The 143,055-nt window shown below is 40.3% G+C and overlaps 8 protein-coding genes across 13 annotated transcripts; 7 read left to right on the forward strand and 1 right to left on the reverse strand.

The window, feature by feature from the left end:
- Window positions 1–4,088: 4,088 nt before the first annotated feature.
- Window positions 4,089–9,701, forward strand: zfpl1 (zinc finger protein-like 1). Its single transcript, XM_071901078.2, has 8 exons — window positions 4,089–4,251; window positions 5,584–5,696; window positions 5,804–5,915; window positions 6,068–6,261; window positions 7,372–7,450; window positions 7,606–7,797; window positions 8,392–8,515; window positions 8,644–9,701. The coding sequence occupies exons 2-8, from the start codon at window positions 5,595–5,597 to the stop codon at window positions 8,828–8,830; spliced, it is 990 nt and encodes a 329-aa protein (XP_071757179.1). The 5' UTR covers window positions 4,089–4,251; window positions 5,584–5,594; the 3' UTR covers window positions 8,831–9,701.
- Window positions 9,702–15,512: 5,811 nt separating this feature from the next.
- LOC139913125 (uncharacterized) lies at window positions 15,513–22,663 on the forward strand. The gene is made up of 9 exons (XM_071901082.2): window positions 15,513–15,657; window positions 16,275–16,988; window positions 17,302–18,757; window positions 18,799–18,883; window positions 19,227–19,255; window positions 20,121–20,282; window positions 20,991–21,057; window positions 21,344–21,448; window positions 21,782–22,663. Exons 1-9 carry the CDS (start codon window positions 15,513–15,515, stop codon window positions 22,661–22,663), a joined length of 3,645 nt encoding a protein of 1,214 aa, XP_071757183.2.
- Window positions 22,664–26,202: 3,539 nt separating this feature from the next.
- rom1a (retinal outer segment membrane protein 1a) lies at window positions 26,203–31,714 on the forward strand. The gene is made up of 5 exons (XM_071901077.2): window positions 26,203–26,254; window positions 26,551–26,789; window positions 29,098–29,528; window positions 29,785–30,031; window positions 30,707–31,714. Exons 2-5 carry the CDS (start codon window positions 26,640–26,642, stop codon window positions 30,908–30,910), a joined length of 1,032 nt encoding a protein of 343 aa, XP_071757178.1. The 5' UTR covers window positions 26,203–26,254; window positions 26,551–26,639; the 3' UTR covers window positions 30,911–31,714.
- A 3,554-nt stretch (window positions 31,715–35,268) lies between these two features.
- Window positions 35,269–52,822, forward strand: frmd8 (FERM domain containing 8). Its single transcript, XM_071901075.2, has 11 exons — window positions 35,269–35,406; window positions 38,377–38,474; window positions 38,668–38,835; window positions 40,426–40,527; window positions 41,778–41,836; window positions 44,382–44,548; window positions 46,322–46,537; window positions 46,674–46,797; window positions 46,999–47,148; window positions 48,028–48,253; window positions 48,419–52,822. Exons 2-11 carry the CDS (start codon window positions 38,384–38,386, stop codon window positions 48,529–48,531), a joined length of 1,416 nt encoding a protein of 471 aa, XP_071757176.1. The 5' UTR covers window positions 35,269–35,406; window positions 38,377–38,383; the 3' UTR covers window positions 48,532–52,822.
- Window positions 52,823–54,172: 1,350 nt separating this feature from the next.
- On the forward strand, window positions 54,173–62,120 carry vps51 (VPS51 subunit of GARP complex). 2 transcript variants are annotated; one of them, XM_071901071.2, is made up of 12 exons: window positions 54,173–54,313; window positions 54,426–54,625; window positions 55,580–55,709; window positions 55,798–55,944; window positions 56,061–56,280; window positions 56,797–57,721; window positions 58,362–58,577; window positions 59,480–59,563; window positions 59,716–59,850; window positions 59,981–60,102; window positions 60,732–60,819; window positions 60,915–62,120. In XM_071901071.2, exons 2-12 carry the CDS (start codon window positions 54,446–54,448, stop codon window positions 61,173–61,175), a joined length of 2,508 nt encoding a protein of 835 aa, XP_071757172.2. In that variant the 5' UTR covers window positions 54,173–54,313; window positions 54,426–54,445; the 3' UTR covers window positions 61,176–62,120. The 2 variants fall into 2 exon arrangements, with proteins under 2 accessions (XP_071757172.2, XP_071757171.2); XM_071901070.2 differs by having other exon boundaries at window positions 54,173–54,625.
- Window positions 62,121–62,708: 588 nt separating this feature from the next.
- tm7sf2 (transmembrane 7 superfamily member 2) lies at window positions 62,709–75,906 on the forward strand. The gene is made up of 11 exons (XM_071901083.2): window positions 62,709–62,740; window positions 64,241–64,323; window positions 65,639–65,835; window positions 66,242–66,296; window positions 66,899–67,093; window positions 67,903–68,006; window positions 71,140–71,259; window positions 72,568–72,736; window positions 72,822–72,902; window positions 73,215–73,337; window positions 74,439–75,906. Exons 2-11 carry the CDS (start codon window positions 64,248–64,250, stop codon window positions 74,597–74,599), a joined length of 1,281 nt encoding a protein of 426 aa, XP_071757184.1. The 5' UTR covers window positions 62,709–62,740; window positions 64,241–64,247; the 3' UTR covers window positions 74,600–75,906.
- A 7,280-nt stretch (window positions 75,907–83,186) lies between these two features.
- cnih2 (cornichon family AMPA receptor auxiliary protein 2) lies at window positions 83,187–91,945 on the reverse strand. Its single transcript, XM_071901085.1, has 6 exons — window positions 91,865–91,945; window positions 89,175–89,243; window positions 84,781–84,828; window positions 83,610–83,722; window positions 83,386–83,529; window positions 83,187–83,214 (listed from the first exon to the last, which is right to left on the reverse strand). Exons 1-6 carry the CDS (start codon window positions 91,943–91,945, stop codon window positions 83,187–83,189), a joined length of 483 nt encoding a protein of 160 aa, XP_071757186.1.
- Window positions 91,946–107,224: 15,279 nt separating this feature from the next.
- LOC139913114 (sodium/calcium exchanger 1-like) lies at window positions 107,225–123,124 on the forward strand. 5 transcript variants are annotated; one of them, XM_071901062.1, is made up of 8 exons: window positions 107,372–108,565; window positions 108,760–109,283; window positions 118,833–118,923; window positions 119,102–119,114; window positions 119,782–119,897; window positions 120,466–120,565; window positions 121,473–121,745; window positions 122,745–123,124. In XM_071901062.1, the coding sequence occupies exons 1-8, from the start codon at window positions 107,411–107,413 to the stop codon at window positions 123,122–123,124; spliced, it is 2,652 nt and encodes an 883-aa protein (XP_071757163.1). In that variant the 5' UTR covers window positions 107,372–107,410. The 5 variants fall into 5 exon arrangements, with proteins under 5 accessions (XP_071757160.1, XP_071757163.1, XP_071757161.1 ...); XM_071901059.1 differs by lacking the exon at window positions 119,102–119,114 and having other exon boundaries at window positions 107,225–108,565; window positions 118,833–118,939; window positions 119,779–119,897; XM_071901060.1 differs by lacking the exon at window positions 119,102–119,114 and having other exon boundaries at window positions 118,833–118,939; window positions 120,466–120,577.
- Window positions 123,125–143,055: the final 19,931 nt, after the last annotated feature.

Raw genomic sequence — 143,055 nt, forward strand, 5'->3', positions numbered from 1 at the left:
ACATTTCCCTGTATTGATTCGTTGAGAAAAAGGGTGAGGTCAGCAGGCATATGTCTGAATTTCTTTCTCTCTGTCTCTTACACTCCATTTGTCTCTGTCTGATTCAATACTCTCCATCCCCCATCAGGGGGCCATGCTTCATCCATATATCTGTGACTCCCCTCCCCTGGCCCTCTCTCTCAGCCTGTGGTTTCTTTTTGTCTGTCTCTTTGCCCTTCGCTTGACATACATAAATCAATCAGTCAATCCAATTTCATTCACAGCAAAGCCCAATGGATTTGCTTCTGAGCCACTGTACCAGCCGCCGGTAAAGTAACAGTATCTACAGTCTGACTACATTCCAAATTATATATGATTATGACAGTGGATTTAATTTTGCTTTATTTTCACTTATAACAAAAAACAATGAGGGGTAAAAGAGGAATAGCAAAGCAGAAAGCGCACGTGCATAAAAGTAGCAAGCATTTCATATCTCACTGGGAAATGGGGTAAAGTTAACTGAATTCTTGACTTTTTGGAAATTAAAAATCTCCTCCATATCTCACTCAGTATAGACATGCTACACTTTATTTGAAATGCTATCTTGATTTGATTTTTTTCTCTCTTTGATCTTCACTGCTTCTAGTGCAATGTGAAATGAAACAAGTACAGATTCTGTACAATCTGACGGTGTAACTATATGTCCTTCTGGCGAGGACATATAGTTCTAGTTGTGTGAAAATTCATAGCTAAGGTGTGAGATTCATAATTAAGCTTAAATTTGCAGACACAACATGACATGACATTTGTAGGAAATTATTTACTCAAGTGCTGTTAACTGTGACAAAGTTTGATAGCGCACAGAGGAGTGAAGCTTCCTGACTGACCTGAATCAGCCTTTACTTTCACTCTCATACTGTAAATGCAACAGTTCAATATCTTCATTATCCCAAAGAGAAATTGGTTATGCAGTCAGGTAAACACAAGGGTAAAAATGACACGGAACAAACACTGTAGATAAAAACCGAACACATAAAAAACATATAATCTTATTGTGTATCTTGTTGGTTCTTGGCTGGAAACTTGAGTCTCCTGTGGTGCCAAAGAGCCGTCTTTGGATATAGCATCAACACACACACACACACACACACATTACAACTTGTTCATGATTTCTGGGGTCCTTCTATATTTTCAACGCCCCCCTTGATTTAGCACCAGCCCCTTTAACGTCAGGAAACACATTCGTTAAACGAGCCAGAGCATTAATCTTAACGCTTTGCCTCACAGATAGGGCTGATTGCTGATCAATACTTCCAGACTCAATCAATCAATGTCCCCCCACCCACCATCCTACAACCTTCCTGGTTGCTGCTTCAGTTGCAGCCGCCTCAGCTCAAGGGCTGAAGTGTCCTACCTCCATCATTTGTCTTCAGATTCCCCTTCCACCTGACAGGCCCAGCACTTTTCAGATGCCCTCTCCACATGCCCTTACCTCCATTTTCAGTGAGTTATGTGTTTTCCTGGTCATCACTGAGCACAGTACAAATTAACCTCCATTTGGACGAGTCATTTAGTCTTAAATTCAGTGTTACAAAGTTATTTTTCTAAAACAAAGTCAAATATTCTGCCAGCAGGGTGAGATAATTCCACTTGTTTACAAAGCAGTTTAACTTGTGTCAGGAAGTGTGAATATCTTGAAACAAGGCTGAACAAGGCAGATCACTCCTCTAATGTTAAAAAAACATGAAATCTAAAATCAAGTTGATTTGCATTGGAAATTCTCTATCTCACCACATCTTGTTTTGCAAAAGAATAAAAAGATTTTGAGACTCAAAGCTACATTATTTTTGTATTTAAAAAAATACTATCTCGCAACATTTGATTCATTTTGATTCAATGCCGTAGTCCTTGTTGATGTGTACCACATTTTGCCTCCATCCTTGGCACTTCTTTGTGTGTTGGCCTTCCCTCTTTTGCTTTGCCTTTCACATTTTTCTCTCATCGCTCCTTTCTACAGGCAATCCAGATGTGCAGTGAGCTGTGAAGGAAAAAATTCTTACCCTCACTCCGAAACACATCCATTACCATGTACACACACGCACAGATGTATATTGTAAATAAGCAAAAAGTCATTATTGTGCAGGCACAGGCAACGACATGCACACACCAAGGTCATTATCTACGCAGTTAAAACATGGCTTGCCAGTGCTTTAAAGGCTAAGCTGTTGTAATGAAACACCCAGCTGTCATGCTAACATGGCTGCCAGTGCCCAAGCTGCAAAGTCCCACCTAGTTAAAGTAATGGGTTATTTTAACACTGTTCATGTCTATCTAATGATGCCATGGACAGGTGAAAGTTTCCATTTCCACCTGGTCCCATCCATTACATTTTCTTTTCTACCACATAACATCTGTTCTGTTTGCTCTGTCGCTTTTAATAAAGTTATTGCAGTCATTCACAAGCTTAGATCATAAATCCCTGCAATAATTGATCTTAGATTATCTACAGTATGTAGTAGGTCCACATATACCTAGTGATGACTAAAATCTGTGGCCTATTCTTCTATCTTTTATCATTATGAATGTAGCTGAATTTTATTGAACAATTATTGAATGCATCATTTTGTTTGTACTTTTGGTGATAACATTTTATTGACTGCCAGTTTGTTGTGTCCACCATCTGCTGACAAAGTAGGCTAACTGCAATTTCACACAAACCTGCCAAGCACAAAAAGCTGAAAGAGCCCAACAAAACGTTAAGGAGCCTTTTCCCTGCTGTCCTTCATAGAAAAGCGTGAATGCGTCACACTTTTCATAAAGTGTGTGACACATTCAATGCCACTGGTATTTTGTGACTAACAGTAGATGCCTTTCCCACGTCACCTACATGCTTCCTCCACATCGCACTGACTGCACACCAATTTGCTTTGTTGATTAAACATATTTGCCAAAGATCATTACTGTTTTCAAAATCTCTTTAGCTGTCTTTGTTCTTTGTATCGTAGCTAAATGATTAGCTACAGTAGCCCTAATGTTGTGGATTAAGGGGAACGTTACCAAAGCCACCTTGTAAAAACAGCAGAGCAAAGAGGGGACAGCAATTGTCTGTAAAATTGATAAAGCAATTACTGTGAGAATGAGGCCTGCATATCTATTTGGAATCAAACCACTAATATCATTATTATCAAATCAAACTTTGGAATTTCTTTGTTGTTATCTCTCAATGATACCCTGATATAGTGTTGTTGTTTTTTTAGGATTTCCAATTAGGCTAGATTATCTTTTCTAAAAGTGATAGAGAGTGCCATGCTGGAGCTCCAGTATGTAGTATGTTAGGTCGTTTTCTATGCAGGTGTGTAAAGAGTGCTATACATGATGTGGAGGATATGGGAAGACGGGATATTTTGTACTGCAAATTGAAGAGGGGACATTTATTGTGCTTACATTGTGAAGAAATGTCAAAAGTGTCCACCAAGGACCGTGAAGTATAGCCTGTGTTGAAGTAGTGAAGAATTATTCTGAGATTTTGTCAGGATAACAGATTAATCTGTCAAATGAGAGGTTGTTGGTCTGGATGGTGAAGGATTCCTTATTTATTGCCTTTGGTCATAAATCGTGCAATGGACACAGAAGTAAAGTTAGGGGAAAAAAAACATGCTGGTAAATTCTGCCAGGAGATTTTTGGAAGTTTTTGGAAGGCGCTTGTCATACACAGTTTAGATGCCAACCACCATGACATATAAAAGAAAGAAGAAAAGTGCCACCTCCCGTACAGTAAGTGGTGACACGCATCTTTACATTGATTTAGGGGGCCGCTGTTAAACACAGAGAAGAAGAAGACGAAATCAAAATGGTGGTGCGACGATGGTAAATAACCGTCGGTTCTTAGCTAGGTTGTAGATGCAGGTAAACAGTATACTATATATTTAATACACATTCTTTATAGTATTGTTTCTGTTCACTTTACCTTGAATAGTCAGATGAAAAAAGATTTGAAAAGCTCAATTGTAAGACAGCTCAAGAAAAAGACACTCCGGTACAGTAGATGGCGGAATTAACCGTTGTGTTGGTTTGCGAACCAGGAAAAGAATAGAAGAAGACGAATAAGCGGAAGAGACGTGGCATATAAACAGAAAGTGACCAGCTAGCAGCCAAGTTTAATATTATCATCTTTTGGAGATAGTCTTTATGTGAATTTGATAACGAAGGATAAATGACAGTCGTACAACATCACCTGAAACGGAGGGGAATTGTTTAAATTTGGTGTGACAGGTAACGTTATAATTATTTATCAGTATCGTAAGGACTAAGTTGACTTGACCAGCTAGCTACCTTAGCAGTCAACTTTCGCACCCAACTAAGCTAGCAGCTAACGTTAGCTGAGACTAATGTTGAGCTATGCTGTCAAAGCAAGACAGAGGCGGTTTTGTGCTGTACAGGAAAGGTGGGGTGTCTGAAGTGAGACGGAAAAACTGGCCCATGACCACCCCAAGCTTTTATGATATGTCAGGATCGCAAATAGCATGTATTCTAACGTTACATAGCTAAACAATATGCCAAAACCACGTCCACAGAAAGCATGAACAGCATATAAAGTATAGCTAAACAATATGCCAAAACCACACCCACACCACGTGAACACCACACATCGCATTGATAGCAACTGGATCAAGATATTAGCCCTAAACCAGACAAGCAACATGCTAGCAGACCATGTTACCCCAGTTATGTCACATACAGTTCATACTGTAACGTGATGTCTGCTGGAAAAAAATTACAGAAGCTATACGCTATTCCTCTCCTGTATGAACGCATGCACATAAGCCTAAATATAAAAAAATTAACCTTAATGTTAGACAGTTACATTTAAACTGCATGTTAACAGCTGTGTACATCTCAGTGACTCACTATTATTGTTTTCCTTTTATGCCACTGTGTGCTATTGAGCGGTACATTAAACTAAATATGAGATAATAGAAAAGGAGAAGAGTCGACAGACATAAGCCTTGGAATGTTTGTAGATGTAAATGATATGCAAACTCATAAATGTCTGTATATGATTTTTTCTCTATCCACTCAATGTATATTTATGATGATTTGACAGAAGAATTGAGCACAGCGCACAAACACCCCTGTTGTGGTCAACCTCTGTTCCTTAATTTTTGTTTTGGATATCAGTAGACCGAAGAAGCTCAATACACTCAGGGTTTTCTCAAGGGAAATTTTACATCAGTCAACATGTCTGGGGGAATTTCAGTACTCATTAAAAAAAAGGAAAAGACCTATTCATGTGTTATCAGTGCCTGTATTGTGATTACAAAACTTAGTCATGCATAAGAAGAACATTGGCCTCAAGACAAATAGATTTATCACAAACCTTTAAAAGACAAGTGCTTTCTCTCATGAAAAAAAAGAAAAAAAAAAGAAGACACACTCTCCTGGGTCAGTTGACAGTTATATTTTAATTTATAATAGCTATTGTTCACACTAAACAGGGGGACAGGCTATAGTACAGAACAATGTGTACCAAAATCCTCAGTCTGTAGAATGTTTATTGTAAATATTCAAAACAAACCTCTATTCCTGTGTTTATCCTCAACACAGCGCAGCTGGCTATGGGTCTCTGCAAGTGTCCCAAGAGGAAGGTGACCAATTTGTTCTGTTTTGAACATCGTGTAAATGTGTGTGAGCATTGCCTTGTCTCCAACCATAACAAGGTTAGTAGCTGTACAAGTAATATGTAATATATAGGCATATAGTGCATAAAACAAGTAATATGTTGTGATCTTATTAAAATTATGTGTTTTCTTTTTTCACCCTTTAGTGTATTGTGCAGTCATATTTGCAATGGCTTCAGGACAGCGATTACAACCCTAACTGCACTCTGTGTAATAATCTGCTGACTGCTCAAGACACTGTCAGACTGGTCTGCTACGGTAAGATTACCAACTTTCTAGTGTGAAACTCTTTGGGAATCTATGCTCACCTGTGTCAAACAAATCCTCCGTTGTTTAACACTTCACAATGTTAAATTTTGAATGACTTGAAAGTCTTTTTCTCCCCTCTTCCAACCCTCCATCCTCCACAGATGTCTTCCACTGGGCCTGTCTTAATAACCTGGCAGCCCGGTTGCCGCTCCATACGGCTCCAGCGGGATACCAGTGTCCCACCTGTCAGGGCCCAGTGTTTCCCCCCTCCAACCTGGCCAGCCCAATTGCTGATGTGTTGAAGGAGCAGCTGTCATCTGTTAACTGGGCCAGAGCTGGTTTAGGGCTGCCACTGGTAAGGGCCTGTCATTGCTAAATACCTTCTTTGGTGACCTCATGGACAATTTTCAAACAAGTCTTGAAAGCAAATCAACATAAATCACAGGTTTATAAGCCATAATAACAGCTGAACTCAAGTAAAATGGCTAGAGCTGTGCATTATATTCCCTGAAATTTGGGACTAGGAAAGGGAGAAAAAAAAAACATGAAATTGATCAGTTTCAGAAGAGGTTTAGAAATTTCAACAAGATAATAAGGGCACAGGAGGGGAACCTTCAGCTTTTTCAGAAGCCTATTTTTCAAATAATAGACTTAAATTTTGCCTCCATAAATAATACAGAGATCAGCTCTTTGCTCTGCTCTGCTATTTCTACTCAGTAATTCCCTTTACAAACCAGCCTGCTTGTGCCTGATGGTTTCAGTGTTACATGAATAATGCTCGTGTTTGAATATGACCAATTTCAAACATTTCAAACACACATTTTATACAATCATTGAACACATAATTCTATTCAGCATGCATAGATGTCACAAGGCATAAAATAGGTATTGTACTGTAGTTGTATTTGGGTCACTTTTGACTAAAGTGGTGTTAAATATTTAGTAATATGGCAAACTTGCCAACTAGTACCATGTATGCAACTTCAATTTAGAGTATGCATGTTGTTGCATTAAAATATGCAAAAGAAGCCTTGACTACTGTTGAACAATTTCATAACAGTTCTAATTATCCCAAGAACCCTCCTCCATTTTAGCCTCCCCACCATGCCTCAGCTTATGTGTGTCCGAGTTTGCTGTGCGAGTTCTCTGTGGCGGTGAGATAGCAACCCACATGGAGTGAAAGTAAATATTGGAGTAAGGAGAAGTGTAGAACAAACATGAATGTGTGACATGTGAAATAAAGCACACTACAGGTTTATTCACTTTGTTTGAAGTACCTTACTATTGACATGCCATTGTTTACTAGTATAACAATGGTTAAGCCTAAACTTGAGAGAGCAGTATATACAGGCTGTGATTTGAAAAAATTCAACTTTCCCTTTCAAGTTTCTGGTTTTATTGTACTGGGGAAACAAAGGAATATCCAGAGATATTTATAAATGATATGATGATTTCTGACTGACAGATTGAAGAGCCTATTGGAGCCCTTGAGGAGACAATAACAAATGATGTCACTGATTATACTGATTGGTCAACATTTGATGGTGAGTCTTCTGTTCAATTTCCTTCCAATATGTACAGCGTTGTGAGGATATATTCTTTAGCAGTTGAAAGCGGTATTATTTATATTACAAGTCAATGTCATGTTTGTCGTAATCAGCCGGATACTCAACATCTCTTTCCTCTCTCCTTGCCGCAGCACGAGAACAAAGTGAAATTTACCCCAGCCAATCTTACAACTCCAACCACAGCCCAGCCCAGACTGCTGCTGCACCTCCAGCACCAGAAGATCATGCAGGTCCCCGTAAAAATGGGGATCCGATTATGCAGGAACACTCTGTGGTCAACTTTACTGCTGCTACTACCCGCGACACAATCACAATGCACACAGGTACAGGAACGGAAAGCTCTTTGAATCTGCTCTCATTACCGACTTTTAAATTACAGCTTTATTTTCCCTTATTTTCCCTTTTCCGCTTCAAAAGTAAGAAAATTGTCTAGGACAATTTCATGCACATATTCTTTATTTTTTGCAGATTTTTGTGCTTAATTTCAGCTATAGAATATCTACATTGAGCAATGTTTTCAAACCTGTGAGATCCCATCTATTTTTAAATGAGGATGTGTCAAGTCTCTTTATTATTTTCATTTTGATATCACCCAAAACCTTGGGATCTCTCTTTTTCTTTAAAATTGTGCACTATACATGTGAGGAAAAATAAGATAATCATATTATAAATGTTAGACCCAGCACAGGGTCCCACAGAGATTAAGGGTGAAAACCCACTGCAAGTATTGTTTTCCCATTGGTTCCTTAGTCCAGTGTGACTTGTAGAGTCACACTGGACACTCACCTCAACTTTGAATTCCACTGCTAATTTCTGAAATGCCTGTAAAATGAAAGATTTTGATGTACATGCAGACTATTTAACCTTCTTTGTTGGAAGATTAACACATTTTTTTTCTATTATTGATATTCTCCCAGCATCATCGCCAAGAAAGATCTATGACACACGGGACATTGCTCACAGCTCTGTCACACAGATTGACTTTGATGACGACAAGTACCGGCGGCGACCGGCACTAAGCTGGTTTGCTCAAATTCTCAAGTTAGTATCATTATTTGTCATTAAATTAGAGCTCTTTTGTATTGTTACTTTGTCCATTAACCTAAATCAATATATGAATACCACAATGTGAATTGCTCTGATTTAGTTTTTTTTTTTTTTTTTTCCAGAAACCGCACAGGTGGAAAGAGGACCTCTCTGTCCTGGAAACAGCGGGTCTTCATGCTTCTCCTGGTCGGAGTTCTGGGATTCTTTACGCTGATTATCATTATGGCTAAACTCGGACGTGCCTCGGCTGGCTCAGACCCAAACCTAGATCCTCTTCTTAACCCCAACATCCGTGTGGGGAAAAACTGAAAACAAACATCTCTTTTTTTGTTTTTGTTTTTTTGAGTGTTACACAACATAGGCCTGTGTAGAATCTGCTGAAATGGGACTTTTCCTGGTGGGGCCAACAGAGGGAGCCGTTACCCAACTTGAATGGAGAAGAGAATGAGACGCTGCACCTTTTAGGATGGAGGCAAACACTGGCTCCATTCAGTTCAAACAGGCAGTAGGTGCATGCTCAGGCTCTTTGCAGGGCTTGGAAAACAGTCTCTCACCATATTCAGGGGGTTTCCGATTGGTAGGGGCTTACCTTTGATTCCAGCAAAGCTACCTGCAAACTGGGCATTCAAAAAGTGTCCATGGGATGGTGCTTCTATTGGAAGGATTTCTGCAGTTGTTGCTCTGAATACCTATTGATAACAAGGGGCAGTATTCATATTTGCAAAACCCAGCTAACATTTGTCAGTGATCTTTGTAAGTGAATGATTTATTTTATTTATCTGAAGTCCAATGGTATCAAAATCAACACTGTTAATTCACAAAAAAATTGTTTGCTGGCAAAACTATGAGTAATGTATGGTTGGCAGTAGCATTCACTCAGTTTGCACGGTTCTAAACTGATTCCCCTTGGGAGCAGTGACTGTTCTCAGTAAACTGGAGTGCAGTTGGAGTGCAGTTTCTCCCCTCCCAGGTACCTGAGCAGGCACAAGGACATAGGGTTGACCCTTTTGGACTGGAATCAATTATCCACCACACATAATTAATACATAACTATTTATGGGTGTTTGCATTACTTATGAAATTTCAAACTTATACAGTGCATTGCTTTTAGAGTTGCCATAGATACTGTATGTACATTTTCATCATTTTTGACTGTCCATTAAATGGGAATACTACAGAATTTCGGTATGCAAATGTTTTTAATGCTTAGGAAAGCTCAGTTAGTATTAGTGAACATTATCTGCTGCTGCATATAGTCAGAATCCAGAGTGAAAAGTTTGTCTAGCCGGCCGGTCTGAATTTTCAGTCCTATTTATAGTGCCAATGAGAATTAATTTTATTAAGTTGGTAAAGGTGATTAAGTGCACCCAGGGACATTTTCTGGGGATAAAAGTACAATTTATGATAAAAAAAAAAATAGTGCTCATTTGAGTGCAAAAGTTCCAGCAAATATTCTGTGAATCCATTCCCTAATTCTCATGAAGCATCTCCAGGTTCATCTTGATCTCATTACAGATCCGTAATATTGACTCTCCAGGGAGCAAGTAGATCATGTTCGAATTCTTAAATTATGAGTCATTTACCTTTTAAATAAGATCCCACAAAATCTTGATGCAATGCTCTGTGCACAATGCAATCCTCTTTGTACTGGAAAGCTCTCCCTGTTCATACAATAAGGTTGCCCCCTGTCTCTTATAACTGTCCCGTAAATTGTTGTGATCCTTGTTAAAGCAATAATGAATCCAACTTGCTCAGTCATGAATCAGTTCTCAGCAAAATGAGAAGGAGAGAAAATGGAAGGGTGAAAGCAGGTAGGCACTCTCCCTCTCTGTCTCAGTGTGGTGGCAGGAGTGTATATGTCTGTACATGTCTATATGTCTTTTATGGGATTGTTATGTGTTCCTTATAAATCAAAAATCATTCCTTGGGCAAATCAGTACCTTCAAAGATATTGCAGTTTGTTCCTTATTTCAAATGGTGGCAGGTTAAAGTAGATATTTTGGCAAAGTGCATCCAAATCAGACCAGGTTTCACTAACGACCATGCTTTGCTGCAAATAAGAGCTCAGATATAGTCACAGTAGTTCTGGGGTTCATGACCACAAGGCAATATTAAGATTTAAGGTTGTCAACAGTCGAGAGCTGTATGGCAGTGTTTAAAGATTTGTCTTTGATCCTTACTGCAAATTTCACAGTGATGGGGACATTCATCCAAATGAGATTGTGGCAGTTGTGACCTGTATGCATCCATCTCTCTATTAACATACTGTGAATGGCAAAACACGCAGCATTTCAAGGTGGACCAAGTTTCATTATGACTGCCAGGGCAATTTAATTGGTTTTGTGAAAGGCCACTCCTACTTGCAAATTCATTGGATAGAAGTGGGACACATGCATATATACAAGGTCAGGCACTTGACATTTTTCCACTTAATCCTTTACTTTGTATTGGAAAGCTATCCTACTTCAGATTAGGTGATTTGGAAAGCATCCTAAAGCTTGTCCAATAAGCAATTCCATACTCCAATAATGCATGCTAAGCTCCATCAAAGTACACATAAAGATTAGGAAAAATGGCATGGGTCTGGTGCATTCTTTATTTCATAATGTTAAAGGTGGGACCCCTACCATAGAAACACTGTTGAAATTTATGTGGAAATGTAAGTGGTTAAAATTAACTTTGCCAACACTGTCACATGATACAATGTTGGAATACTGGTAGCAAAGACAATAGCAAGCTAAAGGAAAGTACTTACATTAATGTTTTCATTTAAGGGCAAACAAATAGGAACTTCACTGAAAAAGTCAATTATGTGCATAATGTAAGTCATATCACAAAACTAAATAGTATTGCACAAATTTATTCGGTTTGAGAATTGATAAATATAAATTTGTCCTCCAACGGATGTCATCCAGTGTTAAATATGCTGAGTGAAATGTATAAAAGAAGCATGGGCATAAGCCTCAGTGTGGGAAACTGTTGGGAAATGTTGGATATGCCAACCTGATGACTTTGGATCATTCAGCTGAACTCAACCATTCATTAATCATGAATTAATCTCCTTTTAACATAATATGTATGCTTATTTTAAATTCCTGAAGATAGAAAGTAAACATAATTTTAAAATATATTCATTAATTGCAGAGGATTTTACAAATGGTACAGGTGAAATGTGACAAGAAGCAAAACATTTAAGTTAATAAATCCTTGGTGTCACTGGCAGATATTCATTCAACATTTCTAATTCTGTGATACTCAGATACTTGTGTATTTTGAAAGATATTTTCCATTCAAAAAAATATTCTAATTCAACCTTGAATGAACCTTAAACTCCAACCTTGTGCTTAACATCATGTACTCTTATGTTCCACCTGCAACCATGCTGAAGACAGACTGGGTGAAAGAGCAGGCAGATATGTCCATTTGGTAAAAACAGATGCATGGACTTACTGTAGTGCTGAACCATGACACTGCCGTGCAGATACTGTATGTCCCACACTGCGCCCCCTGGTGGAGCATCCTGGGCTCAGGACTCCTTCATGTCAGTCAGTGAGCACAGAAGAGAGACTGTTTTCAAGAACAGCATTGTATACCTGCTGGTTCTATGGCCTTGAAGGGTTGCATCTCCCAATGAGTTGCCACAGTGCTCATTATACTGTAAAAACACATTGTGCAATTTAGTGAAATCGTCTCTAACCATTAACCACTAACCATTAACTCAATCTATATACATGTGTTTGTCAATTTCTACTTACAGTGGCTAGTTATCAGCTTCATAACTTATAATAATGAGTTCAGGAGAACATCTTACCAAGCACCCACCAAACGAATCACGTTTTTTTTATTAGCAAAAGTATAATTTTGTGACACATGAACAGCCGACACTAAAAATAAATAACACTGATCCCTCAGTGAGTTTTCCTGCATTAGAACAGCTAATGAACTTTAACCGTTCTGTACTATTTCAGTCAACTTACGATTTTAAAGCAGCAAGGAAAAGTGTTTTTTGCAGTGTATGGGTCTGTGCTACTGGACGGCAGGTATGAAGCACTTTAATAAGGAGCAGCTAACACAACATCTCTGATAAAAAAAAACACTGACCTGTTCTTGGTTGCTGTCCAGCCAAACACAAGCAGTTGCTCTAAAAACAGAGAATGACCCCAAGAGATTGAACAGAAGTTACACTGAGGCAGTAGAGGGTGTCCAGGGGCTCTGGGTAGTGGAGATGTCATCATCTGAAACACCGCCCTCGCTTTCAGGGACCAAACCATAAAAGTTGGTCCAGAAACAGAGATCCCATTCTCTGGAGCACAGGTCAATGTTATTCATGTCAAATATTGTAACTCCTTCTACTGAAATCTCTGACAGTGAATTAGAACTGAAAAAAATGTCTTCAATAAGTCAGTATGAACTAAGACAGTGATGAGATGACTGTGCTTCAACATGGAGCGGCCTAACCATACTGCATTCAGGATTGGGCCTGTGATTGTGATGGATGACTTTTTGTATTTTAATTATGTAACTTTGTCACACGCAGCCCTCGGAAATCCCGGTGGTACCTCACACCAAATGTAGATACTGGTTTTACAAATGTCCACTAATATGTCACGTGTGTTGGTGTGTGTGTGTGTGTGTGTGTGTGTGTGTATGTGTGCGTGTTGCCTCTGATAACTTTCCATTCTCTTTGGCGAACAGTTACATCAGTGTAGGGTTGACATTGATTGTCAGTGGATCTGAGCCATATTTTATTGATTGAGGGAAAGCTGCTGGGGGCGATGATTATAGACGCAGCAAAATTACAACACGGATCTAGCTTACTTACATCTGTACCACATCTGTGTCTGTGGTTTGTATCATCTTATCCTTTTCTTCGCATATCAAAACTCTAAGTCATCATACAGTGATTTAATATAAAATCATGATTTCTTGTGATGTGTAATTGCCCTTGTCATCCCATTGAAATTCAATGTATTTCTCAGTTACGTTGTGTTCACTGTGAGTTATGTGAGTGCCCATTGCACTGACATAATAGGGACATCCTGGTCAATAACCTGCTACATTGTAGTTAATGTGCATAAGCACCACACTCATGGCAAGAAACATAGGTAGAAAAATTTACTTTGCGATGAATTGTTGGCATTTGGAGTAAATTATTTGTGCTGTTAATAGTTTTGTTTCACATTTTCATGGTTCTTGGCTAGACCTTTTCACAGGGATATTTTCACACAATTATTTATATAACAGAACAACTTGATTCATTCCAACAACTGATAAATACAGTAATTTTCTAAAATGTTGGAAATTGGTTATTTTTGCTGTGTACTCCTGAAACTTGCAGATCTGATCTAAAGACTGTCAGCCTCTGATTCTGACTCTAATTTTATTGATATTTTAAAAATAAATAGCAGATGTTTCAGCCAAACATACATATTGGAGCAAATTAACTTAAAGTTACGTCTTTGATAATATTCTTAATATTGGTCCCTGATCCTTTTTAACCACATGAAGATTATGGTCCATCAATACCAACAGATTTTCGATATCTACTTTTCTTTTTTGCTAACAATACAGCCTCATGCAAAACAAAGCATCACAATGGGAGTTCAGCTATAGGATGGTCTCTGTCCTATGGTACTTTGGTGCAATAAAATAAATGGATGGCTCTATGATTGACAAAATGTCCAGGTGCGTACCAGTTGAAACCAATTACCCTAGTGTTCAATGTGATTCTACTGTATTTTTTGATGTGCCACACTGCTGAAAGGACCCTTGTATTAATTCAGAAATTGTTGTGGGAAGTCAGTATTTTTTGGCTGGTACAGTAGCTCAGATCCTAGACATGAACTCATCCATAGTCATCACTGTGTATTCTACACTATAACAAAGTACTGTAGGCATCTTCAAACAAAAATGTCATTGAGATACAGTGACAAACTCTGGCAAGCCCAAATGCAAACTCTTATAGAGAGAGGGAAGATATGCGAGAAATGACTGACACTTTTTTTATTGTATTTCCACAGCTTCTTTGAGATGAGATTTGAATGAACTGTCATAGCTGCGTGCAACAACTGATCTTCTGGCCACTGGACAAGCACAGAAGTATTTATTGATGTGTGTGCGTGGGTTTCACATGTGCTCCCCAGTTCAATTAGAAGGGGCATCACATAGAGAGTCATTGCATTTCTAGTACAAAGCATCAATGAGCATCTCTCCCTGTGTCAGTCCTGTGGATTCTTTGAGAAAGTAAGTACAGATGTTCACTTTATGATAGTTAAGTTAGCTAAACAGAAATATCTACAGTATGTTAATTCCTGGAGAACAATTCCTCCTAAGCTGCTGGGAGGAAGCACTTTGTTCCAGATACAGCAGTTAAACTTTTCAAACTGCTAGAATCAACTTGTACTATAGTGTAGTGCTAGAACTTGTTGTATACTTATATTTCATAATGTTGCTCCTTATTAAGAAACTGAATTGGATCAATCAGACTTTTTTTTTTTTTTTTTATACATTAGCCTTTTTTTTATTGCAGTATAGGACTGAACTAATCCTGAATTAAAACAATTTTCACTTTTCATACTTTAATACAGTTCTGAAATGATGTGCATGAAAACTGATCATTAATTGTGTTATTAGCAGTAGTCAGTATTAGCCAGTATAGTATTATTAATTAGTAGTTATTGGTGATATACAGTATGTAATGACTAGTTTATTGGAATGGTAATAGGAGTTAATATTTGAGTATTGCTGTGTTTAGTTTCTACATTGATGAGAGTTTTGTCAATGGACTGATTATTTCATTATTTTCATTTATCAGTCAATATACCAGCACCAGACCAGCAACAAAGTCATACTAAGGAAAATATTTGCTTAGGGATCATTATTGCACCAGTTCCTGGGGACGTCTGCCCTAGACAGCACCAGGTGATGGAGAAGCTTTTCAGACCTTTGCAGCCTCACAAGGAAACCAGGAGCCACAAGGTTCACAAGACAGATGACCATCAAGAAAAGGACCACAAGCACGGAAAGACGGTTAGCCCAAAATCTCAACACAAGAAACACCACCACCAAAGTCAAGGCCATCATCATTACCAGTTCCAGCAAGAGTCACATCAATCAGATGGAAATGATAGCCATGAGTAAGTTTGGCATTTTTTCAATTCATAGTAGTCTGTTACATCACCACACGGCCATCTTGGTAGGAAAATAACAGGCGATTGTAATAAATTAACAGGTGATTACAATCAAATGACAAACAGCCAATGAGCTGTGTGTATTGTAAAGCGCCATATTGGTAGGTAATGCATGTGACATCATGGGAACACGATGAATTGTAAATCCATGCAAAGTTTCTAATTCATACATGTAATCTGTGCTTAATTTTACGATGGGCTGAAATATTTCAATATTCTTTTAATATCTATTTAGCTTTTTTTTTCAGCAGAGAACCATGTTCATATGAGTTTATGTGTTAAATCATTCATAGACTGTCTCTGCCTTTACAAAAAAGTGTGATCAGTAGGACAATTATGTCAGCTTTGTGTTAGTTTGTGTGTGTCTTCTAATACCACTGTAACTATGTTCTTTTGTAATAGCACCCAGTCAACAGTAGAGGACAGCAGTCTCCACCATCATCACCATGACCATTGCCATCAGCATGACAGTGACAAGACTGATCATTCTCAGCCTCATCACTACCGTCATAAACAAAAGCGTCACCATGTTGCAGACAGGAATTGCCACTTGCCTGTTTCAGGGACTTCTTCGAGCTCCTCAACTGGTTCCTCTTCATCCTCCTCTTCCTCCTCATCTTCATCAACATCCTCCTCCTCTGCCTCTGATTCTTCCTCCACTTCAACCTCTACCTCTTCCTCTACATTGTCCTCTGAGGCCAGCGGTGAGTCTTTTGATAGACATCCACTTAGGAAGCCTCAGCATTCACAGTCCTGCACTGACATCTCCAGGAGACAAAGGGCCTTTGAAGAGGGAGATGACACAACCCCTTTGATCGATGATGGAGGTCATCTGAACAAGTACTCTGCCAAAGAGAAACGAGGGAGAGGCAAGCCCTCTTACTGTGATCCTGCCAAGGGCACCCAGAAGAACAAACAGAGGAAAGCCAAGTCAATGGAGGCCCTCTCCAGACCTGAGGAAAGAGAAGAGCATGAAAATGAGGATGAAGATGAACTGGAAAGGAGAAAAAACGAAGCCAGGAAGAATTTGGTGAAGGAGAAACTGAAGTTTTCTGCCTTTCTTAATGAGATCACTCGACAGGTGCTCAGCCCATTGAGACTCACCTCTCTTGGGGTTACAGATGCTCAGAGGCCCTGCAGCCCAGGCCAGGCCTCCGTTAGATCCCATAAGACAGAGAGCAGAACCGGGAAGCACAGACAGCAGAGGAGTCGACCTGGCAGCGCAGACTCAATTAGCTCCAGCAGTTGCTCTAATACCAGCATGCATTCCCAGCTCAGCAAGCATTTCCATTCTAGTAGGCATTCTCACTCTAAAGTTGGCAAATGCATGCATCATCGCCACAGTCACCGTCACTCTGCAGCAGACCAACCCCATCACATGCATCACAGCCCTAGAAGCTGCACTGATATTAGAGCCAGCCCAAAAAAATGTTATTCCAAAAGACGTCACTCGTGGTCTCTAACTTCTCAGCATCACTCCCATTCACCTTCTAACAAGCACTACCACCACCATCACCAAGGAGACCATCATGGTTCCAAACCTGATCATCACCATGGAGACCGCGATAGCCTAAGTCATCATCACCACAGAGACCACCACAACACAAGTCATCGCCATCACCAAGGTCACCACCATAGTCCAACTCATCACCATGGAGACCACCACAGTAGATCTCCTCATCATGATAGAGACGACCATGGCCCTGCTCATCACCATGGAGACCACCACCGCACATCTCATCACCATCACCATGGAGACCACCATGGCCCTGCTCATCACCATCACCATGGAGACCAACATGGTTCTGCTCATCACCATGGAAGTCACCATAACGCACCTCATCATCATCACCATGGAGACCACTCTACTCCCGATTCTCATCATCTTCACCATGGAGACCAACACAGCCCAATTCATCACCATGGAGATCACCACAGTTCAAGTCATCACCACCACCATAGCGACCACCCAAACAAAACACAACACTCTGATCATGAAGATCACCTTGGACACCACAGCCCAACTGATGATCATGGAGATCACCACAATAGAAGCCATCAACATCACCATGGCGACCACCATAGCCCAACACATCACCATCACCATAGAGATCACTACAGCCCAGCTCATCAGCATCGCCATGGAGACCACCAAAGCCCAACTCATCACCATCACCATGGAGACCATCACAACCCAACTCATCACCATCACCATGGAGACCACCACGGCCCAGATCATCCCCATCTCCATGACGACCACCACAGCCCAGATCATCTCCATCACCTTGGAGACCACCACAGCCAAGATTATCACGATCACCATGGAGACCACCACAGCACAACTCATCACCATCACCATGGAGACCAGCACAGCCCAGATCATCACCATCACCATGGAGACCACCACAATCCAACTCATCACCATCACCTTGGAGACCACCACAGCCCAGACCATCACCATCACCATGGAGACCACCACAGCCCAGATCATCACCATCACCATGGAGACCACCACAGCACGACTCATCACCATCACCATGGAGACCACCACAGCCCAGTTCATCACCATCACCATGGAGACCACCACAGCCCAGCTCATCAGCATCAGCATGGAGACCACCACAACCCAACTCATCACCATCTCCATGGAGACCATCTCAGCAAAAGTCATCACCAAGGAGATGGACCTCAGTCACATCACAACCCATCCCACTCCAAAAACAATGATCCTGAGTCTCATGATCTGGCTCACTCAGACGTCCAGCACCATTCTGGTCATTCAGACTCGCTGCAACACCACCAGCATAATTCTCACCATCAGCACCACATCGCTCATTCAGATTCCCATCACCCATCACCTCTCTCAGATCCTGTACACAGTCCCACACACTCAGAATCACACTATGGCCATCACTCCTCTCACCAAATATCCGATCATCGCCATCATCATACCCGCGAGGAACCCCATCACCATTCCCTACATGCAGAGACACATAGTTTCCATCACCATGGTGACCACCACAGCCATGCGAAAGGGCATTTCCCTGTCAGTCTGCCTTCAGACAGGAAGCTTGAGGCTCTTTCCAGCAAGTCAGATTCACCCAGGAACACCAGCAGCCCCTCCAGTCAGGATGAGGAACAGACAGGATACACTGGCTCATCATTACATAAAGTATGGCATAACTCTTGGGGTTGAAGCTATAATTTTTCATGATGCCCCCTGTTACGACATGTACACTGTGGTATTATTGACAAGCTAATAGTTGCCCATGGTTTATATTCTTGATTAACAAGTTATGCAATAATGTTCCACTCATTTGAGTATTGATTTGGGCATGAGCATGCATCTCATTGTGGGAGAACAATAGATTACTCATCACACATGGACATCAAATTGACATACAATTTGTCTCTATTGGTTTTCAATTTCTTTTTGTTTGGGCTTCATCAGTACTTATTTCTGAATTTCACAATGAATGTCACAGTACAAAAACATTTTTTTTCTTTCAATACAGGATAAGACACAGGAGCTGGGTAGAATAATGTAAGTTTGATTTGATTCTCTTGGTTTGGTTAACTGGTAAAAGTCATAAGTGAAGTCCATGTGTATTTGGACAGTAATTGATGTGTTGGCTCCATATTCAAATTACTTTGGATGTGAAATGACCAAATTTTGTACATACATGATATTAAGATATTAAGAATGACAGATGATGATGTGCAGTTTTACAGTTGTCTGCAAACTATCAACATCACCACGATGTTGATATCTTCTTGAAAGGTTGTATTTCCAGCCTTTTCACATTTCAGTGTATCTCTAAGAGGAGGATGATGGACTTTACTCAGAAATTGCTCTGAGGCTGTTGAAAAAGATGGTAGGAGTAAATTAAAAAGTACAAAAAAGGAGAACAAGTGCTTTATTCATCGAGAATTCAATCAGCATGCTCCTGCTAGAGAGCTTTAAGATTGGGATAAACAGTTTTAGTTTTTCTGCTGACTGATTTTCCCAAAGAGTTCAAAATGGAAAATGAGTTGTGAGAAACAAACAGCACTAAACCTGTTCATGCCAATTTTGAAGGTTTTTTTTGTAGCAGGAGCACAGTGATTCAGAGCTAGCTTGAATGCTTAGGCCCTTGTTTACTTTTTATTGTGTACTTTATACTGCCTCATTTCAAGCTATGTATAGTTAGAGTGAATCTTTATAAAGTAAATAAAGTAAATAAAAATCATACTGAAATGTAAATAGCCTCAAATTAAAGCCAACACTCTGCACTTTAACCACATAGGCATTGTGTCATTTCACATCCAATTTAATAAGAGTATAGGGCCAAAGACTAAAGAGCTCGCTGTACATTGTCTCCCTCAGTGTGTTATTTCTCTTTTGTATTTTTGCCTACTTGTCCTTACAGGATGCTGCAGGAGCAGAATGAGGGTCTGCACCACAGTTTGCTGAAGACAGCGGTGAGAATGGAGTGTTTAGGAGAAGAATTTATGAGCAGCCAGAAGCTGTTGGAGGCAGAGCTTCAGAGGACACGAGTGGAGCACAGCAACCTCATGGAAAGGTTCAAAAGGTAAAGAATGTGCAATATTTGACAGCCAAAGCCAGCCACACACTGAAAGACTACTGCCCCAGTTAATGACCTGATTTGGCCATCTTGACCAGTCAGTATGGACCAATCTTGGCAGCATTAGAACAGACGGTGGCACTGATGATCTTCTAGTATCAGTCTAATGTGTGCAAGCCTCAATCTGTTGGCCCCGATCTGTTGCCCTCAATAATAACTGTGTTTTGTAAGCTACTGCGGTATTCACATGACCTCCACTTGTCTACACAGCTATCAGTTGTCTGTTTTGACTGTTGAGTAATGACAGGCTCTGTTGAGGATCCATGCAAATCCAAGTCATTTAGTGTGTGATCCCCATTCTTGCCTCATTCTTACCTCATTTTCTATTGTGCACCGCTCCGATACCATAGCCAGAAATTTTGAGGTTGTCTACTGTGAATTGACCTCTGTTTTCATCATCTGTCAAGATTGCCATGGTTCTGTCCCAAGCTTTAGACCAGGGTTCATCGATTCCAGTCCTCGATGGCGGAGGACGTGATGATCCCTGCTTTAGACGATAGACAATAAAGTAGCACGAGAGTTGTTATACATGATGATCTGGATAGTAATATTACTTTACCTTATGTAATGTGGGATATTGCAAACTATATATTGAATTGTATGAGTAAATACGCTCTCTCTCTCTCTCTCTCTCTCTCTCTCTCCCCTCTTTAGACTACATGATAACTACTCCTCCACACAACAGACCAATAATCTTCTAGAGCAAAAGCTTCATTCAGTGGTGAGATCCACACTATTTCTACATGTCCTCTGGATATATATGTATATATATATATATATATATATATATATAAATAGCCAATAACTTATACCTACATTAAGAGCAACATAGCTATATAGATAGATATGTAGATACAAGTTTTAGAGACATTTATAGGCCTGTCTTTACCAATTTGTTTAAGATTTACTAAGCAGTGGTAGCTGAAAGTGACAGATGTGACATAGGTCCCCCACCTATGGGGGTTTAATGTACTTCTGTGATAATTGTGTTTTCTGCACTCCATCAGGCTCAGAGTATGGAAGGAGAACGTGAAAGGTTGAACCAACGTATTTCAACACTAACAGAGCAGCTTGCCAATGCAAAATTTGCCACCAGCATGGAAACTTTTAATGTAAGAACTTCACCTCCCTCTGATAAACAACTCCAGGCAAGAAAAAAAAGATCTAAGACCAAAATGCAAAGATGCAGAAATGCAGATGATGTTGAATGAGTGTGATATGCCCTTATTCTGTTAATTTACTGTACACACTATATTTCATAGTCTTCTTTCATGGACTCTGTTTGGTTTGTTTATTCCCATGTTTTAGAGTTAAAGGAATGCTAATGATATTTAGCACTAGAATGTTTTTTTTTTTATTTAAAAACACAGGTTTTACATGTTGTTCTTTGATTTGGGACCATTTAATTATTAAATTGATCCATTTCCACACTTACCTCTACTTAGGTAACATCAGCGCTGCACAAAACTGTTGACCACCATTTCCAGTCAGACAATGCCATCAACCAGTTTGTTCTCCCCATCGCTCCCCCTCCTGCTCAGTTCATGGACATAACTGGTCATAACTATGGAAAGGCCAAAGCAGCTGGTCAGGAGCAATCTCTGGGGTCCGTTCCAGAGGAGGAGGAGTCTGACTGGTCGGAGATGGGTGAAGAGACCCCACGATTTATACAGACAGGATCAAACAGAGGTCATGCAAAGACTGTTGCATTTTTCCCATGGAGACACAGTGAGGGAGAAGGGGACATAGACAGCGAGTCAGGGGGTGAGGAAATCGTCAGACGACACCTTCCACGTTCACTGCAGATACCTCACCTCCAGTTCACTGTCCACAGTGAGATTTTACCTGTCCCTCTAACCGATGCTTGTCATGCCGGTTTCAAGAACCTATCTGATGGCATGACGGGCGAGGGCGGCTACAGGGTCACCGCAGGTCAGAAACTCGGCTCTCCCATCCTCATCCGGTCAGCTAGCCTGGAGGAAATGCCTTTGGCACATCACCACATGCAGGAGGAGCTACGAGGCACCGAGGCCATGATGGACCTCCACCATCCAGAGGACGAAGCCATCGAGGATTCAGATAATGAGATCATTCATCACTGGAGGGCGAGCAGTGACAGTGACGCAGCCATGGGGAGACCTCTGGAAAGCAGGGCGTCGGAGCCGGATCGCAGCCTGGCCAGCCTGCAGTCGGCCCAGAGGATGCTCAACCACTTTATCTGTGAACTGCAGCCTAGTGAGGGAAATGGTCAGGGCAGGGGGGAGGTGCAAGGCTGGACAGGAGGGTTTCCAGACGAGGGGTTGAAAGATGAGCGAACACAGCTGTGACAGTAAAATATGGGCAAGGTTCACTGTTATTGAAGTCACAATTATTTATTTAGCCTTTATTTATCCAGGGAAAGTCAACTGAGCAGGTGTGCTCTTTTTTCAGCAACGCCCTGCTTCACGTTCACACTCATGCACACATTCACACCTGGGAGCTGCACACACTCTTCTATTGTTTGACACTGTGCCGCTCTACTGGAGCAGTTGGGGGTTAATTGCCTTGCTCAAGGACACCTCAACAGTAGTTCTGCCACACTCCATTTACATGTGGTTTGAGACTTACATTTTGAACTCAAACTGTCTGACACACTGGCTTTGCTTTGGACAGACTGCCACTAAATAACCTTTTCCAAACAGCACCCTGTGTTGCATCATTTGTTTTTCATGAACCTGTATACACAAATAAATAATCAGTGCTTGAACAGCTGGCATGTAAGGTGATTATGTGCCAGTCATATTCAGCAAGCAGTCAGGCTGTGTTCTCTCCTGATAAATATACTCAGCACACACTAACAGTTTTAATCAAATTGATATGAGTTGAGAACAAGACAACCAACATTTGTTGAGTGGCAGTGGAAGTAAAACCACTGGCCTCTGTCCAACAGTTGATGTTAAATTGAAAGAACATCCATCAATTAATGACTGACAATAGTTACATTAGAGCAATGTCTAAAGCTAAGAGACTACATGCAGTTTGGTTTGTTTTTTCTTCTTTTAACACTATTACAGTAGTAATTTGTTTGTACAAAGATCTGTTAATGCATTCTGACCAATTTGGAGGGCTTAGCTTTTTCAATTTGATATCAGTATGATGTTTTCAAAATTTATAATCAAGGGCGTGTTCTTTGATTATAAATTAAATGTATAATTTAATTTTTAATGAAATGGTAAACTAGCTCTGTATTTCTGTTATATAGATGCAGATGTAGGCATTCCCTACTTAAAGTAGATATTCTTTCATTCTGAGGAATAGGAAACAAGAAAAATAAATATTTATTCTCTATATCTATTCCCTTTATTGCATGAAACTTTATTTATTCACATTAGATGTTGTATTTTTTGTGTAGTTACCCACAATTATGCATTGTTAAATATTTGATGTTCTAACCTGCAAATTATTTAGCACAATTTACACTAATTGTTTTTATTGTGGAAGGCAAAAAATGGAAAAAGATTAAATCTTTTTCCAGTTTTGTCCTGTAAATCAGTTTTCCTATTTTAATGTAAGAAACATAGTCTTAGGTATGTATCATACATTAATGTATATTTATATAAAAATACAGTACAAATACAGCTTAGATTTGAATATGTGTATGGGTAAAGGTATTCTCCTTTCTCTGTGGAAAACTCTGTCCTTTTACGATTAACCTACGACTGGTGCAACAGAATTACTCTTTAATTAATGTAATTTCACCTGCTTGTATGATTGTCATCCATGTATCATTTTCCATGTAACATCTAATAACACAAACAATAAAGATAAAATCATTTATTTGACCATCTACATTTTGGGTATATTCCCATATATTCTTGAAGAATTTGCCTTGTAGGTGGGATATTTTGGAATTACCTTAACCAATTACAGCGGTTCAAAGTACAGCTGTAATTTACTTTAGTGGTTACAGAAATTTCAAAATGCAAACACACCATACCAGCAGTATGTGGGGATACTTCCGAGTCCCCGGCTCACCGCTGCACAATTAGAGTTTGTCTCAGTAGGTGAGAGGGTCGCCTCAATGCGACTACGAGTTGTGTTGCGTGGAAATGGTGGGTGAGGGGGTTTGTGGTGTGTGGTGCTGGAGAAGATGCTGCCTACTGTCTCCATAGTCCTACTGGGAGACTTCAACACTCGCATGGGCGCTGCCTGGGAAATCTGGAGGGGCGTAATTGGTAGGAATAGCCTTCCTGATCTGAACTTGAGTACTGTGTTGTTATTGGACTTCTGTGTTAGTCATAAATTGTCCGTAATGGATGAGATCTGTCCTGAAATGCTGAAGGCTGTGGATATTGTTAGGCCGTCATGGTTGGCCGATAGTTGAGCCACAGGAGGATCAATGTGTTTTTGTCCTGGTCACAGAACAGTGGACCAGCTTTTTACCCTCTCATGAATAATCAAACGCTCATGAGAGTTTGCTAATGCTGTACACACGTGTTGGGTGGATTTATTAAAGGCCTAAAACCGTGATCCCTGAGCTCTCAATTTACTGGTCAGTCTTCATTCCGACCCACAACTATGGTCACAAGCTCTGGGTAGTGACCGAAAGACTGAGATTGTGGATACAAGCGGCTGAAATGACGTTTCTCCGCAAGGTGGCTGGTGACTCTCCATGACACCGTGAGGAGCTCAGGGATCCGAGATGACCTCAGAGTCGGGCCGCCGCTCCTCCACGCTGAGTGGGTCCAGTGACCCTGGGTCAGACCCAGGACACGCTGCAGGGACAACATCTCCCAGCTGGTCTGGGATCGCCTTGGGATTGGCCATGAGGAGACGGAGGAAGTTGCCCTGTTGCCACTGCAACACTGAACCAGATAAGCAGGAAGAAAATGGATCGATTGATAATGTACCTTGTGATACCTTGTATTTAAAGGCAAGATTATTTCAGTTTAAGGATGGCAAAGAGAGCCTAGTTATTTTCTTTGATTCAATATAGTTGCCTGCCAGTCTCAACTACTTTCTACAAATATCCCAAACTTATGATAAGCACCTTTAAATATAATACAACACAATCAGGGTATCATTTTGTTTTAAAAAGGTAACCAATGAACTTACAGTAGTCCCATTGGTCAGGTACATCTGGAACCAAGTGAGTAATTCCAGATTCTACTACTCCAATCATGAAAAACCAAATATCACTGAGTGATGACATAAAATCTGTGAGAAGGGTGTATTATGTAAATGGGCCCCAGAAAGAGTTACACTTCTGTGAATGCCCTTCTCAGCTTCTCATGGGCATTAGAAAGGAAAATCAACACTTACTCTCTTTGCCTCTATTCCTTCCCTTCTCCACTAACTGAAGAGGACCACTGCATCCATGTGAATTTATTTCTTTGAGCTTAGACATGTTCATTTCACTTTTTACTTTCAACTTTTCGTTCATACATCAGACATAATTGTATGAAAGCAAAACATGAATAAAATATTTCTCAAAATGGAAATCAGATTAAGTCTCGTCTTCATCTCATATTCTTTCATCTGATATTTATTACAATCTGTGTGTACCTGTGTGTGTATGTGTGTGTGTGTGTGTGTGTGTGTGTGTGTGTGTGTGTGTGTGTGTGTGCTTGTGTTTTGAAGTTGTTGTGTCATAAGGATCTGTGCTGCACAGTTAATGCCTTATAATATCTATCTCCCTGTCATGTTCAATTTGGTTTGTCATCCATGTCCCTCTCTGCTATATGAGGAAGGGTTTGCTGAGCAGACAATGGCCTGGATTCAGAGACCAATTTAATAGGATAGGTAGGTATTAGTGGTAAGACGCTCCAGCCATCCAGTTTTGCCAAATCCAGTATGCCAAAATCCACTGTGTGGTACACTGTACAGTGGTCTGAGGACATATCTGGATTTTTTCGGCACTTTTTGGGGCAACGAACAAGGTGAACTTTGGCCCACTAACACCAACGAATCCAAGACGCACCAACTGAGATATAAAAGTTTTATATCTTTCTCTGGTTCTTAGTATTCTCCAAGGATTTTCCTTTTGCTAACCTGTCTTGCTTTTTCATTGTTGGATAAGTTTGTTCTCATGTGGCTATTATCAGTGTCTTTTTGATTGTAATCACTCCAACGCTACTGGTCCATTTTTCTAATTTTTCATCTTTGAACCTTTTTAATTCAGCTCCTCAAGTATTAGTTTTGAGTCCAACATCTGCACTCTCCTCCTTTCCCACAGATAAAGCACAGCATCGTCCCGTCCTCGCCGCTGTCCTTCCCCTCTTCCCCTGGTAAGACTCGGAACCCTCGAGGCCCCTCGCTGCAACCATGGTGGTGATGAAGATGAAGTTCCCCTTTGCAAAGAGGGTGAAGCTAGCCCAGGGACTATGGCTGCTCTCCTGGGTGGCCACAGTGGCCGGGGCCATCACCTTCACCCTGGGCTGCGTCCTGAAGACGGAGCTCCGCAAGAGGGCAGAGGTACTTCTAAAGTTTTACATCCTGCCACTTTGGAGTTTAAGCAATAATTCATAAGCATTTTTGGTCCATTTTTGCTGTTGGTTCTTTTTGTACATTCACATTACTAACAAGATACAAGGATCAAGATAATATTCTAAGGCTGGCTTTACATGGTGCAGCTGGAATGCAACTTCAGTTCTGTGCAACTTGTTGTGTTGGAGTCCCTTAGGAAAGCCTTCCATTGAAAATCATGAATTGGGTTTGTATCATCATTTGCAATGTTCAGGATGAGTTTAGTTACATAGCAACAATAAGTTTCATTTGCAACCTGCAACTAACTGCACAAAAATTGCATTGTGTAAAGCCAGCATAAAAGGATACAACATATAGCATAATTACTAATAATTGCATAATTAGTGACATGCTGTGATATTCATCAATAATAGTTAATATACAGTATGTGTAGGTGCTAATGCATTCATGCTATGGACATAATATACAAATGACAAATCAATGAGTCGGGTTGCCATGCTATACTTGCTATACTTATGACCGACAACACAGATAATACACAAGCTACTAATACAGTTTCTAAACTCTCTGAATTGTACAGTAAAAGGCCTACATTGAGGGGCAAGATATTTGATAATCGTAAGGTCATACAGGTCATGACATACTATAATGTATTTATTTACATTAATAACTGCGAGTACACTTGACACATGAACAAACATGCCATCTGTGCTTGACTTATTTTCAAACCACTGGCACAATCTTTGTAAGCAATCTGGCCACAGAGACTTTTTGGAAGTTTCTTTGAGATTGTGGGTCAAAGCATATTTCAAATCCTTCCACATATCCAACACAGGCAGCCATATGAAATATTCTTTTTGAGTCAGAGAAATTAAGTCTCTCACTGTCGAACCCTGGCTCATGAAAATAAAATGTTCTTGTTATATGGAGACCCACCAGAACTAAACACCCCTGTGACCCACTTTGGATCCTGACTCATCGTTTGCTAAACCTGGCTCTGTCTACAGTCTTCACTCTTAATCACCTTAATCCCCACGTTTGAAGACAATCATCAGAATTTTGCATCATTAACAAAACCTACACTACTCATTCGCTGCAATGTATTTGGATGTATTTTAATTACATATTTAAATATCTTTGTGTATTTTTAATTATTTGCAGGCATCAAAAAAAATCATGTGATCTCTCTCTCTCTCTACTATACTACGACTGTATTACATTATATTATATTACAATTAATTGTATTAATTTTATTTTAAAAATACCAAAATATTTCTTCACAAAGAATTTTGTGACAAAACAAGCCCTTTTCAAGCTACCTGAACAGCTTGATCCTGTAATAGCGGACTGATGGCGATATTCAATAATAGAAAAAGCAACAGATCACACCAGTAGGACTACATTATAAATCCTCTGCACAGACCAGTAAAATATGTTTAGTTATACACCAACAAGACTTCAAAAGCAGATGGCACAGAATGTCCTGTTCAAGGGAGATCATCTACTGTCTGCTGTATATCCAACGATCCACATCACCTCATATCAAAAGGTTTTCAGGTCTGCAATCATTCAAAACAATTCAATCAAAACCTAAAAAATGAGCACAAAACATACAGTATCCCTTAGGAACACATAGCCTCATTGGGCAATAAGACATTTGACAAGTTATATATCTTTGTGGTTTCATACTTTTTCTCTTTTGTCAATCATGTCAGAGAAGCAAGGTTGTGAATGGAGGCTCGCTGGTTTGAATCCCAGCTGGTAAAATTTGGGCAGAGGAAGTGAATGAGACATGCTCTCCCCTTCCTTAACAGTTACTGTTAGGTTGCCCTTGAGCAGCACACTTAAGCCCCAATTGCCCCAGTTGAGCTGCTCAGTGGCCAACAGCAGAAGACTGTGGTCTAACTGAGAAGCTCATAAGCGTTTGTAACTGAATAAGTGTGAAGTGATGCTGAAAAATAACAAATGTGGAAATCTTCCCTGTGTAAATAAAGGTTAAAAACAAAAACATTTGCCATTAGACAGTTGGTAGAGTTTTGTTTGTTTTGGTTTTTGGAATCAATGTTCAAAGATACATTTTCAGATGCATTTTGAATATACAAATTAGATGTATTTTAAGTAAATACATTGCTTCAATCAGGCATTTTGTAATATATTTTCATACATCGATTGAAAGATATTTGCAACTTTTAACCAGATGCATTTTGATGTATTTTTGCCCATCTCATGTATTGATTTCCCTACAGAAAATAAATGGAATGTATCTTCATTATATTATTATTTGACTTGCTTACAGGTAATGGATAACACAGACATACATGTTGTGCCCAATACCCTTATGCTTGTGGGTCTGGCCTGCTTGGGTATCAACTACTTTGCTGGGAAGATCTGTCAGGATGCCCTGGACGCCGGACGGTTTCCTCGCTGGAAGACCTTCTTGAAGCCCTATTTTGCAGTCTCTTGTTTCTTCACTGTCCTCATGCTGCTGACTGTAGTCATGAGCTATGCAATGAAGGGCAACCTGGAGTCTTCTCTGAAGATTGGCCTGAGGAACGGCATCCGCTTCTACAAGGACACAGACACCCCTGGGCGCTGTTTCCAGAAGCAGAACATCGACCGCCTACAGATGGATTTTCAGTGCTGTGGAAACTCCGACTACAGGGACTGGTTCGAAGTCCAGTGGATCAGCAACCGCTACCTTGACTTCAGCTCTAAGGATGTGAAAGAGTAAGTTGTGGAAAATGTTGCAGGGTGCAGTGATGTGTGTTTCACATCTGTGAATATTCATGGCTGGATCTGAAACCTTTGCATCAGCAACATTAGCAAAGTTTATCACAGGCGCAGAAGGCCCATCTGATTTAATGATCCGATGATGAGCAATCATGGAATAACCATCAGTGTTAGTAATCTGACACAAATGCAGGTTGCAAAGCCTTCCTTGTTGTAGACCCTTTGTCATGTATCTTTGACATTTCTCTTCCAGCCGCATCAAGAGCAACGTGGACGGCCGTTACTTGGTAGATGGAGTCCCCTTCAGCTGCTGCAACCCCAGCTCTCCACGGCCATGCATCCAGTATCACATCACAAACAACTCAGCTCACTACAACTATGAACACCAGACCGAGGAGCTCAACATCTACGTCCGAGGCTGCAGGGAGGCGCTGGTCAACTACTACATGGGCCTGATGAACACCATCAGCGCTGGAGTGCTTTCGGTCTTCCTGATACAGGTACTATGAGAGGAATTACAATGGTCCAATTATCATTACAGGCAGAGTTGATACAAGTGAGATACAGGTGAGGCACATTTGGAGGCAGATCAACATTTAACAGTGGCATTCTAGGGGTTAGATGAAGGAAAGTACTGCTGCACAAGTGGTGCAAGACACCTGAACTACATTTATCATAATTTTTGTATTGTTTTTTAACTTCAATTTCCAGTTTATTTATAAAGCCCATTCCATAACTCTCCGTATCTCAATCTGCTTTGACAAAAAAAAAAAGGTAGAAAAACAGATACAGATACAGCCCAAACACACATACACAGTGTATATGCGTCATGAATACAATTTACAAACAAGCAATGCTAAATAAGTAAGCACTAGCATGATTTGGAGAAGCCACACAAGGCTAGCTGATTTAGCATTCAAAAATGCAAATGCATTCTATCACTCAAAGGTTTTATAGATTAAAACCTTGACTTGAGAACTAGATGAGGTATGGCATGGAAGATCAAGTCAATTAATCCCTCGTTCATTTTTTTGTGTTTTATGTATTTTTGAGTGTCTCATATACACAATTTAAGCAATAAATGCCACTTTCTGCTGGCATCCTGGGTGATGCTGTGTGATGGAAGCCATTCTCTGTCTAACCTGCTCCCCCTCTCTTCCCCTCCTCCTTCCCAGGGGTCTGTGCTGGTGAGCCTGCGGTACCTGCAGACAGCCATGGAGGCAGTGGCAGGGCAGGAAAACACAGAGATTGAGACAGAAGGGTACTTGCTGGAGAAAGGGGTGAAGGAGACCATCATGGAGTACCTGAACCCTGTGATGTCGTTCCTCTTGTTAAACAAGGTGGAAGAGGGCACTGCAGGGGCCCCGGCTGCCACCTAAAGCACACATGATGAGCACAGATGATTTTTATACAGAGTGGGGAAATTGAATGAATGATAATATAAATTTGAAAACAACACATTAATCAAGAATTTCTTTGAATTTCACTGACTGAAGTAAAGTAATGTTTTATCCCCAAATGAGTGATGTGGATTGTACCATCCAGTCACATCAGGGTAAAGGTGTTCTTTCTTATACCAGTTATCTGAAAAACATTAATCATTTACCTGCTATCTTCTACTGCATGTTTACTTTCCTGTTCAAATTCCAAATACTGAATTGACGCCCACTCAGTGACCAGAAGAGATACGAGATAGATATATGGCAGTTATGATCTATCCATGATTTCTAACATTGATGAGTTACTTGTCAACACTCCTTAAAATGAATAATATGCTCAAAAGAACTGAGCACCATCTTTATTTCTTTTTTCCTGTTATTTACATGAATGATAAACCCATTATTGTTATATTTGTTTACAGCTTGTCAAATACACAAAACCAGTTTGTATCATAACATTGTTCAGAAATGATCTCCCATGTGCATTGCTAATTGCAAATATCCTTTCCTATGTCAAAGGCATTACAAATCACTACATAATCACTGGGTAAATAATAATTCAGAAGGTGACTATTAACTATTTTGATCTTTAATTTTTCCTAAAAAAAACAGCGATGTAAAGCTGACTGTAGAGAGACATGAGGCACAATGCTCTGCTGCGCAACACTGCAAAAAGTCTATGACACTATAATACAGAATTATTATAACAGATAATTTATTAAAGATTTAAGTTTCTAATTGCTCTGTGGAGTGGAGTCGCTTATTCTTTCTTCTTCCAATATAATTACGCGCACATTATACATAATATTGCACACAATGCCACCCTCCATAACACTGGCACTGGGTGCTACCTCCCCCCTCCCTCTCTCTGCCTGTCAGGGAAAGGAAAAGGATTATGAAGAGTGATTAATAGATGTCAGTAATGCAGTGAAAGCTGTGAAGTGTGTCCTCTGTCCTGACACCTTTCTGAAAGCTGCTAATCCAATTTGTTAATACTCAACCTGCTGCCCCAGCAGTCACACTCCTACGTCAGGTGGATGTAAGATATGATTTACTATGCAAAGGTTTTATCTGTTTATACAAGTTGAAATACTTAAAAACATTTATCTTTTGAATGCAGATATGCTGTAATTTCTTTGTACACAGGGGGCTCATTAGACCATCATCATTCATTCATTAGAAGAGAAGTTCTAATATAATCACAAGAAAAGAGAAATAACTAAATAATGGGAAACACTATTGAATTGTCCATGAACATGGTTCCTCTATTTCAGGGCAGCAACAGTACATGAGCCTGATTCAGTGACCAGTTTCTGAGGTAAACTATTAATAATAATACCTTACATAATGTCTATCTATAATGTGGCGAAAACATTCCACAGGGATGTTGATCCATGCTGATGACAGTTGTTCATCTGAGGCACACACAAATTTCAAACATTTTGGCTGAAAATATGGAAAATTTAACTGAAAAAGTCTGAAAATCCCTGGCATAGGACAAGAACACAGGTAAGTACCCTTGTGCTTGCTTGAAGTGGCTGGAAAATATGAAAAAAAAAAAAAATAGAGAGAGAATGTGCTCTGAAAACAATTAATTGGGGTACAAGGGTAAAAAAGTGAGAACTAGCTTAGTGCCTACATGCCTGCCAGCTGTGAGCATCTTGGGAAATACTGTAACAAGTGAGAACAACACCTCTAATCTTTTATCAACACTGCTTATTAAGAAGACAGAGGGTTTGGAGTGGAAAGATGATACAAGTCATTTGTTTACAGTCTTGAATAACATCATGACTACTGATGAGATGAATAGGTTGGGCATTGAGAGCAACAAAATGTAATGATGATATCATTTATTGTATAGCAAATGAAATGTAATGATTATTGTAAATACGTTTTATAAAAAGTGTGTGGATGTGAGATAATAGTGTGCTTGAGTACTTGCGTGGATTAATCTTCATAATAAAGTGTTTTTACTAACTTATTAATATTAGGCGAGAAGATTAAATGAGTTTGTAATAGATTTGTTTGTGATTGTTTTGAAAGCGTAGCATTAAATAGGATATTTTACATTTACACATAATTCTGTGCTAATATAGAATTGTTAATGTTTTACTTGGAGTGTGCATGTTTTCTAACTCTTTAAGGCTTTCATGATAAAGATGTAATGTTTAATTTTCATGTATTAGACAAATTAAATTTGTCTAGGTGAGGAGTTATTTATTGTATGCATTTATTGTAATTGTGGTGGCAGTCTATTAAGATTTTGTGGAATGGGATCCAGCTTATTTCATGATGTTGCGTTTGATGAGATAGGTAAGTAAGTTTTGGATGTTGGAAAGGTTATGGAGAGTTTATTTATTTATTTATTTTAGTTATTTAAAGGCGCAGTGTTTTTTGCTGACCACTAGATGTCCTATATTGCATAACCAGATGTCCATCATATCAGTTAGTTATATAGGAGTCAACTAGCCTATAATGTTGGTTTTGTGTTGACTTTAGCCAATATGCATGGTTGGTGTAGAGTAGCAGATTGTGTTTAGACATGACAATTGCTCTAAGCTTAACTAAGGAGCTAAGGTAATTTGCCAAAAAATATGCCAAACTGTTGGCAGGGGAAATGCCAACAGTTTATATATTGCCAAAGCATCGAGAGTTGATCAATGTTGAACCTGTCTTCATCATCCCAACGTGTTAGAGACCTGATGAGAAAAAGATCCTTATGCACCTTCTTGGCAATTTAAGCAAAGGTGTATACTCTGGGGAACATGCTGTCTGGGAATATGTGACATTCACAGACAGAGAGACAAGTTTTGGTTTTAAATTAGTGATTTGCAAAGAAAGCATGGGGAATTCCAACCCTCTCCCTTTTTAATCCATCCTTTCTATACATTACCTTCAAGTTGGGGCTGCATGAGCAAAAGTATGCATGCAAGGGCATACGTTTTTGTTTGTCTGCCGCACCTGGGTAGCTTCACTTTTTTGTCTTTTTTTAATTTATTTGTTTTACTTCTCTTGCAGCTACTCATACAGTGGCAAGGAAAATGAGCTTAAAGTCAAGAGGCAAAATTGTACTAGAAGTGGAATAGCCCACTGTAGTATGACTGAATATGACCATGGCTCAAGATTGAAATTATTTATTGTAACAAAAGAGGGGTATTTTTCAATAAGTACATATCTTTTTAAATTGATTAAAAAGTTTATATTAGTTCTATTCTTGTCTTTTGTGGGGCCTAAGACCAACCGCCCCTGAAGATAATGCATTACAACATCATAAAGGTAATAAAACATATATTTGTATACATCACCATATTAGAAAAAACTAAAATAATGAGCCTATAACTAAAATAAATGAGCTACAATTAAAAAAAAAAGTAAAAAAACAACAACAAATAAAATAAAGGCTAATATAACATATTACACTTTGTATTTACTTTACTTTACTTTACTGTACTTTACTTTTTAGATTATATCAGTAAATATTTAATTTAATGATTTAAAAGGTTTAGGTCTACATTTTTCTTATTATTAACCATTTTTAGAGACTTGGTAAGATATTGAAATCTTAATAGGAACATCAAGTTTCTGTAGGCCACTTTCATTGCAAATTTCTGTTTGTTAATGAATAATTTAGTACGGATTAAAACAAATAACTCATGTTTCATTGAATGTGTTAGCATTGCATAACAGATGATGTCTTTCAGTACAAGGCGGGAGGGAGAGAAAAACAAATGTTTCCAGTCATCTGGGCCCTGCGTGCGTAAACACAGTTGCGGTGACGTTTTCAAACATGTGACGACGTGACGACGCTCTCTGCATTTTCGACTCGACTGAGTTGAAATTTTCGAGTCATTTTCGAGATCTGAGCCTTTCGAACTTGTTCCGTGGAGAGCAATGTTTTGATTTATCTCCCTCATTTTGTTCAGTTGCCCAATATGAAGAAGGGGCAAGGCAGACTTCTACTGTAACTGATGAACATGAGTTAAAACTATAGTTGACTTTTCTATAAGGACTGTTACAGCTCTACTGTTCTATGAGATTCTCATCCACTAATCTAACATTACTAAAAACAGCTGTTCACAATTCACATAGTGAATCAGTTTACATTCAAGCAATCTTCCAGCGAACAGTTCGGAATATTTGTTCCCAACTGTTATTCACTACTTCAATTAAGTAATTAAGTATTCCTGCATTGCTCCCCCAGTGACCGGAGTGATTGTCACACCCAACGAAGTGTGGTTCAAAATGAGCGAATCCTTCGCCAGTCACACATCACTGTAACTGTTGCAGCTGCCCGGAAAGCTAGTTTTAGACAACTGGCTAGCCAGGAAACTAAAAACGAACCGTAAATTTACTTATTTAGAAGTATTTCCAAAACTGGCAGCATCCCATCTAGAGAATACGCCGTGAGTGGAGGGATTTTCACCAGAAATATCAGGGTAGGTGGACAACAGAGGACATTTTGTTCCTTCACTTGCTAGCTAACGGCTACACACTACATACGACAAGCTCGACTGAAATAATGTAGCTAACTTTATTGGATAGAACGACAAAAAGTAGCTACTTTTGTGACCAAAGGGATATTTATGTCTCATTGTCACCAATTGGTAGTTGAAATGTATGGGACATAAAAGTACCAAAATAATACTGTGACAAATGTGCTGAAAATGTCATTACTTACCTAGCACGATTGTTCTTAAGGGCGCTTTCAATCTTGTCTTGTTTAGTAATGTTGAATCGTCCCCTGGAACTTTTTGGGTACGAAGATGTAATTAAATACAATATGAATGTAACTGAATAATAGTGACATATTGAGACCCTTTGGGCTAGTTACAATTAAGCAGCATGATATCAACAGCAGCAAACATTGGTTCAAGTGGGAGATTTAGAGGTCTGTTCTGCTTGTGCTGGATGTGCAGACTCCCTCCCAGGGGCAGACTTACTGATTTTTTACCTAAGCAAAGGCAAGCATGGGACCCCTGAATCCCAGTCTTCACCCTTTTCAGTCCATTCTTTCTACACATAACCTTCAAATTGGGGCTGATCAAAGTGCGTATGCAAGGGTTGATATTACGAGATAAGGGTTGCAGCTGACAAGAGCTCTGGAGCTGATCTCTCCTGACTGAGAAAAGAATGATACTCACATTGTGGTACTAACCAAGAACATAACAATCATCATATAGTGTTGCACTTAGTATTGCATTGCAAAACTTAGCAATTTCTTGCCAGGAAGTCATAGTTGCATAAAAACTTTTGTAATCGCTAGAAGATGGGTTGTGGAGATGCCAAAACTAGTGAACTTGCTCCACTAACTTCTCTTCAAATCTATCTTTGAATGAGTTGTATATAATGCCAGAATGAAAGCAAAATAGTGTTTTCACTGGAAATCCCGCCTCTCTGACTAGCCAATCAATATATCTGCCACATCTCCACCCCTGGCACATAGTTCCTTTTTTCAAGGGGCCCATAGTCAGATGTCAGTGAACCATCTCTGCAACCCTCTACGGGTGCTGCATGTGCCTCTGGCCTTCTGGCACATTGTGTTTCTGCTCTGCTTTGTTTATGTGCGGGTACAAATGTACAAAGCTAACTTTGTTGCACTTAATAGTCCGATAATTGGACTATTTTGTGAATTCAGATTTCAACAGCATAAAGTGTACAAATTTATTTCCATGTGCAATAATGTAGATCTCTTTCAGTGCTTCCATGTTGCTGTTGTAAGCTGCACATTAACAAGTACTTGCACATGAAGTGACTATGTAATGAATGACTCATGTTAGCAATGTTTACAATTGAATATATTGACAGACTCAGTGATCCATGGTTAAGATTGCGTGTGTAGAGCTCCAGTTGATGGAAATAAAATTTGCCCTGCATGTTGTTATTTAATTTGTTTAAATAACAATGTTGTTTTTCTAAATATATAGGCTCAGTAAGGCATAATGTACATTGAGCCAGTAAAATAACGCAAAATAAGTCCTGAAAGGGTGAATCAAGCGGAAAATTATTACACAGCTTTGCTGAATACTCAATTCTGATTGGCCAGTGAAGAGATTCAGATCATTTATGAATTACAGACCACTGTTTCACATCTAATCATCACTCCGCAGTCAAGAAGTCTGGTCCATTTTGTTGATTTATAATCAAATTAACTAGTGATTCTTTATGCCAAAAAGATGTTGCTCCTTGGTTACTGCAGACAAACACTTGGTGCAGACGTAGGTTAGAAACTTGGAAGATTTTTCCAATATTCAGTTTGATATATTTGGAGAGCATGGAACTTGATTCCTAGTTAGAGGCTGAATGTCAATCTTACTGGTTTTGGTTTTGTTGATATGTTTGCAGTTCTGCTACTAACTAGTGTAGCCCATGGATGTTAGCTACAGACATTTCTGTGGTTGCCAGTCCTGCTGAACTATTTTTTGGTGGAAGCTTGTAAGTTGCTTCAGGTTGTAATAAAATAATTTTAAATTGTTATTTCTTAATAACGATGAATGCATTGATGCATTCGTTAAGCAGCCGTGTAATAAGTGTAATAATGCCCGGCATGCTGTTCATTAGCTGTGAGCCGGTCATTAACGACGCTGGTCTTCCAAATTTATATGAGAGGGGTAATGTACAGCGAGCCGTTCAAAATCCATTAAAAATTGTAACTGTAACCTCATATTAATTGGAGTCTGCTAGAAGGTTTGAGTTTGAGTGTGAGAATGCACAGCAGAGATGGATCATGCACATGCCACTCAGTCTGATGTACTGTAAGACATAAGGCACTTCCCCTGGGTGAAATAGTGTGAAAATAGGGAGTCCCATTTCCAGCATGCATACGAGGACGTACAAGCTGCACACCACAAGCCCTTGTGTGTTTGCCCTTGCACCATTTATTTTTTGTCAGTACCTATTGGGCAAGCAAATGATTATGTGGAAGGCACCAAAAGTAAGATGCTGTTGCTGCTAATACATTTAGCAGAAATTTAGAAGAATTTGTTTGATCCAAACAATGGATGGGGTGACACAAATCTTTCCAGCATCTTTCCAACAAGCCATTCAAGCTAGGGGCTTGTTACAGCTTTGCCAAGTGTGTGCGGTTTGCGTGTGATAGCTTATGTTACAAAAAGGAAGTAAACAATTTGGAAAAAGCATGTAAACAGTGTACTTTTGGAAACATCCACAAAATAAACTTTGCAGTTGTTTTATAAATGAACAGATTTGATCTTGTTGTTTACTCAAAGATTGAGTATATCAAGTTGTTATGTAACTAAGTAAGTATATCAAGTTATATAATCCTGGTTTCCTGCAAAATAATTTCCGTAAAGAGTGGGAATCCTATGTGGGTATCAAATAGTTATGTTGTAATGCTAATGTTATCTTGTATTGTGATAGAATTTTTGAGTTTGGTCTTTATGTTTCAGACTAGAAATGGAAGGAGATGAGTGCAGTTTTCCTGCAGAATCATCAGATGATCACTCGCAAAGAGGAAGTGTTGCCTCTTCTGCAACACTTACCCGTGGTACGGTACTGCAAATATTAATATGACTCTTGGAGGTTAAAACTATTCTAAAGATTATAATTTTTATCTCTAGCGAACTGTCTTTTAAAGTAAAAGTTAAGGCTACCTAAATTTCAATATGATTTTGTTTCACTTTGGCTTTTTTGTCGTCATGAAACTATTTTTGTTAATGTTTGTTTGTGTCTTTACACAGCTCAAGATGTGCTTATCTACCTGATTGGTGACAGTGCTGTACACTTGTGTGTGGAAGGGGTTGGCAGCGTCAATGTGCAGGAGTTGGGCCGCAGTGTTCGTGAGGCTCTCCATATTCCTGACTCTGCACAGGAAGCTTTCGCCTTCTGGCTTTGCTCCCCCCTGCTTGGTAAGAAGCTTTTTAGCAACACTTTTCACACTCATCAGTGTTTTTGTGATTTTCAGCTGAGATACAGCGATTTCCTAACAAAGGATGGAGCATATCATTTCATTGCGGTTGCCATAGGACAGCAGTAGTAAATTTGGATGGGAACCACTTTGGCCAGAGTAAATCATTGTTGTAGCCACATGTATATGCACTCCAGTCCGGATGGTGGGGAGGTTCGGGGGCTGGCAGGGGATGGACAGCCAAATCATTGACTACATTTACATGCACTGAGAATTTCGTTCTTAACCTCACTCCCCACTCAAGTAACCCGGTTTTGGGTTGATACATGTAAATATCATAACGCTGGTTAGAAAAGCCCAGTTAAGCTCGCACTCCTATTATGAGAAACCTGGTTAAGATGTCCTGTTTACTCCAATACTAAACAGGTTACTGTAGCATGTAAACATCTTATTCCTTTCACTTTTGATGTGCGCCGTCTGCACAAACTCTGACTCATAAAGCATTATGGGTACATTTTGATGTCAACAAAAAACATGGCGGTGAGCAGCACTTGTTTTTGGGATCGTTTTTTTCCCCCTGTAATAGAAAGTCAAACAGAGAGGGGATAACTGGCGGCACAGATTTTCATACTTTTTTGCTGGTGAACGGTTCAATCTGTGGGTGGGACACCACAGGTGGACGGGAATATTCCGTTAACTGGTTTATTCATGACAACAGGGATACTTAATCGTCAAGTACTCAAAGGTTCATGTAGACAACTTGACCTTAACCGGAGTATGGCCAATAGCTGGGTTGCTCCATTCATGTAAACATAGTCAGCGATGCTTGTGTGCAGTCTCTCTTTTGTCCATCTTACTCACGAACACAGTAGCTGCATCTATAGGTTCAGCAGTGACAGAGGTATTTGACAGGTGTAGACATGGTGTCATAGTTTGCATAAGGGGATACATCATAATGATTGTGTGTGTGTGTGCGTGCGTGCATGCGTGCGTGTGTTTGTGTGTGTGTGTGTGTGTTCGAAATGTCCAAAAACAAACAGGCAAGTGAAGCTCCTGCATTGCCTGATTGATCTTCAAATACAAATTTTGCCCTGGCTGCAAGAAGAATTTCCCCTCAGGGACAATAAAGTTGAATTGAAATTGAAATAATTTGCCATCCAAAATACCTGGGTGTACCTTTTTATTTTGCAGATTAGTCAGGTGGGCTCAGTGCCTACATGCCTACAGCCATGTAGAACAAGCCTAATGACATATCTGTTCTACAAACAGTGTTTGTAGGCTATGCATGAATTTTGAATGAACTGCTACAAAATGGTTGATTCATTGCAACTGTTACAATAGCTGTTGTTGCAACTGTTACAATAACAAATTGTCAATGTGAAGAAAAAAAAAATTGAATCGGTAAGGTCTAGTCAGTCACAGAGAATCAATTGCTTTTTCTTTCCTTGAAATAACCATGTACTGTTATGATTTGAGTGGACTCACTTTGATGTGACCAGCTCCAGTACTACACTGGCGAAGGGCACAAGAAGCAGAGCAGAGAAGCACACACATCTTACTGTATCATCTTTGCTTTCCCCCGATTTCTTAGAATTGCAGTTAAAGCCAAGGCATCAGCCATACAAATTGTGTCGGCAGTGGCAGGACCTACTGTATCGCTTCACTGAGGCCTCGGAGGATGACATATCACAAGGTGAGAGTCTGGTCTGTCTGTGTCAGTGTATGTGGAGCAGGGCCTGTTTCTTTTTCTGTAGCAGCTCCCTCTAGATTTGAAGCTCACTCGTAAATTGTTTATGCTTAGTAACCAACTCCAGGTAAATAAAAGAAAAAGGTACTGTCAGTGGTTGCTCTGTATCCATTTTTATCTCTGTTTATGTTTTATGCAGAATGCATTCTTTACATATAACCAGGCCTGGGTGAATTACAGAATTGCACCAAAGGTTTGACTGTGACCAAAGTTGTCATAGTTTCAGAGTATGACCAGTAAGACAGTTATCAACTGCATCATTCCTGTAACATTCCTGCTCCCACTACATTGAGTAGAAAGTGCAGCAAAGGGTGGCCTAATGGTTGGAGGGACTGTCCTGTAACCAGAAGGTCCCAGGTTTGATTCCCTATGAGGGCGAGTGCCGGCCCTGCTGAAGTGTCCTTGAGCAAAACACTAAATTCCTCCCAGCTCCAGGTACACTGTCCTGCACCGGACTCTGCACACTGACCTCCCTGTGGAGAGGAGCGTGTGAAAAGACAAATACCTCACCTCAGGGAACAAGCCCAAAAAAGAAAGTAATAATCCCTGACATTTTCATGTAAATATATTTCCTTTTTGCCACTGTATCACCGATCAATATAACACAATAGTGATATTCATGAAAGCTTTTACATTCAGTGTTGTAAACACCCATGAGTGGGTACCTTCTTTCTGGAAAACAGTCTTTTGGCACTGAGGAAGTGATGCGTTTTACAGTATGGAAGCAGCAACAGTGGTTTGTTTGGAATAAATAGCAGAAGAACTGAGTAGTTGGCATGAGCAATGATAGCTGCCATGGTTGAACAGGGCCAAAAAAAGAATAAAAAAATACAATCATGTGGATTATTACTTTAATGCAGTAAAGCATGGGATTATTAAAGGGTTTTATGGGGAGTGATTTCTGCCTGTCGAATCTTACAGGAATGAGCAGGAACACAGTGGATTGGAGTGGGCTTGAATGGCAGACACTCCAGTGTGCTGCTCACTCTCACCTCACATCACTGTGTTAGTCACTCTAGCCTCACTGCACTCTTAACAGTTTAATTGAACAACAACTCCAATTATTATTTTTTTAAATAATAGTCAACTTAAATCACTAGTCCTAAACTGCATATCTGCCATCATGTTTTTTTTTTGTCGTTTTTGTTGTTTTTTACTGCTTTTATGTGCTTATTGTCCTCTTCTTTTTCCCCAAGATGAACCATGTCTCCAATACAGGCGGAATGTGTTTTATCCCAAGTCTAAAGAGCTACAGGTACCATTAACCCTGATTCACTATGATTTTGTAAAACAGTCTCATTCTCTGGGAAAAGGATTAACGGATTAAAAACGTTTTTGCTCTAAAGTACATTGACTGAGCTTTTTATGCAGTGAGTGTTTAACTAATAACATGATTTTAAAAGTACTTCGAAAATATATTTAAAAAAAATTGTAGCTTATTATTAACATTGGACCAAAATGGACTTTGAGTTGCAATGGAATCTGAAAATTATGAAGACATTTTTATCCATTAGTGAGTCGTACCCATAAAGATTAACTCACTCCTCAACCCTCCACCACCTCCACCCTCAACTTTGCTCACTGCTGACCTCTTCGCATCCTTCTTTAATGATAAGGTTTCTACCATCAGTAATCAGTTCTCTGAGCCTGACCAACTCAGTATGCTGCCGCCAGCTAACAGGGCCTCACTCCTCTCATTTTCCCATCTCACCGAGGAGCAAGTCTCCAAACTTCTGCTTGACTCTCATCCCACTACCTGTCCGTTGGACCCCATACCCTCCAACCTCCTGCAGGCCATTTCGTCCACACTTATCCCTGCAGTCACGCACATCATCAACTCCTCACTTAGAACGGGTGTGTTCCCCACTGCTTTTAAGCAAGCCCAGGTTACCCCACTGCTAAAGAAACCTACACTCAACCCATCTCAGGTTGAAAATTACAGGCCGGTTTCACTCCTCACCTTCCTTTCCAAGACACTTGAGCGCACAGTCTTTAATCAAGTCTCTGAATTCCTTTCTGAGAACAACCTGTATGATCCTAACCAGTCTGGCTTCAAACGCGGACACTCTACAGAGACTGCGCTCTTGTCTGTAGTGGAAACACTGCAATCAGCTAGAACTGCCGGTCAGTCCTCTGTTCTAATGTTGCTTGACCTATCGGCTGCCTTTGACACGGTTAACCACCAAATCCTCCTCTCCACACTCGCTGAGCTTGGCTTCTCAGGATCTGCTCTCACCTCTGGTTTGAGTCCTACCTCTCAGGGAGATCCTTCAGAGTGTCTTGGAGAGGGGTGTCTAAATCCCACTGCTTGTCCACAGGGGTACCTCAAGGGTCAGTGCTTGGACCCCTTCTCTTTTCAATATACACCACCTCACTTGGTGCAGTCATCCACTCACATGGCTTCTCATATCATTCATATGCTGACGATACCCAGCTCCTCCTATCGTTCCCGCCAGACGACCCCACAGTCTCGGCACGGATATCGGCTGCCTCGCCGATATCTCGGCATGGATGAAGGAACGCCACCTTCAGCTTAACCTGTCAAAGACTGAGCTCCTTGTCAGCCCAGCCAGATCCTCTGTACAACAGCAGATCAGTATCCAGCTCGAATCAGCTCAGCTCATTCCCGCAAAATCTGTCAGAAACTTGGGTGTCATGATTGATGACCAACTAACCTTTAAGGAGCATGTGGCTTCTGTTGCTCGGGCATCCCGATTTGCCCTGTACACCATCAGGAAGATCAGACCCTACCTGTCTGAACATGCAGCACAACTCCTAGTACAGGCGCTTGTAATCTCACGCCTTGACTACTGCAACTCCTTACTGGCAGGGCTCCCGGCATGTACGCTCAAACCTCTGCAGATGATCCAGAATGCGGCGGCACGTCTGGTCTTCAACCAGCCCAAAAGAGCACATGTCACTCCGCTGTTCATATCCCTCCACTGGCTCCCAGTTGCTGCCCGCATCAAGTTTAAGTCCTTGATGCTCGCCTACAAAGCAGCAATCAAAACGGCTCCTACCTACCTGAACTCCCTCATTCAGGTCTACGCTCCCTCCCGCCCACTACGCTCTGCCAAGGAACGGCGCCTGGTGCTGCCACCACAACAAGGCCCTAAGTCTCTAGCCAGACTCTTCTCTTCTGTGGTTCCTCGGTGGTGGAACGAGTTACCAAACTCCATTCGATCCGCAGAGTCCCTTTCAATCTTTAAGAAAAGGCTAAAGACCCAGCTCTTTAGTGAACACCTTCTCACCTGATGGACTGTGTAATCCAAAAAAAAAACAAAAAAAAACTCTTTATCTGCCTCTATGCACTCTATGCATTGCCTCTATGCACTGGCTCATAGCACCTATGTCCTGTCGGACCAGAACTTAGCTTTATGGCACTTATTCTTGTTGTTCTCTCAAGACTAGATCCTTGCTTGTGTTGTATTAAAATCTCATATGTACGTCGCTTTGGATAGAAGCGTCTGCCAAATGGGAAATTGTAAATTGTAAAGATTTCAAGTTTAGTTAATTGGTTTACTCAAAAAAAGCAGATTGGGGCTTTAATGAAAATGTTTGACTAATGCCTGTGGAAGCCAGACAAGCACCAAAGACTGCATTGTTCATAATTGTGCATTGTAAGCTAACGTTGCCATTTCACTGGCTCCATACATACTGCTGGCACAAAAGTATGTTCTTGTTTTACATTTGATGGACGCAGCATTTGTATTTATTGATATCATGCTTGCTGAAACTACCTTCAAGCTAATTTTCCTGCTAAATGGAATGTGCTTTGTCATCCTGTTGCCCTCGAGCAGATGGATGAGGAGGGAGTGCTGAGGCTGCTGTATGAGGAGGCCAGGAGCAACATCCTCACAGGCCGCTACCCCTGTGACCCTGAGCACTGGACCGGTCTCGGAGCGTTGTCGCTCGCCCTCAATGAGGGAATTGGTCTGGACAGCCAAAAACTGACTACTACTATAAAGTAAGTTATAAAGCTTGGTTTATAGCTTGGTTTTCAATGTAAACAAGATTACATTTTCTCTAACCAATAGCATACAACAACAAACACAAAAGACTAGGGGCGTGTGGATCAATAGAAATAGCTTCATACCTCTAAAGTTTGCCCTGAAACGTATGACTGAAGTATAAACAGGTTAAAAAAAAAATATTGAAGTTACTCAGGTAACAGCTGTGAAATGCATGAGCCCCATTTTGTCTCCTCCATAACTTAAACAACAGAACCTAAACACATGAAAGCTTCTATAGACACAATGTTAATGGATTAATGACTGATTAAAATGCAGTTAACTTACATTTAGACTCATGCAACTTGCACTGAGTTTAATTGGAATTGGAAGAGCATTGCTGTTCTGTCCTTAATGTTATATTTCACTTTCATGTTCAAGTTAGTGCTATTTGCTGGGAAGATAAATAACATTTTCCTTGAGGAAAACTATTTTCAACATATAATTCTCCTTAATATTCTATCCGTTGACTACAGTAACTGTTTAAATATTAGACACCTCAAAGTCTGGCTGTGTTAGAGCGGAGACTAAGTCTTCGTCCCACAAGTCCAAAAATCACTTCTCGTTTCCTTCATTTTTCTCTGTGACCCAGAAATCAATCGCCATGTTGCCAGCTGTCCCAATAATAGAGGAAATGAGAGAAGGCACTCAAGTGTATACTCTCCAGGAGTAAATTATATGATGTTTGATGTGTCCCCAGTATAGCCCAATCAAATTCTATGCTTCTCAGTTAGGAGGAGAAAAACACAACTCTTGGAATGATATGAAAAATATAAACCCTCATAATACAATTACTTGAAATTTGATGACTACTTATGTCTTTGACCAAGAAGCTCTTTTCAGAGGACGTCTAATAAGATGGTCATCATCAGTCGACGTCTTTGTGAAGAACAGAAGCTGTCCCAATTTCAGAGCTCTTCTCTTACTTTTCTCTTTTCCTTTCCTCCCTTCCTTCCCTCACCCATTTTTTTTTGTTGGTAGGATATGAGTGGTAGAGACTGAGGAGAGGAAAGAAGCTGTAGTGATCTTGGTAGGGGTTTTGGGACGCCCTCCTGTGTGCGAGAGGAGAGAAAATAGATGAGTTAAGGGAGAACTGCTCTAAGCGGACTATGTAAATGTAGGCTCTGACTAAGTCTTTCCAGAACACATGGTCTTAATGACGGCAAAGGAATGTAGGCTAACAAATACAGTGTGTGATTTTGTCAGCTACAGTTCTCCGAATATGGATAATATCACAAAATGATCAGATGGATTCAGAACAAAAACATTATCCGTACCAAATGGATGTTCTTTCCAAGCACTCAGCCCAGCTGTAAAAATGCCGCTGTCACACTTTACATTTCTTTTGTTCAAAGCCAAGAATCAGAGAAATGAAGAGACTATTTTATAAAGATAAACACAAAATAACAAAATAGTACAGTACATCACGGATATATTGACAACTTTAAAACTGCACGCTTGGTCTCCGGCATCTTTTACAAATCTTGTTAATCATAAAGACAGAGCGGCTCAGAAAAAGGAAAAGGTGAAGTGAAGTGAAACTCCAAATGGGCAACAGATTGATTTTGTAACTTGAAGAAAATCTAGAGCTCAGCTCTGCGGAGAGAAGATGCCATTTATGCAAATCTGAACATGAGTATTCAATTTGTGACATCTCATCAACTCTTCGTTACATATTGCACTATGTTTTCACACTGACTTGACTATTTTGTGTCATCTGCCTGCCACAGAGAAAAGAAGCTGTCTTCTTTCCTGCCTGCACATGTTGCGATGGGGGGCGGAGGTTTGCTCTCTACCCTGAGAGGGAAAGGGAGCCGTCAGGCAGCGCTGGAGCAAAACCTGTTGGAGGAGTACAGAAAGATCAGCACATCGGCTGGCAGCCCTCCTGAGCCCTCACAGCTCCTACACCAGTACCTCAACAAATGCCACACTCTGCCTTACTATGGGTATGAATTTGTAAAAGTTTGAATTGAATGAATTTTTGTTGAAGTTGAAAGTATTTTCTTAGACGCCTCACATTACCCACATATCTTGACTCATTCAATGTTTATGTGAATTTAATAAACATAACTGCCTAAACAGGTGTGCTTTCTTCTTTGGGGAGATTGACAAGCCAGTGCAAGGGATCCTCCAGAGGGGAGGACGCAAAGCTGTCAACGTTGGGATCAGCCTGGACGGAGTATATGTGATGGATGTCAAAGAGAAGGTGAGTGTTGTATTCTGTTGGGTTGACAGCTTTGGTAAACAGAGATACAATACTATGTTTCTCACTTTACAGCTTTTATGATGGTGCGTTCGTTCGTTGCTCATAGTGCACAGTGCATGAAGATAAAAGACAGGGAGAAAGATTTTGCATTTCTTCATAAAGGCTACCCTGAATTCTCTTCTTGAACTCATTTCCTTGCAGCATGTGCTTCTTGGCCTGCGTTTCAGCGAGCTGTCCTGGGACCACAGCTACCCCGAGGAGGAGGGGGACTCGCATATTCTTTGGCTAGAATTTGATGGAGAGGAAGCTGGCACTCCTGTCAACAAGTTGCTGAAGATCTACTCAAAACAAGTAAGGAAACCTGTTGTGAAATCAAGTAACAAAATCATGAATCATGTGATATCAAGCCATGTAAATCTAAAAATTATATTTTAAGGGAAAATAGGCTGAGGTTGTGTGTAAAGTCTTCTATTATTCTTTTTCTGTGTATCAGTGCCTTATTTCAATTATTTTCAGTATGGAAAGAGCTTATGCTGGTGTGTGTATAAAAGTGCAGTGCTTGGTGTTTTCTTGGAGCTTCACCTATTTGGTTAATCTGCTCTCCGTGCTTCAGATTTAAAATATTTTAAGTTTGCAGAAGAGCAACAGTCGGTGTTACTTGTTGACACCTAACCAGTTGCAGCTCAGGTTGGGTGGGACGGTTGTTGAATTGAAACCCCATAAGAACCCTATTGCACTTATGTTTAAAAACATATATAATCTTATATAATATATATAATTTTTTTTTTTTACTTTTTCTTTCACAAAAATTTAATTGTTGTAAATTCTAACCATTGTTACAAGCTTTGTGTGTAGTCAGAGAAGGTAGCCTGATCATTGTGGAAAAGATTGTCTGAGCCACCAGATGGTGAAGAGCTCTTACATAACAGTAGAAGCAGCGATAAAACATAATCACACCAGGCTGTAATCCAAGACTGGCGACCCTGTACCCTGCTCAACAGAATCACAGCCAGTCCTGTTACTGTAAGAGACATTAGAAGAGTACATGCCTGTGGTTCACCAATGGACCGTCATTATGGAGCTCAACTATTGAAATTAATGAAATAAATACTAATTATTTCAATATCTAATCATATTAATTAAATTTCCCCATGTATTTTGCCAAGCAATAGCCAAATGGGTCTAATCTTCAAACTGTTAGTCATCTTTAATTTTTTTTCTGTCCACCAGGCAGAGCTCATGAGTGGCTTCATTGAGTTCTGTGTGGAGCTGAAGTCGTCGGAGGGCGGAGCCGCAGCTGAAGCTGATGGCGAGGTCGGTCTGTCTCAGCAGCCTGCTGGACAAGATGGCAGCAACGAGAAAGGACGTGGAGGACAGCGCGGGAAACTGCGCAGGCAAAGCAGTGTTGTGTGCAGTCGGGTCCATTCGCTCAACACCATTAGCTACGTGGACAATGGTGAGTGCGGTAGAATTAACGGGTTTAAAGAAATCTCCCAATCAGAATTATTTTTCAGTCACTGTATTTTCAAATACTAATAGGTGATGCTAATCTGGATGATAAGAGTTGATAGAGATGATATGTGCTATTTTAATACTTTTTTCACTTGTCGTTGTCTCTCAGGGAAAGAAATTAAGCGTTTGAAGCCGAAAAGAGCGGCTTCCTTCTTTACCCGGCAGGCACCTGCACCCACATACTCTGCTGTGCAGGTGGTGGAGAGTTTGGAGCAGGGCTAACCTCGGGGATCGGCTCTGCCTCAGGCTTCTCAAAGACCAAACCTGAACATTTTACATTGAGATTTAAGGAAAAGACTTGATAACGAGTTTGAGGGTTTAACTCATAATGAAAATGCAATGGACCAAGAGAGGGATCTAAGTGTGAATGACAATATTTATCCGTCAAAGTTGTGTATATTAAGAGAATACGGTAATGTGAAAAACAAAATGATCTATTAAGCGATTATGCTTCCAAGGTTAAACAGAAGTGGCTTTTCATTAGATGGCCCAAGATGAACCTGATGAACATGGGGGAAAAAATATCATTTTAGGAGCGCCATGTTGTGGCTGTGGCCTTTTATCACTGTTCTCCTTCAAGCAAACTTATACTAAAGACTGGAACAAGTCTGAGACAAGTCTTCATATTTTAGAGAAATCCTCAGACACTGGCTCCAATCGAGGACTTTATGAAATCTTAAGATGTGTGCAGCCCTCAGTCGAAACCAGTTTTGAAAGTTTTGTAGCGTTTTCCAGCCCTTTGAAGCAGTGCTTAATCCTATTTTTCTAAAACGTTGAGCCTAATCTGAGTGTAAAATTAATTCATTAACAAACATCACTATATAGCCACAAATAACAAATACTATTAAACGCTTTTTACTTTTCCTCAAACTGCAAGTGTTACCAAAAAACCTGATGCTACGTAATTACTACAGTCAGCATGACAAACACGTTTTCAGGGGACAATCTGAGGGTGTGTTCACACTATTCTGCTTTTTTTAAACTGCCAGCGCCTTTTTTTCATGAAAGTCAATGGGAAACTTTGGAAACTTACTGTGCCTGATTTCATTTTTGGTAGAGTTGAGTGCTTTCTAAAAGTTCAATGTTTTTGAGAAGCATGCGTGAAGTCAGCTTTTTTGTGAGCCGACTAATCACAATGAAGAAGAGGCAGGGTTTCATGATATGTTGGCAGCTGACAGGCTACAACAACCAGAATGAAACTGGAGACAGTACTGGTAGAAAGGTTGGCACATTGGCTGTGTTGTGGGAGTTTGTGGTAAGTCGGCCTATTTGAGAATTTGACATAAGTACTGTTTGCTGATAGCGGCTGCTGGTCGTCATAGAAACAGTGTGGGTTGCACAACCCGCTTTTTCAAATACATTTTATGTTGTTGTTTTTATTATTATTTTTACAAAAAATGGAATAGTGTGAGCTCACCCTAAGCAGGTAAAAAAAACAGGAAAAACAGACTTTTCAACACTTTACAACATCCAGTTGTAGAGGTCAAAATGCAACCAAATATTGACAGTAATAAGCCCTCGCTATGGAGCAAAAATTGTTAATGTGCATTAAGAAAATGTTTTTTAAATCACAATCAAAAACTAATAAAACCATAGGTTTATTATGATGTATTGATTAACTAATACTAAAAATGTAAAAACTCAGTCAAACTGCATGAACCATCTGTGGAAAATTTCAGGTAAACAAATCAGTCAAGACTGAATTGGAAGTGAATGGAAATATGTGGGCTTAATGTGGCCTAACATGGCTTAAAGGGATATGTCACCCATTTGACATTATTTCAAAATAGTTCTCTTGCCTTCAAACTCGCTGGTTCAGCAGTATTGACTAAATGTACCATTTCCATCCTATTTTTCTCCGCTACCAAATGGTTTGCAGTTGTCATCCCTGCAGCAGCGTACAAGCTAGAATATTCAATTCAAAATTTACCTGCCAATTCAGCACCATCAGTACCAGTAACATCCATGGACAGCTCTTCACCTAACAACACAGACACTAAATTGGAGATTATCTTGATTGCTAGTCAGCCTGAACAGAATTATTCTTTGTAAAGATTATGCAATAGAGTACTTCTGTAACTTTAGACATGACAGCGGCTAAAATGAAACAAACTTGTTAAGTAATGTGAACGTTTGGCCTTTATACAACTGCAGCCCACTGAGGAGCCATGAACCACACTGTCGCATTTATGCTGCAGCCATTATGTCTCATTTCTGGTTAGCCTTTTTTCCCTGCAAATACAAGCTCAGTTCAAAACCATCATTAGAAAGAAGTGGGGGAGCACTGTCTTTAACTGTATAGAAATGTACTGTACATATGACACAGAGCAAATGACCAAGGACTTGTCACTATGCTGTTAAAACCTCAGTCTGTATACCAAAGCCTATCTCACATGCTGCAATACGACAACTTAAACACTCCAGAGACAGATTCAGTCTCATGTTTTTACAGTTGATGTTATTGGCACCCCTTGCAATATCAATAATTATTTCTACAAAAACAGGGTAGAATTAAAAATAAAAACCTTTGTTTATCCATAGCTTTATTATTCTGATTCTCAACAATGCAGAATGGAAAATAACTAAGCTAATAGAAAAATGGCTATGGCAATCACTGAACCAAACAAAAACTAACAATTCCAGAGAGCAGCACTAATGTAACCAAAACATTAGTCCCTTGTCTCCCCTATCTATATGTTCACACTGGCTGTGGCTTCATATGGATTGGTATCTTTAGCCAGCAAGATAAAGAATATCTGGACTTGCAAATAACAAGCATATCTTATACTTCTTGAATGATCATATTTTCTTACTCATTCTTTGTAAGTCATTTTTCTAGTTTGTAATTGCCCGAAACCTGAAACCTGAAAGCTGCCTGTGAATTCAAATTCCAGGGTCAGCAAATCTCAAACTTGATGGAGTTAGGTCAACGTTTTGCATGCTGCAAAATTTAAATGTGCAAAAGTGAAATATCACTTTGTACCACAGAACATCAGAACAGTGATTTAAATTAAAAACTACCTTATATTTTGAAGAAATATTGAATTATCAGCAAAATTGCAAGGCGTGTCAATAACACAGTCCAGATCTGTATTTGTTATGGAAACAGTGGCATGCCCCCACCTTTACGTGGCAGGATCCTCCAGATGCCTCTCAGAACTTCACCCCGATCTTAGTAGAAGCAGTTCCAGTATATCTTTTCTCTACATTTAACAAGGGAACTCTGTTTATCTCACTAATATACACACAAAACTATACAACTTTATAGTACTGCCTTCCACTTGAACTTGATGTGCTCATTTGAGATGTGGTGATGCCAGAGGAATCAAAGTTAACATGTATCCTTTCTGATTCCCTGCGTATGCAAACTGCTGAATGTTTTTACATCTATGTCCTTTCACTTATATGTCAGTTATGTAACTTAACTGATGCAAAAGCAACAGTCTGATTCGTTGTTGCTAAGTTACACTATGCATGTTACATTGTAGAATAGCCATTCCGACAAACCACACATCATGTGATATGATACTGCACTATTAATACTAATACACTGTATATAATTGTTTTACATCTGCTGATTCTTTGTATTGTTTGTTAGCTTTCATAAGAGAATATTTTTACTTTCACTTTCATATATTTGTTAGTGTTCTTACACGAAAATGAAGAAATAGGTCATTTTAAGTATTGTTTTCTCAAGCAGTCACTTTACCGAAACATAAAGTGCCTTTTTTATTTGTACTAAGTTGGCTTCTGAGGGAATGTTTTGGTACTTGGAAACCAGGACTGGGCTTCTTTGGTGGTGCTAGGGTCTGAAATATCTGCATAGGGTGCTGTAACCTGTGTCTCGCATTTTCAACTAAATGATGCATTTCATCTTCCCTAGCTGATGTGAGTTTGTTAACAAGGCCTGTACGACTCCCTGGACAACTACACTGGTCAGGCTGCTGTTCAATAATGTAATCTGGTTCCTATCAATGCAGTGGACAGTCAGCTGTGCTTTCATCAAAATGTATCTGACATACAGTATGGTCTCATCTCTTAGTCTCTCGTCTGTTTAAAAGTGCAGTTACTACCTGAGACAAAGGTAACTTTAGATAGGAGACTTTAGATTTTCACGTCCTACAGCTCAAAATGTGCTGTAGTCAAATTCCATATTCACTGACATTTTACCTGTTGTGTGACTGCTAATTAATTAATTTTACAAAGCACTCAAACACCAACAAATTAATCATTGAAGTGGAAGGATGTGCTTTGATGTATGGGAAACAGTTTGCTAATACTTCTGTATAGATATTGACCAGTTTTGTCATGAGGTATGCCCACTTGCAGTTAACTGTGTGCTGCATTGATGTGAGTTAGAGTCGACCAATGTAGGCCTGATGGGGAGGGAGAGTCTGGTTGTGTTAAAAGCTAGTTGAGAAAAGTTTGACTTCTCCATATGGAATTTTATGTAAAATTATATTACAGAGTACACTGAAATAAACAGAAGGATTCCATTTCCACCTAAAAACTATCTTCCTTTGACTGTAATTACTTGTGTTGCTGTTGATTGTTTTTTTTACAATGTTTCTTTACAACAAACATTATAGCTTATACTTCATAAGCTTATGTATTTAAAAACAACTGATACAGTACATGAAGTTAATTGTTCATGAGAGACTATTTTGTATTCGTCAACACAGGAAAATGAATGGATTATGGATGGATTATCTTTGTTGGCACTTTCCTTCCCTATATAAACTCAAGATTTATTGATTGATTCCTTCTTGGATGGATGTGCAAGTGCCATAGCCTTAGCTAATGATTTAAAAACTTTCTTTTCTGCAACTCTTAAATTTGCCATGTTTTCAGTTAATTAAGTTGGTTGGATACTGAAAACTACATTTATAGAATGGAAGCAACAGCTATTGGGGAGGATACTCACTTCTCAAAATCTGTGTGATTCTTACCAACTGTATTTGGTCATCTGTTTTGAGAAAGCATTCTAGTTGTTAAATTAAATAGTACACTGCTCATGTTGCAGCAAAATAAGAGCTTTTCCTGAGTTCAGGCAAGCATCCAGTTGTCCACCTCTGTTGGAGATCTGGTTGGGATTATACTGATATACCTACATATGATATACTGTCTTGTTTTTTTTTTTTTTTTTTGTTTTTTTTCTTTTGTAAATCGTTTTATATGCACCTCTAAACTCAGCTCAGTGATTTTTGACTTTACCAAGCCCCATGCAAGGAGCAATTTTTATTTAGTATTTAAAATGGGCCCATTTTCAAATATAGCTAAAAGAAATTATAGAATATTATTCCATTGTTTTTATTTACAACACAATATACAAACTTTTGCAGCCTATACAGATTTTTGTTATGCAGTATGTGTGAATCTTTGAAAAATAAAATGAACATCGTTTTCTCTGAGGATTAGACCTATTAATTGCCCTTTACTTTTTTCTCATTGTTACATCATTTTCTGGCTTTAAATGTATTTTTCCCTTTCATGGTTAGTTTTTGGCCGAGTACAGATAGGCTAGTGCAATTCATGCAAGTGTTTCTATTGATTTTTTGAATCAAAACTGCTCCTCTTGGTTAAATCATTGGGTAAACTGGCATATTTTGAATGTTGACAAAATCCAATCAAATCAATTCACATGTTCGATTTTTATTAATATAAATACATTTTGTAACAAATGACATTTATATATTCAGTTTACATAGATCACATACTTGGACATGCGCAGTAGTGCACTTCCGAACTGCCCAAACAGCGCAGCCAGTTGTCAACACTCTTGACCAATCAGCGTCTCTGAAATGTGAACCACTGCTTGCAGTGCGGAAGCAAACCCGGAAACAGTGTAACCTTCTGACAACAGCCCAACAGCCAGTATAATCATACTTAGTCACTGATGTTGCAGGAAAAAATGACAACGTTTTCAAATTTAGTATCCTGAAAAAGCTTTGTGAATCAGAGCGGCAGGCAGGCTGCTGCACGGATATCAAGCAGTTAGGAGCAGGTCAGAGTCAGCTCAGGTAGTAAGTGTCTCCAGACAGCTGGACGTTTTGACACCAATTCATTCCTGTTTCCGTCATCTTTCTTTGTCAACGTCTTATTTCTATCGTTATTAGCTAGCTAGCTAGCGTTGAGGATGGACCGGGAGGCTGAAGCCGTAGACCCAGCAGACCCCAGCAGGAAGCGGAGGGTGCACGGGATGCTGAAGCTCTACTACGGGCTGAACGAGGAAGGAAAGGCCGCGGACCAGCCGGAGTCCCTGGATCCCTGCGACATCAACGGGCCGCACTTCGACCCGGAGGTCTACCTCAACAAGGTAAAGGTTTCTTGGACTAGTTTCATGTAAAGACTTAGAAGTTCTCAATTTCTACGATCATCAAACTCAGATAATGGCCTGTTGACTCAGTATTGTTACAAAAGCTCCTTGCTGTCAGTGTTAACGTCACCTGGGACTAAACAGTCAATGTTATCCTAACTTTACTGTGTGTGATAAAACCAGCTGACAAATAAAAACATAAGACGGAAAGAATTTAAAGGAGGGCAACTAGCTTTATTGCAAGGATGCCATTGAGTCACAGTTGTCAGCTGACTCATCATTTGATTGTTTTGTTGTCCATCACTGCACACAAACACACAAATCCCCTCAACACCTTATGCTGTATTGGTATGATTACTAGGGGATAATATTGATGAGAATATATGTGAATGAAGGGATATGAGTGTGTTTTGAATCCTTAGCATTTTTCATCTAAATATCACCACCATGGTGCAGCAGTAAGGTTCTCCCTCAGTGTGCCAGGCAATGTATTGAGGACAGGTGGGGATACTGTTATGATTAAGCATGCAGTTTCTAGGAATGAAAACCAAAACAAAGCCAACATGTAATGCATTTTTTATTGCCAAACAATATGCATAAATTAACCAGTGGCCATTCAATTTACATTGCAACTTAAGGTAATGCCAAAGAATTAAATGGATTGTAAATATTAACCACATTATACAACAAATCACCAGTAAACATAACTTCTGATTTTATAAGCATTAAATTAAATTCAACAAACTTCCTGAGCTTTGTGGGAAAACAGTATTTGCTGGAGAATGGTGGGGAGTGAGTGAGTATATCCATGAACTGGCAGCAAGTGCATTGATTTACTTGGCTGATACTGAAGGACTATGGGTGTTGAACTCATTCACTAAACTCACTCCTCAATCAACAGTTACAATGTACTGTTTTCAGTTTTAACCCTGTGTGTGTTGATTGTGACTGCAGCTTAGGAGAGAATGCTCTCTTGGAGAGTTGATGGACCAGGAGAGCTGCATGGTGAAGCAGATCCGCTCCCTGGACAGCGATATGCAGACACTGGTGTATGAAAACTACAACAAGTTCATATCCGCTACAGGTGAGATGACTATTAAATTACTGTTAAAAAAAGTTTTGTTGAACTGCACACACTTTGATTGTTAAATCACACTTCTATTTCCTCTTAGACACCATAAGAAAGATGAAGAACGATTTCAAAAAGATGGAAGATGAAATGGATTGTCTTTCTGCCAACATGGCCGCTATCACAGAGTTCAGTGCCTGCATCAGTGGCACTCTTCAAGACCAGCACACACAGATTACCAAACTCTCAGGTGAGACCTAAAACTGGGACTTTCTGTTTTCAGACTTGTTTGGTCAATTGTGGGCCACTTCATAATGTCCAAGTGTCTGTTTTCCAACTTCTTCATGTGGTCGCCTGTCACCCCAGGGGTCCACACTCTCCTACGGAAGCTGCAGTTTCTGTTTGAGCTGCCTGCTAGACTAAACAAGTGTCTGGAGCTGCAGGCGTACGCTCAGGCAGTGAGCTCGCACCGCCGCGCCCGCTGTGTGCTGCAGCAGTACAGTCACTTGCCCTCCTTCAAGGGAATTCAGGATGACTGTCACGCCATCATGGACAAGCTGGCACAGGAGCTGCGACAGAAGTTCAGGTGGGAATTTGCCAACCTATATTCAGATCAGGGATGTCTGAGCGAGGGAACATCAAACGAGTAAAGCATGGTTCAGTGTTGGAGAGAAATGTGACTTAGAAGAGCTGCAGCAAGATTTTATGAACCGTGACTATTGATCAAATCAGAGTTGACAATTTTGTTCTTTCAGACTATTTGCCCTTTTTCTGCTTCTTTATGTCAGACAAATGTTTGGATAATGCTTTTACTGAAATATGGGTGGAAAACACTTTTGTTTAGGTCGCAAATTTGCTATATTATAACATTTATGCTTAACTAATAGTGTTTTTTTTTAGTTAACATTTGTGATAGTTAATTAAGATTAAATGTGCATCCTTAATTCAGATGTTTTGTCCTTGATGGGTGCAACAGCCTTTTTGCACTTTGAATTTCAAAATGTTGGAAGAGCATCATTTATGACTAATTATTGCCATTTCATAAATAGCATACTGTAATCCTGTAAATCAGTTATCTCTACCTGTTCTTTCATGCTCGTAGGGATGGTGGATCAAGCGCCAAGGATCTGTCAGAGTGTGTGGAGCTGCTGCTACAGCTGGATGAACCAGCGGAGGAGCTCTGCGATAAATTCCTGAGCCATGCGCGATCTCGACTGGAGACGGATCTCCAGGGCCTGGAAGCAGAGATAAGGCCGTACCCATCAGCCCCGGCAGAGAGTGATGCCTCCGGCCCTTCTGCCCGCAGGCCGTCGTCTGCCGCGGTCGCTGGATCCCCCACAGATAACTCCCCTAAAACCAGCGCTCTGCCCTCTCCCAGCTCCAAGACTGACATCCTGGAATTCATTGACAGGGGCTGCAATGAATTTGTCAGCAGCTTATGCTTGGTAATTACTTCTTATCAAGAACTGTTTATCAATCACGCTCAGAAGGGAGAGCTGGCATCCAAAAATATCCCTCAGATGGCAAACGGCAAGCTGCACATCTTTGTGGATGATCTGGCTGCTCGGTATTTCTCGCTTGTGGAGCGGAGGATACAAGAGGAGAAAGGCGTCGGGGATAACTCGCTGCTGGTCCGGGCGCTCGACCGCTTCCACCGCCGGCTTCAGGCCGTGGCCAAACTGCTGCCAGGCTCTGCCGTGCCCAACCAGGGGACGGAGATTGTAGTCCGCGCGGCGACGGAGCGGGTCAAGCAGTACCTGTCCGCTCTGCAGAGCTTCTACATGGACAGCCTGACGGACGTGAGGCAGGCGCTGGCCGCCCCTCGGCTCACTGTGGCCGGTGCTTCGGTGGCTGCAGGTGGCGGTCTGCTGGGGGGGCCGGCCTCTGGAAGGGACGCTCCCACCAGCCTGCCGGAGCTGCTCTCTTCCCTGTCGGCCTCTATTCTCAATCAGATCAAGTCAGTGTTGGCGTCAGTGCATCTCTTCACCGCTAAGGACATTACTTTCTCCAACAAGCCTTACTTCAAGGTGAATAGTTACGCATTTGTTGTTATAGGAATAGTCCCCCCCCCCCCCCCCCCCCCAAAAAAAAAAAAAAGAAAAGTCAGTCATTATCACCCCCATGTCAGTTGAAACTCCATTGAAGTTCGTAGGACCACCAAACACACAGAGTTAGCCCCCGAAGTTCAATCTCAGCCTTCTCCCAAACTATTGAAGTTAACAGGGCCATCTTTTTACAGGTTCAAAAGCTGGATATATAAAGTAATATAAATGAAGTCTAATATTTACCTCATTATCTGCTTTGTCAGTCGCACCCTACAATAACAAGCACTGTTCCACCAGAGCACTGTAGTGTGTGATCAGAACATTATCAACGAGGAAAATATAGGAGATAATGAGGCAAATATTACACTGCACAAGCTGTTTGGAGAGATTTGATTGACATTTTATATATTTTGGAGCTGTAAAAAGATGACCCCATTAACTTCAATAGGCTCAGATTATAACTATGGGGGCTAACTTGTGTGTTTGGTGGTCTTGACATGGGGGTAGATAATGACTGAATTTTCATTTTGGGTGGAACTATTTTAATATGTCTAATCTTACATTTTGTAATTGCATAATGAGAGTGACAGCCTGTGTTTTTGTATCCGTCTTCTCCTCTTAGGGCGAATTTTGCAGCCAGGGTGTCCGTGAGAGTCTGGTGGTCAGCTTTATAAAGTTTGTGTGCCAGTCCTCTCGGCAATTTTGTGAGACTGCCGGAGACAAGGGAGGCTCAACTCCTCCAGCCCTTCTGTTGCTGCTGTCTCGGCTCTGCCTGGACTACGAAACCTCCACCATCTCCTACATACTCACTCTCACAGATGAACAGTTCCTGGTGCAGGTAAATGTCTTGTCGATTTCTTACGATAAAATGCAGCACCATGCATAAAAGAGCTCACTACAATGTTAAAACATGGTATTTAACATCAGACTGATACTTGACATTAGCATTTTAGTGTACATTTTACACTAATCCGGAGAACCTGTATGGGTTCTTCTATATATAACTAATGCATTACAAGGAGGGACATGCTCTGTCAAACAGAAGCTGGTTTGACTATCCATTTATGTGATGATAATTACAAATTTTCATTGTGCTGCATGAAACATTTGATGGTCATGTGAGTGCATTTTATGTGACATTTTTATTCATTTTAAAGAGCAAGCTCATGTTACTTAAAATGGTATGGTAAATGGATTATGCACGATGAGGTCAGTTAGAGAGATTTTCTATCATTTAGATTAGGCCATTCTTACCATTAAAGAATCACATTCACGTCAGTGGATGATTTGAAGATAAGTTGCATAGATGTGGTGTCATGAGACATTTATACAGAGTTAAAATATTTTATTGCAGCAAAGCTCTAGATCAGGGAAGCAACACTTTTCTGTACCCTTGGTAAAAATTATTTGATTCATTCTTTGCCAGTTTAAGTAAACCAAACCATTATTGATGTAAACTACAAATGTTAAATATACTTGTTGTGCCTATGTCATTTCGTAAACGGCTTTAAAAAGCAGCAACATTTACTGCAATAGACACCTTTTGTTTTTTATGTATGTTAACACCTAAAGTAATATATTGCACTGCCTAACTCTCATCAACATAAGCACAGTAATCTGAATTGTTGGATGCATTTTCATTATAAAGGATTCCCTAACCTAACCATAAAATCAGGTTCCAAGTCTTCACAACGGCGTGACAATAAAAATACAGCCTTCTTTCCTTTTGCTCTGTTGCAGCACCACAGTCCTGTAACAGCAGTCACAGCTTTATGTGCAGAAGCCAGGGAAGCAGCACAGAAACTACTGAACCATTATGTCAAGGTCGGTTTTCACCCACAGCATTCACTGAACCCCTTTTTACTTACTGAGGAATAACAGAGCTAACAATGCAAGAACATACTTCTACAAATGACTTTTTCCTCACTTTTTCATATTGTATTTCATGTCCTACTTGCGATGGTTTTGTTTGGCAGGTTCAGGGCCTGATCATCTCCCAGATGCTGAGGAAGAGTGTAGAAACACGAGACTGGGTCAACACCATTGAGCCTCGAAATGTCCGTGCTGTGATGAAGAGGGTGGTGGAGGACACTACCTCCATTGACGTGCAGGTGACACTTCCTTTGCATAATTGATCACAGTGGTGTCGTCTCCATCGTGTGAAGTACAGCTGTGTATATTTAAGCCATTGAAGCCTGATTGAATGGATCCTTTTATTAACACCCTTCTGCTCTCCCACAGGTGGGTCTTTTATATGAGGAAGGTGTGAGGAAAGCACACAGCAGTGACTCCAGCAAAAGGACTTTCTCTGTCTACAGCAGCTCGAGGCAGCAAGCCCGCTATGCCGCCAGCTACACTCCAAGGTACTGCAGCTGCAAACAACTTCTTGCATACAAAGACTCATCATGCTGAGATGAGGCGGTGTCCTCTAGGAGTTTTAGATGCGTTTCACTTGAGTTCTCATAGCAGAGTCTGAGTCATAGAGTCTGGCTTAAATTAAAACAAAATACTGAATTTGGTGATTTTCTAACTCTTTTCATTTCTCTACTGTATTTAAGTCGAGGGCACATTGCCACATAGTCATAAGGGCCCTTTCAAATAGAAATATCATGTCATCAAACTCCGTCAAAGCCGAAAACCACCACTGCACACTCTTCACACGTTGTCATCAGGAGACACACTGTGGAGCCGTTCCACTGGCAGTGCATCTGCACAGAGTGTGTACCGAGGGTAATTTTACTGGGATATGAACACATTTTCTGCCGCTTCATTGCACTATATTGAACTGAAATTTACTAGGATGTTGAAGCTCCAACATCCTATGAGTCCACAAAGTCAGTCTCCAAGTCGGTGTAAATGGAATTGCTCCAGGCTTTGTTTCTTGATAATAACACATTAGAATATTTGCTCTTTGGTTTCTAGCTTGGGAGAGTTTTGACTTCAGTGATTTGCTCTGTGAAGCGCTGACACCGTCTCTTTCGTCTGCCCGCAGCGCTCCCATGGATACTAATCTACTGAGCAACATACACAAGCTCTTCTCTGAGAGGATCGACATCTTCAGCTCAGTGGAATTCAACAAGGTGAGTGCAGATATTCATTAAGCTGTAAAACCTTCAGCACAGCCTTCAGCTATACACAAAAACGTCCCGCTCACGCACCCCTCCCGCTCTCCCAGGTCTCTGTGATGACAGGAATCATCAAAATCAGTTTGAAGACCTTCCTGGAGTGCGTTCGACTGCGCACCTTCGGCCGCTACGGCCTGCAGCAGATCCAGGTGGACTGCCACTACCTGCAGATGTACCTGTGGCGCTTCGTCTCCGATGAGAACCTTGTACATTTCCTGCTGGACGAGATAGTGGGAAGCACCGCCCACCGCTGTTTGGACCCTGCCCCGATGGAGCAGAGCGTGATCGAAGTCATCTGTGAGCGAGGATAAGCCTGGGACCAGAAGCAAAGCCTCAAAACACCACAACAAAAATAACTGTGATTATGTAATGGTTCATCAAAAACCCAAACTGTATATCACAATTTAGACACCCACTCTGTGAGGTCCACATGGTTACAGAATGACTGTTTTAATGTTGTTTTGTTCAGCCAGACCTATGAAATAGCTTTGTTTGGGAGAGAGCAGGGAGCAGCATCATAACCCACCTTTTACCTCTCTGCTGGGTCTCATTGATATTGTGAAGGCTTCTGGTGTGATCACATGCTCATAAACATTCATCAATGGGGGGGTGGATCTCAAGATGTATGTGACAAGTAGGCAAAAGCCCAAATATCATGAGCTTCAGTGAAAAACTAAACACTCTGCATGAAAGGTAAACGCTCTTTGGTTTAAAGGGGGATCCCACTAGATTTAGGAATTCACACCTTGTTCTTGTGGTGTAGGGACAGTTCAGTAAGTATTGTGTGAACATTAATAACTCCCAACGCTAGAGAGAATAAAAACAAAACCTGGCTGTTAAGCTATTTATTGACAATGAATCCAATTGACCTATTATACAATGTTTGCTTTAACTGGTAACATCATTTAAGTCAGTTTTGTAACGTAATTGACAATTTTTACAAACCAGAAAATATACTCTTCCCTTCAGAAATCATTGCGGATACTCTCACTGTCATTCAGAGCAGTTTATTCTCTAGAAGGCAGCGGTGTGTCAGAGGAGAAACTCTCATTTGTTTCTCGCCGAGGTAAAAAGAAGTGAATGTTCTCTAATACAAGCTGACATAAGCAAACATATTCCAAACCTGAAAAGCCTCAGCCTCAGAGTTTGAATATGAGTTTGAGAATATGAACGGTTAGTGGGTTTGTATGCTGTTGAAGACTATTGTACGGTGCTGTGTAAATCTTATGTGTAAATAAAGCCTTTTGGGGATCTTATGGTGAATGACTAATTTAATTTGCCATGTGAATGTCATCTGATAATGTAATCCAAGTCTAACACTTAATAATTGCTGCAGCAGACTTGTCTCTTGCCTTTGAATTAGATTATTCTCTTCTGTGTATTTCTACACAAGTATAAGTTTAGGGTTAGATCTAAATGTATGATCTGTCTACAATAAAGTATATGGATGCAAGATTCAAACTGCTTCCCTGCATTCTTTCCTTTTAACTCAAAGATATTTAGAAACACCAGTGATAATTGCACATCTTGTATGCAGTAAGTAAATCTCGGTGCTGGTAGACAAACTTTGGATGCCATGTTTCTCAAACCTGTGTGATTAAAAATAAAGTACTTGGAGAAAAATATCCCAATATTTCACAAGCATTTCCTAGCTGATAGTACTGTCAAGCTTACTCGCCACCTTACGTGCAGAGTTGATTGGCTAAAGCCTCTCCTCTCCACCCTCTTCTGATGACCATGGAGGAATTTGATTGGCTGAGAGACAATTCGTGCTGAAACGTGTGTTTGGGGGCGTGTCCACCTGCAGGCTGGCTGCACACGAGTTCCATCAGTGCACAACTGCACACTCCCGTCTACACCTCCATGCTTTACACCGGTAAGACACTATAATTGCTGTATTAAAACCCAAACAGCATCTACTATTTCTACACACACTATCTCTCTACAAAGCCTTCATCTCTGTAGAGGCTCCGTCATGTGTTTTTTTGTTGAGATCATTTCAGTATCGTCAAGAAGTGATGACACAATACTTGACGGCCTTTTCTCTCACGTCTCATAATAGAAATGTCAGTCTACATGGACACAGTATACTAGATATATAGTATGCTAGTTAAAATGACCAGCTATGCATCGGTGATGATCAGCAATCGCAGTAGTAATACAGGCAGGCTACCCATCAACGAAGTATGCGTAATAACAGCTATTAAAGCTCTCTTGGGTGTCATGCTGCCTTCAGGTGCTCCTCGTAAACCCTGTTTCCTTGTTCGGAAGGTATTAATATGACTTGTCGCTCGTTCAGGTGCTTCTGGCTGGAAATAATGTTAAAATGGGCCCGGAAGCAAAAGTAGGGTTTTTGTGGCTGTTATTGTGTCTTTGTCTTTATCAAGCGGCACAGATGGTGCTACAGCAGCAGAATGAACTGGTAAAGATGTGCATCAGGCATATAATTGATGTTTTAATTAACTTATTATAAACAAGATGTGTGATAACTAAAAAAAGAGTGAAAATATAAACATACAACAATACTAAATATGTACATAGAATGTGAAATAATTACATATTCAAATACATCAGTTAAACCATCAGTAATTGACATTAAGACACATCTCGGCTACTCAGGTATAATAGAAAATTTCTAGAAGGTACCTGAAGGCAGCATAATTATGGTTCTCAACAATAGTTATCACAGTACTGTGATAACTGTTGTAGAGAACCATAATTTCTAGAAGGTACCTGAAGGCAGCATAATTATGGTTCTCCATAATTATGCTGCCTTCAGGTACCTTCTAGAAATTTTCTATTATACCTGAAGGCAGCATAATTATGGTTCTCTACAACAGTTATCACAGTACACCTACTGTCTGAAAAGGTTTCATCAGACACAGGCGGTATATATATGAGAATAAATCTGTCTCTGTTAACCACAGTTATATTAAAGAACATCCTCATCTGTCAAAGCTATCATTTCGCCTCTTTGAGTTCAAAACTCAGTGAGAAATGTATTTATCTCTCTATATGTAATAAGGCTAATAGTGTGCATTGAATGTTCTTTTATTGAGTTTTATTGAATGCAGGCTGTTAAAGATGAAGATTGGGCATTGACATGCTTATAAGATTTTGAAGGTTCAATTGCACTAAAATGTATTGTTGATTATACTGAAATTGTAGTATTATCTCATAGTATTATCTAGTATAGGCCCACGACTGTGCTAGCAACGTTCATCTTGAAATAATATTTTGTATCCCTATTATTCTTGTAATAGCCTGGTAATTAGTATTATTGACTGAATATTGCTTTTCATTTGTTCCTCATTTGTCTTTATTATTTGGGCTTTTTTTAATTGTTTGAAATATATTTGCCCTAACATTTTCACAGGAGACCGATGATGAGGCCGAACAGTCACTCGATCAAACGCAGATCCTCACACAGCACAGAGAGGGAGTTTGGAGGGACGCTGGGTGAGTCACTGCAGGATGCTTCAGTCTGGCAGCTTGTTCTGTTGGCTCCATGTTTCTGCCACCTTCACTTTGAGAAATGTCTTCTGCAAATAAGATGTTTCCCTCCATAAAACCATGAACAGATGCCCAACATTATATAGATCCACTAGCAGCATAATTTGCTGCAGCGGACCACAAAAATCATCTCTGCAAAACTTTCAATTTCATTCTATTCATGCAACAGCTGTGACTCTTTCATACCTCTTCCTCATCTGCAAATGTTGAGTTAATTCCAAAAAGAAAGAACAAATAATTATATTTTTATTATCCTGTGTTCTCTACAGGTAAAAGCTACTTTCTTAATATGACAACAAAAACCATATGAGTATGTACAATGAATTCCTTGAGTTAGCGGTAAGATAAAACGAGATATATTGTTTGTTAAACTTGCTTAAAATGTGTTTTTGTCTTCGGCATCCTCTTTGGCAGAGGATAAAAACAGCTACCACAATAAACATAAAAAGAAGATAAAAGCTGTCACAACAATAGACACAACAACAAATATCATGGCAGAAAATTCACGGACATGGGTTTACCTATTTTAGCTCTTACTGAAAATTACCACAACAAGCCGAGTCAAATTTGTTTGTATCATTTTAATCACTTTTAACAAACAAGTTTGTCACAAAGTGCTTTACAGAGAAACAAAGAACATAAATACAGATAAAAACAAGAGAACAAACATCACAGATTTCAAAATGAGGCCAAGGTTTGTGTGTGTGTGTGTGTGTGTGTGTGTGTGTCTGCCTTCCCTCAGATGACTATCAAAGCCAATTTGCTTCCCCATTGTGCTTGAAACGAAATCGTGTTTTGAGTCAAGTTAAAAAATGAAGCTCTCCACAGATGAATGAAGATATGACAATATCGAAGTGAGCCATGAGTTTGGGATATTGTTACACCCTTATTGACAAGTAATGCAACTATTTTGCTACTATTCCATTATTTGAAATGGTTTAATTATTCACCTGCTAACATAAACGTGGAGTGTTAATCTGCCACATCAGATAGTGTCACTGGTCCTTCAAATGTGTTGCATTCAAAAGCAAAGCATCCACTAAGACACTGCTTGACCCCTCCTTTTAATAGTTTTAATGCCCCTAGCTACTGTTCATTTATATAAAGGACCTTCAACCAGGTTGCATGAACACAACCCCAATAATCTACATTCTGTACTCTCAATTTCACGCACACAGTATGATTTCTGGGATTAGATGTTGTCTGACTTTCACTATTTTTACATTTAACTTGTTTTTTTTCTTCCATATTCCTCTCTCAGGTGCTACATGCATTCCTATCTTTCTTCCCCTGACGGTGCTGTACCTGATCAGTGTGAGTCGATCGCCTGAGGCCAGTGTGCTTCGGTGGCCGCCTCTCTTACCCTCCACCAGTCACCTGTGGGACCCGCTGGCCCCGCTGCTTCTGCTGGGATGGATAGCTCTGCACACCTTCCTCTATCTGCTGCCGCTCGGAAAGGTACGAGAAGCTCATCTTGAATTAGAACCAGCTGTGTGGAAGAACACGTCACTCAAATACATCTGAGAAGTAGAAATGGTTGCCTCTGGGAACATTTGTTTGGGCATATGTTGCCTTCGATATTATTGCCAACCACTGCAGCATCTTTGAGCTAAATGGTGTGTGAAAGTAAATACCCATATAAGCATGGATTTGTGATGACATGATGATATATGGATTCTAAACAGCCAAGCTATACATAAGTTTACACACAATTTTGATTAGCGTTTTCAAGTAAAATATCCACCTGCTGCACATCTTCATTGTCTGAGCCTGTAATTGTGTTCCAGCTGTTGCTCTATTATAGTTAGAAAGATGACATATACTGATGTGTTCAATTGTGTGAAATTGATGTATTTTCCTGCAGGTGTCGGAGGGATTAGTGCTGAGGGATGGGACACGCCTCAAGTATCCCATAAATGGTATGGTGGGGTTTGGGGGGATGATGTGCTTTTATGGTAGTGATTTGTAATAACACTTACAGTTACAACATTTAAGTATACTATGTGTTTTTACAACAGATTTAATGTACATGTGTTGAAGGCCCAATCTGAATCTCAGTCATAACTGAAGCATGGTGTCCTTCACCAAAACACTGTTGCCCCACGACTGGCTTTGTTTGCATTATGATCAGAGGAAGCACTCTGAAAAGTCTTGTCTTGATTGTCTGATAGTGTCAATATAGTATACTAGTGTAATAGAGTACCAATATGTAACAGCTAAACAGAGTTTTACAAAACACCTTTTTTTATGTTTTAAGAAATTTCCAAAAGGTGTATTTTCCATTTACAAGTAAAAAAAAAAACCCACCCAAATCTACATGGCCAAACAGATTTTCATGTTTCTTTTATCTTAACTTTCCTTGTCTCTGCTGGATCTGTCCTTGAACAAAGGTTCACCACGTTACACAATCTCAAGTTCCACCTCTTCCACCTTTTCCCTTTATTTAGAACAATCTCCGTCAGTTCTCTTACCTCTCTACCCCTTGCCTCAACATTTTGTTGTGTTTGTTTGTCTCCCTCAGGTTTCCATGCCCTGTGCATCAGCGTTGTGTTGCTGATGCTGTTGCTGTGGCTCGGCGCTCCTCTGGGCTATCTGTTTGAACTGCTGCTGCCTCTTGCAGTATGTGCAATCGGAGTGTCATTCCTTCTCTCCTTCTACCTCTACATACGCTCCTTTTGGGCGGCTCACCATGCTCTCGCTTTGGGGGGCAACACAGGTGAGAGTGGAGGTTGATCATTAAAGGGAACCCCTAAAACACTTAAAACACTGTTAAAAATCAGCAAGGCCCATTTTGTTTGGTGGTGTATTTTTCTTATTCCTGCAGATAGCTTGGGATATTTCCAGCACAGCTACAATGGATTTTGATAGCAGAAACATTTTTCACTATCTAATGGCCCTGCTACACTGCAGCCATCAGGCGTCAATCATTGTGAGTGCTCCCTTTAAAGTCAGTTAACCAATGCTACATTGGCTGCCAGTTTCTCCCCTGACAGCCGGCGCAATAGACAAGAATGCAGAAGACATTTTGCATTTTGGGGGTACTCTCGTTTTTTCTTGACCAGAAAAACTCTCACTCTATTATTCCTGTTGCTTTTGCTCTCTCTCTCTCCCAGCTGAGTGCAAGTTCACACCCCTTTTTTGGGTTTTTGGGTTGTTGAAAGTCATTCTGGGAAATGTAGAAGTAGATGAGGAGAAGTGGGTACACCAAAAAAGTAAATTTCAACACTACATCACAAAATATACTGTATATCACAGATTGATGATATATAACCGTGTAATAGTATCCAAGGGTGGATTTTTCCTTTAAACTACATGGCTATAGATATGAATCTTTGTTTGAAGCTTCATGAAGCTTTTTTTAACTAATTAATGCTGATATTGATATTGACATGACAATTAAATCACCTTTCAAGAGCTGATATTAATATCACTGTTCACTTATGTAACTGGAGACACTGAAAATACACAATTATACAAATCCTCATGTGGATTCAGTATATCTGTTCATCCCTGTGTCCTGTCCAGGAAACCCCCTGTATGACTTCTTCATGGGACGGGAGCTGAACCCACGGATTGGAAACTTTGACCTTAAATATTTCTGTGAGCTGAGACCGGGTCTGATTGGCTGGGTGAGTTAAAACTGAGGAAATAAGATGCAAGAGTGTACTGCAGGGTTGGGGTCAAATCACTTTAAGATCAACCAATTGGAAACCAGGAAGTGGATTTACATTGAAATCCAAACGCTGACAAACATTTTTTCTCTTACAAAGGTTAATTTACCCCATCTTAAATAAAATACTTGAGAAAGTACACTCTGTCATTAACCAGTTACTAGTGGTTTCACGTTACATTTTAAATTGATGAATGAAAATGAGTCGACCCCAACCCTGGTGTACTGTATAAAAAAATACAATAATGTGAAAGCAGAATAAGTGAAACCACATTGATAACGTCTGGATAACTGACACTGTGTAACAAGCTACAAATAACTTTATAACTCTTCCGTCTCTGCTGTCAGCCCTTTAAATTCAATTTACTTCAATTCAATAACCTTTTAATCTGAGAAAACATATTGAGAGCATGGCCGTCATTTCTCATGCACAGGGGAAATAAGGTAATATTATGCAATAAAATGAGGGAATGCATAAACTTAATTTAAAAGCATACCCTCAAAACAGCAAAAAGCACAAAAATTTGACTTTATCAAATCAATAACTTTCAAATTTTCATAACCTGCAGTTCTACATTTTAAGTCTAAAACTATTATATTTGCAGGGTTCATTATAACTGAAAGCAGATTTCTCTAATTCCATGGTGACTTGTGTAATGTACTTAAAACTAAATACTACTGTGATCTTATTCTCTCATTTGTAAGTCTGCCGAATAATTTAAGATACACGCTGTATGCAATAATTAACGGTAATGGTCATTTCTGTTTGAGAGTCTCACAAGACCAACAGGAGGCGATGTTGCTCTCAACAAGTCCCAGTCCGCAGCTTGATACAGTGGTGGAAACTATTCTCTCTAATGGCCTGACACAGTAAAATAGATCTGTTGGAAGACAGTGTTGCACATCATCATCTAGCTTCTGTGTCTGAGTTAGTGGACCAAATACAGGAGGAAAAAATAAGACTAGGCGCTCCTAAAATTACCACAAGGCCGTCTGTATTTGCACTGGTCATAATAAAAAGACAACATAGAGACGGCAGAGGGTTTGCTCTGCACACACGTCACACAATTCCTGAGTCATGCTGGAAAATTCAACTCCGTGCTAAAATTTGTTCTCTGTATATATGAAATTATTTATTGAAGATGTCTTACAACTGCAGAAAATGTCCCAAATATTGACATTTTTATGGGTTAGGCGTCCCAAATCCCATATTTAATGGATTTTGCATGAAATCTGGGATATAACTCCAAATAGTGTCCCTTAGATGTAAATCAAGTTCATAGTAATCAGGCGAGCTCAGTCTGAGTTACAAGCCTATTTATAAATTCAATATGAAATATTCAGACTCCACGCCTGAAAGGTTATTATCAGTTCAGATGCCCAGATAATAAGTGTAATATAGGACTGCTACGTTCAAAGCTCTTGTCTTCTGCATAGGGATTTTGATATTATATTATGTTACAGAGTACATTGACGTCAACATGATTTTGATTCCATTTCCACATAAAACAACCCTTCTTTATTGTTTGTTAGTATGTGTGGGCTGCTAAAGATGAAGCTGAGTTTCAAGGTTTGTATTTCAGTGATCATAGTTGTAGGATATCGATGACTTGCAGTGACATCAGCGGCCATGTTGACTCTCACAACAGCGTTCCATTATAACCACAGACGATACAACAAGTGACCCTGAACAAGCACATCAGTAGGAAAGAAAAGATATTTTAAGTCCCTGGAGAACATCGCTGACACACATCTACACAAACTGTAACCTGCTGCATCTTATTCACAACTTCTCTCCCATGAAACCTTAAGAGTATCGATGCATTTCTGTATTTCACTTCAGCGTGGTTGAAATTATTCAAAAGATGTTCCTAATTACCATTCATTTCTAAATTTTTGCTGCTATGCCACTCGCATCTCTCTCTATCAGTGGGCATCTCTTCCCATTTCATCCCGACTATTACAACATATGACAGGCATTTTAAATGGCACTAAAGTGTGTTATTTAATAAATAAAATAGCGATGGCTGATCCATTTTAAGTTTATTCATAGGTCATATTTGTCCGGGGGTGTTCTCCTCCTGGGGGACGGTGTCAGACATTCGGTCTGCTGTTCCAGAGAGGAATATTCCTCACTGCCAGTCTCTGCTTCTCCTCAACGACGCTTCATTTATGAAGCTTACAAATAAATGGCTGATACTGGAGTTCAGGGAGGGATGGGAGAATGCTAAGGACAGGGAATGGCTGGAGCGTGTATAGGGATATCTGTGTGTGTGTGTGTGTGTGTGTGTGTGTGTGTGTGTTATTTGTGTAAATATGTGCATGTATAAGCGTGTAGGTATAACTATGTGCATGCAGCCATATACAATTTGCTGTCTGCTTTTATTTCTGTTCTTTTTTACTTTATTGCTGCTTTTGTTATTCTTCCACCGAGCCTCTAATACTTGTGGATGCCTTTGAAAGTGGAAAGTAAAGTATAATAATATTAATAATAATAATAATACAAACTGACCCAAAAAAAATAAAAGAGCGACGGAAGGCACTTTCTCTCACCAACTGTGAATGTTTCTTTTGGGAGTCAATATGGCGGCGTCAACTTTTACAAACTAATCTTTTCAGAAATCTCTGTTCTGGTAAAGTTCATGCAGTTACTTTTTCATGAAAAATGTTCTTAAAAATGTTCTTAATGGGAAGATGAATGGGGATTTTCTCTGGATTGAATGCTACCAGCAGGGGAGCTAGTTTTCTGTGTCCTTCGCTAAAAGCCTCTGCTGATTATAGCTTTAGTGAATCCCTGCTGCACTGTTTGTTTCATGAATTTGTCCTTAAGAAGGTGTCACAGCTTCAGCAGCTGTGATGAGTTTTGGAAGAGGCATACGTCGCCTGGCTGGAAACAACATGCACAACACGATTTTATCTGCCAGTCATGTTTGGTGGAGGATGTGGGTTTGTTCTTGCACCAGGAGCACAAACTAATTCATTTTGAGATGAGCTTCTCTACCAATGGTTTGGAAGTGCAGGTAAAAGCATTGCTGATGTTTTCTAATTGTAGTGATATTGAACAGTATTGTCTTTGACTTGATTTCTCTCAGGTGGTCGTAAACCTCGGGATGATGATGAAAGAGGTGGAGCTTCGCGACTCCCCGTCCCTCGCCATGATACTGGTCAATAGCTTCCAGCTGCTGTATGTGGCAGACGCTCTGTGGAACGAGGTGAGGGATTAGTTCATTTATTCACTCATTCATTTTCCATACCTGCTTATTCCTATTCAGGGTCACGGGGGGCTGGAGCCTATCCCAGCATGCATTGGGCAGAAGGCAGGGAAACACCCTGGACAGATCGTTTGACACGAAAGACAAACACACTCTCATTCACTATGACTATTTTTCCTTTATTGGAGGAAGCAAGACTTGAAACAATCTTATCCGATCTTAAAAAGCAGTTTTATGATCAAACCTTTTTATAATGGCTGATTTTATAATTTATGATTCTTTTATCTTCCATTCGGTTTTACTTTCTAGCACTTGTGTTTCATATTTTTTTCTTTATCTTTTTTCTTTAACCATTTCTTTATCTTTTTTTTTTGCTTTTTGTATCTACCTTTAATTCATTAAATTGTACTTTGCACTTTACGACTTTTTGCTTTTTCTCATACTGTAATGTAGGGATGGGAGGATATGAGATTTTATCGTTTATCGCGATAAAAACACTCAAGATAATTTTATCTTGGTGAATTTCCATTATCGGGATAATCGTGAATATCGTCACGAGCGTGAATATCCTCATGAGTGACTTGAAAAAGCTGTCTAGCTCGTTAACGTACAGTCCTATTGATTTGATTTTATTTAAAGAACAGACTCACACAATGTTGCTATTTTTTATTTATTTATCCTTTATTTATGCAGGGGGACCTTATAATTTATGATTACCTTATTTAAAATTGTTTGATTGTTTGGTTTTTTGCATTCATTCTGCTGTCCTTGCTGTACCTCTGTCTGTGTGATCTGAAAACAAAACAAGTTATTCATTTACTGTGCATTTACAACACATAACTAATTGAACCATGTGAATGCTTGGATATCAGGTTGATAGGTAGATTATTTTTATTAATGGATTTTTTTCTCTCATTGTGATTGCCTGCTGGGTGTTGGCGAGAGTCTGAATCTGTCCTTGTTTGTTTTTCACTAAAAAGGATGTTCACAAAAAAAACAGATGTGTCCTATGATGCAATAAAAATATTTGTTTCTTAACAAAATGTAAGGTAAAGTGATTCCAGTATGTTTTATGTAGTATGTGCCATTTTAAGAGTTTTAAGCATATTTTGATGATTATCGGGATAATATCGTGAATCGCAATTATTTTGGCCAGGATAATCGTGACATGAAATTTTCATATCGTCCCATGCCTACTGTAATGCGCTTTGTAACAATTGTTTTGCAAAGTGCTATACAAATAAAGTTTATTATTATTATATTCTATATTATTTTTCCTTTATCTCATGCACAGTTGTATTTTAACAGGAGGCTGTTCTGACCACCATGGACATTGTGCATGATGGTTTTGGGTTCATGCTGGTCTTTGGAGACCTGGCCTGGGTTCCCTTCACTTACAGCCTGCAGGCTTCCTTCCTGGTGGTGCACCCACAGGACCTCAGTGCACTCGGAGCCACCGCTATAGTAGCACTCAATGGTAATTATGTTATCAGTTCTTTTTCATCAGGCCATATTGTAGTTAAACATTATGGTGTGTTAACATTTTTTCTCCTTGCCATTAGGTATTGGGTATTATATTTTCAGAAAATCCAACTCACAGAAGAACCAGTTCCGACGAGACCCAACACATCCAAGTGTTTCGAGTCAGTGCATCTTTTGTTTTCTCTCAGTATTTTTTATATATTCTCTAAATTAAGACTCTTTCACTTTTACTCTGTCTTTCTCATTACTGGCTGTATCTGACAGCTTGTTCTTCAAAATGTATCTCAACATACAGTATATGCCTGCAAAGGAGTTTAGAAAATACATTTACCCTGTTTCAGGATAAAGTATAGAATGAGACGATATAGATCAGACTCTAGTCCCAGCGGAGGGAGATGGGGAGTGAATGATAATCAACCTGATCTCTGAAGTCAAAACAGAAACCTCTATATCTTGTTGATGACTCCTTGCAGAGCTGGAAACTATCGCCACAGCCACGGGGAAACGGCTCCTGGTGTCGGGCTGGTGGGGTTTGGTCCGTCATCCCAATTACCTCGGTGACCTCCTCATGGCCCTGGCCTGGTCTCTGCCGTGTGGTAAGTCAGCATGAAAACACACTGCAAGGTTTGCTTCACACACACACACACACACACACATTACTGAGGGTCTTAATGAAAGATGTGGATGAAGGCATGGACAAGAGATTTTTATAAGGCCGAGTCTGTTGCTGTCAGTTAATTGACAAATGAGTAAAATTCCAGCCATGTCTGCTATTACTGTATTCACAATATATAGATATGTACTTTGAATTGAATTTGAAAGACAAAATGATCATAACAATATGTTTTCACAACATAATAAATTGTCATGATCTCACATTATTTGCTGTTTAGTGAAATATGTTTTTTTTCTTAATATATTAGTTATTGCTAAACTGAATAAAGATGAAAAAAATGTCTTAGCTCCACTATTTCCAAACTGGGACACTGGAGTCGGCCTGAGCTGCACTGTGTACTTTGACAGATGTTGCTCTATTTATGTCCAGTGTTATTATTATAATATTTATTAATAGTTTCATTAGTGTATATATACAGTATATATGATCTTTCTCCTCCATCTTCCCAGCCCACTTTCTAATTTTAATAATTTGACCTCAAGGTGCACTTGTCACATTGTTAAAATATGATTTAATTTAAAGGTGTCCCAACATACATGTGCATTTGACAACTTTGAAAATAGCATTCTGTTTCAAGTTATCCCAGCACCAAATTGACAGGCAGGAAGTATCTGACTACTCATATAGTGGCATATTAAGAACATTATGGCCTGCGTTTTGATTCATAAATATTATTTTACCTTTGGGAAATACAAACGTTGTATAGCTGCTTGCAGTGTCAGTGGGAACTACAGCTGGTGCAGCAGAGGAGGAGCTGCACTTGATTTGCATTGTAGTCCAGGTGGACTACAGTGCAACAGGTCAAAATGAATTGACAAGCCAAATCACTTAACATGTGTTTTACAGCATAAACTATACTATCAATAGAAAAAAATGAAAATTAAACCTCCAGTTTTCATATCAAGTTTTATCTGATTTGAAATTCATCATTCATTTATTAATCAATCATCAATGTGTAATGCTTTTCTTTAAGAGCACATTGTAATGATTTTTCTATAATGTATCCATGTTTTTTTTTTAGGATTCTCACATCTTCTGCCTTATTTCTACGTTGTGTATTTCACTGTCTTGCTGATTCACCGAGAGGCCCGTGATGAGAGGCAGTGCAGGACCAAGTATGGACTAGCATGGGACACCTACTGTCGACGAGTCCCCTACAGGATCTTCCCTTACATATACTGAGGAGCAAATCAGCTGGGCTGAACTGGACCAAAACTGTCAAACTGTATCCTTGTGGCTCTCTGAGTCCTCACACACAGCAATAACCTGGAATTTTAATCCATTTTCAGTCAAAAAGAACACAAATAATACTGTGGGAGGGAATCTGCAGGGACATCTCAATTTGATTCAGTCTCGATTCATAAAGCTACGATGTTTGATGCATCACTATTTTGACTCCGTCTCATTTAGTATATTTTTTACTTTACTGACAATTTTTATGATTTCACCACCACAGTTCCCAGGAATCAGATGAAGGTAAAATCAGCCCCATGTTACACATTTCTTCGGTTCTCCACTGCTAATAGCAATACAGCGTAACAGGCTTTGGCCAGTAGAGTTTAAACGGTGCTCAAGCTTCCATCTCTCACAACTCCTTTTTTGACATTGCGCAAGATGGCGTCATAATAACACTTTAAAATCCCGAAAATTAGATAAGAAAGTCAAGTTTTGAAATTTGCCCATTCCTGCCGAATCGCAGAAAGTCAGAATTGAAGTTCTTACATAAATCGATTTTTTCACCTCACACCTAAGTAATGGAAGTAGAGTAACACTGTGGAAACTCTGTGAATGAGAGTAGCAGTGTGAAAATAATGTGGTATATTGGCTGAATGAATGCATTTAAACAGACGTGTTAAATGTACATACATGTTGTGTTGTTGAGTTGGTGTGTAGTAGCGAAGGTACACTCGAGTTGTATTGTGGGCTAGTTGGGGTGCAGGGAAAATGAACAAATAGACAGAACAAAGCACAATCCAACAGTGCTCAAATAGACAGACCTGAATTTGTCAGTAGCATTAGAAACATGCAGTGCGGAACAGACTAAATAAACATACAGAAGCTTGTTGTGTTCATCTTGAAAAAAAATCAAAAAACTCAACCTGTCTGGGCTAATTTTGTGATAATGACTGACTCGCTGTACATTATCTCTTATGTAACTGAGTGATGTTAAAATGTGTTACACTACATAGATGAAGTGAAAATGTGTGTATTTTCCACTAACTTGCAAATAAGAAGCTGCAAATCTGAAACCAACATCAGCCATGTGATCCTTTTTTTTTCATAAAAATTAGAAAAGATCTTGTAATAATGAGAAAAAAAATCTCATAATAATGAGAAACGATTGAGAAAAGATTTTGTTATTGCGAGAAAACCTGTCAATTTTTTTTTCCAAGATGAACGTAACACTCTTCCGTATAAACATCAGTGCCTATTGGGTAGTTAAACTAAAGAATGGGTCGAATAAAACCTCATTATGTCCAAACCATTTTTTTTCCATGTATGCCTTGTTCTTTTTAAGATTTGCTCTGTGTAAAGTGTATTGTGACCTGTGAAATGCACTTTAAATAAACAAATAGAAAAACAAATTCAAGTCTCATTGCACTAGGACAAACAACTTCTTGAACCTCTCTGGACATTCTGGGAAGTATAAAACACTTGCTGAGGAAACTTTTTGTTGTATCAGTATGTTGTGTAATGAGTGAGCTGCAATGTCAAGATAATGTGAATTATTTAGGTATAGAAAAATCTATGTGAGCCAAATTTGAATCCACAACTATCCAAGCACAAAATAGAAAAGATGCCACCAAATAGTTGCACCAGTTTTTTGGTAATCTTTCCTAACTGGTTTTCATCCTCTTTTGATGGATTCCCAGTGTACAGGCCGTAACATTTAACAAGCCCACAAGCCTTTTTCGCATTTCTGTGCTATGAGGGCTCGGCTGTGAGTATGCTGTGCTCCAAATTACTATAAAGTACATGGTTGGGGTAAATTAGTACAAGTAAACAAGAGGTTGAACTATTACAGTATTTTGAAGCATCATACTCTTGATAAATTGCGTAAATTGCCAATATTGAAGCTCTGCACTGACTGTGGAAGTGACAGGTGGTTTTAGTGTTAATGCACTGGTGCGTCTCCCAGTGGAACGTGGAATAGATGTTCACCTGTTGTCAAGGTCAGTGGTCATGCTGTCATCATCTATCATTAACCCCTGGGTAAATCAGCAACTTGGTTCATTAGACATTTTAATGCTGGATTACAGTTTTTTTTCCCCACATCTTACATCTTAATATTACAATGCTTGAAATTGGCCACCTTTGCAAATAGATGTATAAGTATCTGGACCGCTATTTTATAAACATGGAACACAATTTATTTACAAAAATAATAAACACCAAATTTGCCCTTTCGTGTTGCAGATTTACCCAGCACCCTCCCCGTTTCCTGGAAAGGACACTTGTGGGTGCACACACACATTACAGAGCACTCTGCAGACATGCACCGCCATTTTTCCGGGATCACCTTTAAGCCCTTTTGTGCTTCTGCCCTCGCCCACACATCACGTCTCTGCTTATTACGTGTTGTTTTTCAAATGCTAAGTGCTAATTAGGAACACACTCCTGGATATTAGATGTGAGGGAATATCTGTGTGGTGATTGGATTTATGTGGAGAAAATACTGCCTATAGCCTCTAATGTGTTATAGTGTTGACTTGTTACCTTTCACTTGAATGGTGTTTTATAACATTTGTTCACAGCCATGGCCTTAACCACTTATCATGCCTGTCTGCACTGATAACGCACCTGAAATGACAAACGGCACCATCATTTTCAGTCGTGTCACCCTGTCAAAGGCACTGTGTTGAACTGCTGCTTCTCATCCATCATCGCTGAAGATAATAAGAGCGTCATAAAGTTGGACAGAGACACCAAAAATCTGTTTTATTGCTGTCTAAACTGTCTAGATATACTCAGAATTTGAGTGTGGTTCAAATTTGATACAGGTCTGATATTTGGCCAGTCAATTTGTGTTTTTATAGTCAGAGCAAATTTGTTGTAGGACCAAAGTTAAAGTGTCCTTGTCACACAGCTACCAAACACAAATACAGCCATTCCAATTCATAGAAAGTGAGATGAATCTTTCAGTTGGCTTCTCATCGCCATGATCAATATTAGAGTAGTCTATCACCAGGAGTAAAATTAGATGCTGTCAACATCATTACTAAGAGAAAAAGGACCGTCACAGCCTTAGGGCTTCATTCATAAAAAATATACTTTGATTTGATCTTAAAATTTAATCTTAAAATCTGCTGTGGGCAGGCCTGACTGATTAGAAAGATAATTACAACTGAATAATGATCCATCCATAAATTAGCCTGCAAGTGCCTCGGGAGTTTGAACAGAACAGCTTTCAGTTGCCCATATTATTGCTGTCCTGAAGTCATAAAGGAGTCTTAGTTATTATCGCTGGTCAAATTCACACATGAAGGCTTTATTGAAATAGCACCAGGACTGGCGTAGGACTGGGATTTTTATTTATTTTCCACCACAGATTCACAGTTTATAAATAACAATGGTTTTCAACTTAGCCTACACACATTTTCAGGATGAAATGTTCTAATTTGTTTCAGTGAGTGGGGAACTGAAATTTGGCAAAGCGCACTCATAATTGATGAATGAAATGTAATTATTTTTTAGAAATCAGGCTTACCTTGGCCACTAATTGAAAATGAACTTACAACTGAGTTCCAGATGAAATCCATGGATATTTTTACAAATGAGACACCAGCTGACAGTCAGTGTGAGTCATGCTGAAGCCTCTGTCTGCACAGACACAAATGATCCACACTACATACAGAGCAGTGTGCAAACAGGTTTGACACACTAATGGAAAGGCTCAGATCCCTCGCCCTGCCAGTGTTAAGGCAGCCCAAGGCAGCACATCTGCTGCTGTTTCGTCCTTATTAAGATGCAAACAGAAGAACATCTTAATCTTGGTTGTAACTAAACAAACCAACTGAATTCAGCGCTTGCATGTAAATGTGCAGACGACAGCAGCCAGACAAGATGCTACAGTTCCTGATCCACCTTATGTTCCTCTCTTTTATTTTCCTTTCTCCACTTTATTTTTCTCTTCTTTCAGTTAAATAGCTTGATTTTGACTTCTTGTCACTCTTTCCCTTTTCAGTCTCTCCTCACATATTGATTCTGTTGCTATTATGGTAATTGCCTTTGTCATGGTATTCTGCCAATAAAACTAAACTTTAACGTAAAACTTAGATTACCTAGACTTGTTTGCACCTGATGCAGCATTAGGCTTCTTGATCTTGTGACTTCAGGACCTTCAACATCTTTTCTATCTATACATGTCTGTATAGCCAGTATAAAATACAGTACAGCACCCTTGAGTGTGTTGCATAATAATGAATGGGCAAAATGTCTCTGCTTTGTGTGTGTGTGTGTGTGTGTGTGTGTGTGTGTGTGTGTGTGCAAGTGAGCGCGCGCTTGCCAATTGTGTATGCCAATCGTGACGTTTCAAACCTATCAGTTGTAGCCAGTTTCCATGGCAACATCTCTCTGAGAGCACAGACGTAGGAGAGAGGGGAAAGGAGTTGAGACAATTATTGTCATGGAGGGTGCTGAAAAAGGAAGAGCCCAGGATGATTAGTGTGAAATAGTGTGAACCGTGGGATGAGACAGAATGAGAAACAGATGCATGTGTGTGAGTGAGTGAGCGAGTGAGTGTGTGTGTGTGTGTGTGTGTGCATGCATGCATGTGTGTGTGTGTGTGTGCACAAGCAGAAATCACACATTCTGGTGGAAGCGGCAGGCTTGTTGAATCCATGACTACGTATGTTTAATTGCTGTACATTCTGGCTTTGGTTCCACTGAAAACATGTGAGAAATGGTATGGCGTGCAGAGGAGCAGCACTGCCAGGCACATAAACCCCCAGACTGAACTTGAATCGGATTTTTCTGTGTTTTTGAGTGAGAGCATTAGAGTGAGTCAACAGGAATCTCGAACACAATTTTGTTTCCATGGTGACAGCGGGGAATGATATGTCCTTTTCAAACAGAGAGGAAAAGCCGGCTTGAAGCCTCCCTGTCGGAAGGGTCTGAAACGTGATTTAGACAAGCAGTAACATGCCAGACCTTCCAAACCAGTCACACAGCTGGCTTCAGCCCGTCCAGTATGTTTGTCATCTATATCAGAAATTAAAAGTATGAATGCATATTGTTTCCCAAAACCTCTCAAAATTGTCTAAGGCAGCTAGAATGAGACTTTTTCTTTAGTGATAAATAGCTGTAGAGTAGAGATCTATCAACTTAGTTTTATGTAATCTAACAGGCATCTAGTGTGCTATAATTTGATATGTTGATAATATTATTAAGGTATGTTATAGACACTAACAAGGGGCTATCATCCCCTCTTCACAGATGAAGAGAGGCATTTTCAAAAGCAACAGAATTGCATGGGCTGTTATTTTGGAGGCTTTTAAGAGGTTGTGTGAAAGTGTCTGAAAGCAGCAATGTTTCCCTTCTAAATGCAGCTCTTATTGACAGCTTTCTATGTGAAAAGGGCTTATGGTATTTTGTCTCCTATATTCCTAAGCCTTCCCCTATCCTCTATAGTATATTTTCTTCTTTTCTTCTCACAGATGAGAAAAATACTGATGCGTGACAGATGGGAAATAAGAAACTTATAGATAATCATTTTGACATTACTATTTTATTAGAATACTGCATGTGAATCGCTGTTTATGAACTGTACATCATCTAATAAATATAAAGTAATCCACCAAATTTACTATAGCATACAGTGATGATAAATGTATAAAAGACAGATACAAATAGATATACTTAAATATATTTTTCTAAAATGTTTGATTTTGAGCAACTACATAATAACATTCAACCTAGCTGTATTTCTCCTCCTTTACCCCTGTTCCTGTGCTTAAATAGTGATTGTCCAGACTCAACAGACTCACATTGTTGGCAGAGTTTTGAGGTCTCAGTGTCCTGTGTTTACTTTCATGGGAACATCTTTTGGCACAACATGTACTGTCTATGTCTTGGCATAAATACCTACCTCAAGAATATTGACAGACTATTAAAGTTGCTTTCAGTTAAAATTCAAACACACACACAACCATCCCCCTTCGCTTCGCTCGCTCTAACACATCCTTACTACCAAACTGACATGAAATGGAGTATGATTGACAGGTGGTAGTGGTGGTGGTGGGGGGGGGGGGTTACCTCCCCCAGAGAGCTTCTTTGATTGGTTGGATGGTTTTCATAGAGCAGAGGTTTTTGTGAGAGCAAGGCTCTGCCAGATACTGATAAGCTTTGAGAATATCTTATACAGTGAGAGAAAATAACTAGTAACTAGGAATAATGCTCTGCACTGAAGGTTATTAAGCAATATTTTACTTTAGTAGAAGAGTTTTATTCCAAAATGCTATAATTCCATTTTTGGAAGAAAGAAAGATTGTAAGAAAGATCGTTCTATTCTTGAAAAATGAGAATATTTTGTAAGCAACATGACTTGATTTGTAAACCATAATCTGATTTACTTTCATACCAGTACTCATTTTATGAGAGTAGGCATAATTTGTTTCAAATGGTGAATATCTGATTTTGGAATGAAACAATTCAATGAGTATCCTATCCATAATGATGTGCTTCCAATTAAAAAACATATAGTCCAACATGTCATACTTCCAACATACATTCATACAAAGTACTGCAATCGGATTTAAACAGTAATATTTTTCTGTGTTCTGTATTGAAGTTTTCCAGAAGTGATTTTGTCCGTTTGAGACTGAAAAAGCCTGAATGTCAGTGTCACCACGGATTAATGAGGCGACTACTGTTGACTGTTCATGTAAACTCATGTTGAGGTGTGTGTTAAAATTGTAAGTTGTTTGGCAAAATGAAATATTACTTTAATAGGCTGTTAGTATTCAAGGCTTTTTCCTATGTGAGTTCAATAGTTACTATACCAGACATGTCATCACCATCAATTACCACAAGTGGGACCAGCTCATGACAAACATTACAGTTTGCTCTCAGGATCCAGAGTTACTGTTATTCTACTGATGTTAAAATCACACATTTGAACCATCACTTATCTACAAATAGATCAGACTAATGAACACATGATAGCAAAGGCAGCACCAGATGAGGAAAGGCTTTGCTGTTTACAAAAGTCTCGGTCAACATGGGAACATTAATGATTTGTGTCTGCCCCTTGGAGACATACTGAGATTACTTAACTTACTTTACACTTCTCAAATATGCCATTCCAACCATAGACCACATGTTATTTCTATGATTGAAACGCTGTCACACAGTAAACATTGTCATTGTCGTTATTGTCTCATCTGCCCCACTCACTGTTATTACATACACTTAATAACACTGTGTGTATCGATATGTCTCATGAATGATATTACATTGCTAGTTTGCTGTTTTTAATTGCTTTTTGTACATGAGATTTCTATATTCTATCTCGGATCAGAGAAATGCTGCTGTGCTGAGATGACTATAGTATAGATGCAGATGAGTAGAGTAAACTTCACTGGAAATAGGAATAAGGCGCTCCCTGCACGCTGCAAAAATACAACAGGACTAATGTTTGTTTTTTTTTCTTTTTTTTTTCTGTTTTTTTTTTAAACAAAAAATACAGTGCCAAAATCAAATGTGCATTGAAGCAAGTGAAAATAAAGACAAGGCCAGACAGAGCCTTGACATGTAGATAGAAATAGGGTTTATCTAGCCTTATCTTTTTTGTCTTCACTTGTACTTATTCACTTTTAATTTTTGCACTATGCTCTTTGTGAATAAACTGAGTCATTTTGGTATTATATCTCTGAGCATGGAGCTCTTTGGAAAGCATGGAGCCTAGCATGTAGCATGAAATAAGTCCTTTCAGCCATGGACATACTTATTTATAAGCATTGACCCTTAAAGTCAAACTTCTACTTAATTCCTTAGTAATTTTGTTACAGTGTGAAATTTGTCTCACTTGTGGCAGAGCGGGGGTCGGGGCATGGGTGCGTTTGATACAGGTCTTGTCTCAAACCCTGCTGCAGGGTGTCCATGATCCTTTCCCCATGATTACACACACTAATTAAAACTGTTGTTCTCTCCCTGCCGGGCCCTTTGGGTTTCTTACAGTGCTTAAGAGTTCTCCGGTAAATTTTGACTCGGTTCATAAAAGTTCCTATTCTGTTTTATACCTGTAACACAATATCAGTGATTTGATATTAGAGGTGTCTATCATCTTGAATCCATGGAATAATACCAAAATCATCTTGCTTGTAGTCTGTTTTCATGATCAAAGAACACAGGTGCATCAATTTGTGTTTTAGCCCCTACGTGTTTGGACGTTCACAGTGAGTTGAGTGACTGGATCAGTAAGAGCAGCATGGGAAAACTCCAGCCCTTCAGAAATATTGTTAGATCATGTGATGGGTCAAAGGCAACACAAGCGCTGTCTATGTTCTCGTTCTGTTTCATTTCACTCCTTAAAAAAAGGTTGTCCAGCCATCCGATGGCAGTATCTGGGCTAAAGCAATATAATCAAATGGAGGCAAAACCTTTACATTCTCATTATCACTCAGAAATGGTCTTCTTCGTTAATCCAAGGTTAGATTGTTGTAAACCCAGGCCAGTGATGGGACTAAGAGGAAAAAGTGATGTCTCCATTAATTCCTCCATGTCTTTCTTACAGACCTTTTGTTTTTGTCCCTAAGTCTTCTGTCCTCTGTTAGAAGCTCACCAAGGCGTAGACCATACTTTCAGGAGGAAACAGGTGCGGCAACAGATGAGAAAACATGGGAGAGAGAACAGTAATTATGTTTCCTTGCAACTGCTCCATTTCCTAGAATTTCAAGACAACGCTCAAAGGCATCACTGAAACTTGTTCACTTAAAAGCGCACTGAAAAGATTATAAATTGAAACTTACCTATAGAGATAATAGAAGAAAGAGAGCAGGTAAAACCCTAGCTTACACCAGGACTCCTTTTGACAATAATTGAGAATATCTGCATTCATCACGCTGACAGGATCGTACATGACCTCCGAGCCGTCTGCCGGCCGATGAAAAAACCTGGAAGGGCAGAGAGTAGTTTTTATCCATCGCTGGACCGACAGAAAGCTGTTAGAGATGTGCTATGCGGTGCTGCGTACCTCCAGAGATGGTAGAATAGCAGGGGGATATTCAGGCCGAGTGTGACCCACTCTCCAGCACACATGAACATCAGGCAGAAGAGCCCATGGATGGAGTACTCCGGTACCACCAACTAAGAAGAAGAAGAAGAAGAAGAAGAAGAAGAAGAAGAAGAACATAAACAGGGAGTCAGGTGGAGGATGTGAGCAGTGGAGCTAATTATGTCTTTCTCTCTTTCCTCTGTCTCCCACACAAACACAAGAGACAGAACAAAATCTGATTTTTGTGTGCGTGTGTGTGCGTGTGTGTGTGTGTGTATGTGTGTGTGTGTATGTGCGTGGGTGTGCACTCGAGGTGGGGATCACCAAATGCACACATACAAAGCTCCCAACACAGTACTACCAAAACCCTGAAACAATAATACTGTTTTTGTCTGTAACAGAGCCGGTACTGTGATTTGATTCTGCAATATTTTGCAACTTAGCACAGTTTTGTCTCATTTGAATACAGAAAAAAATTAAATGTTATCTTTTAGGGCAAAGAATCAATCAATAAATCAGTTAAAAACATCCTTACTTAAAATGTGGGAAATCAGTTACTATGAACCTTAACTCTTCTCAGCAAACCTTCAATGAGCATTTTTCCCATTTTGAATATAATAGACCTTATTCCCATTTAACATACGTCAACATGGGAAAAACCCAACCCAGAAGAGCAGGTAGAGCCCAACTATGTCCTTGTTATGTACCAAGATGCCTATCGGACAAACATTTATCATGTCACAGATTCCCCACTGAAAAATGTATTATAATCTAATCAATCTCCAAAATCTGGAGGGATATAAATTCACTTTTTAAGGTAAAATATTTGGCCAGAGACAGTAGGTAGCTAGTAGCTTACTAGCTAGTAAACTAGCTAACTGAGCTAAATGTGAAGAACATCCGAACACATTGAGACACAAATGGAAAGTGTTGCGATATTATTGTAGACTCTCAGTATTTTTCATCACCCCTGGTGCTCATGTGTGTCTGCAGAGCAGTATTGGTGTATAGTGCGGATGGGTGTGTAGAAAAGGTAGAAATGAATCAGCGTGTCGTGGTCTTCACAATAGTCACAGATAAATGCTTGTGGTTTTCTGATGCCCCCCTGTTACTCATCCACCACCACCAGGTGAAAAACAACATTACTCACCCTCCGCAGCAGGTTGCAGATTCTTTCAATATTGAGAAGTCGTTCCCTCTGTGAAGTGGAGAGAGTTTGATAAACAGCCTGTAGCCTACGTTTCTTCAGCATTTTTACTTATCATTAAAAAATAAATCTCATGTTATGTCTAACTAATCAAATGCTTCATATGCACAATTTCCAGTGACATTCACAAAATGCAAAAAATCCTGTTAAAATCAACATTTTTATGGTTATTTAGCTGGTAAATTTGCATCTGTATAATGCATGAACTAGCCTAGCTCTGTTGTACACTAGCATGTGATGCACCTGTATTGCACCCAGCATGGAAGCAGACAACCATGATTGTACAGATGGGCCAAAGCTGGACTTAAGTTGATTTTGAAAATACATTCTAGCTTATGAGTAACTTTTCTTTACACACTTTTCATACCCAAGAATGAAGGCATCAAACCAGAACCTGTTTCTGTTCCGCATGGTACGTTGTTAAGACTGAATTTCAAATTAGCCACATTCAAACTCAAGATATGTAAGTAAATACAAATACATAGCAGCCACATTTGAGGCCATAATGAAGGCTAAGGCCCTTGCCCCATATCTTGCTGTGAGCCAGGCTGTTTTGGAGTCTCCTGTGAGCCATGTGAGGAGACTCAATTATAAGTTTTAGAAATTAAAGCCATCTGTCTTAAGCCTTGTCTCCATTAGCTGTGTACTCTGGTTGTGGCTAGCTGTGGCTTGGTATTCATGCACCTAGAGTGATTTGTTTTAATCACCAGGGCAAGAAAGTGAGAAAAATAGGGTAGCAATTAGTCAGGCAATTGACAATTAAATTGTTATTCTTCTCTGGATCATTTATTTTGTGAAAATGACAACAATTAGATGAGCAGATGTAGGGTGGATGTGCCTCATATATGCCGCCCTTGCCTCATATCATCATGCTGTTTGCCATGCTGGTTTTTGGTGTCCTTAGTGTTGTATGTAGCCCAAACTGAAATTATTCTAGAGATATTGAGGCATCTATCTTAGTTGCAGGATGAGTTTCCCCAGTTTGGGCCCCCTGTGAGGCCCGTTCCCTTCAGCCAGAGCCACAAGCTGCACTTTTGAGCACTTCTGAAGCCGTGGACGCAAATTCCACGCTCCCTTAGTGACCTGAAAGTGGATGTTGCCCTAAATCCACCAGCATCCAGCCTCCCCTTGGCAGACACTGGCTTCCCAGCCTCACTGTTTAGCCTCAGCTGCTGGTTTGGTATATGTGAAAACCTCCTTTTCGTATGCTTTGTGCACCACATCTTCCCAAGGCACCGGAGCAGTGTTGGACCTCAGTACCAGTTAAGGTATAACGTTTTTAATTTAAAGTTTTAATGTGTTGGCCCACATCTGCTCACATTTCACAATCCCTAGCCTCCCCCAACTGCCCTAACTTGTGTCAATGCAGTTCAATTCAATTCAGATTGTTATTGTTCCACTAGGGGAAATATGTCCCAGACAAACATTCATCAAAGGCAACAGAGGCATTTAACCACAAACAAAACAAGCAATAGTGCAAAGATGGGGTTAATGCAGATGAAGTATCCAATCCACTCCAATAACAACAAATTCAACAAGGCCAAGTATGTAGTTCAGTAGAAAAAAACAAGTACATCAAGTAAATCACTGCCTGAACATGTAAATATGCCCAAAAAACTATGAAAGTAAGTGCAAAGTCACTTGTTTCATTTGTCAAATATAGACTTTCTACATCCACCGAAATGAAAGAACCCTTGAAATGAAATAAATCTTAAGAGCGCGTGTCCACCAGGTTAAAATTAACTGAGAGACTTTCATAATTTGCTATTTCACAGGGAGAGAGATTATGCTGCTACCTCTAGACAAAGCACTTCAGTCCCTTTTTTGTCAACCGACCAATCACAGCCTAGATGGGGTGAGATATTGATATTGTGCGCCCACGTCCTCCTCACTCCAAGGTTGTCAGATTGAGTGGTGGCACTGAGAGCAACACCCCCAGCAAGTTCCTCTGACAGCGCCGGAGCAGGCGTTTTATGGTGTTTGAACCCCCGTCGAAAAGCGTGACGTTAAAAATACATTAAAACAAAAAAGCGAGAACAACCGGAGAGTGACAGATGAAGGTTACCATGCGGCACTTTTTTCCCCTCTCTGTGCTGAAGAGCCTCGAGGCTAGACTTCTCACTGTGGGTGTTCTGTGGATTTTGTTAAAGCTCCATTTTGTTATCAAGATTTAATCTTTGTCTGCCCACTCTCCGCACCCATCGCACACCTGATCCGCACTGTAGCCTTACCCAAGGTATCTTTCTTTTTTCCTAAGTTTTCATGGGAGTTTTTTCTTGTTAGTTAGTTGAAGGTCTAGTTCAGTGGTTCTCAACGTGGGGTCCGGGGACCACCAGGGGTCCTTGAGGGGGTTCCAGGGGGTCCCCAGCAAGTTGATGAATTGTTAAACTTCAGCATTATTTAATTTACAAGAATTTAACACAGTTAGAGAATGTAGAAGAATGATTGTGTTGATCATAGTTTCTCTGTTATCTCTCTACCTACAATACAGATAGTCATGGAGTTCTGGACAAAATCATATCTGACAATAAAAACATTCTCAGATTTGGGTCCGAGAGACTAAATCTCATCAAATGGGGGTGTGTGGCCCTAATGTGGACTAAATTAGGGGTCCATGATATGAAAAAGGTTGAGAACCACTGGTCTAGTTGAAGGGGGAGTTGTTTTCATTTTTAATTTATTGTTTTCATAATGTGGCCATTGTGAAGCCCTTTGAGACTATAACAAATAAACTTGATTTGACTTGGAAACACATGCCTAGTCTTCTCAGTCTTCCGTTTTATCCTCCTATAATGTTGGCCAGAGGACAACAATTAAAACTCCTTATGGATGGGGTAGCCACCGCCAATAAAATAAGCCTCATTTCTGACTTAGCCGTTAAAAAATGTCTGTCTCAATGAGAAATCTTTACTGCTTTTCTCTTTTGTAGACAAAGGCAATTGTGTAAACACGCAGGATGCTCTCCCTACATCAGAATAAATAGCTGTCTGTCTGTCTTCAGATGCTGCTGCCATGTACTCCTGTACTTGTTTGTGCTGTCAGGTTTATCACCCTTGGGCAGGACTGGCCTTGCATCCTGACAGAACTTGTCTGAGCAACGATATTTCTGAACACGTCCATGTTCAATCTCCCCCAGGACACCGGTTCAGGTTTTAGGATGATGGCAGCACATCAGAGGTTGCCCCTAATAAATTTAATTGGCTTTCCTCACAGTTCTCCACAGTGACACAGTCTGTTTTCACAGTTTTCTCTCCCGCTCCTCATGACTCTCACTTTTCACTTCAGAAGCAGGTTGACATGATAGCTACTTTAGCTACAAAGCTTGAGAAATAGACAATATTCAGCCTCTGTCGCTAGCTTGCTAAACTAATAATTACAATCAGTTTCCTCTTGGTGCGTTTGCTAACTTCGGAAAGCGCTAGCTTTTTATATGGTAATTTCTTGTTAATTTTTTCCCCAAAAGACTGAGGGAAAAACCACTGCAGGAGTGGGCGTGGCGCCACTTCCACTTATTTTGGATTAATTAACGGCACTTCACTGTTTTGTGACTGTCAAAATGTTTTTTCCCCCCAGAACATGTTTAGTTTTCTACTATGACTTTAGGCAACTCCAGCAGGTTGTGATAATTTTGTGGAATAACTTCACCCTTATTAGTGAGGTTAAACCTTGTATCTGTGCTTTTGTTGCAGAGATGGCAAAGAATGTGACTGTAGAAACAGCAGCTTCATTTGCATCCATCCCTTGAACTGATTGAGCCAATCATGCAGGCGCCTTGCTGGAAGGCTGATTTGCATTAATCTGCTTACAAATTAATATTCAAGGCAAACTATGCCTCTGTAAGTATGTATTTGAAAGAATTGTTTCCAGAGTGATACAAATATTTGATGTTGAAAAATTAATGGATACATCTAAAACATTTGAAAAGTTTCATTCCAAAATCACATAACCACCTAACCATCATCACATAACCATTTTAAAAAAATGCTTAAAAAAAAAAAAAAATGATGCCGACTCTTTCAACATGATTGATGGAATGAAAGTAGCCTACAGCACACTGTGGGATACTAATTAAACTGTGATTCATTTTAAGACCTTTACTTATAAAATATTGACTGATGAATGTTTCTATTTCGTTGTCTTAGTACTTGTACTCTGTGCAATGACAATAAAGTTGAATCTAATCTAATCAAAGTGGACATGCAGTGTTTTGGAATGAAACCCTTAGTTTGTTCGCAGTCTCATCAGCTGCTATCCTTCAACATTAAACGGAAGGGAATTTCTCTGTGCGCACATTTGATGAAAGATGTCAAGTCTCACTCAAACAACAGGGGTCTTACCGCTCTGGTGGGATTGCTCTGATCAATGGGGTTTTTGAAGTCTGTGCGAAGCTCATCAAATGCAATGATCTGAAAAATAATGTACATGTGTAAATTCTACTTTGGAATGCTAATTAATACATACAAAAAAAACCAAAAAAAAAACACAGAACATTATGCATCTTCTGGTATTTTTGAACCATTTCTGTCTCTTTTCACACCATGTTTCAGCCTCAGGAGTTATGACTATGTTGTATAATACTATAGTTTATCTCATGCATATCATTCTGTTCAGTATAGTTTATGGAAACCTGGACCAATGTAACACTGGACACTCACTACATCTCCTCTACTGTTTGCCTGTCACCTGAATACAGATGGTGATTCAATGGTGAATGCAGACTGACACGTATAGTCTGTTGTATGTCTCGCTCTGTCCCTTGCACTTTATGTGAGATGTTGTCATTGTCGTTGTCCTTGTTGTGCCATGTGTCAGTAGGTCAGTATGCAGTGTGTTACTATCTAAAATGTCAAAATGTCTCTGAAAAAGAGATTCTGATTGAAATTCTCCCCGTGTGTCACTATTACAGTGTTGGTTTTGATATGACCTTTTCCTTGCACTGTTTCTCCTGTTTTCATCTCCTCTTTCACTCTCAGAGGTCAGTCTCTGTCTCAGTAAGCTCTTATGGAGTTTACATTATAAACAACAATACCCATGTAATAGGAAAAAGAGACCTGACTGGACATAGATAACAAACTCAAATCTTTGCAGGCAGCATAAACAATCAATCCATATCCAAAGTTATGTGAGGGGTAGTAAGTGACTCTGTTATCTTTAATAAGATTCATTAATGACAAATTGATGCTTTGTTGATTTTGTATGGAAGAGGATTACTGCATCGCAAACAAACAACATGCCCCATTCTTTGCTATTTAATATTCCAGCTAAACTCTTGCATAATTTTTAGTATTGCTATTTTCTTTGGCCTTTTTATTAGGAAACATCAAAGATATATTGTGCTGAGGATGTGGTAAAGCAAAGACTGATTGTTTAAATTAGCTTCACTGTCATAGCAGGCTAACTGCTCCCTGTAACGTGAATGTGGGTGATAATTATTTCCTAACCAACTGTGATTAATAGCCAAATAGAAATACTGATAAATCCTAGTGGAATTCCCATCTGCTGTGCTAATCATCAGTTCAGCTTTCAAATAGCATGGCTTAATTTTGATGGCTTATTGAAAGGCATAATAACTGAATAAAATGGCTTAAAGCAGAAATTGTTTGCAGGTAAGTATGCGTCTGCATCCGACTTGCGTCAAGAATGTCTGATAAGAGGAAAAGAGAAGAATGTTTTTATCTGTTTTGAATAGAGGCTTTTATTTTCCCCATACAGTCTATATGGCTCTCCCTTGTCTTTTTCACACTCAGCTCTGTTGTAAACAGATGCAGTTTCCATAGTGACATGGTGAGCCCCTCAGTGGGCTCCATGGTTACTATAGCAGTGAATGCGCGCTCTGATTGGTTGAGAGCCACACAGAAAATGGGGAGCTCTAATCGTGGATGGAGGCAGATTGGGGGAAGGGGTGGAACTAAATCATAGTTTGATAAGCATTTTCAATCACATGGTTCACTGCCGAGCCAGACACAAGCTTCTACCCGTCTCTCTCACACACAGACACACTGACTGACTCATATGTAGTCTCACCCACTTAGTCAATTCAAGAGCCGGTACGTTAGTCATTTCAAGCCTTATTTTCGTAATGATGTGATTTGTATTTCACATTATTCATGCCGCCATGGATTGAATGTTAAAGCTGGAGGAGCAAGGCTGAAGTATTTGAGAAGTCTGCACCTGTGACAACGAGGGCTAAACGCAGCATACTGAGCGCACCGGTCTCCTGTGATGTCTGTGCAAATTCCACTCAAAATTCTGCAGACAGACAGGTTCACCACAATCTGGCAAGGAGATTTATGATCACGGTGTATTTCTCCCTCCCTATAGACACATTACGTACAGTTTGCTAACGCCAACTGGCCAGCTTGTTTGAAGGACTGTTTTTTTTATGTCAGGACTCAGAAGCCCCTTTCATGTGGAGGGATAAAGCAGGCTGGGATCTGCCTTTTTGCCGGATCGATGGTCTGTGTGAAAGGGTCAGACGAGCACCAGTTTATTATACCAGTAATAAGCCACCTTGTAACTCAGTCATTTGAAGCCACTCATTGGTGCTGTGTGAAAGGAGCTGGAAAAAACCTGCACATTTTGTGTTTTCAAGGCTCAACTTTATGGTCTGTTTAGTGTGAACCATCCTATCTGTGTAATTAATTATTTTTCCATTAAGTACGTAGCACAGCATTTCTGTGCTTAGTATTAAGGGAACATGCTGTCATTTAAGAGGCAATGTGAAGGGTCACATATCCACCAGTATTGCATATTTAAAAATGTTTTGGGGGCAGCTCTTCTGTGCGAAACAGGCTTTAAATTCTTTAGCTGAGATGGACGCTGAGAACAGACTCAGCTCACGCAAAGAAATACTTGTGTGTGATTACCTGAATACGTACATGAGTACATGAGTGATATATGCACTCTCCATTCCTCTCAGTACTGTGTGACTGTGTGTAGGTGGGTGTGTTTGTCTGCCTGTGTGGGAGAGAGCATGGACGTTCGCGGGCCTACAGCTCGCCCGTTTTGTGTTCTGTGTGTAACTCACCTGCCATATGACAAAGAAGATGAGAGCAGCGCACAGCACCAAGGTGAGCATGTAGCAGAAGGCCGCAAAGGTGAACGCCATGGCTGTGCCAGCCAGCCTGACGACGAGAAGGGTCGAGAGAGAGGAAGGGAACTTTCCCCTACTCTCCCTCTCTCTCTATTCTGTCTATCCCCCTCTCTCTCTCTCTCTCTATTGCTCACTCTCCCTCCTTCCTCTAAGGAGGCTATTGTCTGTTTTCTCTCTCTGACTCTTCACCTCGAATGCAGGCTGTATTGAGAGTCTGTATTGTCCAGGTGAGGTGAAGGACTCAACTTGAGCCGTGGCTTCACTGTTCCCTCTTATCTAAGCTTCATCCGCTCGTTCTCTGTCACTTTCTTGGCCCATTTTATATGTCTGAGCAGGAGAAGTCTTTAGAAAGCACTTATATGGTCTGTTCACAGCCACAGTTGTCAGTTGGTCTGGTGCTCCTCTTTTCAGTCTCTGACAGGCATAATGTCTGTCTCCTCCCCTTCCCCCTCCCTGTAGTTTCTCTTTAGACAAAGCCTACACATTTTATTCACAGTAACACAAGCACAAAGTGTCTCACTGACACGCTGACTACAGAGACGCAGGATTCCTCTCGATACTAAGCAAAACACTGTGTTCAAAAACAGCAATGGTTATTGTGAAAGATGGTATGGCTTATGATATTTCAATTATTTGTGGTATGGCTTTCAATTCATCTGTTGCTTTAAATCAAGTATATGAATACCATTAATGACGCATATTACCAAATCATATTGACTGTGTTTGTAAACAACCATAGTTGGCAGATTAGCTATGAGTTATTATTTACATCAGACAGTATTTTGGCATATTACTTTATTTTATTACTATATTGTAAAAAAAGAATCACGTATCTGAACATGTATTTGCTAAAAATACAGGGTATTGCTCTTCCATTAAGAATGCATGTAACACTATTTTAACACAGCAAGTTATTGATCGCTGCAACTAAATGAGCCAAGTATAGATCACAGGCAGCAAATACTGAAATGACGTTTCAAATCAAATGGCTGTTTAAACTAGCAACGCTAATGAAATGTAAAAGAGGATGGACATGAAGATGAGATGACAGCAGAATATCAAAGAGTGTTGTAGATAGCATGGATCAATACCTCGACTGATCTTAATATCGAGTAGAGAATACCTGTGTCTGGTTGGAGATGTGTCTGCCACTGAACAGTCCACTCTTTCCTCGCCCAACTCTGTCTCTGTCAATTTGGGTCGGCACCATGTCAGAATTCTCTGCTTTGCATCTCTCTCTCAGACGCATCCCTCAGATTCCTTCAAACATTTAGATTTTGTCTTGATACAAAAAAAAAAGCATCTAGCAAATCTACCAGGACCCTGCAGAACATCTACATGTTGAGATGCATTTGTTCTTATTTTGAGATCACTCTTGTGCTCAAGCAAAAATCTCCACAGCCCTCAGAAGTCATAAGTTAATTAATCCACCTTTCTCTTGTCCCCTCCCTCCTCATTTGCCTTTCCTCTCTCTCTAAAACCCCCCCTTTTTTTTGCCCTTGCAGGGATTTTGAAAACAGACCTGAATAATATTTCCTGAGTCTACTGTCTGTCTCTGTCTCTTCTTCTATTTCTTAGACTGCGAGAGCAATATTTCTATCACGCTTGATGTTATAACAGTCATCCAATAGCATCGCTCTCTCCCCCTCCCTCTCTCATTTGCTCTCTCTCTCTCCCTCTCTCTCTCTCTCTCTCTCTCTCTCTCCCTCCCCCTCTCTCTCTCTCTCTCTCTCTCTTTCTCTCTCTCTCTCTCTCTCTCTCTCTGTCTCTGTCAGTCTCCCTCTCCCTTGCATTTATACATTTCCATAATCCCTTGTTCCCCAGAGACTGATGAGGGGGCAGGGGAGGCTCCAAATGTTTTTTTTTCTTTTGTCTGCATCCTTCTCTCCCCCTCTCTCTCTCTCTCTCTCTCTCTCTCTCTCTCTCCCCCCCCTCTCTCTCTCTCTCCCTCTTCCTCTCTCTCTCTCTTGCTTTTCTGAATTCTTCCTCCCCTCCCATTCTATCGTTCCCTTTCTTGATAGCCTCCATCCATCCATCATTTCATGAAATATGAGGCTGTTGCTCTCACTCTCTTCTCTTTTCACTCTCCACTCTATTAGCTGTTCTCTCATCCTTTATAGAATTGACCTGTTTCATTTTTTCTATCATTCTCCCACCTCGGGTTGTGATTTTAGAGATATGAGATGGCCCGTACTACTGGTGCCGTCTAATACCCATTGCCGGCCATTCTTATCTCAAAAGCTTCCCACACAACTTCCTGATATCATCATTGATCTTCCATGTTAATCTGTCGACCATAGTTTGTCTTTTTTGACTTGTGTGCTACCTGCTGATTCCCCAGCCTTACAGTTATGGCATTTCTTTAACTGACAAAATCTGTAAGAATCAACTGCACCACAAAAAAAACAAAAAAAAAACACAAACAGGATTTTGCAAATGTGATATTCTCTACAGTACCAGATCCAGTAAGTCTCATTCTAATCTTTGCGCTCTGTGCTGTTAAATGGCGCTGTCCCAGTTGTGCCAGCTGTGTCAGGAGAGGGGCGATGTGATGACCCAGTGGATCCACAGGGGGAGAGGCATCTGCTCCAAGGGAGGCGAGGGAGACGGTCCACTTCTAGATTTGTTGTTAGCTTCTGGCTCAACTCTCCCTATTATAAGGTCACATTAGCTAACCAGCTACTGTGGTTAGCTTGGAGCACCATCTATCTGGATGTACTGTATCTCATTAAATGTTACCAAAAAGGAAAATGCCCATTAATATGGTTGGGATTGGCCAATTGCAGAGATTGTAGGTATATCCTCATTCAATGATAAATTCATTCACACTACATCCCAACCCCAGAAAGCAACCCAAATTAGACATTAAACCTCTGCTTTACCATTATATGGCTAACACACTAATACAGATTACTAAAAATAAAACACATCACCAATTCACTGCTCTTTGCTACAACCCAGATTGCAGGTCTGGTAGAAAACATCACATTCAATATGCCATCTAGCTAACCAATTTAAAGTATGCCCAAATCTAGGTTGCTTTGACATTTGCTATGCAGACCTGATATAGCAATAAAAAATAACTTGATTTTTCATATCTTCTGTATGCATGACTAGCTAAAACCTTTAGTCATTCAGTCAAATGTATAATTTCGCCATGTGAACCATCATTTGATGACAGATTTGACAGACATGACATGGTTAAATGTGTCTTATGCAATGATTTTTCCGAGCTAGACCACTGAGGCACACAGAGTTGCAATTGTGAACTACCAGCTGGAAATTTACATTTGCCAACTTCAAATGGAATACAACTTTAGTTCATGTAAAGTTGATACATTTGAGCAGTTCAAATGGTTTTTTAAATATGTGACATTACATTGACAGCTAAATCTAACCCTCGCTCACAGGCAATAGGTTTATTGGATTGTTGTGCAATCCAACCCCATTTGACTCTGAGTTATGTATAATGTCCAGAATAGTTCCATTCGTCACACAAGTGTTTATAATGGTCTGTTAACATGTAATGTGTGCTATTAAATCAGGTTTTCTAGTTTGGCATAATTTTTTAATCCAAATACATGTCCTGTTCAAAGTTTCCATGCAGAGAGCATCATTCTATCGCTCATAGCCTAAAGTTAACAGCGATGATGAAATCATGTTTCCACATGACAAATTTTGGTTAAATGTGTCTTTCTTTGTGTAAAGTGATTTCATAGATTAAAGTGGTTGTTCAATATTTGACAACACATCAACAGCTAACCCTAAGCTGAGCCTACAGGTGATATGATACGGTCCAACTCCATTTGACTCTGCATGATGTGCAAAATAGTTCCACTCATCCCAAAATGTTCATAAATGGTTATTCTGCTGTTTGGAAAAACATTTTTATGTGGTACCAAAATACTCTGAAGACCTGCAAGATTCATTGCCTTATATTCCTCTGTATTGCAATGTCCCTCTTCATGTGTAAGCTAACTGAAGACAACTAGAGACAAATTGGTTTTATGTTGATTTTGGCCACAAAATGTACAAAATTCTCAGTAATCACACTCAAAATTCTCCTAAATACAAAAAACACTCAACACAACTTGAATAATGTGTGAAGTTTCACTTGACCTCTTTCTCTCTCTCTCACACACAGATGCAATCTGTCCCAATCTCTGTCCCAGGCTACAATATTTATGGCCAATCACATCAATAACTTACTGATTATTTATTGGTTGTTGGCTTGATGTGCAGAGAAGCCAATACTGTGAAATTACATACATTTGACTGAACAGCTTATGGTTGGTGGCTTGTCATGCAGATAGGTGTGAATAATGCGATCTGGGTTGAAGCACAGAGCAGTGAATGAGTGATGTGTTTGATTTTCAGAAATCTGGGTTAGTGTGTTAGCCATTTAATGGTTAAGCAGAGGTTGTTGCTCTAATTTGGGTTGCTGTGTTGGCCAGTGGATGGGGATTCCCTGCAGTCTGGGCAATCTGGGTTGGGATATTGTTTGCAATATGAATGAGTTTCCCATTGAATAAGGTTATTCCTACCATCTAAGAAATTTGGGCTGATAAATTGGCAAACCCAAACCATATCAATGGGCATCTTTGGCACATATTTTTGTACTATCTAATGAGATTCAGCCAGATAGATGGAGCTCTTGGGGTAAGCTACCTTCAGCAGCTACCATGTCGCCCCTTAGTGCTACACTGACATAGTTAACATGGTGTGCTACTTAGCCTATCAGTTTAGTGCCTGACGTGCGCCCGCTCTTCACTATTCAGTTTCAGTTTGGTGCATTCTCAACTCAGCATGCTTGTGTCCCATGGTTATAGCTCTTGTGTGGCTCCTCTCCAGGGTGAAGATGGGCATCATCAATGTCCCTTCAATGTACTGCTGTTGAGCAACTGAGTGAGGGATTTTCTGACATATATATATATATATATATATACAAACTACATTTACATGCCACAGGCACTGAAGGTGCTAGACTATCTTAAGTTTAGAGGTTTTGGCTTCAGCTTGAGCTGAAGATGAGCTACTCTCATCTCATGTAGCTGACGACAGCTCACTCAGAAACCATAAACACCACTTGACTGAGTCAAAATCCACCAGAGGAAGGCCAATAAGGTTAATCCTCTGGCCATCAAATTGAACACTAACTCCTGAGTTTTCTCAGATTAAGGCTGCCCTACCAGGTAACATTACTGCAGGTACTTATTAAGATACCACTAAGGTCTCCCCTGACGAGGATGTTCTGTCCACTTTACCCTCCTGCCACCAGGTTAATGAGAAGGAGCTCAAACAGGAAGTGGAGCAGGATACGTTCTCCCACACCTCAAATGCCATCTCCTATGGGACTGATGTGGTTTTACATATGGCTCAGAGGCCCAGCCACCATCAAACCTGTCATTTTCATGGCCTTGGCATGCCCAGGACTTTATGAAGCCCCTGGTGGAGCTGCTCCCAGAGATGCATTCTGCAAACCTTTGCCATTATGTTAAGAGAGTTCAGCAAGTTGCTGTCAACTCTGACTCTGGCTTGTCACCAAGTCTGGCTCCCTGTCAGATCCTCTGCACTCCTCCAGTGGTCCCAGCACAGGTGCTTGGCCCACTGTAAAACAAACTTGGTGCAGAAAGACAGCAGTTTTCCAGTCTACAGACGGAGACATTATCTATTTCCAGATAGAGAGCCTACCAGATGCAACCCAGCTGCTTTCATCCATTTTCTTACCCAGGTGGCTACATAAGAATCCAGCACTCCTCTAGGCGACCTGACGCCACCATGCTCTGGTGCAGCCAAAACAGCTAAAAACTGTTTGTATGTTTTGATGTATACAAAACTTAATGTCTAAATATAGTCTGAAATCATAGCATTGTAATCAATTTACTGTATCACAACGATGAAATGCAATGCCAGTGGAAATTGAACAATAAGAAAATAAAATAAGAAAATAAATGGTGTATCTAAACCAAAATAAATCAACAATGTTCGGTAAAGAAGAATTAAAAAGACACACCAGTATTGACAGGAAATGAAAGGGAATCTCCACATCTTTGAGATGTGGAGAGTTGGTGAGTTTAAAGACGGACCACCCTCACCCGCATTATTTACTATAATACCAACAATAACTAATATGTATTCAAAAAAGGAGAGTAATCAATCTTCTTATTGAGACCTGGGAAGGTGGAGACTTTAATGGTCATCATTCAATGTTTTGAACAAGAAATAAAGTACTAGTCACTAATATTTGCTTGTATCCCCATGCCGGACTCTGTACACACAGGTGATGTAATTTATAGTCCTAACCCACACAGTAGGCTACTGAGGCTTGCTGTTGCCTCACTGCTGGCTTTAGACCTCCCACTAGTGGTCATAACGAGTCATTGCAGCTTTTGCTGTATTTCCACACTGCTGATGTGACTTGAAAGCTGATTTTGTGTGTGCAAGACACAACTACTTCAGTTAAATGCCGGTATGATGAACCAAAATCTCCTCTCCAGGAACACAACACATATGAACACAGAATGCTGAAATATGGACTGAGATTAGTACATTTATAGCTTGTTTAACATTATTGTATAGAATCCATTTGGTAGCTTCCAGTCACACTCAACGGTGGAAGAAGCACAAAAATAGTAAAAGCAGAAATACCCTGATAGAACAGCACTCTTGTAAATGCTCAGGAATTTGATATTCTACACATAGGCTATAGACATATTTACGTTTCTGCTAGTACATGCACTTAAGTATTTAAAGTAAAAGTACACATTATAAATAAGGTTTTCATATTTCAGTGGTATAGAGTGCTCAGTATTCAGTTCTCTAAAGGTTATGTAACATGGGTTGGTGTCGCTCTTATTCTGCCTCTGATCGCTTCCTCATACAGTTGGCTGCATGGCTCAAACTGAAATTGTGCCATTTTCATTACATGTTTTGTATGTAAAACTGTAAAGCTTATAATTCAAAACAACTAGTGACTTAAGATGACAAATGTAAAGGAATAATAAAAATATATTGAATGTAGTTGAGTGAAAGTATAAAGTCTCATTTTCCCTCTTTATGATCATGGCCATGTGATGAGGTTGCTCCTATCCCAGTCTCAATGTCATTATAATGTTCTTGTAGAAATTAGATAATTCAAGTAAATATCATGGGCCTCATCATATTCTGGTCTGTTCACTGATGCATCATTTACACAAAAAGGGTTAATCAATCAAATCAACAATCATGTGCCGTACTACAGACTGTCTTGTAACCGTCAGTAAGTGAAACAAGACTTTAGTTGCGGTTTAGTGGTTAGTACAAGAAGAGAGTTTCATTTGTGCAGTTTTTCTCAGCTGGACCAGATCTGTGGACTGTTACTGCCAGTGCAACAAAGGCTGACACTAATAAATTTAACTCTGGTTCAAGTCTATATCTGGACTTCTCTATTTTCTCACAAAAATTATGTCTTAACTGGCGCAGTTAATGTAGATGAAGAGTGACGGAGCATAAATTGTCCACAAGATGGCAACATTTATACGCAGCAGAGGCAGCAGAAGGTGGTCATGTTATGTGTCTAATGCCACTATTGATTTACATGACACAAATTACTCCCAATGCAGAATTTTAAACTCCTCCTAAGGGAAGGAAAAACAAGGTTTTCCGCGACACTCTTAGATCCTGCTGCAGATAAATGCTTTAAGGCGTCCATGCCACCTCAGCTGACGGAGAGCAGGCAGCATCCACATCAATAATTCAGGTGAGGTACTGTGGATCTCTATGGGAAAATTAGTGATGAGGAAAAAAAGATGCTCCAGTCATTCATCCAGTACCAATTTTTAAGGTCAATAGCAGGAACATGTTGATTGGAAGCTGATTAATAACTCAGACTTGTTTACTGTATTTACACTAATTTAGCCCAATCACACAGCCTCAGTGTAATTTAGAGCATGGCCTAATCACAGATAAATGAATGTCATGAAGAGCTCAGTGCAGCATTTAGTAGGATATTCTAGCAATCACTAGATACCAAGGCTATCCCAAGGGTACAGAAGTCATCAGCTTCAGTGCCAATAGACCAAAAATACCAGACTGGATGAACTTAATGACTTCCAGCCTGTAGCCCTGATGATGTGTTTTTCAAGCAGCATTATTGGTCACTTAAAATATGAAAACATCAAAGCACAGTTCACCTGCAAGGCACAGCGTGTCGGGGAGGATGCAGCAGCTGCCATGTAAAATCAGGTTTACAGACACCTTGAGAAATCTGGTGCATACACACAGATTCTCTTCACTGACAAGTTTTACAATGCCAAACAGCCTAAGATTGTGGTTAAGAAGCTGCTGGATATAACAGTCAATAATACACTAATGCTGTTGATCAGCAACTTCCTGTCTAACATCACAACAAAAACCTTGGGGTCTTCTGGGATGCTGCATTTCACGACTCCACTTCATGCTCTGTTGAAAACATCTGCAAGGGCAATCAAGTGAACTGTGCACTTAGAGGTGAAATGTAATATGTGAATTTCCTCTTAAAAGAGCAATTCAAGGCCAGAATTATGCTTATTTGTTTCAGCAAACAAAATTGGTCATACATGTCATCATCATTTACTTCCAAAGTATTTTTTTTTTTACAAATTGCAAGCTGTCAATATGGATGGGATCAACACAAAAAACAGTAAATGAAGGAATGTCATAAAACAGGCCTCTTTTCTATCTAAATACTTCTCTCTTTCCCATACTACTGTCTTTTCAAGTCTTTTTTGTGTGTTTTTTTGGATACCCACAAAATAGTGATGGTGTACCCATGAAATAAGGCTTACATTTAAGTAAAGTGTATTAAAAATAATAACTTGAGAAAACTGTCAGTTAAGAGGAAAATAATTGGAGAACAACACAAGACAGGAAAACAAGAAATAAGGAACACAGACAATAACTATGGGATGCTTGCATGTCACCATCTTACAAATCAAAAGACAAAGAGATGCTAACAATCTCAATATATTTTCCACATGCTGTGCAGCCATGGAAAACCCAACAACATGCAGCAAAGTGCTGAGGTTCATCACCAGAGGGTGCAGATGGGCTGGAAATCACAGTAAACCAGGCAGCTATGCTTTCCAACATCTAAATTCTTGAAAGGCTTCTTACCTCGACAACATGAGCTGCACCTAAATTTTAGAGGGGTTTAATGACTCCCATTTATTTGCTCTTGCATCTTTGGCTCTACCCTAACAAAACAATGAATGGCTTTCAATTAAGTTGAACTTGAGGCGGTCTGCCTTAGATTAAATTAAACGTGTGGTTTCACATGCTCCCTAAATTCCCCTTAACTGCTTAAGCTATTTAACCTTAAAATGACATTAATATGTTTGGGGAAATTTGCTTGTATGTCAGAATCTACACTTGGGCCCAAACACCCAACATTAAGTGAGGCTTGTCGGGTTTGTCTTCTCAATTTACAAATTAATTGAAAATTTACAAGTCAGTTAAAGTTTTTAAGGCTCATTTGATTTAACCCTTTGGTTACTGCAGCCCATAAAAATGTACTACTTAAATGCGAAAGTGAATCACTTGAAATTGAGGGTGAATGATTTGAATTTCATGCCTTCTAGTAAATGTCGAGAATTTCTCTCCCACTTTGATTGAACAGTGTATGAATATCACAGAGAAAATGCATTTGTGGTACAAAAACTCAAGAGAGGGGAGAGTGGTTTTTAAGTGACTTTAATGGACAGTTATTATCAATCGTACATAAACAAAGACGAGTTGGAATGAGCACAACATCGATCACCTGGGATTGCTCAAGTGTAGCATCTCCATGGGTAATGATACAAGTCTTTACCCAGGTTTTGTCTCTGATTTACAGTGAGTGCTCTCTGCAGGAACAGTATTTTTCCAAGGTGCTGCTCCACCTCATGATCTTTAGGGTGTTTCCCCTTCTGCTCCTGTCAAGCCTCCAGATCCCAGAGTAATCTCTCTTTTATTTCTCTTCAAACTGTACCATGGTCATCATTTCCCCTACAGGATGTCAGTGATTTACTAAGGTAAATAAACAGGTGGGTAAACTATGGCCTTCAGTTAGTTATTAACAGCCATCAATAAAAGCAAAAATCAATTATATTTTCAGAAAAGCAAGACTTAATGCTTTTTCAATTAAAAGACCCTATCCTCCTGTGACTTATATAAGTTTGCTACCACTTATTATAATGTGAACTATGAATTTGCCTCATAAAGATTTATGCCAGGCTAAAAACAGAGTTTAGGTGGGTTTACCCTCCACTACATCCCTGCCTATAGCCAGGCAGACTGCTACAAAATCAAACCACCAACCCACAAAACAGACCTATAGGTAACATCTGTATGATTTTATGTGTTTCAACGAATTTCACATCTGTGGCCTTTGGGCTACAGCAAGCAACTCCGCGCTGGATCATGAGTGACAACAATATTATGCACACTGTCAGGATTTTTGGGGTGAAATAGTCATTTATCCTGGACTCTTGATGCGCAGTCAGTAGGACCAGCCGTGCGTGTAGAGCTGTTTATGAACGTCTCCTCCCCTGTTTCTGCAGTGTTACTGCTTTTCCTTCTCGCTCATCGTTTCTTGTGCCAAAGCTGCCCACCGCAAGAGTAAGACAAGGCTTCCATTTGCATAACACCAGACTCCTCTTTCTTGTCTACCACCATCCCTCTGCTTGATATCCATCTTGTCCTGATCCGTGTATACTGTATGGTTTGCGTCCTCTCAATCTTTCACCATCCATTCACGCCTACTCTCATGTGCAGTCCTGTTTGGTTCTTTGCGTTATCCAGCTCTGAGAAAAAAAGGATTTCTTTTTTTTCCAATCAGTAATTTTTTTCGGATAAAAAACACCCTTACAGCCTATTAGAAATTGACTGTTTTGGGGGAATTTATGACTGATACAAGCGGGACGATTGAGGACAGAGTCAATAATTTAATTTATTATTTTACGCATCAACAATCGCACGTAGCCTGGAGAGGATAAAGCTGAAAACGCATTTTGATTTTTGAAAAAAATATATTTAGCTGCACGGGAGGTGTCACCGCGGTGGAACAAGGGGGATTTAATCAGAAGAACTAATCCCGGCAGTGTTAAGTTTGCTGAGGTAGGCTACCTGTCAGAAAAAATCGCGAAGAGGCACCATGGAAAGCTACGCGTCATCTCCAAGACACCAGCGCAACAAGCCAACACCATTATATCAGCCTGCTGTGTGAATGGCACACAGGGGTGCCGTCCGCTGTTTAGCTGGTTGTGCAGGGTAGGGACGGTGGAGGAACAGGGTCCAGCTCAGATAGGGCTTTATGTGAGTATTTGTGGGACTACTGTGCGCACCAAATGGATGGGGCATCAGTCTACTTTGTCCCTTATGCACAGCAGAGCAGCCCACTGTTTGGGATGAACGGCTTTTTCTTGCATCTGTAATTTCGAACTTGTCTCAGAAATCAACTGTGTCTTTTTCATTTTCCAGTAACAAAATGTTTTGGAGGCGTGTCTCCAGCCTAGACCAGTAATATTTATTTGGATACGTATTCCAATTGCTGGCCTATTAGTTTTTTAGTTGTTGTGTTTTTTTTGTTCCTTAATGTGGAATCCATTCCAGTTAGTTTTCATGGTGATTATGAAACACTTTACAGTCTTTTCTGGTCTGTTTTTCCTCAGACCAATATGAAAGACAAGTTCACCTCCTAACGCCACAACTTCCCCACTGAGCTGACTCACTGACAGCTGCACCCAGGTGAGTATTGCAGTTTCTTATAATGTTGAAAATGGGGAATAATATTTAATTTTAACATGGCCATCTTGTTATTTGCCAGTTGAAGTTTTTCTGCATAGTCCATCATGCTGAGCTCAGTCACTCTGCATACAGCAACAGCATCTGCTTTATGTCATCTTTGCATAGATTATATTGATTATAGTGTTTTCCAAATGAATGTTTGCCTCTGAAATATCCATTTACAAACTATTCTGAAATACTCTATTTACATTTTTGTTTCATTGTTGTTACATGTTGTGCTTGCTCAATTTTCTTTCCATTTTTGATTTTGTTTTGAGTTTTCATCCCCAAGATAGTAGAAATGGCATTTATGAAGAGTTTCATTACAAAATGAGATATCCACCATTTGAAAAAACCCACACCTTCTCTCTCAAAATGAGTGCTGGTATCAAAGTATGACTCATTGTGTACAACTAGTAACTGGCCAGCCTGAGACCTTTACTTACCACACAGTAATACTTTTGAGGATGAAATCATTCTCATTTATATCAGGTCAGTTGTTTTTCCAATTGATTTAGATTATTTTGGAATTAAATGAGGAACTGTACGAACTGGAAAAGCACAATTTTGCATGTTGCATCTTGCAGTTATTGTCAATAACTGATAGTGAGCAAAGGATGAGAGGGATATGGAGACTTGAGATGATTAACAAACAAAAAGAGCTGCTCATCTTTATATAATCGTGTCTTAAGCTTGGCACTGCATTGATGTAGAAGAGTTTTATTTGGTTGTAGTTCAAGGCATACTTTTCAGAATACTGAAAAGCTTTGTGTTGGACACACACACACACACACACACACACACACACACAATACACATCTGTATCATCTGTATCTTAGCAGCCTTGAATATGTCAAATATCTCCAGTGTAGCTACATCTTCAGAAACTTCATTGAATGCATAAACAATTTTGGTATTTTGGTCTTCAGTAGGTTACTTCCTCATCATGAATGATTAATGGTCCTTTGAGTGTCTTTTCAGCATTTGCATTTTACAAATTGTCAACGTGTGCTGAAAAAGTTTTGGCATCGGTAGTTGTGCAAAATGTCCTGCATTCTTCTTTGAAACAAATGGGAACCTCTGGCTTGCTAGTAGCCAATGATTTCAATGAGGAATGCTAGCAATGCTAATATGGCGTCTTTTGCATCACCGAAAGACAAAATGTAGAAACTTTTCTTCCATATTGTCGCAAGTGTCTACTGAAGAAAAATAACACACACAGATGTCAAAATATTATGCTATCTCTTTAATAGGCTACAGTTCTTATTCATCACTAATTGCTGAGCTAGTTTTTACTGCAGTAGGTTTAGATCGTCACATTTAAATGTCCATCTCATTACAAAACAAGAAAAGTGCAATTTGAAAGAAGACTAGGAAAACATAGGCTAACATCAAATGTCTATTGTTTATGTCAACAGGAATTTTTAAAACTTTTTTTTTGACTGAATATCTCACTCATTTTTCCCACAGGGAATTTATTTATTAGCCATACCTTTTAACAGTATAAGATGGATTTACCATGAGCCACCAGACTGTAAAACAACTACACAGTGTATGTTCCTATAGAAACCATCAGTAAATCTGAGGTGCATTTGATGTCAAAAAATCCTGTTTTATTCCTGAGTTCCATGTGAAATACTACACTACCCACAAGCTTTGGCAAGTTCCCACCAATTGGAGAGCTTGCTGTTACCATAGAAACGTCACCCACTCCAAAGTTGCACATGGATGGTAGCCAGACCAGAGTGAAGTAACGTTAGTCGGCTAGCAACCTGTAAAGGTGATTGGCACCGTTCCACCATGGTTTTACTGTCAGACATGATTTCTGTTTTTATGGATGAGGAGAAGAGTCTGCACAGCAGTCAAAATCATTACAAATCAGTAATCATCATTTTATTTTGATATTATATTATTATTTGGTATCACTGTTGAAGAGGGAATCGATAACGTCACTCACAGTGCTGTATGGGACGAGTTGTTCATTCCCTTTTAAAAATATTGTTTACACAGTCTTGTATTCTTATGTTTGTTTTCATTTTTCATGTTTATTTTTTTATGAATCTATTGGTATATACAGTAAGATCATGATTCATCTAGTAGCCAGTTGGATTATCAGGATTTTCTGAAATGTCTATGGAGAAAATGAATTTACTTCCAGACCCAGGGCCATGTTTCAGTTTCATTGTGCCTGCTTGTTCCAGCAGTAGCTGTCCATGGTCCTGTTCTGGGTATCAGACACCATAGTTAGATGAAGGTTTGCCGATTGATGCTTTACTGAATCTGTTCAGCAGACAGGAGAATTTGTTAAGCTAAGAAATGCTGTTGATTTGTAGGTAATTTATTTGCAAGTTAAAGAAAGGCACAACTTAATTTCTCCGTCTGTGCTTTGCTGCGCTGCTTCACCCTTAAATATAGCCTTCATGGAAAGCCGCGCCCCTCACTCACACCCCTCTCTGGAGCCGTTATACAGGTCAGAGTGGAGATTGCTGCTTTTCTCTGCTGCATGTCAATGAGAGCATGTACACTAAGCACTGTCAAATCTTTTCTGCCCTAGGTAGGCAACCTATTTTTGAATTGGTCTTAAAATTTTCATTAGGATGCACTAAATTACAGTCCCAGATATTTTAGCTGTCTCTCCCTCCCTCCCTCTCTCTCTCTCTCTCTCTCTCTCTCTCTCTCTCTCTCTCCCTTCACACTGATGCAGACGTTAGTCCTCTGGATAGCATTGCGGCTGTGCTCTCTGAATTGTTTTTCACTTGCGGTGTTGAGGTGGCCATCTGAATGGTGCTGCCAAGAGTAACACTATAAGCTATAAACCTGGTACCAGACAAAGTCAAAATGGCATAGTTATCTCAAAATTAAATGTTAAATGAAATTTTAAGACCAGAGTTGAAAGGAATGATGTACTGCCATGAGAAATTGGGATTTTTTCCCCTTTTAAATATTATAGTAGATTGCGGTGGTAGAAGTCTTTATCCACAGGTCTGGGCTATAAAGACAAAAGTAGTAGGACTAGGTTCTTTTTTCTTTGTACTCATGCAATTTTCATTTCTATTTTTAATTTCTGTTTTTTCTGTTAAATGTGCAATAAGTACGTAAAAATCCCCATTGTACAAAATGACCATAATAGATCTGTGTGGGTTTGATAGAGTTGTTGATCAATACCAATGACTCAACGATTACTTCACCAGGTGCTGAAATTTCTGGCTTTCAAAACTCTCCAGCCCAACTGAACTGCTGGATCCCACACAATTTGCATACAGAAGAGCATAACTGTGGACACTTTTGTCATGCCAAAGGTTTGATAATACAGGTTATTTCAAGAAAATAACTCATACAATACAAAAACAAAAACATCTGAATAACATCCTCCCACTGATAACGAATATGACTACCTCATCCTCCATACAACTCTTTTTCTTCTGCCTTTCAGAAGTTTGTATGAAGATTTGGACGTGAAGTGGATTTGACTCAGGCCTCAGAAGACTTGACTCCTAGCATCGCCACGCCGCCATGTTAATGCACAAGCGTATTCTGAGCTGCACTCCACCTTTCACCCCCGGCCTGTTCACCTCCGTGCTGCTGCTCCTGCTGCCGGGCCTCACCCACTTCTCCCTGGCCAGCTCCAGCCATGCAGCCGGCAGCGCGCCAGGCAACTGCTCAGGCGAGGACAGCTGCTCTGAGGGAGTGGTGCTGCCCATGTGGAACCCCCAAAACCCCTCGGTGGGCGATAAGGTGGCACGCGCCATCGTTTACTTTGCAGCTCTCATATACATGTTCCTGGGTATGTCCATTATCGCGGACCGCTTCATGTCTTCTATCGAGGTCATCACCTCTCAGGAGAAGGAAATCACCATCAAGAAGCCCAACGGAGAGACGACCACAACCACCGTGCGCATCTGGAACGAGACGGTGTCCAACCTCACTTTGATGGCTCTGGGCTCGTCCGCTCCGGAGATCCTGCTTTCCGTCATTGAAGTGGTTGGCCATAAGTTTGAGGCTGGGTCTCTGGGTCCCAGCACCATTGTGGGCAGCGCTGCATTCAACATGTTCATCATCATCGCCATCTGTGTGTACGTAGTGCCAGAAAATGAAACCCGCAAGATAAAGCACCTGCGGGTGTTCTTTGTCACTGCTGCCTGGAGCATTTTTGCCTACATCTGGCTGTATCTCATCCTGTCTGTGATCTCCCCTGGAGAGGTGGAGGTGTGGGAGGCCGTCCTCACCTTCCTCTTCTTCCCCCTCTGTGTGTTACAAGCCTGGATTGCAGACCGACGCCTGCTCTTCTACAAGTACGTCCATAAGCGTTATCGTGCCGACAAGAACCGTGGTATTATCATCGAGACGGAGGGAGATGCCATGTTCACCAAAATGGATCTGGAGATGGACGGTCAGGGTGTCAACTCCCACACTCACCCCAAAGAGGCTCTGGATGGGATGTTGGAGGGGGTAGAGGAAGGTGGAGGCATCAGTCCGGGTCAAGACCAAGAGGAAGAGGCTCGACGGGAGATGGCTCGCACACTGAAAGAATTAAAACAGAGGCACCCGGAGAAGGACATGGAGCAGCTGATCGAGATGGCCAACTACCAGGTGCTGGTCCAGCAACAGAAGAGCCGGGCCTTCTATCGTATCCAAGCCACGCGCATGATGATTGGAGCTGGGAACATCTTGAAGAAGCATGCCGCCGACCAGGCCAGGAAGGTGGTGAGCTGTCACGAGGCCAGTGGCCAGGAGGAGGATCCCCATACCATCTACCTGCAGTTTGAACCTCATCACTACCAGTGCTTTGAGAACTGCGGCTCACTTAAGCTGTCAGTCGGGCGCCATGGAGGAGAAAGTGGCTGCACTGTGAAGGTAAGTGATTTCAGAAATATTGTAAATGCAGCTCAAGGTCAATTTAAAATCAACTCCACGCCTACTTTAACTGTTTTAGGCATACAGAAATGTTAATAATTCAGCATCTCATTATAACTCCATTTGATAAATTATTTAATAGTGTAGTACCTTATATAATACTTCAAGTTTACTTCTTCCCTGGTGCCACGCAGGTGGACTACCGAACCGAGGATGGGACCGCCAACGCTGGCTCAGACTATGAGTTTGCTGAAGGCACACTGGTCTTCAAGCCCGGCGAGACGGTCAAAGAGTTCACTGTTGGCGTTATCGATGACGACATTTTCGAAGAGGACGAGCACTTCTACGTACACCTTAGCAACCCTCGCATCGCGCACCGTGCTGAGGTTTCCGTCCTGGAGCCCAGCTCTATCACCTCCAGCAACAGCATGGTGGGCAGTGGCATCTCGTCCCACATCCCCCCTAAGGCAGCTCTGGGCAACGCTCACACCGCCACGGTTACCATCTACGATGACGACCATGCTGGCATTTTCACATTTGAGAATAATTCCATGCGGGTCAGCGAGAGCATCGGCAACATGCAGGTGAAGGTTCACCGGACGTCCGGGGCGAGGGGGAAGGTGGCGGTGCCGTACCACACAGTAGAGGGCACCGCCAAGGCCGGGGAGGACTACGAGGAAGTGGCGGGCAAGCTGGAGTTCCAGAACGACGAGACCATGTGAGTGACAGTTCAGTTTGGTCTCCCCCTTTGATGTGAATGTCTTGTTGTCACTCATCACTGCCTCGACCAAGCATTACAGACCACACATTAGTTTGTTAAACAGTCTTCCTAGATTAAACTGGTTATTCTGGTTATGGGTTAAAGGATACGGCTGATGTTTTTAAATACATGTCTTATCGTCAACAAATCTTGTGAAAATAACAAAATCAACAACGCGTTTGCTCTACTCCCATTACTTCCCGACTTCCCACGTACCGTTTTTAGCCTTCAAACCGGAAGACATTGGCTCCAATTGTAAGCTAAAAACCTTTAAAGGACCTATATGTAACAATGACACCCAGCGGTTAAAATGGGTACTGCAGTCCAAATTCAAAATATTGGAGAGAGTTGTCTCCCCCCGCCCCCTCATCCCCAGACTCGAAGCTCACGCGGGTTGCCAGGTGAAAACAGAAAGAAAACAGACGCAGTTTCCATTTTCATAGATTGAAGAGCGTGAAGCTAATCAGTATGGTAGATAGTGGTAACATGGAAGACAGGACTCTGACTGCTGGAACTTCTGCACCAAAACAAAACAAGAAACCTATAACAGACGAGACTAAAAGAACTAAGAGGGAGAGGGAGGGGAGCGCGACACCCGGAGCTCCCGGGAGCCCTGCGGATCGTTCGGCTTGAAGTTCCCGTTCCCCGGCCCCCTGCAACACGGCAGACCGGAGACTCCGGTCAGGCTCCCGTACAGCTACTAAGCTACGGTATGTAACCTAGCCTAGCAAATTAGCTTCACTTTGTCGGTACATAGCCGGCTGCCGACAGAGAGTGGGACTACAGAAGGGAATGAAACTATCATAGTGACTTACATTTGTCAGCAGACCATGGCGTTCCTCATATCCAGTGTGTGTGCAGGTTGTAATCGCGTCGTTTAGTCCGCATTTGCCGTCTGGTTCCGACGTCCTGTGTCCTGTTCAGTGTCCTGCCTTCTGCCAGCTTGATCGGCCGTAATCGCCACATTTAATACAACTCCATACTCCGATTATGTTACTTGATTTGTGTTTAGTCAAGTTTGTTAGCGGTAGCATTTTCCATTAGCTGCAGCTCGTAGCATCAGAATAGTAAATGTTGGATAAGATATGTTCACAGTCTCCATCTTTCAAATGCATCTCCAATATTTACCCGTATTTTACCACGGCTCTGGTCATGGAGCTTTTTCGATAGAGGACAACGCTTTTTAGGTCGGGTAGAATCCATCTCACTTGATCCAGTTCGTTTGCTTGCTTCCATGGCTGCAGTACGTTGTGTTTGCGTGCCAATTTGTTTCATATCTGGCAACCCGGGGTGTCGAAATGGGCAGTGGGCGGGATCACACAGACCAAAACACAAACAGACGTTCCGCTCCGGAACGGAAATTTCAAAGGAGAACATACTGGCTGTAGCATTGTTGTCGGAGAAGCCAGTATTTCAATTTAGCATGTTTCCTTAATCTCTGATGACATATCATGGTCATTTTATGATTTAGTACAGTAAATATATTACATATTTGTCCTTTAAATACAGCTCACAAAGACAGTTTTAATTTTAAAAATCGCTAACTGTTACCATGAAAAGTCAGACTGTTGTAGTTATTACCAAATCAAATTCAAATGGGAACAAATTCTTCATTACGACGGGGACTATTTTCGGTGCTACGGAACCACTTTCCTGAGATCGAAAACGTGTTTACGGTTGGCTTATTAAGTTGTTTGAGGAAAAAGTCGGCTGGCCCGCTGCATCGCGATGATGAAATATGTTGCCCAGAGCAACGGCATGGCTCTTTGACGTGTTTTTAATCATTTTTTTAATACAATGGAGTTCTATGGCTACTGGGACATGGCTGCATTGGGCATCGGCTACATGGACGAGACTTGTTAGCGAAACAAATTCATTGCTGATTTTGTTATTTTCATAGGATTTGTTGACAGTAAGTATTGACAGTAAGTATTAAAAAACACCAGCCTTAACCTTTATGGGACTACTTTTGTGAGTCATAGGCCCCGTTTACATCTGGCATTAACATGCGTCTCGTATCTGGATTGTGCCCAGATATCTTTTAGCTAGTTTATACCTGGTGTTAAAATGCATCTCATGCATCCACATTGGGAGCGGATTTCTCTTTCCCTCATCAGATTGTCATGTATGTCACTTCCTCTCATCATATTTACATCCTTTAAAACAGACAGTAATTACATTGTCTTGCTTATTCCCCTGACAATCCATTTTTGGTAGTATGTTAGTCCAAGTTTGTTTTGCTTGTGCTTTGCGGTTGGATCCGTGCACGTGATTTTATTTCTGTTAACGTATAGCCACTATATGTGGATTAAAGATGCACTGCATTTACACTACTAATATGGTCAAATGCGTCTCTGTCCACCTCCGGAGGTAGTTTAGATGATTGGATCTTCAATGCGTGTTGAGTGCATTTACACCTGGATTTTATGTGTTTTTGCGCTATCCGATCACAATCCGATCACCTAGGATACATGCTAATGCCTGGTGTAAAGGCAGCCATAGATTTGCTGTGAAGAGTTCAGATCTTTCAGAGGGATGAGAGAGGGAGGATAAGAGGATATAATTGTGATGCAGATAATGAAACAATGCGGCTGCTGTAAAAAAAAAAATATATATAGCAGCAGCTATGAATTCAGGATTAACATGCATGCACATTGGGATTGCTATGAGGGTTATATGGGAGTTCATTGTAATGCAGAGCAACGAAAGCTCCAGTGAAAACAAAGAAAGGGTATGTGAAAGACAGACTAGAGGGAAAAAAATCAGACAAGAGACTGCAAGAGGAGAGAGATGGGGAGAAGGCTGAACAGCTATTGAAACAGGTGTATGTGTTGTAGCTTGTGTGATAATTTCAACAAAACAATTCATGGATGCACCAGCAGAGAGGTAGATACAAAAGCAAGGGGGGAAAGGTAGAGAGTGCAAAGAGTACAGTGAAAGTGTGATGTTTTTACAGCTATCTCTTGAACATTGCATGGAAGGATTGGCTGAATGATGAGTACACTTTGATAATGGTGAGTGTATTGTAGTGTCTGTTTTATCTGCTTGTCTGCGATGAGCAAAAGACTGGCAATTATCCACGCCAGTCATTTTTACCTGACAAAGAAAATGCCTTTAACATATCAAGCTCATCACAAAAATGCTTTACAGCGGAACAAAGGACAAAACAAATGCAATTAGAAACAGGAAAGGAAATCATTGCTGGAGAAAAAGTGTGCGTCTGTGCGTGTCAGATGAATATTCTGTGAGGAGGATTTCAGGGCTCGTGTGTAGGTGTATTATGTGGGTCGGCTGAGTGGGAGAAAGGCAGGTGAATACATTGTGTCAAAAGAGAATGCAGATATCCCTATTTGTCTTTTTTTGCCTTGCAGTGCAGGTGAGAATTTGTGAATATATTTGTCTCTGTGTTAGTCAGTTTGCTTGTCTATCTTTGTGCACATGTATCTGTGTTTTCCTGGCGCTGTGTATTTGTCTGTGTGTGTGTGTGTGTGTGTGTGTGTGTTTGTGTGTGTGTGTGTGTGTGTGTGTGTTACATTCACTTTAAACTCACATCAAACAAAATGTCGCTCCAAATGAGAACTAAAAAAGAGCTTCTCAAGCAGCCAAAGCGATTAAAGGGAGTCAAGAGGGGTAAAAGGAGTCCCAAACGTTCTGAACATGTTAACACAGCACATACAGGTGCAATTATTGAGACAATAGTGTATAACTATTATCTTTGTAATAATGACTTGACACTGCCGTACCACACAGCAGAGGGCATTACCAAGGCTGGGGAAGACTAGGTGGAGGTTGCTGGCAAATTTCCAAAATTATGAGACCATCTGAGTGGCAATTGTTCCCTTTTCTGTTGTGGTTTGATAACCGTAATAATAACCATCCTAAAAAAAAAAAACGTCATCAATATGAATAAGGTACGTAACACAACTATACATTATTTTTATCACCACCCACATCGCAAACCATCATGTGTATTGCGCATGGGATCACAAATTATATCAGAATTTGAAGAGGCTATTTGCAGCTGTTAGTTCTTCCCGTAGATCTGTTGGATTTACAGACAGGCAGCATGTGTCCGCATTCGAACAGAAGCTGAACATTCAATAAACTCCTCAACTACAGGACCATGACCCTGTTCATCGGGCTGGAGCAAGCTCACAATGGCAGAAGTGTCTGCAGACTTTATGGTGTCTGGAGTCATGCTTTCTTCAACAGTGTGGAGAGCTGATCCAGTAAAGCAGGACAGTTTGCCACCAGAAAACCTATGCTGCATGATTCCTATTCGAAGAACGCCATACTTAAAGGGGAATGCCACCCATTTTTAATAGAGAAATATGTCTTTCTCTACCCTTCAGGGAGTACTGTGATCATAGGGGAAAAGTTTGACTCGGTTCCAGAGCCTGCTCATGTACCTTAGATGCTAATTTGGCACGCCCCCTTTTCAGTACAAGGCAATGACGGTGGAAGTTTGGAGTGAAGTAAGTCTAAGTCGTGAACCTGGCGTCAGAAGGGTAGAGAAAGAGAAATGTTTTACTATTGAAAATGGGTGCCATTCCTCTTTAAGTGTCACATCGCTATCTTGGTGTGTGGATGAAAGGCATTGATCAGAGTTGTCTGATGCAATCAACCTTTGGCATAGATCTGTCAGGCTAAAATCCTCTAGTTGAAGAGATTTTCAAAAGGGAAGCCCAGGTCCTTCAACCAGATCAAAATTTCATCCCACTTTAGGCTAATCAGATTCTCTAGTTTGACTCAAATTTTATGAGGATGTTTCGTTTGGAGTGTTGCTCAATCAGTCCTATTAAAAGATTAACAGGATGTATGCAAATGTCATCTCTGTGTGTTTGCCATCGTCCTCATTTATGCATTTCTGTTTGTGCGCATGAGTGTGTGTATGTGTGTGTGTGTGTGTGTGTGTGTGTGTGTGTGTGTGTGTGTGTGTGTGTGTCTTTGAGCACACAAGCTTGCAGATGCTCTGTATATCTGTGTTTCTTCCTGCTGAGCAGGCTGCCAAAGTTCTTCTTTCAAATGGTGGAGCTGGCTTTTCCTACCTGGGTGTTTCCCTGGGCAGTCACAACACAACCAGAGGGGCTTGTTGTGACATCTCTGCGTGTGTGTGTGCGTGTGCATGTGCGTGTGTGTGTGTGTGTTACTGTCTGTTCCTCTGTGTGTCTTTGTGTCTGTGTACATCTGCCCGTTTCTGTCAGTGCTTCAGCATGCAGAGGAACAAGAGAGGAGGAAGCCAAGTTTTATAAGCACTTGACATGGAGCCAGGAGGAATGGGGTAAAATCCAGGCGTTCTGTATAATGAAAATTTGCTGTCTAAATTCTGCACTGCAGTAAATAGATTAGGATTTACAGACACAAACCTCTAAGCCAAAATAAACAGCCTGAGATAGAGAACCATTTTACATTATGTGTTCATGGATTAGGGAAAGATCTGCACAAACCCTTTGATGCTTGTGTATTTTCTGCTTGTATGTTTTTGTCAGCTGCTGTAAGTGTGTGGCACTACACACTAGTTTAGGCTGAAGTGGATAACGGGAGCAGTTACATAAGCTAAGATGAAAGAGATGGGAAAGAGATCACTTCTGTGAGGGAGATCAATACCTAGATATTCTTTACTTCTCACGCTTAATGCAGACTAGATCAATAACAACCTGACCATCCTGACAGATGCAGATAACAGCAGAGTCAGGGTTTTCGGGGAACACATTTGGAAGTAAAACCACTCTGAAGTTGTGTACTTTCTCTAAAGAGTCGCCGTCAGTAAGACAGAAGAAAAGGTTTGCTCCATTTAAGCACCACTGGTTTGAGATTTCCTGTTTCTAATGTCGCAAGGCCTCTTTGTTTATTCTCATATTTTATGCTTACAATAAGTCATCATATCTCCTGGTGATTCTTGTTCCTATTTTGCTTCATATCGTTGCATTTCTCTTCCTCTTTTCCTTTCTTCCTCTTCCTTGTCTCCTCCTCTCACCTGTCTCCTTCTGTGCTCATTCAGGTTTAATTACGCAGCCTTTACTATTATACTATACTATATTCGTCAGGATAACATATTAGATGTGAGGTCATGTCATCATCAATACAATAATATATTGTATTGATGATGACATGACCTCACATCTAATATGTTATCAATACAATAATATATTGTATTGATGATGACATGACCTCACATCTAATATGTTATCCTGACGAATATAGTTGTTTCCATATAAATATGCATAATAACCTAATAACACATTACAAAGGAGACAAAACAATTAATTTCACCGCTGGAGAGAAACTATGGGAGGGAAATCTTTCCTCATAGTGGCGCTTTGATCAACATCTATAGCTTTTTTTTTTCTTATTACTGTCACCAAGATCAAAATAACAATGGCTTACCCATATATTGTCTTTTTTTCAAAGCAGCGATAGATATAATCACTTTTGCATCCATAATAATATTAATAATAATAATGATGCAAGCAGGGGAACTGTTTTCGGGGCAGAGGTCAGGCTCAGCTACAGAGCAGCTGGTAGGGTTCAGTGTTTTGCTCAAGGACACTTCAGCAGGGCGGATACTTGCTGACAGGAGCTTGAACCGGGGTCGTTCAATTGAATGGCAGTTCCCCTGATCAATATGCCTCTCAGCTGCCCAAACTTTCCTTGGAGAAAGTGGGCATAAAGACATAATGTATAGCTACAGCGATTAGGGAAATGTATTCATTCATTAATTTTCTATACCCACTTAATCCTTGTCGGGGTCACGCGGGGGGCTGGAGCCTTCCTCCCAGCATGCACTGGGAGGAAGGCAGCGAGACAGTCTGGACAGGTCGCCAGTCCATCACACAGATAACACAGATAGACAAACAATCACTCACACTTACATTCATATCTATGAGCAATTTAAGTGTCCAATCCAATCCCATGTCTTTGGACTGTGGGAGGAAACTGGAACACCCGGAGGAAACTCACGCGAAGACGGGGAGAACATGGAGACCGCACACAGAGAGGGCCGGGACCGGGAATCAAATCCTGGTCCTTCTTTCTGCAAGGTGACAGTGCTAACCACTGAGCCGCACCGTGCCACCCAAGGGACCTATATTGATTTTTTCTTTTTACTCAGCCTTAATTTAAACAGGTTAATCCAATTTACATCAATGATCTCTTTTGCAAGGGGGACCTAGCCAAGACAGCGGCAGGCAGCACATGTATTTACAGACAAAAAACATTTTGTCACAGAAAAGGTAAAGAGAGGGCAAAAGCATGCATTAAAACAGGGAGAGAGAGAGGGAGGGAGAGAAAGCAAGAGAGAGAAAAGAAAAATAATTTTAATCAAAGCACTGGCAATTTCACTTTCCATAGTTTTACCTTCTTTTACCCTAACAACTGTTTTGAGCCTGTGAAGCTCCTTAAGTTGCTCTGCAGTCTGTTCCTCACAGGGAGCTGATTATGCGCCTTTCAGTTGGAGCTTTAGGGATCATAAACAAAAATTAATCTTGGGACTTCAGACAATCCTCCACGTTTGTGTGATATAGATGCAATAACAGTGAATGTTACCCAGCATGGCCTTAAAGAGAAATGTATCCCAGTGATAGAGCCTACGCAGGAGCAGAGATGGCCAATTTACCCCAGAATGTAATATACTTTTGATGAGTTACAGTCTTGATGCAGTATGACTGTGCCTGTTGGGTTATACTGTACCAACCTGCAGAATGTGGTTCGGGAGTGCAGAACTTGGTGTTGCTATATGGACCTTATTCCCACAGCGGCCATTTTGAACTTCTGTCACACCCAGGGTGGCATAGCTATATATAAAACTAGCTTTACTTCAACACAAAAGTGAGGACTTCAGAAAGATGTAACAGTTAACTAATGAGTTAGCAATCACGGGAACAACAATGACTGCTTGAATTTAGCAGGGAAGTTAGCTTACTACCTAGTTAGCTACAAGCTAGCTAGATTCCAGTAGCTGTGGCTAGAGTCGGCCAAATATGTAAACCTATATTCTTCCAGCTTCTTGAGATCCATTCATTTCTAGTATGTTTTTCAGTGGGAATCTGTGACATGATCAATATTTGTCCGATTCCCAGCGTTTGTATGATGTGCATCTTAGTAGATGCTTGGTACAGTTGGACAGAGCTGGGCTCTACTTGTTCTTCTGGGTAGTTTGAAACCCCAAGGGTGACATAAGTTCAAAATGGCTGCCGTGGGAATAAGGTGAATCATGATTTTATTTTCAGGTCCTTCCACGATGCTTCTAAATAAATTCCTTGAGGTTTCCAACATGAAAAGCAAACGTCGGCTTTTTAAAAATAAACTCAAAAGACTATTTTACCGTTCTCTTCTATTATAAGGAGCGTACATTGCAGTTCTCCTTGCTCCTATTGGCATGACTTTCTCTAGCATTAGACAGTCAATGACGTATCAGTAATGTTTAAAATAAACTTCTTTTATTCTGCTTGCAAAAGCACAGCCTGCGTGTGTCCAATCCTGTGAGTATATGTGTAGACAGAAATAGACAGCCACCCACATATCATTAGGGAGATGGAGAGAGAGAGAGAAAGACTCAATGTGACAGTGTAGGAGAATGTAGAGGGCTGAGGCAAGCATGTCGGTCACAATGAGACGCCACAGCCACACGTTTGTCTTATATTTCAGTACTAATATTAATATTACAAACTGTATTTGTCAATAATTCTTAGAGTTTGTGTTTAACCTGTTTGGAGTGCTAAATGGGTGGGGCTTAACTGACACCAAGAACAATATAATTCAATCAATTTACCGTGACTTGGCAACTTATTTGACCCTATCTAAATAATGTTGATGTGAATAGTTTTGATGTGAGTGGGAGGTATGGAAGCTATTTCATCTGATTTCTCTGGTAGAAGTTTTTGGTGTAGACGGAGCTCGCCCTCTTGTGGGGTGTTAAGAAACTAATTGTTGTGCAGGTTTCCTGTAGGCTACTAAAGGATTATTGTTGTTTTGCTGATACCTTGAGTTAGAAGAGGCAAAGCTGCCATCCTCTCACTGTATCTAACACCTTCGCTTCATGATTCATTATGTGATCATATTCATGTAGGTAGACCACCACTTGGCTACAGTATTTTTTATTAGAATATTCAAGGCAGCTGGAAAACACTCCTGGCGTGTTGGTTCCCATTTTGTGATGGGAAAGTAACCTTAACTACATCGCACCATGCCACAGCAGCTGCAGGTTAACTGATGTTGACAGGGCTAGTGAAAACTGTCGGCTATTCTTACCTCAGTACAAGCCAGACAGTCAGCAAATGTGCTTTCAGCTCCTTAAATTGTGGTCACATATGCAGGCACACACACACACACACACACACACACACTCAAGCACACACACACTTACACATTATCAATTCCAGGAACTAACAATAAAACCGTCCACCATCTCTCATCCTGTCTTTGCTTCCATCTTTATTTCTTTTCCATTTCACTCGCTGTCTGTTTCTGTCCACTTGACTGCGGATGCTCTGACCCTTCTGCCTGTAGGAAGCTGCTGGATGTGAAGGTCATCGACGATGAGGAGTATGAGAAGAACAAGACTTTCACCATTGTGTTGGAGGAGCCTATTCTGCTGGAGGTGGGACAGAAACACGGTGAGTGAACTACACAGCCATATGGTACGACTGTCATACTTCAGCAGCAGTGTGACTCTTCCTCATGACACGATGGTATCAAGTGAGTTTGCTTTGCATTCACTCTCATTCATGTTTTATTTAAATTCTTGGAATGGAGCTGGCTCCTTGCTTTTAAAAGAGCGGTTTATATCCAGTGATATAAAGGGCCTCTGAACTCGAGGGTAATTCCAAGGTTGGTGAGATTGATAACTTTGATCTCCTCTCATTAAATGGAAAGACTCTGAATGTGTAATATGGAAAGGATTTGTCTCTTTGGTGCATTGCATGGACAGCTTTTATCCTTGCGGTGTCAAGTTGTTATTGCTGCACATTAATTGTTATTTATGGTTAGTGTATTTCTCCCCACATAAAATTGCACATTAATTTTTAGTTTAGTTTAGTTTTGTTTGGAAAATGCACTGTAATGTCTTCTGTGCATTTGAATTATTCTTAAAACTGTGGCATCATTGCAAAAGAAGAAAATAACATGACTGGGACCAAATTTGGTATTCTGTATGTTCAATATTGTATTTATATCAGTACTTGTATACGAAGGGTTTCATTCCAAAATGCTATATATAAATCTGGAAAAATTTTCATCAGGCAATATTTGAAAAACGTAAATGATTCTGTCCTCAGAAATGAACTGTTTTATAAGCAAACGTCTTAAGATGACTCCTAACTTCAAAACGAACCCATAATGTGCTTAACTCAACACTCAACTCTTCATATGCCCATGGAGAATAATATTGGCTGATATAGGGATATTAGTGTGTATTCCCATATAGAATAATATTGGCTGCTTGTTTTTGTCCCAGGAGATACCAACGACAACAAGACAGTGGTGGGACTGGAGGACGTGGCGAAGATGGGCTGCCCCTGTCTGGGAGAGCACACCAAGCTGGAGGTGGTCATTGAGGAATCATATGAATTCAAGGTAACTCAAAAACAAGCAGACAGTGTCACCTTCACCTGTCGCACTGACTTTAACATATTTTGGAGCATCTTACCAGCTAACGGGGGCTGGTGAAGGTCAGTGTTTCATTCGTTCTGACAAGAGTCACTTGCTCTTGAATACACAGCGGCTCACTAGGTTTCGGAGAGACTGTAACAGATAGACATCCTTACACCCTTTTAAAGACAGTACAGTAGGAACAGCATGCAAACACACAGGGCAAGATGACATTTAATAAAATGAGGCCAGTGTATAGTGAGGTCTACAGAAGAGGATTAGGGCCATGTAAACAATGTATTTGAGTTCTGACTTTGATCTCAGAATTGTGAGTTTAAAGTCAGAATTCAGAATTCTGACTTTGAACTCAGAATTCTGACTTTATACTCAGAATTCTGAGATTAATCTCAAAATTTTTCACGTGGCCCTAATCCTTTTCCGTAGAGGTCTAATTTTCTTCTCAGCTGTTTGTTCATTTGGCTTACTACTACTCAAAGATGAGCATCAGCTGATTGTCGTGTTAATTTTGCTTTCTTTGTCTTTGCAACCGAAGAACACAGTGGATAAGCTGATCAAGAAGACCAACCTGGCTCTGGTGGTGGGGAGCAGCAGCTGGAGAGAGCAGTTTGTCAGTGCTGTCACTGTCAGTGCAGGTGAGTCCCACAGTCCTGAAGTGACTCCTCTGTTCGTCCCCCTTACACCAGACCTGTGGGAGATGAGCCTGCAGGCTAGATCCGGCCCACCAGCTGCTTCTGTCCAGCCTGACAGTTCTGCAGGATGTTTTTTTTTTGCCTCACAAATGCGATGCTTCCAGTTTCACACTGCTGAATTAAAACAAAAATAGCCCCATGTTGGACATTTTATTGAGTATTACAATGGGGGGATCCTCTGGTTGGCTTCACTGCAACGATGCTGTTTGCTCATGAGCTTGAAAGTGAACTTTAATCCTAAAACAATGCCTGTTTTTATATCTTTTGGTAATGCTGTGCTTATTTTGAGAACTGCATCCTTTTAGGCTAGTCACTGTATTAAAAATGCATGACATGGTGAATTCTTCATGTGGCCGACCCTAAAAACTAATTGGCCACTGCTGCCTGAACAATTAAATGGATCTTAAGAATTTATGTAGATGTAAGCAGTATGGTGAACCCTCTTTTTATCTTGCCCTTTCAAAAGCCACTCATTTGCCTCTCTGAACCTCTTAGATCTGCACAAGAGCGCAGGGCGTTTGGGCAAAAAGCTGCATTGCAAAAGAGGGATGTGTCATTTTCTGAATATTCTCTCTCTTCTCTCCTCTCTCTCTCTCTCTCTCTCTCTCTCTCTCTCTCTTGCTGAACTCATTTAAGTTTGCATGCACATATATATAAACTGAAAGTAAGCCTACATGACTACATCCCATCCTGTATCCCTGTCACTGAGTCACAGCCAGAGAAGTGACAGAAAAATGTGTCCCATACTTACAGATTTAGCTGTCACGCGGTTTAGGAAACCTCAAAAGCATAGCGTTGCATGTGTATGTACTTTGTGCGTCTTCATGCCCCTTTTCTCTTTCTTTGCCAGGCGATGACGACGAGGAGGAGAGTGGGGAGGAACGTTTGCCATCCTGCTTTGATTACATTATGCACTTCCTGACAGTTTTCTGGAAGGTCCTCTTCGCGTTTGTGCCGCCCACCGAGTACTGGAACGGCTGGGCCTGCTTCTTCGTGTCTATTTCCCTCATTGGCGTTCTGACAGCTGTGACCGGTGACTTAGCCTCGCATTTCGGCTGCACGATTGGCCTCAAAGACTCAGTCACCGCTGTGGTGTTTGTGGCCCTTGGCACTTCTGTTCCAGGTGGGTGTCTGGCCGTCTATCAGCTCCATCAGCTCTCTTTATAATCACAGTGTTTTGCCCTGTGCTACCTCTGAAGTTGCCTCTGTAGTAGTGGCAAATATACCTACTCGTCAGATCCCCTTTCTCCACAGTTCTTGTCTTTATAGCTGTAAAAGAAAAAAATATTTTCTTTGTTATTTTCTGTTGCCTAATTGTAGTCCTATTTCACTATTTTCTGAACAGGTTTTTCTGCCATAGAGAAACACAAATGTGACTCTCAATCCATACTCAATAAGCTTTTGACAGGTGTCGGTGTAGTGAACCCTAGATATTTTAGGATCACACTCTGCCTAGTTTGCCACATATGGTGAGGAGATCCTGTACCCACCACTGTCCTGTAGGCTGCTAAATCTTTCCGCTTGGCTGATGAAGTGTTTCGTTGGTAATTGCCCTCCATAAATTCTGAGGGAGTTGCAGTATCCTTATCTTTCTAAGGGCTAATGTGCAGCTGGTAGATATCCCATTATGGCTATGATCATTATCAATAAAAATAATTTTGGTGGGCAGAGAGGTTTTGAAACTTTTTTTTTCTACATTTGTTGTGGTTAAGTCACCAGTCTGTGTTTTAGAAAGTGACTGGCAGTGGGATTTGCACTGGTTTAATGTCTTAAACATATAAAACAAGTTTTGAAAATGCCTCTTGCCACAAGCAAATTTTTAGCACCATATCTTCAAATATTAAAAACATCCCTTTTTACCTATTTATTTTGTTCAAATCCTTTAAAGGGAGGAAAAAACATTTCCACAAAAATTGAGGGAATTTGAAAACACTTATTGAGTCCTGAGAAAACTGTTTTGTGAAACCAAAAGGGGCGGGGCATGAGACACAAAATGGAAGAAGGTTTACTTGACTGACACCTGTGAAAACCTGATTTGCATATTCTCACATCAAGAGTCACATTTCAGTTTCGCATGTGTTGCCTCGTGCCTCCCTCATAACTGTTCTCTATATTATCACAGATACATTTGCGAGCAAAGTGGCAGCCATCCAGGACCAGTACGCCGACGCCTCCATCGGGAACGTGACGGGCAGCAACGCCGTGAACGTGTTCCTGGGCATCGGCGTCGCCTGGACCATCGCCTCCGTCTACTGGAGGACCAAGGGCAAGACGTTCCACGTGCAGCCGGGCTCGCTGGCCTTCTCCGTCACCCTCTTCACCATCATGGCGGTGCTGTGCGTGCTGGTGCTGCTGTACCGCCGGCGTCCCGGCGTGTCGGGCGGGGAGCTGGGGGGCCCACGGACTGCCAAGCTCCTCACCCTGTTCCTCTTCCTCTCCCTCTGGTTCGTCTACATCCTGCTGGCCTCGCTGGAGGCCTACTGCCACGTGCCTGGCTTCTGAGAGAGAAAGAGACAGCTCCTCTCCTTCTTTTTACAGTCTATTAATTAAACGCGTTTTCTCTCTGTTTTTGTCTATTTTCCTGAGCGTTTCTAAATATTTGTATCATTATTTACTCTTGATACCGCACAATATCTGATTGACTTTGGAACTTTGGACTTTTGAACTTTGCTACCATTCACTATGCTACGAAGGATAGTTTTAGCCACTGGAATTGAAGTTCTCACTTCTTCTTCTTCTTCTCACTTTCCAGGTGATATGTGCCACTGGACCTTTATCTAATCATTGCTATCGGCTTAAACCAAGGGGGAGACATGGTGACCGTTAAACTCCTCTCTGAACACTCTTTTTCTACCCTATCTTCGCCCCCTGAGTTCCTTTTCCACATCCAACCTCTTATCACTTGGCTAACACAACACACAATCCCAAACCTCCAGTATCTAGCCCCCCCCCCCCCCCCCCCCCCCCCCCCCCCCCCCTCTCTGTGTGGGCTTATTTGAAAATAGTCAGCCAGGAAATTCAACTCGTTTGTCTTTCTGATTACAAGAAGTGGCAATTCAGACAGGCTTTATAAAGATTTCTTGTATTTTGAGTCGTGAAATGGAAATTGACATGTGCATGGTGCGACATTACACTTAGCCGACATTTATACAAAAAGAATAGTATTACCAAGGCAACAGTGATCAGTAAAAAAAAAATATTTGTGTGTTGATATTTATTACTAATCTATACATCAGTTATTCATTGTATATCATGTAAAAGATGAACATGTGACAGTGTGTGAGAGTTTTGTGAGAGAGTAGGTGTGTTTATTTTTGCACGTATACTGGATTAAGAATTTTGTGGTAATATCTATTTTAAAGTACCGTACGTAATATTTTGATATGGCTGTTAATGTGTTCTTGTACATGTGGATCACAGCTAAGCACATATACAGTAAGTCTATCACTGCCTGGTGCCCCGTCCCGCAAGGTCAGTTACTCTGTCATCGGTACCATGTAGGACGCGGCTAGCCCAGGTGCTCTCCAGGGTTTCAAACGCCTTTTTATTCCAGGTGCGACAACTGAAATCATTCTAGGCCAGAGATCCTGTTTTAAATTGGGCTATGAAATACAAAATTCTTTGAGCACATTCACGTTTTCTGCGCGTGTGGGTGTGTGTGTGTGTGTGTGTGTGTGTGTGCAGTGTGTGTGTGTGCACTACTCTTCTGTCTTCAGCACAAAATGGTGAAAGGCATGGCTTTATCTCATCTCTCTGCGAGTACGGGCGGTTACGACAACAAGTCTGCACTTCTGTGTACCGATACGAGAGGAACACCATTTTTCTTATCTTTCACACTGAAGCTTTGAGCATTTTTCAAACAATATGACCAACAACATGACTTTTAAAAAGCACAGCAGAGAGCAAAGGGGCCGCTTTTCCAATTACTGTAAAGAAAAGTTTTGTCCTTATCATTGCACAAACAATGAGCAGGTCCACGTGCTGAAAGAGAAGACGTTTATTTCCTAAACTGACAGCGTCTCCTTGTGCTGCTCAGCAAGTTCTGTTTTTTTCTTTATTTAATCTAGAATCTGTAGAGCCATATTATATTGTAACAGTATTACAGTAGAGGTATTCTTTATATGAACATTTCAGCTTTAATTTTATTGATATGCACGTTTAATGTGTGAAAAGTGGAAATAAACGTTGATTTATTATGCTACCTTAAGAGGACTGTTTGTCTTAATTCCACAAAACAATGAATACTCTGAAAGAGAGTTGTTATGTTTGCAGGGTGTCACCAAAGAATACAGTACATCTATATGAATACCAATGCTTTGATTAAAATATAGCTCATTTAAAAATCTTAATCATATTATTTTAGTTTGATTCAGGAAATAAAGCAAGGTAATCAGAATATTAATACTGCAAATGAATGCTAATACTGCAATTAAGGCGTGAAGTACTGTGACATTAGATTAACAGAGGGTTGTTTGGACATGTGAACACCTTAATATGAGAAACCCTGTCAATCAGAGTTGTCACTAGCTTTTTGACACTTGCCCAAGCACCGTGACTTGAACATTTTGAAAGATACTATATCTTTGTTTACTCCTAGTCTACCTACCTTGAGTCTCAACTCTGGACAAGCTGTGGGAAAGTGGCATGGGAACATAAAAACCATCCGACTGCAGTTAATGACCGGAGGCAAAGGATTGACTTTGCTTGTAGCCTAGAGTGGAGGAGGCTCACAACAATGTATTCAGTCAATATGGAATCTGTAATGCCTGTAAAAACAATCAAAACATTCTCATAATCAAAGTAGGGCAAAATTAGACTGTTGTGTGCATGTAAACGTACTTATTCCCCTATAGTGCCATGTGAGCCAGTATATAGTTGTGTCACTGAGTGAGTTGATGCATAGTTGCACTAATATGACTAAGACAAATTCCTGTACATTTGTTGTATTTGGCAAATAAAGTGATTCTGATGATATAAGCAATGTCACTTATGAAAATACTGATGGACAGGCTTATGTGGATTATGGTACTTAGCTGTCTGACTGCAGGACTCCACGTCTCAAGTATGACCTAATCAAAGTAACATAATTATATTAAGGTCCCATGGCCCATGTCTCCATTATCATAATTACATCAAGACTGAAGTACTGGTGTGCATGTAGACATAGCCCTTGGGTTGTTATTTTTCATTACTACCATCTAAATCTGTCTTTCATGCCTTGAGTCTCAGTACTGGATACATTTTGCCAAAGTTACAGAGAAGCAGAAGACATACAGCAGCAGAGAAGCTGTATGGCATGAGGGAAGTGATCGACATTCAGGGGGAGGCATGGTTCACTCAGCCAGTAATCACAGTATGTCCGATTATTATCATTAAAGGGCAGTTAGAGCTCAATACATGAGGTGTGTCTTTGATAAAAAAGGAGGTATGAATTGCTCAATGGCGAAAGCAGATTACATAGTATTTGAAGAGGTGCCAATAAAAAATGAAGTGATGAATGGTGATGAAATGTGATTAGGCTTATATCCAAATTGGTTTCATCACTTTACCTGCTTTAGCTTACATTGTGCCTTGATAACTGGCTTTTTTGAACTTGTTAGCAGAACAACAACTCAAAAAAGTAATTTTTCCATTTCATGGATTATTTGACAAAACATAACTTTGATAAAAATAATTATTCTCATATTATTCTCATAATCAATGACAATTCTAAGATTATTGTGTATATAAACACAGTCAGTGAGATACATAAATATTATAAGTATGATAAGATAAAAAAGTAAACCATTTAGTCATTTTAATAAGGTGTTGCAGCGTATTTAATAACTGGCAGTTTCACCTGTACAGGACTCCTACATCACACAACTGTATCGACATTTAGATACCAAGTTTAACACTGGATACATATTGATCAAAGTTACCCAAATGGCACAAAAGATGTCATAGTGTGTAATAGGCTGTTGTTTCTCTTTGTTATGGCCGTTGGTAAGTAACTCTAGCCCTACACATTGCTGCATTGTTACATTTTCCAAATTACACCCAGTGGCCCAAGGGGGGCGCTACATGATGTGATTGTTTGTACACAAACTTCAGGGAATGATGCATCTCACCACACTGTGATGTGGCATTTTCCAAACTACACTGATTAGTCCAAGTTGGGCGCTACATTGTTTGTTCATTCATTCATTTGTTTGTTTGATGGTTGGGTCGTTGGGTCGTTGGGTCGTTGGGTCGTTGGGTCGTTGGGTCGTTGGGTCGTTGGTTCGTTGGTTCATTCATTTGTTGGTTTGTTTGTTTGTCCATGTGTCACACACACTATCTCAGACAACACTGATCAGATTTTGGTGAAACTTGGGGAAACAATGCATCTCACCACTGCACTCTAACATTTTCAAAATGACTCTGATTGGCCCCAGGGGGGGCGCTTCAATTACAGGTCCAAACAAACTGACATACTGTTACTGATCGGCTGTGAGGAAGACAGCAGCATTCATGGGGGAAGACATGCTGTTTACTGTTGTCTTGTTTTCAGGTTGTTTTTACCAGGTTTGGTCCCTGCTCAGGCTCCCTCATCAAGTGGAATATAGAACATCTATGCTGGCAAGGTTTTCTTAAACTTCTGCTCTTCCACAATCAATGTTTTTCAGTTCCCTGTTTCTGTTTTGTTTGGGTTTCTCTTTAGTGGTGACTCCCCAGCCATTCACTTATTCTGCTTACATTCTCAAATTACCAGTTAGTGCAAAGTCTCCTTTAAGAACTTTTACTCAACTGCATAAGCATTCACACCCTCAACACTCATTTCCTTGTCCTCCTCCATATGGTTCGCTTAACCTGGAACATATGCTGCTGGAGGTTTTGATGATGCTTGTTGTTTTTCATCTAAACTGTCTCTGAGCAGGGGAGCTTTGTGTTATCTCCCTAAACAGCAAACTTTTCAGAATGGTAAAAATCTTTCTGCATAACAGTTTGTTCAACATCAGGAGGTACCAAAATGTGGTGGGGGTCTGGGGGCAAAAAGCATCTCCTGTGATTCTGCACACTGTCTAATAAAAGCATGTAAACACTAGCAAGATGGCCCTAAGTGATGGTGTTGTTGTAATAGTGTGGGGTGCTCTTGCAAACATGATTCTTATTGGGGGCAAGGTCAGCGGTAGTCATGACTAACAATGTTTCTGAGTGAACATGGGCCATTGTTATCATAGCAATTCTTTACTTGTTAGAAGAGAAAACCCCATGCAAATAAAAGTCTATAATAAGTCTAGATCAGCAGCCCGACACTGACAGGACTGTGGACTTTGTAGAGCTCACTTTGCCAGAGAAAGATGCAGTAGATGAAGCATATGAAAGAAAGACAGTGAACTTAAAGCCAGAAGCTGAAAAATAAACAGTAAGGATAAAATAAAATAAAAGTAAGATAAAAACTAAGATAAAAATTTAAGATAAAAAGATATCTTGGATGCTGGGATAGGCTCCAGCCCCCCTGTGGCCCTGAAGAGGAATAAGCAGGTAAAGAAAATGAATGAATGAATAATAATGTGATACTTTATTGATCCCAAGGGAGGGAAATCCACTTTTCGCTCTTTTCTTCTGGCAGGCTCAGCTACAGAGCAGCGGCCCTGGAGCTGGTAGGGATTCAGCATGTTGCTCAAGGACACTTCAGCAGGGCTTTAGTCCAGGTAATCTGGCTGAAGGACAGTCTCTCTAACCACCAGGCCACCCTGCTACCCAGAAAAGAGAAAGAATACAACCTGGGGCCCAGATTAGGAAATACGTCTCATGAATGATGTGGAAACTTCTGGAGAAAGAGAATGGAGAATTATAATGGCTTGTTTCACAGGTCTCATATTTTCTTTATTTAACTTTTCCATCATTTATCTGATAGAAATTCAGCACAGATCATACTTGGAGTCCTCATTACAGGGCCTGTTTTGAACTCTACCTACTTTAAGAGGTTTACAAGAGGCGTAACTGACACCTCCTGGAAGCGGATGAATCAACAGAAACTTGACCGCAGATCGTGAGGTAACTTCCCACATATGAGAAGCATATCGCAACTTAATACTGCCTTTCCATTCCAGCTGCTCTAACATGGTAATGAAGCAGAACAATGTGAGTATGAACCACTCACTATGACCATCATTACCTCTGTGGTGAGGCCAGACCAGACCAGACCAGACCAGACCAGATAAGATAAAATAAGATGAACGTTATTGATCCCAAAGTGGGTCATTGCAGCGGCAATTAATAGGGTATAAAGAAAAGTTCAATAAAATAAAAAGAATCTTAAAAAATTGAAGATCTACTGTCTTCATAGTGCTGCAATAATAAAGAGTTTCTACTGGGTAAAAAGAATTCTTGCTATGTTGGCTTTTGATTCATTTATAGATTTACAGATGTTCGCTGTTTTAGATTTAGACATTTAGGCTACACTGCAAGGACATGCAGTGTATTATGCAGGATGTACAAATGTGCAACATTGGCTATTCACATTGTCTGATATACAGATGGTTACTGTACTTTACCAAGTACAGCAGGGGCAAGTAACATGCACAGATGTGTCCCTTTGTTATCCATTGTAAAGTGAATTGGTGGGCCAGGCCAAACTGTTAGTTTGAGACTAAGTGTTTACCTGCGGGAATGGCCTTGGGTTGAGGCATGGTGGGTGAGGGCCTCCAGTCGTGGCCGGGGGAGAGATGGAGCCTGGAGGAAAAGCAGCACTTCAGGAAGCAGGCGTGCCGTCTCAGGGGAGAGTGGTAGCAAAGCTCCAAGGAGGAAGAGCCATAATTGTTCCTCTGTGGAGGCTCTCCTCTCGTCTCCAGGTGAGAAACAAACTCCTTTCCCAGAGGATCCTCTTGACTCTGTGGAAGTGAGGGAGATTCATACAAAATCGACAACTCAAGTCTTTCTAGCGCATTAATATCAACTGTGATCAAAGTGATTCATCTGATGGAAATGATAATGATTCCCTACTTTTCAGCCTTGTTTCAAAAATCGAACCACATTCAGGATAATTCAGTCATTTAGCTTGATTTATTTTATTACATCAAGATGCGTAACTACTGGCTCAGCTAAACGTCTCTGCTTGCTGCCTTTTTCAGCAGCTGTGATGGCTAAAATTGCTTGCTAAAATTAATATGGATCTGTTTGCTCCATACTCGTCCTCGTTATCCTCACTGTAATGGGTGACTGTGGCAGACGACTAGAAAAACAAATTATCTTATGCTTTGCCTCATTTGTATGCGTTTAGAGGTGCATGCTGTTGTGCTCTTAGTCATTCCATATATATGTTTGTATTATATATTATATATTATATATATTATATTTAGCCAGAGTCCAAAACTTTTCGTCGTTGTCGGGTGAAAACCTATTTTTTGGGGGGTGATTTTCATGTTTAAGTTTGAATTGAAGGATTACGTGCTCCTCTGTGGGTTCAGAAAGTTCTACAACCCTTATCCTGAATTCCTGAAAAGTTACCTTTGGGAAATACATTTTTACCTGACAAGGACGTTTTGTTCTTTCCACAATTTCACATAATTTCAAGATACTGTAATTTGTAGATCAGCATAACATCTGTGTCAATCACCTCAACTCAGAGAAATGTGGATTTCTCTGTTCTTGCATTGAAAGCCTTGGATACCTAGCTGCTCAATGGTGACATAAGAGAAAAAGCTACAACCATTTTCATTATGTGTGCATATTTGAGAATACATTTATTGGAAATCAAACAGAATACATAGTGAGATTCAAAAAAGTGACAATTCATTTTGAAAATAACGCAGAGTTTCAAGTATCAGTCAAAAGGTCTTAGACTCCCAAGCCCAATGTATCAAAAGATTGATCCATAAAAATAATACATTACAGCTTTATCATGAAAACCTTAGAGTACAAATATAGCACAATACAAACTTCAAGTAAAACAGTACAGTACACAGTGTGTGTGTGTAATGCTATGCTATTCACAAACCACCACACGTTACAACCTCATCAAATCCTCTCACCTAATATGCACATTCAGTTATTAAAATACTTTATTTATATTAAGGACTGACTCTTTATTTACACTGAAGACTGACCAATGCACATTATCACACATTCATACACATCTTATTTAACTTATACAATGATCATTACATTTCAACTGCAATACAATAAATGACATTATCAATACATGTTCACATGCTATTCCTGTGCCCCAGGACAGTTCAGTCAGCGTTTGTGAACTTGCACTTGAAAACCTTTGACATTTGTGATGTCACTGGGAGTAAAATCAGGGGCTGCTCCATAGGCAGTGAATGGGGTGCTGAAGATGCAAATTTGAAATTAAGTTTATATTTTAGCTTTGCAAACAGGCATGAACTGCAAGAACTCATACAAAAATCTTATGGGTCAACAAAGTCAGCGTCCCATTCACTGTCTATGGACCAGTGCCAGATTTTACATCCCAGTGACATCACAAATTCAAGGGTCAGTTCTCCAGTTTCTAGCTTTGGGAAAGAGCACATTCAGTATTGATTGAACTGTCCTAGGGCACAGAAATAAAATATGTGAAGTGTTAAAATGGGTGGCATTCCCCTTTAATTGTGCCTGAATGCACCAATATCTAATTAAATATCACTATAATATTCCTATAATATTCCTATAGGGACAGTGTGTCTGCAGTAATCAATAGTGAGCTCGTGTTATCTAACTTTATTGTTTTTATCTCCTATGATGCTACAATAATATTCCTATAGGGACTTACAGTGTGTCTGCAGTCATCAATAATGAGCTCATGTTATCTAACTTTATTGTTTTTTATCTCCTATGGTGCTACAATAATATTCCTATAGGGACACATCGTTTTGCTGTCATATGTGAATAGTATGGAACAGTATAATACAGCAGCATTGCTATATTTGTGTTACAGTTAGTATTAATTTAGTACAATAGGTTCAATGTATTTGCCACTATACCATTTACTTAATTGTGCCTAAATGCACCAACATCCTGATTAAAATTACTATAATAGGCCTATTCCTATAATATTACTAAAGGGACTTATAATATTCATATAGTATCTCTCACTCAATATCTTATCCAACTTTATTGTTTTTCATTCATCTCATATGATATTACAATAATATTCCAGTAGAAACACATGCTGTGATATGTGAATGGTTACTACAGCTCTTTTTTTTGTTACACGGGGTTGTGGGTTCAATTCCCTAACCATCACCCCCCACCCCCCACTCTCTACTAGCCCGCACGCGCTGAGCTTGCCACAGAGCCCGACTGAGCCTTTATCACATGTGTTTTGCCATTGGTCTGGGATGATGTCATCCACAGTGGAGACAATAGACCCCACCCCCCCCTCACCCCCCGCCCCCCTCCCCTCACCCCCCATCACTGTCTCCTCACACAAGCATCGAAGCCCAGAGTGACACACGCTCAGACATGACGCCAGCTGAGTTGGCTAAGCACTTTTGGTAACATTTATTTATTTATCTATCTATTTTTAAGTCCGGCCGAGCTGTATAATCTTCCAGTCAAAGCAGGCATTTCTTTTTCCTGTTTTTTTTTTCTTCTTTTTTAAATACATGAACAAACGAGCAGGCAGGGAAGGTGTTACACATCTGGATCATACCAATGCATCGGCTCGTCCTACTCGGGCCACTACAGGCATGAGGATTTCTTCTTACGCTGCGCATAAATGATGAATACACTACGGGACTGCCATTCCTGATGTAAGTGATGTTTCATTTTAGTAATGCACTTATCGTAGCACTCGGTCGGCCTGCGGGCTGTTAGTCTCTGTTAGTCTCTGTCCCTCATCAGCAGTGTGTTTAGTGCAGCGGCTGTCATAGCACTACGTGTCGGCGAGGTTTACGCTTTACAACACACGAAATCGCCTTTTGAATGTCCGGACGCTTCTCGTTATCTCTTTATAACGACGCTTTGCAAATTGATGCCACACACCGTAAATCAGGGAATGCATCCTCGTGTCATATTACGCTGGTAACCGCCTGATGGAAAATGATATCAGCAATCAGTGTTTTTTTTTTTTTTTTTTTTTTTTGCCATAATAGGTGACCTGTTATTATTTATTGAGGTGAATCTCTGCAGCCATGTGAAAGTGTCAAGTGATAATATAACCAACAACAAGGTGCACAGGCCCAGTGGCTTGGGCCCTGCAGCTCACATCAGCTTTGCCTTTATTTCCCTGTTCCCTCATCATGGTTAAGGTTCAAAGACTCTGTGCTACGAAGATGCGAAAAAAAAAAAAAAAAAAAATACAGAGAAATTAGGCGGCGCGCCATCTAGTGGTCAAAAGTATGACGCAGCGAGTGTACAGTAAACAGGAACCAATAGGGATTTGGAGGGGAAAGATATAACCAGGGATTTTCTTTAATTGTGCTGCAGAGTATCCCTTTAGACAATTAAAACAATGCTGAGTAATGATGGTACATGTAATTAGAAATAGCTTGTGGTTGTGCTGATGGGATACAGCAGAGAGCTGCTGATGCTGCTGATGTGGGGGGTTTGTGTCAGGATGGAGGAGGCGGTGATGACTCTTTTGAAAAAAGGGGGAAAGAAATACAAAAAAATCCACAATGTAAATAGTATTGATTGTTTTTCTGTTTAACATATTTCACACCAGAGGTTGATGCTGGATGTTGTTGCTACAGGAAGATGTAGTGGAAGAGGCCAGTGGTAGTGGCTGTTTTCTGTACTCTCCGTGCCAAAAACACAAGAGGGAAAATACATTTGAAAGCAGAATTTGAGCATAGCAGCGTAGTGCAAGCAATGTATTTGGACATTTCAGAAGCAAAGTCTCTCGCATCTCTGTCAACCTAATTGATTGTGTTGTGATCCAGCTGTAACAAGAGGCACTGGGAGTAAGTGATATGTTCACCTGCCTTGGAAGCATGGCACAGAGACGGAGGAGCAGACTGAAAGGCTAAAAATGACTCAGACCTATTTGGAAATCAAGCACACTTTCATGGTTCAGTGTGTGAAGAAGAGCTTCTCCCCCTCTGAACTGCATTTACTTTCAAGCTTCATGTGGGATAAATTATAAAATACCAGGGTTCCCACCAATACCAACACTTTGTATTCAAGAAGCATGCCATGAGCAATTTTAGCATTTCAGGGTATAGTCTGAGCCCTGTGTGCAGTCATGGTTACAAATTCCTTTACTTAAAGAGGCAGAAATATTGAAAAAGCAGACACGTAAATCACTCGTAAATGACAAGCAGGTTGTTCATGAAGGGCCGGTAACTTGACAGGCGAGACACACTGCACAGACAGAAGGAGCACTGCAGTGCATTTGCAGGAATACGTAATTTTGGTTATTACAGATAATAAGCCAAGCAACAGAAGGACATAAACAATCCAATTTAACAAGCAGAGAAAATAACAAAGGCACAAATTTAAGATGTGAGGCCTGTGTGTGTGTGTGTGTGTGTGTGTGTGTGTGTGTGTGTGGGTAGGACTGCAGCACTAAAAGATAAAAGAGAGACTTTCCAAGAGGAGCTCAGGAGCCCCACAAGGAAGGGAAGGGAGGGAAGGGTTTTGCAGTAGTGGTTATTATAGATTATAAAGTATACGCTAAATGGGTTTTGATTCAGGACATCAACATTGAGACGGTGTCTGGTTACCTGACATGGGCAGGACGCTTCTTCCAGAGGGAATGAGCTCTGCAGGAGAAGGCTCTACGTCTAGCTGGTGATGCTGGAGTCTTGTATTCTGGGTTTATAAGGAGTAAATCAGTGCTGTATTATGGAGCGAGACCATTCACTACATTGCAATTTAGGAGTTAGACTTGTTAATCACTCAGAGCCGTTACTGAGAGCCAATGAAGAGAGACTAAGACTTTTGTGATCCTCTTGTTTGGTTTATGTGAGTGTTTTGGCAGCAGAGTTTTGAATGAAGTGAATGTTTTTTTGTGTGTGGAACTGATACAGCAAGATAGTAGTACATTGCAACAATCTATTCACAATGAAACAAAAGCATTGAGAAATGCTTAATCTTGGAGAAATTTATGATGATGATATTATTATCAAGAGAGGTCAAGTCAAAAGCCAATGCAAGATTTTTACCAAAATTATTTTGGAGTAACTGGACTAATTGAGATCGAGTAAAGATTGATCTAGGTGAGTTCTATGGTGCTGAGGAGCTAAAATGAAAATTACAGTTGTGTCAGTGTTAAGGGGTAAAAAGTTATTTGTCATCCGTCTTTTGAATATGGATTTCAGAACCGTTGTTTCATCAGGTTGTACTGCAGTGTAAAGTTGTGTATCTTCTGCGTAAGTGAATGAAAGAGCATGAGTGTAAGTATGTAAGAGAACAGCAGCTTTGCAATATCTCCACTTCATAACCATATTGTTATCGCTTTATAATGTCACCAGTAGGAAGCATGGTGAGTGAAAATAGAAGAGGACCTAAGAAGTTGTCTCATGAATCATAAAATAAAAATAACTCAGCGTTTTATGACACAACTATTTCATCCATGTCATTTGGCATTTTTTCAAATTCAGGGTTTCCAAAAAGTTGTGTGTCATGATGGCATCTGCCTGTGCAGAACGTTTAACGCAGGCCCAGCAGCTGCTTCATGGCAGTATTAAAGTAAGGCCCTATAGCTCCCAAGATGATAGAATCACAAAGAGGCTTTGCAATGATAACATCTGAAATGGGATATTAAAACAGGGCTACATAATTAGGGTTTAATAATGTAGTTACAGAGCCGGCCCCAGGCTTATGGTGGCCCTGGACAAGATTGTGTTTGTGGCCCCAAAACACTCCAACCATAACCATGAAATTACTCTCACCATTAATAATATTAATAACTCCATTATGTGGCCCTTCTTCTTAAGGATGTTTATGCCACAGGCCGGCTGTGCCACTGAGGGAGGTGCTATGTGCTGCGATAGCCTCGGGACGTCCTGTGTTGTCGTTCTCACACACACTCAGACTTTCAGTTAGACTGTCTTCAAGGATCTGAAGATGCTCTCACATAAATTCCAGAGGGCAAACAGAAGCGGGCTGTTGTTACCACATTGCAACTAACAGATGTTGCTGTTGAATTTTTGTTCAAGTTGAGCAACCCCTTGTCAAATAGAATAATGTCAGATACTTTTTGTTTTAATTTTCCTGACGACTTGGGCCTGCAGGAGGCAATTTAGGTTTGGGGGCCCGCGGGGCCTGTAACACACCAGGGGAAACCCTGGATCTGTCTGTCTAGCTGGACGTTGATTGAAGTCTTAAGCTAAATTTAACTCAAGTTAGAGCGCCCGATATAGCTTCCTGCCGAGTGGTAACACCAAAACCGGTTCAACCCAGAATGCATACAGTGAAAGAAACATTAGTCAAATACTGCCATAGAAACTACTCACACTTTGGCCGTCATAGTATGTAATTATTATGCCAGACTAGGGTGAACAGGTTTGCTTGGTTGTTACCTCCGCCAACAAAGCTGGAATGTTTTGTTTTCACCCAATATATCTCAAAAAGCAGCAAAAAAACAATACATCCATGCAGTGTTCTGCTGTTGGCCACTGAGTGGCTCAGCTGGAGCAGGTGGGGGTTAAATACCTCATTCAGAGGCACTTATCCCTCTGCTTGGCAGGCAGCCTTCTGTACAAGGTGCAGGTTGTAGTCATAAATGAGATTTCATTCATATCTCATTAACAATGGGAAGGAGGTGATTCTCTCCCTGCTGCCCCTCCCCGCCCTCAACCCATTTTGACGCCCTGGTGATTAACTTCACTGCCACAATGAATGCTAACAAGGAGAATCTGCATACTGCTTAGCTTTTTCTTTTCTTTTTTTTTTAACAAAGTTTCAGTTTGAGCATTGAACTTAGTCTCTGCTGGCTGAACTGTAGCTGACAGGCTTTAGAAGTGTCCAGGCGGTGCACTGATACACAGTAATGCTGTGTAGCATTTTTGTAGTTTAACCAGATTTATGATGATGTTTGGTACTCTATATAAACTGAATGCTACCCACAAAAGGTTTGGTGCTGAGCCAAATGTATTTTCCAGGTCCAGAAATACATTACTGGAACTATTTTTCTGTTGTGTGGCTGATTATATTTTTAATGCCAAATAATGTTTGTGTTTAAAACATCCTGAAAAGCCTGCTATTCCTGCTTTTGCACCGATTAGTGAATTAGCTTGTTCCAATCTAAGTAGTCTGCCAACATCTTTGCACACTAAAGGAAATCTTTTCTTCCATATTCAGAAGCCATAAGGGCCAAAGTTAGCTTATATCTAAAGACTGTTTCTCCTCCAACTTACCATGAACAATACATGGCCTAGAATTGTTCAAATTCTACCTTACCTCTCAGCAAAGCAGATGTCAGGTCACTTCAATACACTGACATGGGACGTCCAGTGATGGATTTCATAATACCTGCACACTGTGGAATTCATGGTTCACTAATGGGTGGTATTGAAGCTCCTGAGTTCCTGAGGTCCAAAGGTGAAATGTGTCAATCAGGATGACTGTAGGATGTCAAGTTCAATCCCATCTTCACATACCTCTTCCTGCTTCCCTATTAACCAAGAGGACGCTTGCTTTTTTCCGTAGCTATTGTATAAATTTGGTTATAGTTGAATTTGGTTACTGTAAAGAGGAAATGTATATGCATTCCTGTCCACAACTCCATTCTTTTGAGTGTGAAAACAGTCAATTTCAGGTTATAAAAAATTAAAATATTATCGCTACTCTTACTCATACTTGGTTTCACTTGTTGGTATTTACAGGGATTACAGTGTCATTACGTTATGGGTTTATGCTATTACATTATTTAGTCCATTCAATAATGTAATAACCAGTCAATAGTCTTATAAGTTATTACATTTCAGGAAAAATACTAACTAAGAAGTTGGCATCTCAAGATTTAGGTTATTGGTAGGTTATTACATTATTAGCTTGATTACCATCCACAGTTGTTTCTGTGCCTAAGAAAGACCAAGTAACCTGCTTCATGACTGTGGGCCAGTGGCACTGACCTTTAATCTCAACGAAGGCCTTCACATGCCTGCTACTGTCTGGTCTCAAATGTGTCCCACACCTGCTTCCCCTTTCAGTTTGCCAACAGGGAAAAACAGTCAGTGGACGATGCTTTCAACATTTCAACTTTCTTACACTTGAAATGAGTTGACACCCCTGGTTCCGCTACAAGAATCTGTTCATTGATTTCCATTCACATCAGAACTGCTCTTCAGCAAACTGTCCCAGCTGAATATAGCCTCTTCAATCTGTGTGTGGATATGGGACTCTCCGACAGATAAAAGGCAGATTTTGCGGCTGGGTCTCTACCTGTCTGACCCCCATGCTGCTGTTATGTGTGGGATGTGTGTTCTCCACTCCTCTCCTCCCTGTACACCTCCTCCTGCTATCCATCTGTCCGCCTGTCTGAGATAAACACACTTAAAAGTGTGAAAATGAGGATTGTCTTCTGATAGAACCGGCCTGCTCATCACTCCCTGGAAATCAATGACTCGTACATGTTCATGTTCCTGTGATGCACTATCACCAGCACTTTCTAATGCGCTGAAAACATCTACTGTTCTTCCTGCAGCAACCAAAGAAGCTTGATATCTCACAAATCAATTTTACAAGTCAATAATCGAAAGCCTCCTCACATCACAGCCTGGTTTTCCTCCGCATCGTCCTATTTCAAGCTCCAACGCGTCGTCCCCGCTGATGAGTGGGTGTTTGGCTGTCAGATGCTGTTGATGAAGGAGCCGTATAAAGCCGGGGCGGAGAAAAGGACCAGACGGGCTGCCACCGATCCTGCACACCCAGGCAACCATCTGTTCCCCAAAAACACCCGCCACCTCAACAGCTTCTTCCCAAGAAGAATAACACTCAGCACACAGCTGAAACCATACTGTCTGCCACGCTGCGTGAGTCCACATCGTGATTGAATGCTGTATGGATATTTCCGGAGTGATATATAGTCTACTCTCTATCATAAACGTCCGCTTCCGCTGTTTGTGAAGTCCCATTGACCCCTGCAGCATGTGTGTCAGCACGTAATGCGGCGCTTGATATTTCGTCAATATGTCCTTGCACCGCTCTTACCAGGACAAATTCATGTATTTATTGTGCTTGCCAAATAAATGTATTCTCATCCTGATTGAATTTTGTTTTATTACATATTCCACAGTTATTATGTCATGTTCAGTAATGTTATTGCCTGCTACAAGGCTGGTTGAACCCATTCAGAAGTACTAAGATGATTGAAAGTGTGATTCAAATGCCTTATTCTAGGAAAGCATAAAATCTTTAGTATGCTGCAAATTTTCATTATGTATTTGGTGGGAAAAACACTTAGTTTGTCCATTGGAGAGTTCAATGGGCTGGAAAGAGATTGGTGTATATACAGTTGTCCTCTCTGTGGCTCATGCCTGTGACTGTAAGCTGTTGTCTTTATTCCGCTGTGCGTGGCAGCAGGGAGGCGAGGGAGCGGAGCGTCATGGTCTCCCTGTAGGCTCAGCTCTGACTAACTGTAACTGAGTGGCACTTCTCCTAGTTTTTTTTTCATATCTGTGCCGTTTTATATTTCAACTCGTTACACTTGCATGGATTCAAATTCCGAAGCTAATAACATTACTGCAAAGCTTAGCGTACTTTAGCGTTTTCCTTAAATATTAATACATACTTAATCATGCGCACACATTTGCATTTGCCTTTCCTTTTCTTGATCCCTCCTGCAGCGCTTGTTTTTTCAACCTAATCTGAGTAGCTCGCTTCGTTAAATTTGTCATATACTCTGTGGCTGTATGCCTCAGTTGCTCTGAAAGGCTGTCATAACGTTATGAGTACACATTTCACTGTTATCTTATATTGTATACATGATAGATGTATATGTAATCTAGAGTATTGATGTTGGTTGACTGACTTTTAATTCTTAATGTAATGCAATTATGCACTCAATACTTAGTTGTTAGTGTTATAAAGGAACACATGCAGTTAACACATGCAGGTTTAGGTGTTAATTACTGTGCCAAAATCCTCACTACACTATGGAATCATTTACAGAGTTCAACATTAAGGATTGCCCGATGGCCCATGGCCAGTAAAACACTGACTTGGGCCAGTTGATTGGCCCAAGAGTTTCTGGTCTAACTATTTCTCAGGAGGTGATGAGCCTGTTACCTTTGTGTCTCTGCTCTGCCACTGTCCCAGTCTCCTCTCTGTTGTGTTTTTTTCTGATCAGTCAGATTGGACGCGCCTCACACTCACAGCGAGTCAGGGATCCAGCAACTCAAAGAGTTGTGTGGAGCGAACATGGGAAGGAATTACAAAAAACTGTCAAAACAAAGTGAAAAGAAAAAATCTGTTTCTTTCATCGTGCAAGCAACAGTGTCCTGAGTTGAAAATGATAAATCAATCCCATACACTTTGTACCGTTTGGCAGAAATTTTCAAGTAAAGCAGATTGAGCTGGCTCATTTTTAAAAGCACCGGCAATTACTGCAAACACACACTTGATTCCCGTGACAAGAGCCAACAGCACCCAGCCTGTATGTTGGCAAAGCAGGTAGCTGACAGCCCTTTATCAGGTCCTGTTGTATTAGAAAGACGGATGAATCCAGACTAACCAGCCTCATGAATTTCACATAAACATGAAATTACACAAAAAATACTCGTGTACACGGATTGCAAGCACTGAACCTCCTAATCCATCGACTCACACACCCTTTTACAGTCTTATTCTTGAACTGAATCCTTGAACTAGCCGCTCTGTAAAATTCACAAAGATGACAAGAGATTTTAACTCTTTACAATCTTTGCCTTGTCCCATGAAATTTTTATCTTATCTTGAGCCAACGGCCTAAAAGAAGCAGTCAGACTTCTACTCTTGAGATAACCCAAAAGATTCCGGATGCAAGAGATATTCACTCTTAGTTTTCCTCTAAATGTGCCTTGATATTGCAGTTTGGCACAGAGATATTGGCTTGTTGCTTGTTTATGATAAGCACCTGAAATCTCTCTCAATTTAAGAATATAGGCTTCAAAAGTGAGGCGAGATAACATTTTAAGAAATCTGCAGATGGTCTTACACACGATCTACTGTTCCGCTGACAGATGACTGACTGCTTCCTAGTGCTCCTGCAGAGCCATCACATTTGATTAGTTGGAAATCGTCTAACTCCTGACACACGATTTTCTATTCTTACGCACCAGACTCATTTACCTCATGTATCACGGTCAAATGTTATCTTGGCTGTACATACTGCAGCCCTGTTAAGCTGCTTTCTATCATTAGATTTGATTTTATGTCCGCTTTGTTGCTTTTGACGCATCACTTACAAGACTTACCAGTGTACAGGAAATTAATTGTGAAGACTCAAACCTCGCTAAAGTCGCGAATGAAAGGTCAAAGCAGATAACTGTAATACGTGTCTTTTTTGTTGGAATTTAAATCTTTCTTCTGCTGATTTTACCCTATATTGTAATGAGAAAATTCAACATGTTCTACAAAACCTTCGTTGAACAGACTCTGTGCTTTGCTCCTGTTTTATTCTACATCATAACTCTCAAATGGGATATTCTTATTGTAGAAATGCTTGTACTAATCTGTAATCATTTTATTATGTAAACATTTAGCATTGGAATTGCAAGAGGTATCACTGCAGTTATTGACTTTTATTGCACCGACTGAGCCTCTTAGTGACCGCTAAAGCTACGACTGAGTGAATGAAAAGGCCACTAGCCTGGCCGCAGTTTACAGTGTGTGAGCGAAAAGTGATCAGAGTCATAGTGACTTCCACCATGATAAAACTGGGTCAATGTAACCCCCACCCCCTCCACCACAGGCAAGGCTGAAAAAGGAAAAAAGATGAGGATACCATCACCAGACTCTGTGCGTGGATATAGGCATGGGGACGCTCGAGCATGGTTTGCTTTTTCTATGGGTCGGTATCCGTGTTGTGTGGGACTGAACTCGACGTTGACGTTTGACGTTTCCTCCTCCCCCGCAGTCTGTGATATATGGTTTACTGTGTTATGTCACATTCTGTCTCCCTCTATTTTCTATCTCCCAACTCTGTTTCTGTCTGCCAGTCTCTCTGTGGTCCACAGTATCTATTCCTTCCTCTCCCCCTTTTAACTTTCTGCTGCTCCACTGCCTGACAGATTCTTCATAAATACAGCGAGGCTTGAAGGAAAAATCCACCCTAAAACACTTCAACACTGTTAAAAATAGATGGCTATTGGCGATGTACCTTACATTTCTAGGACAATTTCATTGTTTGGTGGTGTATTATTAATATTCCTGCAGATAACTGGCCAAAGATATTTCCAGCGCAGCTACAATGGAGTTTGATAGAATAAAATCTAAAACATCAACATTAAGCATCAGGTTTTGGTGTCAGTCCCTCAGAAACATTCAACAATCATACAGGGAGAAATCCATCGTAGAAGACCAATTTCTCCACTGACAGTAGCCTCAATAGACCAGAATGCAATGCAGCCACAAGACATGTTTCGTGTTAAGTAAAGGCTGTGACTCATGCCTTTTCTCAACTGGACAAACTCGCTGTCTTGCTCATGCTATGCCACATGTATAACCCACAGCTGAGTTCACCCCCGTTCTCTGGGGGTTGGTGAAAGTCATTCTGGGAAACGTAGGAAATCACTAACTGAACTAGAAGTAGACGAAGCAGGCAAGAGGGAAAATGGGTACAAAAAATGCATAAATTACAATGCTTCATCATAAACTAAGCCCTGGAATGCACTGAACATCACAAATTGATGATATATAACAGTGTAAGAGCATCCGGGGGTGAATTTTTCCTTTAATGATAATTTGTGTCAAAATATGCTTAATATCTGAGAGCAGTCTTATAATGAATGCAAGGTATAAATAAATGGAAATTTAAAGTCTAAAGTCCTGTTGTAAATGTGTAATTTTATTACAAAATGCATATTTATAGGCTGTGATCAGTTAATCTCTTCTTTGCTGAGCCGTGGTGAGAAGGCTTTCTCTCCAGCTGAGATGTTGTGTATGTGGTTTTACTTGGTGTTTATACCATGGCCTTGGAAAATGCTCAATTCTGATTGGCCCGGGGGTGTCAGCTAATTTAGTTTATACCTTAGGCTGGCTGAACACTCAGAATTGATTGGCTGGGGGCGGGAGGTGTTGATTCATTTCAGATAATCATACAGCCCCCAAGCATTAAATAGTCTTCAAAATGAATGCGCTGCCACATTTTAAGCCCCCCACTAAGCCATTAGCTGACATTGAGATTGACTTTGTTGTGTTTCTGCCTAGTTTTATGCGAAACTCCACAAGCTTGGCAACAAAGCAGTGCACAGACAGCAACACGACACAATGATCACACTGTCAATATACTTTTTGTTTCACATTTTTGTGTAGTTGATACAAAATTACTTTCCACATCATATGCACAATCATACAGCCAGTCTCCCCAGTTCAAC

This window comes from Centroberyx gerrardi, chromosome 11 (assembly GCF_048128805.1).
Source record: "Centroberyx gerrardi isolate f3 chromosome 11, fCenGer3.hap1.cur.20231027, whole genome shotgun sequence".
NCBI lineage: Eukaryota > Metazoa > Chordata > Actinopteri > Beryciformes > Berycidae > Centroberyx > Centroberyx gerrardi.

Excerpts from the sequence above, each read along its gene's own strand:
- zfpl1 (XM_071901078.2), top strand. The coding sequence starts at position 5,595 with ATGGGTCTCTGCAAGTGTCCCAAGAGGAAGGTGACCAATTTGTTCTGT. Across the intron at positions 5,916-6,067 it reads TGTCAGACTGGTCTGCTACG|ATGTCTTCCACTGGGCCTGT; the intron begins GTAAGATTACCA and ends CATCCTCCACAG. Across the intron at positions 7,451-7,605 it reads TGATTGGTCAACATTTGATG|CACGAGAACAAAGTGAAATT; the intron begins GTGAGTCTTCTG and ends TCCTTGCCGCAG.
- LOC139913125 (XM_071901082.2), top strand. The coding sequence starts at position 15,513 with ATGACCATCAAGAAAAGGACCACAAGCACGGAAAGACGGTTAGCCCAA. Across the intron at positions 18,758-18,798 it reads ATGCGAAAGGGCATTTCCCT|CAAGTCAGATTCACCCAGGA; the intron begins GTCAGTCTGCCT and ends GGCTCTTTCCAG. Across the intron at positions 21,449-21,781 it reads CCAGCATGGAAACTTTTAAT|GTAACATCAGCGCTGCACAA; the intron begins GTAAGAACTTCA and ends ACCTCTACTTAG.
- rom1a (XM_071901077.2), top strand. The coding sequence starts at position 26,640 with ATGGTGGTGATGAAGATGAAGTTCCCCTTTGCAAAGAGGGTGAAGCTA. Across the intron at positions 29,529-29,784 it reads AGCTCTAAGGATGTGAAAGA|CCGCATCAAGAGCAACGTGG; the intron begins GTAAGTTGTGGA and ends TTTCTCTTCCAG. Across the intron at positions 30,032-30,706 it reads TTTCGGTCTTCCTGATACAG|GGGTCTGTGCTGGTGAGCCT; the intron begins GTACTATGAGAG and ends CCTCCTTCCCAG.
- frmd8 (XM_071901075.2), top strand. The coding sequence starts at position 38,384 with ATGGAAGGAGATGAGTGCAGTTTTCCTGCAGAATCATCAGATGATCAC. Across the intron at positions 40,528-41,777 it reads GGAGGATGACATATCACAAG|ATGAACCATGTCTCCAATAC; the intron begins GTGAGAGTCTGG and ends TTTTTCCCCAAG. Across the intron at positions 46,538-46,673 it reads CACACTCTGCCTTACTATGG|GTGTGCTTTCTTCTTTGGGG; the intron begins GTATGAATTTGT and ends CTGCCTAAACAG.
- vps51 (XM_071901070.2), top strand. The coding sequence starts at position 54,446 with ATGGACCGGGAGGCTGAAGCCGTAGACCCAGCAGACCCCAGCAGGAAG. Across the intron at positions 59,851-59,980 it reads CTACCTCCATTGACGTGCAG|GTGGGTCTTTTATATGAGGA; the intron begins GTGACACTTCCT and ends GCTCTCCCACAG. Across the intron at positions 60,103-60,731 it reads GCCGCCAGCTACACTCCAAG|CGCTCCCATGGATACTAATC; the intron begins GTACTGCAGCTG and ends GTCTGCCCGCAG.
- tm7sf2 (XM_071901083.2), top strand. The coding sequence starts at position 64,248 with ATGATGAGGCCGAACAGTCACTCGATCAAACGCAGATCCTCACACAGC. Across the intron at positions 72,737-72,821 it reads CGCTATAGTAGCACTCAATG|GTATTGGGTATTATATTTTC; the intron begins GTAATTATGTTA and ends CCTTGCCATTAG. Across the intron at positions 73,338-74,438 it reads GGCCTGGTCTCTGCCGTGTG|GATTCTCACATCTTCTGCCT; the intron begins GTAAGTCAGCAT and ends TTTTTTTTTTAG.
- cnih2 (XM_071901085.1), bottom strand. The coding sequence starts at position 91,945 with ATGGCGTTCACCTTTGCGGCCTTCTGCTACATGCTCACCTTGGTGCTG. Across the intron at positions 89,244-91,864 it reads TCTTCTTTGTCATATGGCAG|ATCATTGCATTTGATGAGCT; the intron begins GTGAGTTACACA and ends ATTATTTTTCAG. Across the intron at positions 83,215-83,385 it reads TTCTTCTATTATCTCTATAG|TATGGTCTACGCCTTGGTGA; the intron begins GTAAGTTTCAAT and ends TCCTCCTGAAAG.
- LOC139913114 (XM_071901059.1), top strand. The coding sequence starts at position 107,225 with ATGTTAATGCACAAGCGTATTCTGAGCTGCACTCCACCTTTCACCCCC. Across the intron at positions 119,898-120,465 it reads AGGAATCATATGAATTCAAG|AACACAGTGGATAAGCTGAT; the intron begins GTAACTCAAAAA and ends TTGCAACCGAAG. Across the intron at positions 121,746-122,744 it reads CCTTGGCACTTCTGTTCCAG|ATACATTTGCGAGCAAAGTG; the intron begins GTGGGTGTCTGG and ends ATATTATCACAG.